The 143,584-nt window shown below is 45.2% G+C and overlaps 3 protein-coding genes, 2 long non-coding RNA genes and 1 other non-coding gene across 10 annotated transcripts in view; 2 read left to right on the top strand and 4 right to left on the bottom strand.

The window, feature by feature from the left end:
- Positions 1-14,611: 14,611 nt before the first annotated feature.
- On the bottom strand, positions 14,612-18,043 carry LOC116552400. The gene is made up of 2 exons (XR_004269367.1): positions 17,532-18,043; positions 14,612-15,207 (listed from the first exon to the last, which is right to left on the bottom strand). It is a non-coding gene; the product is annotated as an uncharacterized LOC116552400 (long non-coding RNA).
- A 7,804-nt stretch (positions 18,044-25,847) lies between these two features.
- On the bottom strand, positions 25,848-57,765 carry NSUN2 (NOP2/Sun RNA methyltransferase 2). 3 transcript variants are annotated; one of them, XM_032279126.1, is made up of 19 exons: positions 57,587-57,730; positions 57,312-57,469; positions 56,610-56,714; positions 51,756-51,861; positions 49,440-49,511; positions 48,211-48,295; positions 46,609-46,801; positions 44,540-44,614; positions 43,331-43,461; positions 40,689-40,762; positions 39,922-40,052; positions 38,940-39,036; positions 33,008-33,192; positions 32,596-32,688; positions 31,492-31,594; positions 30,835-30,915; positions 30,394-30,532; positions 29,012-29,051; positions 25,848-26,855 (listed from the first exon to the last, which is right to left on the bottom strand). In XM_032279126.1, exons 1-19 carry the CDS (start codon positions 57,680-57,682, stop codon positions 26,525-26,527), a joined length of 2,295 nt encoding a protein of 764 aa, XP_032135017.1. In that variant the 5' UTR covers positions 57,683-57,730; the 3' UTR covers positions 25,848-26,524. The 3 variants fall into 3 exon arrangements, with proteins under 3 accessions (XP_032135017.1, XP_032135016.1, XP_032135018.1); XM_032279125.1 differs by having other exon boundaries at positions 26,488-26,855; positions 31,492-31,627; positions 57,587-57,765; XM_032279127.1 differs by lacking the exons at positions 25,848-26,855; positions 29,012-29,051 and adding an exon at positions 29,058-29,250 and having other exon boundaries at positions 31,492-31,627.
- A 351-nt stretch (positions 57,766-58,116) lies between these two features.
- SRD5A1 (steroid 5 alpha-reductase 1) lies at positions 58,117-86,441 on the top strand. Of its 3 annotated transcripts, XM_032279128.1 has the most exons (6): positions 58,117-58,553; positions 70,884-71,050; positions 77,516-77,617; positions 80,002-80,106; positions 80,955-81,105; positions 86,103-86,441. In XM_032279128.1, exons 1-6 carry the CDS (start codon positions 58,261-58,263, stop codon positions 86,167-86,169), a joined length of 885 nt encoding a protein of 294 aa, XP_032135019.1. In that variant the 5' UTR covers positions 58,117-58,260; the 3' UTR covers positions 86,170-86,441. The 3 variants fall into 3 exon arrangements, with proteins under 3 accessions (XP_032135019.1, XP_032135020.1, XP_032135021.1); XM_032279129.1 differs by lacking the exon at positions 80,002-80,106 and having other exon boundaries at positions 58,119-58,553; XM_032279130.1 differs by lacking the exons at positions 58,117-58,553; positions 80,002-80,106 and adding an exon at positions 68,888-69,057.
- A 40,734-nt stretch (positions 86,442-127,175) lies between these two features.
- LOC116552447 lies at positions 127,176-127,304 on the bottom strand. Its single transcript, XR_004269382.1, has one exon. It is a non-coding gene; the product is annotated as a small nucleolar RNA SNORA40 (small nucleolar RNA).
- Positions 127,305-134,176: 6,872 nt separating this feature from the next.
- Positions 134,177-140,161, bottom strand: LOC116552397. The gene is made up of 3 exons (XR_004269366.1): positions 137,011-140,161; positions 135,281-135,384; positions 134,177-134,969 (listed from the first exon to the last, which is right to left on the bottom strand). It is a non-coding gene; the product is annotated as an uncharacterized LOC116552397 (long non-coding RNA).
- A 3,357-nt stretch (positions 140,162-143,518) lies between these two features.
- TENT4A (terminal nucleotidyltransferase 4A) overlaps positions 143,519-143,584 on the top strand; it is a 43,435-nt gene continuing 43,369 nt past the window's right edge. The window contains exon 1 of the mRNA XM_032278838.1: positions 143,519-143,584. This exon is cut by the window's right edge and continues 118 nt beyond it. Within this exon, the coding sequence (XP_032134729.1) occupies positions 143,519-143,584 (66 nt within the window).

Raw genomic sequence — 143,584 nt, 5'->3', positions numbered from 1 at the left:
TTGTTTCAGGTCATCCAGATGCATTTTATGTGTGTGTAGCGAGTACTCCCAAGTGCAGGGTGCCAAGACACAGACAGTTGTGCATGAGACCCACAGGGGCCCTGCCTCCGGGAGCTGGCAGTCTCCTGGAAATGTACAGTAGCAGCACAATGTGTCCTTAAAGATGCTAAGATCCTGAATTTGTTTGTAAACTGGAGCACAACAGAATTCAACTGTGCCTTGCACTTTCCTCTTGGTGAGAAAAATCACACCACAGTTGTGTTAAAAGAAAACACATCCTGAAAATTTATGAATGAAATGATGGTGTCATGTGTGTACGTGTGTGTGTGTGTGTACATCAGGGGACCAGTCTGCATAGACATAACTAGATTAGACAAATGTCGTCACTTGGAGCTGGGTGACAGCTGCATGAGGAAGGGTCATTGTGCCATTGTCCCCACTTTTGTGCGCTTGAAATTTCCCATAACAGACACTTGACTAAATTAAATTAATAAATCAAGAGACAAAAGGGTATCGTATTGCTATGGTTACTACTGAGTGTCAACTTGGTTGGATCGAAGGATGCAAAGTATTGATCCTCGTGTGTCTGAGGGTGTTGCCAAAGGAGATTAATGTTTGAGCCGGTAGGCTGGGAAAGGCAGACCCACCGTTAATCTGGTGAGCACCATCCGATCAGCGGCCAGTGTGGCTAGAATGTAAAAGCGGGCAGAAAAATGCAAAGACAGACTGGCCTAGCCTCCCAGCCTACATCTTTCTCCCGTGCTGGATGCTTCCTGCCCTCAAACGTCAGACTCGAAGTTCTTCTTCAGTTTTGAGACTCCGACTGACCCTCCTTGCTCCTCAACTTACAGACAGCCTAATGTGGGACCTTGTGATCATGTAAGTCAATACTCAGTAAACTCCCTATTAGTTCTGTCTCTCTAAAGAACCCTGACTAACACACATATCAATTAAAATTTTAAAGGTATATATATATTTTTAAAAAGCTATGAGTTCAAAGTGGAACACAGAACTGTTGTATAAACCCTTAACAATACTGAACTTTAAACTGTGCATGGTACTACCTGGCACACGTGTAAGTCTAGAAAGCGGACTTCCACCAAACCCCGCGTCAGGCTGCGGGCCCTGCCACAGCCTGTTGGCCAAGGACATGGAGACGGCCGTGTGGTGTGTGCCTCCCTCAGACACAGCATGCACAGGGAGCAGCCTCAGCGTTCACGGGCCTGAACCCCAGCACTTGGCACAGTGTGCAGCCCACAATCAATGACTATTCACAGAACGGAGGTGCATCGACACAAGCACCCAGCTTCTCCTCCTTCCAAGTCTGCTCAAGCCCTTGTGGAAAACGTTTCCACTTTGGGGATTCACATTCCCAAAGAACACAGTGGTCAGTCACAAAGAAAGGCCTGGGCCAAGGCTAACAGCAGAGGCACAGGCCTGGGAAGGAGGAACCAGTACCAGCCGGCTGCTTCTCCACGGCGCACCCCACGGATGACAAGTGGGTCTCTCTTCTGAAATGGGAGGAGCCACGTTCAAGATGCTGGGGAGACCCCTGGTGAGTGACATGTTCGTGGACCCAGGTCCGGCCTGTTTCCTCAGCAGCCGTCCTGAGCACACATCACAGTGCTGAGCACACAAGGATGGGGGTAGAGGAAAGGAAGAGAGCGAGGAGAGGAGGGAGGGAGGAAGGGAAAGACGGAGGAGAGAGAGAAAGGAAGGGAAGTAGAGGGAGGAAAGGAAGGAAGGATGGGAAGGAGAGAGGGAGGAAAGAAGGGGGAAAGAAGGGAAGGAGGAAGAAAGGGAGTGAATGAGGGAGGGAGGGAAGGAGAGAGGCAGGAAGGAAGGAGGGAGAGAGGAGGGAGGGAGGAAAAAAGGGAGAGAAGCAAGAGGGGAGGGAGAAGAAAAGGAAGTTGTCTGTCATTAACGGAGGTTATGGCATATTCTCCATGGGAGACCTTTTATTCTTTAATTTTTGTATCTTTTTTTTTTTTTTGAGACAGGGACAGAGTCTCCCTATGTTGCCTAGGCTGGTCTTGAACTACCGAGCTCAAGAGATCCTCACAGAAGACTTTTTAAAGAAAACACAAAGCCCTTTGAATTGCAATATTGAACATGCAGGCCTCAGATCGGCGGGGAAGACCTGAGCCTTGAAAGGGAATGCCAAGACCCCGAGGCAGCAGTTCCCAGCTTCACGACTGGGTTACAGCACGCCAGCTGTCTGGTCTCACAGGGACACGAGGCTTGGCCTCCATCAGCCCCAGTGTGCACAGGGCGATCCCGCACGGGAGAAGCCTGGGGTGATGGCTCTGTGGCGAGCAAGCTGCTGGGTTGAACTACACTGCCCAAAATGCTCCTTCTCCTGTGGTCCCCTGGGGGCGGACAGCAAGGGATATGGTCTCCTGAGAGTTTTAGGGGAGGGAGCCAGGCTCTCTGTAGCTTGCCCGCCTGGAGTCTGCTGTCTGAAGCAGCAGCCGGATCTGGAACTGCTCCCTCAGCGCCCCTCTCCAGCGGCCTTCGGCTCTCCCACACCTGCACCAAGCTGTGAGCCCCGCGCTGAAGGCCCAGCCTCTGCAGGACACCCTGTCACCAGGGTCAGAGGCAGTGGGGATGGATGTGGGTCCCAGTCCATCCTCAGGAGGTCCTGGCTTACAGGGTCCTAGCTCACCCTCATGGGGTCCTACCTTGTGTTTAGGGGGCCCCTTCCTGACCGCCTCCCTGTGGGCTTTATCACCAGCCTCTTAGTGGTGGAGGCTCAGTCCCTGACCCTATGCTGACCTCAGCCGCTGAGGTCGTGAGTGGCAGCGCGCACCTGTCACTCCCGCGCTCCACCAAGTTCTGCTGGGCACAGCTGAGTGAGTGTGCACAGCGTCACTGGCTCAGGGCTGGTGGCCATCCCAGATTCTTTTTATTTAGCGATGCTCATGGCAAACCTAGTTTGCTGCACACCCTTCTGCTCGCAAGGGCTCCAAAGGCCCTGGGGAAACAGCTTGGATGGCTGGTGAAGGGTGTCACATTTTGAGACAGAGCATGGAGTGGAGCCAGGGCTCCCAATTCCTGGCCTCTGAGCAGGTTTCTCACCCTGGGCACTGCTGCCACAGGTGTGCTCTGCGCACTGGAGGACCTCCGGGGGCATCCCTGGCCTCCGCCCACCCGATACCAACAGTACCCTCCCCCCAGCTGTAGCAACCAGAATGTCTCCAGCCGTCACCCTATCCCATGGGGCAAAATGCCCCCGGTGGAAAACCACCACCTTTGATGTGGACTAGATAAATAAAGACCCAGCTACATGAGGAGGAGGGCCGCCCACTGTCCTTTTTCGGGGAAGGCCTGCCCTGGATTTCCAGGTTAAGCACATCTTATTCTCTTGGTGTGAAATGGCCCTTTTTATCTTGAAGATCTTGATGATCCAGAAAAGCTGTGTTTCACGATTCTTTTTGGCAATCACATTTTGGTCTCCAGGATTGCCTTTGAGAACTGCCCTGGCCTATGAGATCTGAATGCCTAAGAGAGCTGCATTCTCTGCTGGTGTCCCCAGCGGGCCCCACAGTGCTTCGTGTGGCACATACAACGTAGAGCGAGATGAGGGATCGCAAACACGGTGGCGGCGACTGAGCCCTAAAGACCGCGGGCTCTGCCTCAGTAGCCGGGACTCCTCTGCTGTGGTCGGTCTTCATTTATTTCGACAACTCTGTACCTCGGACTGTTCTCCTCCAGCCTTGCACACGCTGGGGGGCGGCTCTGGCTGGCACTGCTCCGTCCTGACCCTCTCCTTGCTGCTCCTCTGGAGGTCACACTGTCCTCGGACCCTGTGCCCCACGTCCCCACCCTGGGGAATCCTCTCAAAGTGCCCCTGTCCCTTTCTTTCCTCTCTGTTCCGTGGCTCCGCTCCTCTTTCTGCCCTTACCTGTCCCCCAAGTGGGGGTGTCAAATAAGATACAGGCTGGGCATTACATTTGAATTTCAGATAATGAATACTATTTTTTAGCAAAAGTGTACCCCAAACATTGCATGGGACATATTATGCTTTAAAGCCGTATTTGTGCCGCTGATCTGCCAGTCACACGGAGCTGGGGACCCTGTATTTGTGTTTGCTGAATTTGGCCACCCCTGGTTTCCCCAGCTGGACGTTTGCCACATCCAGACTCCTCATGGGGGCGCCTCTGGCCCAGCCTTCTCTGTGTGTCCTCCCAGCACTCCCCAGTGTCCTCGTAGGATGTTAAGAGGCATTGTTTGCCAGGCCAGGGGTGACAAAAGAATAGCTCCTGGCAACAGGGCCGCTATCCCCAAGATGTCAAAGGAGGGGTGGAGGGTCTGGGAGCTGCGGCAGTGCTCGTGGTGAGCACACATCACGGGCTGCCAAAGGAGGGGCCCCAAGGAAGACCCAACTCAAGAAGCTGGCAGGAAGTGTGCACCACATGTGCGCTCTGGAAAGTCACCACAGCTGGGAACAGGTGTCCTGCCACTGCCTGAGAGTCCCATGGTCACATATGTCTCATGAATCCGATCCTCACAGCAACACCATGTGCTCCCATTTCCCCCTCATTCTAGATGGGGAAGCTGAGGACACACAGCCACGCTGGACCCATGCTCTTGCCACATTGGTTGGTTGGGTGTTCCCCTTGTATGACAGACTGAGTAAATTACAGGCAGCAAGAGACTCTCTCCCCTCTCCTGTCTGGAGGCATCAAGGGCTGTGAGCTGAGAAGGTGGTTGGGGGTGGGGGGTCCTGCTGAGAATGACTCCACGCTTGAAAAGGCTGAGTGCTGTTCGGCACACCTGCCAAGGGTGGTGTTTTGTGCTCAGGGAATGCTTTTGACTTGATCACAGCCCACACTCTGTGATGACAGCTATTAACTTGATAAACTGCAAATACATTTGTCCAGGAGAAAAGATGACCCCAGAGGCCATGCCGTTACTCTTGGTAGGCGATGGCCCAATTTTGCATGTCCATGGCCAAGATATCCCAGCGTCTCTTTTCTGATGGGCTGAATAAATCAAATGCCCATTAAACCAGCTCCACCATCCTGCTGCTCCCCTCATTGCTGAGTGAAATGAGTCTTCATCAAATCATTGGCCACACTCACTATATTTTAAAATTAGACTCAGGCCCCACGATAACATGCTTGTGTTTACTGCATTCTGCATACACTGCAAATCAAGCCATGTTTTAAAAAAATTATGCAGTAAAAGTCTGGCATTATAATTTATCTATAGACTAGTATTTGTCTTGTCCTCTAATGCCAACATTATGTTTTTAAAAAGAAAGCAGGCCGGGTGCGGTGGTTCATGCCTGTAATCCCAGCACTTTGGGAGACGAAGGCCGGCGGATCACAAGGTCAGGAGTTCAAGACCAGGATGGCCAGCGTGGTGGAAACTCCGCCTCTACTAAAAATACAAAAAAATTAGCCAGGCGTGGTGGCATCTGCCTATAATCTCACTACTCAGAAGGCTGAGACAAGAGAATGGCTTGAATCTGGCAGGCAGAGGTTGCAGTGAGCTGAGATCATACCAGTGCGCTGCAGGGAAGGAAGGCAGGCAGGCAGGAAGGAAGGAGGGAGAAAGGGGAAGGGAAGGGAAGGAAGGAAAGCTTGTTGGAGCAGTATCGCGGCAGCAGCTGGCTGGAGCCCACCCTCTGGGAAGGTTGCCGCCCTCTTTGGTGTCCTGAGCGACACCACCAGGCTGATTGCTGGCATGTTCCACATTTCACGTCCATTGACGGTGTCATTTCCATATCTACAAAACCCAGAGGCGTCTGTGCTATTCTGGAGAGTAGCCATGGCAGAAGGTCCTCTCAGGTAACCCTAATTTAGATGGGAAAGGAGGCAGCCCACTGGAGTGTCTCCAGGGAGGGCCTGATGAGAGGAGAGTCCAGGCAGTCATGCCCTGGAGAGTGCAGGGGACCTGAGCCCCAGCCTCACCTGAGCCCTCTCTCAACAGCAAAGCAGGTGGATAGGGGACGTGTAAGACCCAGCTGTGAGGAGAGTCTACTGCAAAATTCCTAGAAGCAAAGCTGTGTTGTCCCTCAACATCGTTCGTCAAAGACCCGAACAGTGCTCCAAGAAAGTCCTGGTTTATCACAGATCTTAGCTACTGGATGTTCAGAAGTAAAGTTTCTTCTCAAAGCCTCACCCAGTCACTCCACCTCGTCCTCCCCTGGCATCCTTCAAGGGCCAGCATTCCCTGCAATGTTTCTCTCTCTCTGCAATCACTTCCTCCTTGAGCAAAGTTTCTTCTGATTCATGACAACAAGAAAAGAAAGAACAATTGCCTTTCCTATATCTCTCTCCTCCTAAACGATGCCAAATGCTACATAAAGAAAAAAAAAGAAAGAACAAAAATAAACAGGACGTACCTTAAATTACAAATGGATATTGAATGCTCATCAGTTTAGGAACACTCTATTATCCAGGGTTGCAGCGGAGAAACACAGGACAGAACCCTTAAGATGTGTGCAGAGAGAGACAGAGAGACAGACACAGCTTTGTTTAAAGGCGTTGGTTTAGTAGACTATCAGGGCTGGCAAGTTCAAATCCATAGGGCAGGCCCTCCGGAATGCAGGCTGGAAATACCAGGGCAGGAGCTGGTGCTGCCACCTTGAGGCAGAATTTCTTCTGAGATGAGACCCACCCATATTATTGAGGGTAGCCTCCTGACTTAAAGCCAATTGATTAGAAATCTTAACTGCAGCTACAAAATACCTTCAAGGCAACGCCTGAATTAGTATTTGATTAAGTAAGTGGATATGAGAACTTAGCCAAGTTGACCCATGAAACTGATGATCGAAAGCTACAGAATTAACTTTCCAGCATGGTGGTGTGTGCCTGTAGTCCCAGCTACTTGGGAGGCTGAGTGGGGAGGATTGCTTGAGGCCAGGAGGTTGAGGCTGCAGTGGGCTGTGACTGCACCATGACACTCCAGCCTGGGCAAGAGAGTGAGATCTTGTCTCAAAAAATAGTAAAGGAAGAGTTAACCTTCCAAGTAGAGCATGTGTCATTCTCCCTGCCATTGTGGGCTGCCCAGGCAGGCGGCGCTGACTGGCATCACAGAAGCACAGGGCATTGGTGTTTGAGTCATCCGCCAACAGCAACATACACAGTGAGCGCTCAGCCCCCTTGGGCCCCTCCGAATGTTCATGGACAAAAATGAGACCCTTGTCCTCCAAAACTCCCAACCAAAACAAGAGACCATAGGTTTAGAACTCAAGAGACGGTTTCAGCTCTTCTCACTCCCTGTCCAGCCCCATGTATGGTTGGAAAGAGGAGGCCTGGGCAGGAGTCCACGTGACGCTCCCAAGTAGCGGCAGATGCAGGACTGGCCATCAAGCCCACATCCCGTATGCTATTTGAAAACGCCACTGTGCACGTGATGACAAACGCAGCGTGACTACAGCCACCAGTTCCCCTTTACCCTGGTTAAGTTTGAAGAGACAAGGATTACTCAAATAATCCCCCAACTCCCTTCACCTCAAAGTCCATCCATATCAAATCAAGAAGAAAAGATCCATTGAACTTTCTCATGTGTTATAGCAGGGTATTGATTTCAGATAAGTTGAAACTCAGGAACAGTTTCGCTGTGCTCAGGTGGGGCATACAGGGGAGTGACAAGAGGGCCCCTGATCGTCTGCACCCCACCCTTCACTTGGGAGCCAGGTCCCATGAGCTTTGGAAGGCTACCCAAGGGCAGGCTGCTGCCCTGCAGTCCCGGCTCTGCGACTCAGGATGAACACCCTTCCCCCTCCATCCTCTAAAATGAGCAGGAAGGACTAATTGAGCCCTAAAATTCTGTTTCCTGGCAGATACTGCTATTCTCTCCTGTGATTACAGAAGTTTATAGTTGTTATATTTTTCTGTCCATGACATCTCTTTGGTTTTAGCCATGATTTATTTGCCACCACGTCCTTGGTGTGACAGGCGATCCCAATCACTTTATACCATCCATTACTTCCATTGTTCCTCTGGGAAAATGCTGCCTGCTTTCCAAAGCAGTTTCTAGAAATACATTGCACAATGCCTGTGGTGTCTGTGCCCTCGTCCATCCTTGTCGCCTGGTGAAAGAGCTTCTGTGACTGTGGGGAGGATCATCTGCCGCCCTTGGCTTCCTACAGAAGTGGTTCTGAAGGTGCAGAGGTGTGGAAGGGCTGGGAAAGAAAGGCCCAAGTTACACTACCTCTGAGTCACCTCCATGTCACCACAGATGCCACAGTGGGGAGGTGGGGTGATCAAGGGGAGCATTCCAAATATTTGCAAGCACACCTCATAAACCACTGCACTGGCTTCCAAAGAAATCAGTCCACTTGGTAGTTCCCACGTGTCTTGGAAGCTTTTAGAATGTTGGTACGTGTTTATTCTTAGGAGAAATGCCAGCCAAACACAAAGTTACCTTCCACCGTAGGAAGGAAAGTCTCCTGAAAGTACCTGGCATGCAGGCACAAGTGGAGATCTTGTGCAAGGGCTGGTAGTGACCACTGATGGGAAGATTGTGGGCATCACCTAAGGGGGCTGAAGCAGGGGGCAGTGCCTTTGGAATGTGCAGGTTCTGATGTCTCTTCAGTGGCCTCATCCACATTTTTCCCTTCAGGACAATGTCTAGTCCGTCTATAGTCTCACTGGGCAGAGCCACCTCCACTTTACATGGATGACACCTGCTGCTGGGGCTCTGCAGAGGCCACAGAGGAGCCCTGAGGCATGTGGATAAATGTAGGCAGCTGTATTAGTCTGTTTTCATGCTTCTGATAAAGATGTAGCTGAGACTGGGCAATTTACAAAACAAAGGAGTTTAATAGACTCACAGTTCCACGTGGCTGGGGAGGCCTCGCAATCATGGCAGATGGGGAAAGGCGTGTCTCACGTCTCACGTGGCAGCAGACAAGAGAAGGAGAATCAAGCAAAAGAGGTTTCCCCTTATAAAACCATCGGATCTCATGAGATTTATTCACCACCATGATAACAGTATGGGGGAAACCACACCCATGATTCAATTATCTCCCACCGGGTCCCTCCCACAACTCTTGGGGATTGTGTCAACTACAATTCAAGATGAGATTTGGATGGGGACACAGGCAAACTGCATCAGCAGCTCTGCTGCAAGCCAGGCCCAGGGGGCCAGGAGGTTGGGTCCTCTGGTGAGCTTGGTGAGGCCCAGATGGGATTGTAGACACACAGAACATGAATTCACCATGTACATTCGATGTCCCTCTAAAAGGGATGGGAACCAGTTCCACAGAGCAGGCAACTCCCCCCAACCACGGGACTCACAAGCAGGCCTCGATGGTGAGGTGGCGCGTGCAGCCTCCGCTGCTGTGCACGGGCAGTCTCAGTTCCCAGCCAGAGTTTGAGGATGGGTTTCCTTACCACAAGCCACTCCTTCATCTGAGGCTGACCTGGAGAAGGAGATCCACTCCAATTCCAGTGCAAAAGCCACCACACCTTCATTCTGACCACACAAATGTTCCATCATAGGAGTTAACTTTACTGTTTTTAAGTGCACTATTATTTTTAACAAGATAAATGTGGACGTGAAACAAAAGTTAAAGGTATACAATGTGTTCTGCTCTAACTGCAGTTCACGAGGTGCTCAGTCTCCTCCCGAGAGATGAGCCCTGGATCAGGCTCCCTGCGTTTCTTTCCAGAGAGATCCATGTAAAGCAGACAGACATCGGAGATTCTGCCCATCGGCACCACCTTGCTTTTCCGCATTCACCAAGATATATTGGCAACACGCATCGGCAAATACGGAGCTGCCCAACTCTTTAAGCAAGTGCATGACATCATTCCCTTTTGTGAATACGTGGTAATTTATTCAATCAGTTTCCTATTAGCAGGTGGTTTCGGATCCTTCACTCTTTCGAGGCTGTGTGATTAACTTTGCATGTCTGCCTCGAACACCTACGAAAAGATGTGTTGGATAAATTCCTGGAAGTACAATTCCTAAGTCAAAAGGTATGAGCATTTTTAGTTTGATAATTATTGCTAGCCAGTAGATTTAATCAATGCATAACCTCATCCGAAATATAGGAGGGTGCCCGGCCAATACAGCTGTGGAGGGAAGCTCACTGTTCAACTTTGCACCCTCTAATAAAACAGGGCATGTGTCCACATGTTTATCGGCCATTAGTGTATATAGAGAGATAACTATTTTTACCTCTTTCTCTGTTCGTTGATCTTTTTTCCATTTGACTTGGAGGCATTCTTTGTTTTTTGAAGAAGATATAAGCACTTTGATTTGGGATACTTTTTTTTGTCATGACTATTTTATGGGCCTTTTTTTGTTTAGAAGATTTTTGTGCAGATGAATTTATGATTTTTTTTAATATATCTGGGTTTGGGGGTCAAAATTTTAAAAGCCTTTCCCACTCCAAGACTGTAAGTCTGCTGACTTTAAATCCCTGCACCTCCCCCTCTCTCACACACATACGGTAAGAAATTTAACTCCATGGCAGCTAAGCTGCTTAATACGCTCAGCCAAAATTAAGGCTATTGAAGCAAAAATAAGTTGAGAAAGGTTTACTGGAAGCCAAATGTGAGGACTGTTCCGGGGTCGGAATATTTCTACGGGAAAGTTGAGGAGCAGGGAGGGGAGGACACTCCTTACATTCGAGTTGTCCTTTCCATCTGAAGGTACCAGGGTGTCCCAAAGAGGCTACAATCATTATCTTCAGATCACAACAGACACACAGGCTAAAGCATTCTATCTGCAAGACAACTGGCAAAACGTCGTGAATCAGAGGCAAATCCGGGCCAGACACACTGGCTCTGCCTGTGATCCCAGTGCTTTTTGAGGCTGAGGTGGGGATTCCTTGAGGCCAGAAATTAGAGGTTAGAGTGAGCTATGATTGTGCCACTGCATTCCAGCCTGGGCCACAGGTCAAGGCCCTATTTCCAAAAAATAATAATAATAAATAGAAATGAATCGGTGTCCTTTTTCATTTTGATCTGTATGTCAACAGTTGGAGTAGCTCACGAGATCTGAGGAACTCACGAGAAGAACCTTTAGTCAAGGACAGGACGCAAGTGATGATCATGAAACCTTCCCCAAGCAGGTAACTTGGCAGGTGGCCAAGTGGGGCCTCTACATTTTCAGCACCTACCCGTGGAATGACAGATCTGAGCTGGAAGGGATACAGACGATCCATAGGTCGAACCTGCCAGTTTCAGCAGTGAGAGAATTGAGACACCGTGGGGTGTCTCCTGAGGTCACACAGGCCACTGGTCCCAGGGAGCACAGGCCCCAGGGAGCCCATCCTTGGTCTCCCCCAGATTCTGCCCAGCCCACAGGTCATCTCCTTGCCTGGTTTCTCTGGGAACCCAGGAGAAGAGCTGAAGAGCAGCTTCTGCTTTATAATGTTCACATTCCATTTCTAGTTGAAATTCAATTGATTTTTACATAATGCATTGCTTTTGATTGTGGGTTTTGGCAGGAGTTTCAAGATACAGATAAAATTCCAGAGAGTAAAAAAGAGAAACACGTTTCCTGCCAATTCCTTTTGAGGGGAATAGAAACACACACTTTGAATAAGCTCATCCTGGGTTCAGCTTTCCCTGGTAGAAGGACACATATAACAATGAGAAATTAAGGGCTCGGGAAGGAGAGGGGTCATCCTGTGCCCACCCCCACGCTGCCCTGCAGGAAAACCCAGTGAACAGTGCCCAGGTGTCTGGTGGCCCCTGGGCAGGGAGGGGACATGGAGAGACGGTCGCCGTTAGGCTCTTTGTGGACACTGGGAATTAATTACTGCTCGTTCTCAGCTCACTGGTGTCCAGCCTATCAATAACCTCATCAATAACCTAACTGATCAGTTAGGTTGGAGTAGGAAGGTGACTGATTTGCTGGCACGGTTTTCTTTCTTCCTCTGTAAAGTGGAGTCCTTCATCACTCATCCCAAGGAGACGATTCGCTTCCTAATGCCTCCACATCGAGGAGCCGTGCTCTGCAGCTCTTTGGTACCCGATCTCAAATGGATAGATGCGCCCTTCCGCTGACACGGTGGGTGCCTCCCGGAGTCCAGCGCTCAGAGCGTGGACGCACACCCCAACTCCGGCCAGGGGAGGGCGAAGCCACCTGTCTGTGGGAGGCTGGCGCCCTGAGCAGGTCAGCCGAGTCCTCGCCGGGGGTGGGGTGGGGGAGAGTCCTTCGTGATATTCCCTGGCCTGGCTCCCACCGACGGGACAGGGTCAGGAGGGGCGAACGGCGCGTGGGGCCGGACGGTTTGTTCAGAGGACGTCGTCCGCCCCGCGCCCTCTGGTCTCTTATTCGCCGCGTATTAAGGCGCACGTGGCGTGTGGCCCGTCCCCGCCCTGCACAGCTGTGTGGCCTGGACTAGGCCGGAGCGCCTCACGGGCCGCGCAGGGTCCTCCCCGCCCGCCGGATTCCCCGGCGCCCAGGCTGCCTCCATACGTGGCCCCGGCTTGCCGGGCGTGGGGCTGGCCGCAGTCTCGCTGCGCACCCTCCTCCGGCCTTCGGCAGCCGCGGCGCCGCCCAGTGCCCGGACTCGGAGCCCGGCCGCGCCCCCTGCTGGCCGCTGGGCGGAGGAGCCGCGGGAGGCGGGGCGCGCGGGGCGCGCGGGGCGCGCGGGGCGCGCGGGGCGCGCGGGGCGCGCGGTAGAGATGGGGCTGCCCAGCCCGGGCTCGTCAGCTCCCGCCCCGGGACCCCGCGAGGTCCTGGGCACCCGCGCCTTTGCGGCATGGGTCCCTTTCTGCAGCTCCTCCAGCGGCGCGCTGCGGGCTCCGGGGCAGGGGGCTTTGAGGGGCGCCAGCTCCAGCCGCAAGTGCGCGCCGTGGGGGGCGCAGGGCGCGTGCGCGTGTCCGTGGAAAGCCCGCAAAGAACTCACGTCACAGAAACTTGCGGCGTTTGCCCCCTATATGCGCGCCAGGTGCTCTGTCCATTCCAGGTGGCAGAGGAGAGGGAGGGATCCCCTGGTGAGAGCCACAGGCCTGCGGGGCGCGGGTGTGGGCGCCATCCCCGCCTCCTGCGTCTGCAGCCCTGGGTTCCGAGACTCCCTGAAACTGCTTTGGACCAAGCTGAACATCTCTCTCCCCAAGCTGACCTCTCCTATAGGCTCCGGATGGGGGTAAATGAGGGCAAGGGGGGTGCCGTCACCCCAGAAGGTGAGTCTTCTATGTAGCTCCACAGACAAAAAATCTGAGTTTAATTTTCTGCAATTTATGTTATTTTTTCTAAGTTTTTAGTTTCCTCTTCCAAACGTAGAATTTATATTCATAACACTAAATACGTATGCTTTTAAACTGTGCCCCCTAATAAAAGCACAAGGGAGTCTCTCCTCTGAGGAATTAGACCCCACTGCACAGTCCCCACTCCTGGGGTCACATCGCAGCTAAGAATGTCAGCAGGGAGTGAGGGACTTGCCTTTCCATGGTATCATTGGATGTTGCCTTACACATATACATGTACATCACATATGTCATCTGTGGTGCAGTATGCACATGATACATAATATATTGATTTGAGAATTACTTTGATTCCCCGGGGAGCCACTCCAGGGCAAGGCCTGTATTTAAGGATGTTGCCAGCATCCAGACTGTGTGTGCTGCAGGGGAGGGCTTGGCAGACAGGAGGGGAGGACAGAGGGAAGGAAGGAGGGAGAAAAGGAATGGGGGGGGTGTTTTTCCATGAAGCTGGTTCCCCATGGTTCCCCTTGGTTGGTGAGCCTTGGAGGGCTGTGGCTGGTACCCAAGAACATGCTCAGCTTCCCCTCTCCAGGCCCAATCCTCTCCGAGTTCTCCCTCAAAAGGGAAGAGGAGAAGATAAGCTGGACTTTAATTTTTTCCTTATTATCAAATCTTTAATCCAAACCACTCTGCCCAGCCTTGGCGATGCGAAGGCCGAGGGTGTGGCAACACTGAGTGTCTCTGTTTCCAGGTTGTTGTGAGGACCTGAAAGGTCAAGAGACAAAGTAGTGCAGTGCCCGGCCCTCATGATCAGCAATTTCTGCTTTGGGATGATGAAAAAAAAAAAAAAAAAAAATCCCTGGTTCAATTCCTTCTTGAGGTGCTGAGCTCCTAATATTGTCTTTTCCCCCCAAAGCTGGCACCCAGCCTCCTGTGAGCAAAGCATCACAACTGTCAGCATCACAAACCCTCTTTAGCCCGTGCAGTTGTGCTGGTCCAGAGCCCATCAGCCTGGCCTGCGGGCCGTCCTCCACCTCACCCTGCCCAGCTGCTCAGCATGGCCGTGTCCATCTTCCATCTAATGCTGTGTGCTCCCTGCACCTGGCCCCAGGACACGTGCAATGGGCTGTACTGTGGCCCTCTTTAAATGCATGTGCTAAAGTCCTAACCCCGAGCATCTCAGGATGGAAACTCATGTGGAGGGAGGGGCTTTACCAAGTTAAATCGAGTCATTAGGGTGAGGCATCAGCCCATGTGACCCATGTCCTTATTTTTTTTAAAAAAAGGGAAATGTGGCAACAGACACACACACACACACACACACACACACACACACAGAAACACACAGACACAAGGAGAACACCATGTGACCATGAACATGGCCATGGACGAGACAAGAAGAGAGGCCTGGAACCACTCCTCCCTGCACTGTCCACACCTTGACTTTGGACGTCCCACCTCCAGAACAGAGAGACAATCTGTCTTGGTTCTTTAAGTTTCTAATTTTTGCTGCTTTGTGATGGCAGCCCCAGGAGACCGAAATGATGGAGTAGCAGGCAATGAAAAGGGCAGGCCCACCCCAAGCCAGCTTCCAAGTGAGTCATTTTCTCCCTCCTTTCCTGAGAGGTGGCCACCTTCTCCTGCTGTCCCAGCACACACTGGACACTGTTCCTGAGCACTGGCCAGTCCCCGAAGGGCTTGTGAGAAAAGTTATCCAACCCTGAAATTCACAGGGAAAGCAACCACTTGACGCCCACTTCTCTTGTCCTGAAAGGGCATGCAATTAAGCCAGTTCAATGTGGAATTTCTTAAAAATGTGGATTTTAAGCAGAATGTAAAAAGGAATGATTTCAGAGAGTGCCAAGGAGGTCACTTTTTGCAACTCCTAGGAAATCCAGAAACTTCACTCTAAAGAAGGTTGTTTGGCCAAAGCTTGCCTTGAGTGGTGGAGACAGAACATCACATCCTAGATCAGCGTGTGGTGACTTTGGAGTCATTCACAGGCAGTGCACTCCAGCTCTGCCACTGGGCCAGCTGAGGTGGCGCGCTGCACGGGGCCCATCATGAGCATCAGTTTCCTCACCTGTCAACAGCATGAAAAGTGCCTCTAAGACATTCGCAGGTGTGCAGTGTTAGGGCAGATGAACGTCCTAGTGTAGACTCAGCAGAGTGGGGCAAGGGCTGCGCTTAGTGGGTGCTCCACCCCCTGCTTGCTACCCAGCCCTCCCTCTCCCTCAGACTAGACCCAACCCTCAGACACACGCGTATCTTCTCTCCCAGCTCCCTTTCGCTCAGCCTTGCTCCTCTACTCTCTACCCTTCCTCCTCAGGCAGGGCCTCAGCTTAGCTCCCTTAGGGGCTGTGGCTCTCTTAGGACAAGGCTCTGTCCCTCAGAGCACTGAGCGCCATCTAACGCCGTCCTTTTAGAGACTTTGCGTTCACCGGGTAAGGTGGATTCACCATTGCACCCCAGAGTGCCTGGCGCACAGCAGAGGCTCCTACTTCCTTGCCACCAGCCAGCACCTCAACCAGCCTGGTCAGGCTCCCATCCCGGCTGCCGTGTGGTTGCCCAGCCAGGCCCGGCGGCTGACCTCCAGGCCACACAGGCAAGCACAGCCTTCATCGCATCCATGCAGGAGCCTCCAAGGGCCCCATCCTTTACTATGTAGTAAGTATTTCCTGAACACCTCGTGCTGACCTCGCCGGACACAAGGCACCTGGAAGGCTCCGTGGACAGAACGTGCCTATGGAGCTGGTGCGCCAGTGCCGGGAGACGCCTCAGAAGGTCATCACGCACGGGGGCTTTGGACTGCGAGTTGCAGTGAGTCCCATGAATGAAACCCACAAGTTACCAGATGGAAGGAACCAGAGGAGCCCAGTGTGGACGGGTTCAGCAATGGCCCCTGGAGGAAGCGAAACTTAAACTGAAGCCTGAGCGACTGGAAGTTCGGCAAAGTGATTTTGGGGATGCGAGGGGTGGAGTGAGGGCATGAGATCCTTCCACGCACAGGAACAGCATGTACAAAGTCGCTGGTTCGGAATCAGAAGGCCCCTTCGCGTGGCCGGCTGGGGGCGTGGCACCAGGGAGGGGGCGGGGCCAGCCCGTGGGTGGGGCCATCACTGGCGCTGGGGTCGCGGTGGGGGCTTTGTGGCTACAGCAAGGAGTCTGAGCTTGCTGGGAATGTCCTAATCGCCTCTTCTCCATCAACTTTCCTCTAAAAATTGCTTCACCACGTTTTGGTAGAAAAATTCGGGCTCCAAATCAGGAAACCTGGTTTCCCACTGGGCTGCCCCTAAATGCAGATCTTTAAGTGACCCTGATTTTTTCTTGGGTCAGATGAAAACTCCTTCCCCGAGGCACCTCACAGATCTCGTGTGAACATAAAAGTAAAGGATATGCCTGCACGCCATTGGGAAAGCCACAGTGCCGTCCAAGGAGAGTGGGGGCCAGGCCCACCTCCAGCTCCAGATGCTGTCCTTGTGAGGCAGGAGAGAAACCCCAGCTCCTCCTCGAGCCGACCCCTCTGCTTGCCCCTCAGCTTCTTCATGGAAGACGAGCCAGGCCATGATACCACCAGGGAGCGTGTTTCCATGTTGAACTGAGACACTGAGCCCTTGACAAATGTTGGCTAAGAAAAAAAGGGGGCTCCAAGAGGGGACCTGCGGCTCAGGTAGAAGACGGTGAGCAAGCATTGCCTGGATCAGAGTCCGCTACTCTGGTTACGCAGGTGTCCTTGACCGACGGGGTCAGCCAAGAGCCCTTCCTGGAGTCCTGTGACAAGTGAGGGGAGGGAGGCAAATCAAAGACCCCACACACCTCACACGTGGATGGCCAGAGCACTGGTCCCACCTCCTTCCTTCCAAACTGCAATCCCCACTTTGGGAGGCTGAGGTGGGCAAATCATGAGGTCAGGAGATCCAGACCATCCTGGCCAACATTGTGAAACCCCGTCTCTACTAAAAATACAGAAATTAATCAGGTGTGGTGGTGGGAGCCTGTAATCCTAGTTACTTTGGAGGCTGAGGCAGGAGAACGGTTTGAACCAGGAAGTCAGAGGTTGCAGTGAACTGAAATCTCGCCACTGCACTCCAGCCTGGCGACAGAGCAGGACTCTGTCTTGGAAAAGAAAAAAAAGAAAAAGAAAAAAAATCAGCACAGCAGAGAAGCCTCCTGTGGCAGGGACAAGTAACCAAGGCTCCCCCTGGAAGTCTGGGATCACACAGGACACCAGATGCTGGAGAATTGTTCGCCAACATTCATTCAATAAACACTTACTGAGGGCAACACTGGGAATGGAGACAAACTTCCCCGTCTTCATGGAGCTTGCTTTCAAAAGGGAAGGAGGCAGATAGCAAACAAAACAAATAAGTCAATGTAAGCATGATGCAGAAAAGGAGTGATGCTAACCTCTTGCTTGAGTTTATAAGGAGCAGATGTTGTCCTAAGAATTAATTTCAGCCAGTGAAAGACACCAGGCAAAAAACCTGGTCTTGGACTTTCGGGTGACATTTAAGGACATCGCTGCAGTTTCTGTTTTGATTCTTTGTGCATCTCGCACCAGTGCAGGATTCTGCCAGGATTGTCACCTCTGGAGGTGTCACAGCCAGCACAGCCATGACCAGGGAGGAACTTGGTCGTTGACCAGCTGCTGTAAGTGAAGGTCATCATCCATCTGAGTCACTGGCTTTTTGCCACTACTGCGGACGAAGCCCTGAGCAGCCACCTTCTCTGAACTCAGACTTTCACTTCGCAGGACGTCAGCATGGTGGTGTCAGCAGCTTCATCAAACACGAACACCACCACCTCCCTGGAAACAAATCAGAAGCACATGGAAAGCCGATCTTCCAAGAAGACCCGGCAAATCTAAAAGTACCCATATCCCTGTAGCAGCCTCTTGGCTGAATGCCACTACTCCTTAAACTTGTACCACTTTGAAGAGTGAAAAATTGAACGACCAAGTTCATCCCTGGTCATGGCTGTGCTGGCTGTGACACCTCCAGAGGTGACAATCCTGGCAGAATCCTTCACAGGTTCGAGATGCACAAAGAATCAAAACAAAAACTGCAGCAATGTGCACAGGGATCTGGATAAACAAGGGACCCTCTGCCACTCTGGAACGAAAGAAGCTCCTTATGTACTGATAAGAAATGATCTGCCAGATCTATGATTAAACAAAAACAAATCCTAGGAACAGAACATTCTGAATAGATGTCAATATTTGTGTAACAGGGCTGGGCAACGTAGCTCATGCCTGTAATCCCAGCACTTTGGGAGGCCAATGCAGGCGGATCGCTTGAGGTCAGGAGTTTGAGATCAGGCTCATGGTGAAACCCCATGTCTACTAAAAATACAAAAATTAGCTAGGTGCTGTGGCATGTGCCCGTAATCTTAGTTACTGGGAAGGCTGAGGCAGGAGAATCACTTGAACTTGGGAGGCGGAGGTTGCAGTGAGTCAAGATCATGCCACTGCACTCCAGCCTGGGCAACAGAGCAACAACCCATCTCAAAAAAAATGTTTAACAGTGGAAAATCATAGCTACCTATCTGCACAGAGTACCTGGAAGGATGGACAGGAAAATGCTACTGCTGGCTGCCCATGGAGGATGGGGCTGGGCACGGGAGTGGGAGGGAGCATTTCACCAAGCTGATTCTCTCAAATATTTAACTCAGTGTTTCACTACTCAAAACCTAATTAAGTATCCACACCTGCATCTTCCATTAGCATTTGCCTATGTCAGGCCCATTTCCATTTTGCGAGCTGTTTTGCATTTTCTGTTCACTATGTTTTCCTGCTATTCCTATCATTTTTTCTCCCTTTCTTCCCTTTCCTTAGACTGATGCAATTTTGTGACTTTTTAGTGGTTTGGAGGTATACTTCCTCTTTCTGTCTTTCTAATCATTACTTGACCTTGTGAACAGACGTATTGAAGTGGTGGAGCAGATAAGGAGATATTCAGGTCTGAAGCTGTGCAGTTCTGGCAGCTGAGCCACTCTTGGGGAGCTCCCCCAGCTGAAGAAATTCTTCCTGCCCAAGGTCGCACTTTTCCCCAGGGCAGCTCACACCCCACATCTAACGACTGGTTGATGTTGGAGGTGTGGTGTCAACTCTCACCCCAACTCTGCCAAGCCATCCAGCTCCAGAGCTCCCCATGGGACCCGCTGGGGCCTGTCATGCCTGTGACACAGCCCTGTGTCTCCCTGAGCCCCATCCACCCAACCCTGCTTCCTTCACACGACTTCAGGGAATGATCCAAAGTTCCTGCATGCAAATCTCTAGTGAAGAGTGTTTCCCAGGGAACCTGGCTTCCAAAGATTGACTTGTCATAATATACATAATACAGCATAATATACAAATGGGCAGCGTGATCATGAAAATGTGATCAGTTTTATGAAGAGGCTTATCTTTATGTGGGTTCTGGTCATATCCCATTAGTACACTCTCTGGATCCTCTGCAGTTGTTTAAAATGGGTTAAAATTTTAGAGATCTTTGTTGATATTCACTTGGGGTGGCTGGCAAAATATTAAATATTAGGAAAAGTTATAGATTATAATCTCAAACCTTTTGGAAGGCCAGAAGTTTGAGGCATGCTGAAGGCAGCTGCCTCATTAATAGTAGCATAGGAAAGCAAGACGATCAGAGGCCTTCCCAGTTTAAGTCTGCTTACCCCACATCCCATTGTCTCCACTCGGTTTCTTCATGTAAATTTTGTGCTGGGTGGTCCTCTCAGGGGAAGGTCAAAGGAAAATTACCTGTTAACAGTGTTTACTCTGAGCCCGGGAACCTAAAGCTTTTATCAGTCACAAAACCACTCTCTTAACCATGTTAATTATCCACAAGTGCGTTAACTTAGAACGTCTATTGTAAAGTCTACAGAATAAAAGTGTGGATAAACAGGGAGCTTCCTATGATCGGTTGCATTTCACCAATCATACAAAATGGCCATCCCTAGCCCACTTGTTTCATGTAATGGTGTAAGAATGCATTCATTCATCCGTCCTTGAGTCAGGATCTGCAGGCCAGACTTCTGTAGGTGGTGGTCCACGCCTCACATGTGGAAACTGGAAAATGTCATTTGTTTTAACCAAAATCTGCCTGGAGAAGCATACCACAGATATTTCAATTTTTATTGTAAAAAGTGAAGTCATTCTCTTGACACCAACAACAATCTTATAAATAACCTAATCACCTAATTAGAACATACATTTTCATCAATTCCCAGGTGCTTGGATACTCGTAGTGCAGGGCCAGTGTTTTCTCATTTTTACTAGTTTTTCATTTGGTAGTTTAATGTTTGATACTGAAGCTTGGCATTGAGGATGTGAGAAGTAGGTAGTAGGAATTCGTGTTTGACATTGAAAAGCAGTCTGTTATGTAATTCTGTATTTCCTGCTGCAACCAGTTCCAGGGTGTCCTACCACTGACAGCTCAGCAGAAGGGCACAAGGCACCTCCTCCCCAGACCAGTAAAAGGAAATTAGAACAAGAATATATGAACTGTGATGCTGCTTGGTTCTCAGGGCTTTGATTCCATGACTATGTTAGTCTCTGCTAGTACTGAGGATTTTGCAGTGGCTGAATATGTGAGCAAAGATGACATTTAAGCTCTATATGCTTCACACATCTCATCTTTGGATCCCCCCAGAGAAGTAAATGATTATCAGTAAATGTGCTGTCTTAGCACCTCACACTCCAACCAGCCCCACCTTGAAACACTAGCTACCAGGTACCATTCTCAGTGTACTACACATATTCACTAACTCAGGCCTCAGCACTCCTCATCAGGCAGGTGCTGCCATCTGCCCATTTTATAGATGAGGAAATAAAGGCCCAGAGATGCTAAGAAACTTGCCCAGGGTCATCCAGTTGAGAAGCAAGCAACTGTGGCAGTCATCTGTGGCTTTGTAACAAAGTATCCCAGAATTTAGTGGCCTGAAGCAATATTTAATATCTCACAGCTTCTGTAGGTCAGGGATGCTGGCAGGCTTATTAACTGGGTCTTCTGCTTCAAAGTCTCTGTAAACTAAAATAAACTCCTAAGTCCCCTGCTGTCTGAATGGATTCCTTGTGTTCAAGAGGACCCCAGAAAAACCTTAAAACTAAGCTCCCAGCCATAACGGGATGTGAAGTCAGACATACCTCATTCTACCCCCCCCCCCCCCCTCTTTTGCGGTTTAGACACAACTGACCAGCATTAATGTTAAAACAGAGATCCTAAGACTGGCAAATAGACTCTCTATGGCAGTAAGATACCAGATCATCAACAGAACTCAAGTCCATGCCAGGCAGGGGTTAAGTCACACATCCCTACCCTTTCTTCACACAATCGTAGGTTTTTCTTTTTCTCTAGCAACTAAACAAGCACTGGCCTCGAGATACAAAATATTAAACAATTACAGCTCATCCATCTCGGAGATGTTTACTAGCTGACCCCGTTCCACCAGCCATAACTGCAGCTTTGATTTGAACTTACTTTGTAGTACTACAAAGAGCCCATAGTACAAAGAGATTGATTTCAGTAACTCTCCTGACCATGAACTGGTCCTGGCTGGCTGCACACTTGGATGCCTTCATGTCCTAAAAAGACCTTTTGACATATAGGACCTAACTGTAGTACATTTAAATGTTAAGTCTACATCCCAGAGTGAACATGGGTTGTATGTTACATGAATGTTTGTCCCATGTGTCAGGACCATCATGAATATTTATAGCTCCTCCTGTCACCTGTTGAATTTGTATGTTTAGCCAACCAGTTCAGCATAAAGCTCCTGTCCCAGCTTCTCTTCCTCCCAGGTGCTTGTCTCTGATCTTGGCTGGAGCTGTGCTTCCTGGCTGCAGAATGGCCACCTTGCAGGCTGTAACCCTTTGCAAAAAATAGTCTCCTCTGTTTTCTAATTTTATAAATTATGGTTGATAAGGTTTCGCTGTGCCCCCACTCAAACCTCATCTTGAATTGCAGCTCCTATCATTCCCAAGTGTTGTGGGTGGGACCCAGTGGGAGGTCATTGAATCATGGGGGGCAGGGCTTTCTCATGTAGGTCTCGTGGTCGTGAATAAGTCTCACGTGATCTGATGGTTTTATAAATGGGAGTTCCCCTGAACAAGCTCTCTTGCCTGCCAACATGTACATGACTTTACTCCTCATTCACCTTTCACATTGATTGTGAGGCCTCCCCAGACATGTGGAGCTGTGAGTCAATTAATCTTCTTGCCTTCATAAATTAACAGATTCGGGTATATCTTTATTAGTAGCATGAGAACAGACTAATAGAGTGGTTTTGTATTTTTAAAGTTAACATCTCTCAAGAAGTGGGTTGACTCAAGGCTCAATCAGGGCAGAATCTTGTTTCCAAGCTCACATGGGAAGGGTGCAAGGGAGTTGCTGGACTAAGGGCCTCAGTTCCTTGCTTCTCTAATGCTGCACCTCACTCGCAGGAAGGCAGGTGTGAGGAGTTTACCCAGCAGGCTCAAGGCCACTCTCCCTAAAAAGGCCTGAGTGGCAAGGCTGGCCCTTAGCTGGCGTCTGGGAGCTTGGATTTTGGGAGCATTCCCACCACCCCAACTGATAAGAGTGGTTCACTGTGCCTAAAATGTTTATGCAAACAAGACACTGAATGCCTGCTTTCCCGGTGGGAGTCTGGAATGTTGGAGGTGCCAGACAGGTGCCCACATGACCCTTGTAAACTCTCTTGAGCACTGAGGCTCTAATGAGCTTCCCTAAAAGACAACCCTTTGCATGTGTAGGCACAACTCACTGGGTCAATCAAGTGTGTCCTGTGTGATTCCTCTGGGAAAGGACTCTTGGAAGCCTGCACCTGTTTCTTTTCTAGATGTTACCCCATGTCCCTTTCCCTTTGCTGCAGTTACAAGCCTTTCGTGTAATAAATCATAGCAGAGTAGGAGCGTGTGCTGAGTCCTGGGAGTCCTCACCAAACCCAGGGATGGGTCTTGGGGACCCTGACACAGCACAAGAGTATCACCACCAAGATGCAAGTCACAGTCCTCTATGTAATCTCATGGGAAGTGACACCCCATGGCTGTGTCATTCTATGCACTGGAAGCAAGCCACGAGATGCAGCCCACACACACAAAAAATGCACCAGGACACGAATCCCAGAGGCGGGGTCAAAGGGGCCACCGGGTAGGCACAAAGGCCACACGGAGTCAAGACCCTCACCCTCCACCCCAGGCTGCTCAGCATTTGCTGAAGAGAGATGGCCCAAACCCACTTCCTAAGAAGTGCTGAGAATGGGGTGCCATTTGCCATCCTGGGCTTGCGGACGCCCATTCAGAATTGTGTCCTCTGGGCTCACGGACACAGCCATCTCTTTTGCATCACTTATTCATTATTTACTTATTTTTCTTCTGTATCCTTCCAGTTATTTTATGTAAATTAAAAAGCACATCTCTGTCTCTAAGCGTGTGTACTTCCCCCCTTTACACAATGACAGCAGAATGCACATTCTTCTCCACACCTCGCGTTTGTTTCTTGGAGGTCACTGGACCCCAGGACACAATGAGCTGCTTCAGCCCCTTTGCTGGCCGCAGTGTCCACTTGTAGGCTCTGCACCAGTTGTGTCCCGGTGCCTCGTCGTGGACGCTGAGGGGCTTCCGGGTTTCTGCTGTTATCAACATTGCATCAAGTGACTCTGCAAACACATCTGACTCATCTGCAGGCCTGTGAAGTGGACTTGCTGGGTCAAAGCTGTCATGTTTTTAAAGGAAATTTACATTATTCATCTATTCAACAGGTATTTCAAAGCTCAAAGGAAACAGAGTTTTCAGTAAAAAGTTTTTCTCCCATTTAAGCACCCCCACCAGAAGGCAACCACTATTCCCAGCCCAAGGGGCTACTTCTAAGAGGCCCTCATCACAGACAAGCCTGTTTGAGTGGAAGTGAAAAATTCTTCTTCAGGCAATGCCTTTTCTTCTGCAGTACACTCTTTGGGAATCAGAAGGCCCTTACCAAGGTGTTCATTCAAGATAAAGAAATCCCTGTTATGTTAGGAACAGCCTTCTCGTGAACATTTCATCAGGCTTATCCATACACCATAATCACTGTCCAGCTTATCTATCAATTCTAAGTTTTCTTCTCCCCATGTAGTCTGTACTTGCTCGTTGCTGTTCTGTTGGTTTTGACCCCCACGTCCAGTGCTGGAGGCTGCTCTCAGGTGTCTAGTCACCCCGGGTTGTCTCCTCTGACGAAGCAAGGTGCTCACAGGCAGTGCTGAGTGCGGGAGTGACTCAGCTTTGAGCGTCGCTACAGGGTGATAAGAGTGGGCTATTTCCCAGGAACCCTAAGGCCACCATCTTTATGGCTTTTCCGGAGCTGGACAGTTTCCCCAGAGAAGCATCTTCCATAACCCTCTTCACAGACCAAGATCCCACTGCCCTAAACTTTAATTCTGGGGCTGAGGAAGGAGAAGGATGCCGAGGGCACTAACCCCACCCCCACACACCTGTGTGGCCCCCAGGTCCCCACCATGCCTGGTGTCTCCAGTCCAGGGCCTGGGCCAGCAAGCAGGATGACGGAGGCATGTAAGAGGACACCGAAACTGACTGGAAACAGTTCCCACTGGCCAATCCTGGGACAATGTGAGAACCAAAATATGTGAGAGTAAAAATAAATGACTGAATGAAATGGGATCCTTGAATCCATACTGATAGAAATGAATAAAGAAGTAAACAGATGAGAGAGAAGTGCTTATTCTACGGAGGATGAAAACTAATAACGTAGAAGGGATGAAAAGAGGGGGAAAATCATTTGCAGTTACCACAGTTAAACTGGCTAAGGCCAAAATAGTCAAGAAATACTAAAGCTGGTAGCTAGAAGTTTGAAGAGTGAGAGAGGAACATAGTCTTGAAATATCTCCTCGCAAATGGAGAAACTCGGCAAGCAGACACCATATTGATCAAAAAAAAAAAAAAACTTCACCACCACTATAAAGAGAAAAACCAACATCAGCCACCTTCTGACATGATGCAGTGAAAAGAACAAAGCACCACCTCTGTGGTACTCTTGTTGAAAATACACCAATCGCTGGGAGATTAGACCAACCAAAACTGAAGCACATTCAAACTACCTGACCTGTACCGCCCCCCAAAACTGTCTCATTCATAAAAGACAGACTGGGAACTGCTTCAGACTGGAATGAACGCAAGACAAGACAGCCAAAGGCAACAGGGGTTGCCCCAGACAAAACTGGACATTGTGATTGCAAGGGACATTCCCAGGCCGCTGCGGCGAGCTTGCCGGTTAGAGGGTGACCTTGCATCCACGTTTGTGCTGACACCTATGCCGTGAGCTGTGAAGAGGCTGTTTCTAGGAAACACAATGGCAGTAAGGGGGTAATGCAACATGCCTGCAACTGTCAAAGGGTCCAGAAAACAACACCTCAGTGACAGGCAAGCACACCGGAAGATGCAGGTGCAAACAGAGAGCCACGTTCAGGGTAGAATTTTGGGGAAAGAGAAACAGGAGCCCTTCACACCATAGAGCTTGAACACAGAATGGAGACTTGAGACAAATCCAGCAGAGGCAGTGTGTGGCTGCTGTTTGTACAGACCAATACACAAAATCAGGAAGACAGAGAAAGACTGCAGCCTTCACAGGAAAACTGCCTTCACTGGAGAAAATCAGGGCGTATTCTAACACTGCCGTTCAGCCAAAAGTAAGTCTGCTCTTTCTGCCTCCTAAGAGCAAAACAAGAGTCATACATGTATACATTTTAACATTAATAACTTTATTTAAATATTCCAAGGAACCCAACCCCATTTAAAAATAAAAATTGCAAAGTACTCCATTCAATAAAAGCACATAAGTCCCCCTCAATAACTAGTATGACAATTCACGTTACAGCTCTTACTCTGGGAGTTCATTTTACCCTCTATCCCAAAAGGCACAAAGTCATCTGAGGCCTCAGATATTAACCCAACTGCATGTTACTGTCACACGGCTAATGTGCAACTCAGTGTAATTATTAAAGCTTATAACACAGCTCCCCAAAATTTCAGAGAGTTATAGATTCTTCCTATAAATAATAATTTAAAAAATACTGGACCTTAAGACCAATACAGGCTTAACAAGAGACCTGAAATTTCTGCAAGAGCAGTTTTATTTCTTGATAGAAGTACAACCTTAACAGTGAAAGTCTATTCCCAGCAAGAGATACTAGACGCAGCGTGGCCAAAGAAACAAAGTAAAATGAGTGATTTCTAACACGCTAAAAGAATACGTTTTCATCAGCTCCATAAGAAAGCAGTCCTGATCGTTCAGAACGCTATCATCCCACCAGTCTGCAGCCGTTAAAAATACAGCTTTACAGGCCACAGGCTGTTCTGTGACCCAGAAGAGGCCAGTTCTGTGTGTCAGGGGTGTAGGCTTTCGCTACCTTGGGCCTGCTCACCGGGGCAGGTGCGCCACGGCCAGGTCACAGCCTGCTGTCACCTCCAGGCTGTCGGCCTCTCCGGCGTCTGGGGTGTCGGCCTCTTCGGCATCAGGACTGTGGGTCTCTCCTGCTCTCTGTCCCTCGGTCATCTCATTCTCCGGCTGTCCAGTGCTGGCTGCACTCTCATTTGTTAGGATAACTCCTTCCTTTTTCTTTTCTCCCAATACCTCCAGTCCCATCATCCTGAGATAATGAAGCCGCTCATTCTTGGGCACAAAAGTTCGAATGGAGGCCTTTCCCCGCCATCCGCATAAGACAATGGGACACTGCAGAGAGTCTGGATTCCTACAAGTGAAGGTGGTTTCATGCAGAACATTAAACATTCCCATAACTGCATCGAAAGAGATGTAACATGCAACTGCTCAAAAAAGAAAACCACAAAGAGCCCATACCCACAAACCCCCAAACCACTGAGAGGACATTTTCATCAGTGATCTGAGGGGTAGGTTTTCTCAGCGGCCTTCTTCAGTCCTGAGTAGGATCCCCACCCTCACTTTCCCCTTGCCTCTTTCGTGCACAATGGGGTAGGCCCCAAATCTGCAGATGTCACACACTTCCAGTGCTGGGATTTCTAATACTTCCTCCTCAAACTTAACTTACTGCCCCCCACCCCGTGTCACCTCACCCTACTACATGAGAAGCATTTATCCACAGGCTCCTCACAGCTCACCTCCAAGTTTCCTAAGTGACTGGGGCTCCTTACAGGCTGGAAGATGACGCCAGAGCAGGACACGGGACCACCCATCCTTTCGATATGCAGCGTTTCGCATCATTTGTTCTCTAGGGACCCCACATGGCAATCTCAGCCCTGCTGTGCTCATCTCCATTTCCAGCATGCTGTGCTCCCCACAGTCAGAAAACCCCTGCCTCTCTGAACCTGCTCCATCCCTCCCTACCTTCCAGGCGCCACCTGTCCAGCCAGGTGGCATCGACTCCCTTCCCCGACAGAGAGGGAAGCCACCATTTCTAACCTGCAGATGCCCTCTCTCAAGTTCTCTAATTCTTTCCTAGGGGACTCTGACCTAGATTTTAGGCTCCTAATGGCCCTATTTAATCACCTTTCCATTTTTCCTAATCTAAAGCAGGGCACTAAGTTGGCTTCAAGAAGTGAGGGGAAAATACAGGAAATTCCCAACTCCCGTCTTCCTTAAAAAAAAAAAAAAAAAAAAAAAAAAATCATTATTCCTGAAGCTGACTTTTCACCTGTGTATTTCAACAAGTAAAAACGAGTGTTTAAATATGGAAAAGTGAATCCACAACTTAAAATATCCCAATGTTTCTATGTGGGCCACGAGACTGTTATTTAAAAACCGTTTCTGGGTCTTTATTCAAACTCTTGTAAAAACACCCAGAAGCCATCAATCACTAGATGCCTGGCCCCTCCACCGCCCAGACAGCATCTGCCTCTGGCAGGTCCCCAGGTGCCCAGCGCATGGCCTCCCTGGCCTTCCCGGCCCATCACCTGCTGTCCTCTCCCCTCTGATGCTCCTCCCACCTCAGCCCCGAACTGTCCGCTCTCCATAGGGCAGCCAGACAGCCTGAATCCTGAGGACACGTGGGCCCTCGGCCTCCCTGCCAATGTCTTACCTGACCCCTCCATCCCTCCTCAGCTGGGCAGGCCCTGACCCCCAACTTGCTCCTGCCCCAGGGTCTGCACTTTGGTAGTTCCTTCAAGTTAGCCCTGGATCCCTGGTCCAACACTAACTTCCCAAAGAAACCTGTACAGTGGTCCTACCTACTCACTTCCCCAAATTCCGCTCAGCCCTGGGCCCCATTTTATCTCCTCCTCTCAGAAATGGTGTTTCATGTCACCAAGAGGGAGCTGTTGCAGATGAGATCCTAATTTTGCCACTAGTGAGCTGAGGTGCTCTGGGCAAGCCACCTCACTCTTTGTCCCACTTACTCCTCTGTCTGGCAAGTGTTATCAACACCAGCATCTGCTCCCCCAGGCCCATGAGGATGCAGAGTAAATACATGCAGACAGTGTGGAGCAGTGGGCCCGTGGCGACGGTGAACGTAAGCAAACCCCATGCTCCAGCCCTCACTCCTGATGCAGTAACATGTCAGCAACGCACATGGCTGAACCAGTGATGAGGATGAAACAATGGAACCTCACTCAACTGTCCCACCTTTACTTTACACTTACTCTGTATAAGACAGAACTTTCCATTAGTTTCTAATATTTAAAAACTAAGCACTATGTATTTTATTCTCTGTAAGTGAAAATTCATTTAGCCTGAGCTGAGTATTCTACAAAACAGTATCTTCATGATGACCTACAGGAATATTTTGGTTCTACATTTCCACAAAACTACTTCCAGAGAACAATCATAAAAGGCTTGAAGAAGGTTCCCACCTTCCCAAGTCACCTTTCTCACCAACAAGAACCCTGTAGCTAATGACAAGGTGTGTGCAGAAGGACAGGGCGTGCAATGACTTACGCAGAATCTGGTTCATACTTCAGCACGATGCTTCCCTTTGCTGGAAGAGAAACAGACACACATTTGCCAAGTTCTCCCAGTAGGGGATGCATGCAACAAGGACATTTATGCACCTAGTGGTAAGTATTCTGAAGAAACAGAACAACAAATAATCTATATTCTTGGCCTCAAGGATCTAGATGGTGAGAAGAGGCCTTCTGGAGACATGAACCAAGTCCAAATGATGCCGTAGGGATGATCTGGAAGAGGATGCAGGCAAAAGCCATTCAGGGACTTCAAGGGATGTCACCTAACAAGCAACTCTGAGAAGCAAGGAGGCTTGCTTCTTGGGATTAACTGCTAGTTAATTCCTCCAAATTCAAGATTAAATAAACTATAACACCAACTCCCAGAATGGCATGAAATACACAAAAACTGTCTAATACTGCAGTCACGTAAGTGCAGGATTAAAAGAAAACAAACAGTTCCCTTATCCTTTACAAGAATCTCTACTTTCAATTGTGGTCCTTGGCCGAGACGGCAGCCGGAGACAGACGCCACAGGGCGTGTTTGATATTGCGGAGGAACACAACAGGAAGTTTTAAATGCAAGTAAGAGACATGATTATACATAACTGCATAAACTGATTCATAGAGTTTTGATCAAATTGAGCCAGAAATATTAAACGGCAAGTTATTTTAAAAAAATAACGAGAAAGAAGACATCAGGAAAACAAAATTAGAATAGGTTGGAGAAATTATTTTTATGCTTAGGGGAAAATGTCACTGGAGTGATTTGAAGTGGAAGTTGATAAAATATAAAAGCAGCAAATAAACCAAATAATCTACTGCTGCCGGCTAGCAGAAAAGTCAGAACTGCTGGCAAGACTCTTCCTCTGCTCTCACACAGGTGGTTAAAATGCTAAGTGAGCCAGATCTGCATGTTAGCCAGTCTCGTGAGGCTGTGGACCTTAAAACACAAATGAACCGAAGCACAGAGACCTGCTTCTACCCACCCCCGACCTGCTAATAGGCAAGTGGGTCAAGAGCTCTGGCTGGGGGGCTGGTTGGGGTTGCTCACAGGCCAAGCCCTTCATTTCCCGGACTCTTGGGTCCAGCAAGTTGAGCAAAGGCCTGCCCCGCAGGCCACACAGACACACCGCGGGCTGCTGGAAAGCAGCGGGGCGCCACCAGGGCCTGGGGAAGTAGAGCAACCCCAAGATGCCTTTGCCCCTTAGCATTCTGAACTGTCATGAGGGTTCTACAGAGCCCTCTGGAAAGTGAGGCAACCAGACTGTACTGAAAAATATGATTGATAAATATGCCCCAAAGATACCACCTGCATTCTGGCTGTCCTTTTAAAGAGAATACAAGTTATGTCTCTATCCATTTCAAACTACTCACCTAGGTCCTTCGCTTGACTGTATGTCTCACTGCTGAGTTTTCTAAAAAAGGGGTTTTCCTGGGTCAACAGTATCTTAACATCTTCCATTGACACGGTAATAATTCTTGAATTAATAAATGGATACAACGTATATATTCCCTGTGTGAATAAAGAGAACAGATACCATGATGTCACTCATGAATGACAACAGACTGCTCTCAGAGGCTTTCAGTGGCGCCTCAGGCCCTCATTATGGGCCCTCCCCTGGACAGGTGTGGAACCCCCACCCCCCCCAAGCCCTCCCCACGCCCCTGGGGAGCTCAATAACCGGTGAGGGTCAAGTGGCTAGTAGGGGCCAGCCAAGTCCTGAGCCACTCAGATCATGTGGCGGCCAGAAAGCCCATCAACTCCCGACTGCCTGATCTGTGGCCGGTGCTGTTCAAGTGCACTTCCAAAATTACCTCCTGTGCCAACCGGAAAGCACAGTCAAACTCTTCACCACTGTTATTTCGACACCAGACTTTTATTCCCGTGTTAATAACCTGTAAGTAAAAGTGAGATGAAGCACACACAGATGAACACAGGACCATCCTCTTTAAGGACACCAGGCCACAGAGAGCAGCCGTCATGGAATGGGAAAGGGGAGGAGAAGCAGAAACCATCGAGAAACCCCGGCAAGAACCAACTGGCCCTCACAACTTGTGTTTATGTGACTTGGAGGGCAGTAAAGCAAATGAAAGAGGGGCCCCCAAATGGCCAAATTCTAAGGGAAGTGTCTCAAAGGACAAATCCCAAGGGTGGGGGCAGCAGCACTCGTAGCCTCCAGGCCCTCGGGACCTTCTCTGCCCAGGAGGACGAGCAGTGAGAACGACACTGAGGCTCACCCAGCTGTGGGAATGGGGCAAAGAAAAGACAGCCACCAGATTCAGGACTCTGGTCGGAACCACTCAGCCCTGTGCCGGCCAACAGCTCTGAAGCCACAGGGCAGGCTCAGGGACCTGCAGCCAATGCTACAGGTGGGGAGGGCAGATGCCAGCGTCTGCTCCAAATGAAATCTAAGCAGCTGAGAAAAGCCACACGCATCCCCAATCAGCAGCCAGCGTCTGTGCGGTGGGCACCTTCATCCTCTCACTGTTATTCAGCAGCACGTTCCGTAGCTCCTTAGAAACCATGTAGAGCTGCCTTTTCTTCCCTTCTGTCGTCCGAGTTAACAAATTCATCCTCGGGAATGAAGGATCCAAAGCATAAAATTTCCTGTACACAAAAACATGGCTGTTTATACATACTCAGTTCAAAATTGGGAAACTGTTTGTAAATATCTTCTTCTCCTACAGAATTCAATCTCTAAAACTGCAGTGTGGCTCATGGGCATGGGTCTCTGTTCTGGACTCCCAGCTTCTAAACTTTGTCTACTTCCACCTAAAACCTCCACGTGCCATTTATTTGAGGCACAACTTGATCAGAAACCTACATTAACAAGTGCGGCTTCTCTCCCTCAGCTGCTACTCCAATGATAATGACCTGAGAACACTACTTTTGAGACGTATAGACTTTTACAAATGTATGCAAAGGACCAGTTATGCAAAAGACAGTAAGTGACTGCCCCGGCAAATAGATTCTAAAATTCAATCAGTAAGAAACAGATGAATGTGAGACTTACCCTAAACCCTCTTCCTCTATGTTCTAGCTACGCCATCCCTAATCAACTCCCACACATGCTACACTTCATTTCTTCTACAGGAACTGAACTAGTCAGCCTTGGCCTCTGGTCTCTACACTCAATTGAACAATTTCGGTTCAGGATCACAATTGAGTAATTTACATTCATAGTCACAGCCCAGGTCTTTTAATCTATCATGTTCACAAAGTAAAGTTTACTTTCACCTGAGGCCAAGAGTTCGAGACCAGCCTGACCAACGTGGAGAAACCCCATCTCTACTAAAAATACAAAATTAGCTGGGTGTGGTGGTGCATGCCTGTAATCCCAGCTACTCGGGAGGCTGAGGTAGGAGAATCACTTGAACCCAGGAGGTGGAGGTTGCAGTGAGCTGAGACTGCGCCATTGCAATCCAGCCTGGGCAACAAGAGTAATGCTCCATCCACCTCTGCCCAAAAAAAGCTAGACAGAATTACAGACAAAATGGTTAAATGTAATCAGTTGTATATTTGTTACTTTAGAGTGGATTTCTTTAAATGAGTAATTAAAAAGGCTGAATCCTTACTCAATAGGTGGAAACAATGGGTCATCTTCAGGAATGAATACAAACGGGTCTTCTTTAAATCCGAATAACTTCATTTTCTTTGATGGAGGAGGACTAAAAAGGGAATGAGGATGAGATACATCAATCTGTAACGGGTGGCAACCTTCAACACCAAAAGCACATCCTTCCTTTCCCGTCGGTGCCTGCGTCAGTTCTGCGCAATACGAGGTTTGCAGCACAGATCTTTGCCAGGCAGCAGATGTTGAAACCTTCCAGCTTCCACATAGACTCCAGCCCTCCCCCTGCATGTGTCTCATATCATGCATGCACTGTGCCCTCAAACCCACCAAGAAGTGGCTCTGGGATCCCATTTAATCTAAAAGGACTGTGAAGACACTAGAGTGTTACGTCAAGACGTAACCCCCTTTCTTACCCACACACGCCATCTTTCCTATTGCCATTATTCTCTAAATCCTCAGTTGCATGAGCTATTTCTGTGTCACCAGTTCCTGTGACTGACGGACTTTCCAGCTTAGAGGGATCTGCGGGTTTCCCTTCTGTGGGATCTGCAGGGCTCAGCTGGGCGCTTCCTCTGGTCTCTGCAGATTTACCCTGCAGCTGTCAGACAGAACAATCTCACTGACACACAAAGAGTAGCAGTCTTTGTGCTGCTACGAAAATTTAAAATACCAAGTTCATAAAATCAATCAGTTGTACTTTTCTACTGCATTATATGTGGAGAAAGACAACAGAATTTTTTTAAGTGTCGTTTTAAATTTATTTGTTATTATAAACAAAATTCATGGAGTTTCTTTGGAGTTAAAGTTGATTCTACCTTAATCTCACAAACAGCATATACAGCCTGTTTCTTAGCAGAGCCCTATAACGCCAGCTAGTTCTCATCTAAAAATGTGTATCATGCATCTGCTCTGGGTCAGGTACAGTGAAGGACACAAAGTGCATCAAGCAAGATCTCTAAAATACCCAGCAGGGGCAAAAAGACAAATACTAAATAACAAGAAAGGAGGGCAGGAACTGTTCTGAGCATCTGGACAAACTGCCACAGGAACTGGGAGAAAGAGTGTCCGAGGCACAAAGGAAACGTCTGCCCAAGAATTAACTTCGGAATTAAGGCCATGGTATAATTTAAATTTGGCTTTGGGAATGAGCAAAATGTTTTAGTTATGTTAAAGATCTTTAAAAAATATGTAACCTTTTTAAAAAGTCACAAAATTGATAAAAGTCGTAATTCCTCAGTCTCTCTGAAGCAAGTGTAAAAATCAGGATATTTCAAACTAAGATCAGAGCAGAACTGAAGGAGACAGAAATACGGAAAACCCTTCAAAAACAATCAATGAATCCAGGAGCTGGTTTTCTGAAAAGATTAACAAAATAGATAGACTGCTAGCCAGACTCATAAAGAAGAAAAGACAGAAGAATCACATAGACACAATAAAAAATGATAAGGGGGATAACACCACTGATCCCACAGAAATACAAACTACCATCAGAGAATACTATAAACACCTCTATGCAAATAAGCCAAAAAATCTAGAAGAAATGGATGAATTCCTGGACACTTACACCTTCCCAAGACTACACCAAGAAGAAGGTGAATCCCTGAATACACCAATAACAAGGTCTGAAATTGAGGCAGGAATTAATAGCCCACCAACCAAAACAAGTCCAGGGCCAAACGGGTTCACAGCCGAATTCTACTGGAGTTACAAAGAGGACCTGGTACCATTCCTTCTGAAACTATTCCAAGCAATAGAAAAAGAGGGAATCCTCTCTTATTTTATGAGGCCAACATCCTCTTGATACCAAAACCTGGCAGGGACACAACTAAAAAAGAAGGTTTCAGGCCAATACCCCTGATGAAACTTGATGCGAAAATCCTCAATAAAATACTGGCAAACCAAATCCAACAGCACATCAAAAAGCTTATCCATCACGATCAAGTCGGCTTCATCACTGGAATGTAAGGCTGGTTCAACATAGGCAAATAAATAAGCATAATCCATCACATAAACAGAACCAAAGACAAAAATCACATGATTATCGCAACAGATACAGAGAAGGCCTTTGACAAAAATTCAACAGGCTTTTTTTTTTTTTGAGATGGAGTTTCCCTCATGTTACCCAGGCTGGAGTGCAATGGCGCGATCTCGGCTCACCACAACCTCCGCCTCCTGGGTTCAGGCAATTCTCCTGCCTCAGCCTCCTGAGTAGCTGGGATTACAGGCACGCGCCACCATGCCCAGCTAATTTTTTTTGTATTTTTGGTAGAGACGGGGTTTCACCATGTTGACCAGGATGGTCTCGATCTCTTGACCTCGTGATCCACCCGCCTCGGCCTCCCAAAGTGCTGGGATTACAGGCTTGAGCCACCGCGCCCGGCCCTCAACAGGCTTTTATGCTAAAAACTCTCAATAAGCTAGGTATTGATGGAACATATCTCAAAATAATTAGAGCTATTTATGACAAACCTACAGCCAATATCATACTGAATGGGCAAAAATTGCAAGCATTCCCTTTGAAAACTGGCACAAGACAAGGATGTTCCTCTCTCACCACCCCTACTCAACACAGTATTATAGTATTGGGAGTTTCTGGCTAGGGCAATCAGGTAAGAGAAAGAAATAAAGGGAATTCAATTAGGAAAAGAGGAATTCAAATTGTCTCTATTTGCAAACAACATGATTGTATATTTAGAAGACCCCATCGTCTCAGCCCAAAATTTTCTTAAGCTGATAAGCAACTTCAGCAAAGTCTCAAGATACAAAATCAATGTGCAAAAATCACAAGCATTCCTATACACCAATAATAGATTAACAGTCAGCCAAACCACGAGTGAACTCCCATTCGCAATTGCTACAATTTTATACCTCGGAATACAACTAACAAAACATGTGAAGGACCACTGCTCAAGGAAATAAGAGAGGATGCAAACAAATGGAAACACATCCCACACTCATGGTTAGGAAGAATCATTATCGTGAAAATAGCCATACTGCCTAAAGTAATTCACAGATTCAATGCTATCCCCATCAAGCTACCATCGACTTTCTTCACAGAAATGGGGAAAAAATAAAAAAAAAAAAAAAAAAACCACCTTAAATTTCATATGGAACCCAAAAAATAGCCTGTATAGCCAAGACAATCCTAAGCAAAAAAAAAAACCACACACACACACACAAAAACACAAAGCTGGAGGCATCACGCTACCTGACTTCAAACTATACTACAAGGCTACAGTAAGCAAAACAGAATGGTACTGGTACCAAAACAGAGATGTAGATGAATGGAACAGAACAGAGGCCTCAGGAATAACACCACACATCTACAACCATCTGATCTTTGACAAACCTGACAAAAACAAGCAATGGGGAAGGATTCCCTGTTTAATAAATGGTGTTGGGAAAACTAGCTAGCCATATGCAGAAAGCTGAAACTGGATCCCTTCCTTACGCTTTACACAAAAATTAATTCAAGATGGATTAAAGATTTAAACATAAGACCTAACACCATAAAAACCCTAGAAGAAAACCTAGGCAATACCATTCAGGACACAGGCATAGGCAAGGACTTCATGACTAAAACACCAAAAGCAATGGCAACAAAAGCCAAAATAGATAAATGGGATCTAATTAAACTAAAGAGCTCCTGAACGGCAAAAGAAACTATCACTAGAGTGAACATGCAACCAACAGAAAGAAAGAACATTTCTGCAATCTACCCATCTGACAAAGGACTAATATCCAGAATCTACAAAGAACTGAAAATTTACAAGAAAAAACACCATCAAAAAGTGGGCGAAGGATATGAAGACACTTCTCAAAAGGAAACATTTATGCAGCCCACAAACATTTGAAAAAAAGCTCATCATCATGGATCATTAGAGAAACGCAAATCAAAACCACAATGAGATACCATTTCACGCCAGTTAGAATGGCAATCATTAAAAAAAATCAGGAGACAACAGATCCTGGAGAGGATGTGGAGAAATAGGAACACTTTTACAGTGTTGGTAGGAGTGTAAATTATTTCAACCATTGTGGGAGACAGTGCGGCGATTCATCAAGGATCTAGAATGAGAAATACCATTTGACCCAGCAATCCCATTACTGGGTATATACCCAAAGTATTATAAATCATTCTGTTATAAAGATATATGCACATTTATGTTTATTGCGGCACTGTTCACAATAGCACAGACTTGGAACCAACCCAAATGCCTATCAATGATAGACTGGATAAAGAAAATGTGGCACATATACACCAAGGAATACTATGTAGCCATTAACAAGGATGAGTTCATGTCCTCTGCAGGGACACGGATGAAGCTGGAAACCATCATTCTCAGCAAACTAACACAAAAACAGAAAACCAAACACTCTATGTTCTCACTCATAAAGTGATTCATAGGTGTTGAACAAAGAGAACACATGGACACAGGGAGGGGAAGATCACACACCGGGACCTGGCAGGTGGTAGAGAACTAGGGGAGGGTTATCACTGAGAGAAATACCTAATGTATATGACAGGGTGATGGATGCAGGAATCCACTATGGCACATGTAACAAACCTGCACATTCTGCAAATGTACCCCAGAACTTAAAGCATAATAAAATTTAAAAAAAAAAAATAGGATATTTTAGCACAGACAAGTTCATTTTATCCAAAGCCACAAAGCTACTGAGCAGAGAAGCCAGAAGGCTCCCAGGGAATACATTGTATTTCCATGTTAATATAATGTAAAAAAGCAAAGAACAAAACAGATGAACCCCAAGCCTGTGAGCAGGTAAGTGGGACCTTTTTCCTCAGTCCAGCTCTAAGGGCAAGTTCTCCCACCTCTGTCCTACCTCAACAACCACATTCTGTGACCTTAAAATAACAAGGTCAGTGTGAGCTTCCCTGGTGACTTCTAGCCCAGTGCTTACAGGCATCAGCACCGCAGCAGATCACGGTATCCTGACCACGGAGACTCTACCTGTGTTCCCAGTGGGGCCAATGGCAGCACAGGCCATGCTAGCACTAGATCTGTTGAACTAAATGAATAAGAAACTGACAAAGTAACAGAAAAAGAGAAGTACTCATATTGTTTAAATAAGCAAATGACAGTAAGTTGTCCTACAATGTAAGACTATACATCAGAGGCAAACTGAAAACAAATCAAAACCTTTCTATGTAAGTATGAACACCAGAAACATCATTGTAACCCCCAACGCAGGCCAACCTAAAGCACGTGTCTCCAAGACAGGGTCCTCTGTGACTGCACTGTGTTGTGCAGCTGGACAGCCACGAGCCAGTGGCCACTGACCACTTAAAATGTGACGAAAGTCTAAAACACAAGCTACTGAAACCTAGTATGAATGAATGCAAAGTATCTAATACGTCACAATATAATTTCTTATACTGATTCCAAGAAAATAACATTCCAGCAGAGTTACGATACCTTGTGAGACTTTTAGCCCAAGGCGAAACACTGTCTAACCTGACAGAAAAACCCTGATGACAGCAGAAGTACAGTCACCCCCTTTGCCAGTTTGTCTGTACATTCCGATGTTAATCTGCATGAGTTGTGCCCCAGAAAAAGGCTGGAGCTCTGTGCAGAACTGTTTCCTTTTTGTTTCTCCAAAGGCTAAGCATTTTTTGTCCTGATTTTCAAGCATGCATCTTAAAGAAATAGAGACTTTCAGACTTTGATTCCAGCCCAGGTTCTATAATCATGGAAGGCTGACTTGTGAACTAATAAATAATGCTGGCGTGGACACTGGTGAGACAGCATGCACTACAAGGACTGCCTGACAAGATGATGGCCACACTCTTCCTTCTCCACTCTGCTTCCTGGTCCGCCTTGGAAAGGAACCAGTAGGCAGTTGAGATCCGTCACAAACAGGCCAGGCTGCACCTTTCTAGCCAGGCCTGGACAAGGCCTGCCATCATTGCTCGCAGCGAAGGTGAAGCCGGTCTGGCCTGAGGTCAACAGAGCTCTGCTATCTGTAACCGGCTGACATGAACCACTCACAGGGAACTGGAGCACAGAAACCTGGCGGCTTCCAACTCAGAGCCACTGGGCAATCTTTGCGTCTTCTCAATGTTTCTTAAATAACTGGATTTACAGTGTGGCAGGAATACATCCCCCCAAACACTGATTTCTCCACTTACCTATCCCCTACGAGAAATTTCTGCTTTTTGGAAAACTTGGTATTTAAATGAGTTCCCCTCATTCAGGCTCAGCTCTCCCGCTGCCCACAGCAGGAAGCTCCTCTTTTCTCTGCACTTCCACTAAACTCCAGTTAGTTTTTATCTTAAATTTATAAGATCAAATGTTATGTCATTTTGGAAAAAGGAAAGCTCACCTTTGGCTGACGTTTGTTCCATGGCATTGAAGATTTTTTCACCAATACTGCCACAAAGAACCCTCCAGTATTCTGATGATGGGGTAATATCCTGAGGCTAAATATAGATATATAATTCATACTTCTTAACTAATCAAAAATGCATTTTTTTTTTTTTTTAGCATTAAGACAAATAATGCGAATGATGCAAGAGAAAAATCATGTCTTCGGCCCTCACTCATAGAATGGCTGATACGTAATCTTAATTTTTTTTTTTTTTTTGAGACAGGGTCTGGCTCTGTTGCCCAGACTGGAGCGTAGTGGTGTGATCTCAGCTCACTGCAGCAGCCTCCACCTCCCGAGCTCAAGCGATCCTCCTAAGTAGCTGGGACTACAGACACGCAACACTCTGACTAGCTTTTTTTTTGGGGTAGAGAGGGGGTTTTACCACATTGTCCATGCTGGTCTCAAACTTTTGTAACCCCAGCACTTTGGGAGGCCGAGGTGAGCAGATCACCCGAGGTCAAGAGTTTGAGACCAGACTGGCCAACATGGTGAAACCCTGTCTCTGCTAAAACTACAAAGATTAGCCAGGCATGGTGACGAGCACAGGTAATCCCAGCTACTTGGGAGGCTGCTGAGGCACGAGCATTGCTTGAATCCAGGATGCAGAGGTTGCAGTGAGCCGAGGCTGTACCACTGCAGTCCAGCCTGGGCAACAGAGAGACCCTGTCTCAAAAAAAAAAAAAAGTGCATGAAGTATCCTAAGCATTAGAGGTTCTAGCCAATTCCACTATTAATAAATGCTCGATGCCAGCAACTAACATGCATGAGAGCCATACTGGCAGGGAAGTTCACACACATGGGTTTGACCCTGTCATAGCCCAAGCCTCACAGCAATGTCATCTGCTGCCACCAACTCACACCGACAAGACCCACCAGCTCATGAGGGAGGGGGCTTAACTTTCCCTAAACCCCACACCCGGACGCCTCACAAGCTCACCATCGCTCCAGATGCATGGCCCGCAGCTTTTCCGGGTCCTTGAGAGGGAACATGGTAGGCCGAATCTGGGTGTGTCTGCTGTGAGGAACAGCGTCCCAGTCTGTAAACCACTGCCCATCTTTTGTCATTACCTGCAGAGCCACAGAGTACATTACAGGTTACCAGCACTATTCAATAATAACAAAAATCACAGGGCAAGAGTGTCAGTTCTCTCAAAGGTGACAAATAGTGATTCTCATTCACTCCAAAGACAGGAAGAGTATTTGCCAAGACAAAACACAACAATCTTTGCAGACAATTCCCAAATTATTAATATATAAATTCTGTTAAAAACAAAGATGAAATATATTTATTCTAAAAAGCAGGACAATCATTATAAAATAATTTTCCATCTAGGTTTTTTTTTCCTTTTTAAACAAGCCTCAGGCCACTTGTGGCCTACAACTTTAATGAATTATTTCATACTGGAAAAAAGGCTTGAATCCCAGTCCATTTAAAAAAAAAAAAAAAAGCAAGGCTACCCTTACAGGGATGAAATAAAAGAGTTAATTTCTATAGCGGAATAAAGAAAACCTTTCCACTGCCACAAATAAACCTGCCATTTGTCATAAAATTTGTCATGAAATAACATTCTGCAATTGATTCTAATCTACATAAGCAGATTAGTATTTATCCAAGTTACCCACACGTGAATGCTTTGAACGTGGACTCTAAATCGGTTATGTCGCACCTACTCTTCTGTACCAAAGTCTGTGAGGAAAGGTTACCTTCCACTGAGTGATTCCCGGCATCCACTTCAGCCCTGGCAGTTCATTGGACACATCAGCAAGCTCCAAAGCACCTGTGTAGCAAAGGCATGCCCGTCTTTTTTTTTTTTTCTTTCAAAAAAATATAACACACTATGCCCAGCAGAAAAACCAGACACAGATCACATAATATATTACTCCATTTATAGATAATGTCCAGGAAAGGCAAACCTATCAACAGAAAGTGGACGAGTGGCTCATGGGGCTCAGCTGGAATCAGGAGCGAGTGCTGATGGGTACAAAGGGTATGCTGGGGTGATGGGAATGGCCTAAAACTGGACTGTGGTAAGGGACCGTCAACTGGGTAAACTTACTAAAAATCCCTGAACTGTACACTGACAGCGAGCAAAGGCTGACAATATGTAAATGACACCTCAATAAAGTTGTTACAATGACAGAACATTGAGGAGTCCGCCACGAACGTGAGACTAACTCTGCAAGAAGACAACCTGAAGGCTGGGCTGCGGGCGCCCGCTCTGTCCCATTCCAATGCACACCAGGGCGATGATGGCCTCCTTCATGAAGTCGTGTCTGACAAATATCCCACAGCAATGCTGAAAACGAACTGTCGGATCTTTTAAACCTACAGTTTGTGGTCCCAGGAAGTTTCCTAAAATTGCCCATCAGGACAGTTAGTCCAATTTTAAAACAATGCGATAACAGCTGTGAAAACACCCTGGCCTTAAGTGTCCGTACCAGTGACACACGGGAAGCTGTAAGGTGAGGCCACTACAGGGAACCGCTGAGAGCACCTACTAGCAGATACTGACATGACCGCCTCTCAGCCGAGGGAAATCCAACAAAGCTCCCAGAACACTGATGAAAATGGACAATTACAAAACCAAAGCAAAGGAATCCCTAAGGTGGAGGGATGACAATAAGAAACCTTGGAATCAAGCATCATAATGACTTTTGCTATCGTTTCTGAATCTTCTTCCTTTGAAAAGCTAACACTAAATGACAGTGCAGGCAAACAGTGACGGGCTTCTATCACAGTGCCCAGGGGCCTCATAAATGACAGGGCAGGCCTCAGGTGTTACCTCCCCTCAGCACCTGGGTTGGCAGCTGTCAATGCCACCCATGTCACCCTTTCTCCAGTAAAGTCACTGAGCACTTTTGGGTGGGGAACGCACACTCCCTCCGGTCAAAATTGCCAGCAACCACCCACTCTGAGGCTCAGTCAAGGTCTGTTCCTTCCTGGATGAAGCCACATCCATGCACACTGCCTCTGACAGAGGAACGGGAGGAAGCATCGACTGTGGTCTGAAGCCAACCACAGGCACAAAGTTGGCTGTGACATCATGCCGTCCACAGGTCCATGCTGGAAAGCTACCTGTCCAGTAAGAAAATGACTACAGAATAGGAGACTCACTCAATGAATTAATCCATTTTTGACACTTGCTAACAGGAAAAACTACTACAACATACTGGAATCTTAACTGAAAAAGTAAGGTATTTAGACATACACAATGCAATCAAAACTATCCAACACGGTGAAGACTAGAAGGAAAGATGCAAAAAGCAATGCAATTACTTGAAGGAAAAGAATCCATGTACTTTTTTTCTAAATATGAACGCCTTTATACATAAAACCCACTTGCCTAACAGTGCTGGCTGTTCTTTGAAATCTCCTATGTGGAGGCAAAAGCCAGCCCCTGACCAAGAACTTCCTCCACCCCCAAGGCATCTCCCCTGGCATCTTAGAAAGCTAAAATGATTCCAAAATGTGTATAAAGAACCTGAGCAGATGCTCTTCTTTCTTGGCTTTGTTTCTCCAAGTCTTGCAGTGGACCTTGCTCTAATAGCAAAGTTGAACTGTATACCACAGTCTAACCCCCGTGACCTGTGATGATGAGGGGATAAGCCTCGTTTTAAAGATAAGTATTTGAAAGCACACAGTCTGCTCTATTGGTAATAAAAGTGCAATTCTGGCTTTGGTCTGCCTTGCTCCATTACCTTATTTGTCAAGTGGTTCAAATCCTGGACAGGGAAAGAGGGCATCATTTACTGGGCTTTCAAAAGAAAGCCTCCCAGGCCAGGCATGGTGGCTCACATCTGCAATCCCAGCACTTTGGGAGGCCGAGGTGGGTAGACTGTCTGAGGTCAGGAGTTTGAGACCAGCCTGGCTGCCATGGTGAAACCCCGTCTCTACTAAATACAAAAATTGGCTAGGTGTAGTGGTACATGCCAGCTACTCAGGAGACTGAGGCAGGAGAATTGCTTGAACCCAGGAGGGAGAGGTTGCAGTGAGCCAAGATCACACCACTACACTCCAGCCTGGGCAACAGAGCAAAACGCCATCTCAAAAAAAAAAAAAAAAAAAAGCCTCCCACCTCACAAACACACGTATAGTCAGACATTAAGCCAGCTAGAGCCTACAAATTTGGTGAAGTCTGAAAAGATTCACAAGCATACACTCAGAAAACCAGCAGTAGCATTCTAAATACAAGAAAAGGAGCCAGCCAGTCTGGAATCAGAAAGGCCAATGAAAATCCATAATCAAGAAAGGTTTCAGAGCAGATGAAGATGAACCCATCAGTGCCACAGGACAATGTTTCTGCAAAGCATATACTTTTAATAAAAGATGCATTAAGCATGCTTACCTTCACTTTTTTCAAGTAAAGATGCTATGACTGCTTCATCCTCAATAGGGTTTAGTGAACATGTGGAATACACCATCCTTCCACCTTCAGCCAGCTGTTCAGCTCCGCGTGTTGCAATCCGCAGCTGTAAGCTAAGGAGCGATATTAGATGACTGTAAGGCTAAACATATCCATGAAGTGCACATATAGAAACACCTGCTTATGTCACACATTCATTACAAGTTTTATAACACAATTATACTCAAAAAAAAAAAAAAAAAAAAAAAAAACAAAAAAAAAACCGTCTAGGGATCTAAGTGAAGTTAGAATGAACCTATAAAAGTGTTTCATGTTAATAAAAAAATGTGTATTCTGACTGGCCTGTTAACGTTTCCCAATATGTCAACCAGCAAAGCATAAAGTTCAGTAACAAAGGAATTCAACATACCAGTTGAAATTTCACTATTAAAAAGCCTCTATACTTTATAAATCTGTAGTTTTTCTATGAAAAATTGGTATCATACATTCCAACCTAACTCTCATCTCTGTGTCACGAAACAGTAAACATGTTTTATGGAGGCGAGGCCTCCTGCTGTAGTTAGCTGTGGTGGATACCGAGTAGCATTCTTTGGCTTATGCATAGGACAGTCCTGCATGCAAGACCGTGGCATTTGTCAGGTCAGAAGAAAAAAAGAATACAAAGCTCTATAGATAGCATGATCCAAAGTATTCAAAAAAAGCACTTTAAAAATTTCTAAAAACAGAGAACCAATACACCAAACATTAACAGACATTATCATGTTATAACATTTCTCTTATTTTAAGAATTTTCCAAATGTTCTTTAATGAGTAGTTCCCTATCATAAAAGCCAACCGAAAAATATATCTAAGAGATCAAACTGTCTCTCAGCAAAACAGTGATTTAAAAGAAAGAACAAAAACAGAGAGGAAAAGGTAAGACATACACCAAGAGATAAATGGTCATTTCACAGAAAAATACATATTTGAAATAAGAAATTTTTTTAGAAGGCATTTTTAATAAACGTGTCATCTGAAATATACACAATTTGCAGTTACTGCTCTTAAAAGGTTTTCAAACAAATTCTGATAAAACTGTTGACAGTGGACAGCTCTATAATTAAAGATCGGCGGCTCAGTTACATAATGTAACAATAAATGTCTGCTGATCTACTTGTCACACGGTGTTAGCAGTGACGAAGTTTTACTTACCCATGTAGCTGCAAGCTATTTAAAGTGGTCCACTTTTTCCAAACATCAATGTTTTTTCTCATAGTGCCGTCTCCACTGGGAAAAAAGGTATTAAAGAGGGTAAAACTCTGTATGGGTGGATGACTGCATTTTAACAGATACGTCACATGCAAGCTAAGTTACAAAACAAGTGTTACAAATATCAGTTAGAAAACAATCTACATTTTCACAAACTACAATCAACTTTCTGTTTTAGGAGTTCTCTAATGTATTATACTTTACTTCAATTTTCAAACAGAAAATAACAGATTTGAACAGTAAACTCCATTCACTATCTAAAGAGATATTAATGTGCTTCCATTTGGAAAAAATACTAGCAAGACTAATTTGTAGACCTAGGACACAGAACCTAAAATATTATTGAAAAACTCAGCTAATCAACAATGACATTTTAATCACAATGACATGAATAATAATAAGAAATTTTCCACAGTAGCTGCAATTAAGCTAATATATTAGCAAAATTTTTCCTACAACCACAGTTAAACATCTCTGACTTTCTACTTTTATTTAATGGAAGCGAAATAAAAATTTTCATGTTTTTCAGAACCTAAAATACTATTGAAAACTCAGTTAATCAACAGTGGCATTTTAATCACAATGATATGAATAATGACTAATAAATTTTCCTCAGCAGCATATAGTAGCTAAATTTTCCTACAATCACAGTTAAACATTTCTGACTTTCTAGTTTCATTTCAGGTTATTTTCATGTTGTTGTTAATAGAGGCAATTTCCATGTACATGTTATAGTAAGGCTGGACTGTTACCTTCTGTCTTGTGTCTAATTTTACCTATCCTGTTTCTCCAGAGGTAACGCCTGTTTCTTTTGGCCTTCTCTGTAAATGCTCATTTTCCTTGGTGGTCTAGCCACGTGTACACGAGGTACCAGGTCTGCAGGACAGAAGTGTCCCATGAGATCTAATCCCCACTTTCCAATGGCATCCCTGGCTGTATACTAGTGGCTTCTATGGTAGAAATCCCACCACGATTTCAGAAAATTCCTTAGCTTGTAGCTGTGTTCTCAGATCTCAGAGTATGATACAAGGAACAAATTATCTTTCTGATCAAAAAATGGGTGGGAAAACATGAGATCCCAAGGAATACTGAAAAACTGCAACCGAGAGGGAAAAAAAACTTTAGTTCATGACCTATTCTAAACTTTACTTTAAAGAGTTTTCCCAGATATTTTAACACTCAGCTATATTCAGAGCCACCAGCTGCAACTTTCATACTGAGTTCCGCCACGAGCAATAAATCTGCCACTTATTGAAACAAAATGTCATTCTTCCATAACATGGAATGTATTTAAACCTTGTATTCTGTGCTAACAAGTTTTGTGGCAGCTTTTGAATTCTGGTCGTGACAGATTTATGTCACTCAGAAGGCATTATCACCTGGGAACGGAATCCATGCACCTCCCATGGGAACGGAACGGATGAGGTCTAGTTGTGTTTCTTTCCTTTTAAAAAAACTGTTACTCAGTTATAGCATGAGTATTACTTTATATCTAAACTCTAAATATCTAAAATGTTCATGTATTATTTCAAGAAAGGTATAAAAACACAAGTAAAATGAATTTCCTAAGGGCTTGAACTCCAAAATTTCTTTCATTTAATTAAATAACATAAAACCCAATGTGATTACATATTACTCTATGACAAAGATTTTTATATACTGTACTCACTAGAAGAACTAATAAAAAATAACTGGGGCACACAAATTGTTCCAAGCAATCACATTCTAAAATACACCACAATGAGAGTCTATCATTCTATTTTGCTCTGAGATGTTTTCTCTGGATCTTTCTGCAGGCTGTCACAACAATCCATTTCTGTTTCTTATCCAGCATCTGCTGCTTCTCATTCAGACACTGCGTGTCCACCTTCTGGTTTAGGCTCACACTATCTTTCTCCGTACCCCAAGACTCACATACAGTTGAGTCATGTTCACACACAATTTCATTTTAGTCTTCATTGGACTTGATTTCTTTAGTGGATTTTGGGCTTTCTGGCCAGTAAGATAAATACCTGCAAGGGACATCACATAAAATTCGATCATAGAAGAGGATCTCTTTCCTGCCGCCCACATCTATCTGGAGCCTGGGTATGCTGGAGGCATCATGGTTGACCACCATGATGCAGGGGCTGCTCAGCCTCTTGGCTTGATGGACGAGCAGGTAGCAGCGCTTGTTGTCCACATCATTCGCAATAACAAACCCCTCTGGAGACAGAAGTTCAGTGTCAGACGAAATGGAGCCTAAGGAGTCACTTCCTGAAATATGCAACCTCTAAACGTCAGCCAGTGAGAAACAGCAATCCACCAAACGAGACACACAGTCAAGGTTTTCTACAAGTACATTAAGTGGTTCAAAACAAGGAACCAGGTGGCTTTGCACGGATTTTATGATGGACACTTCCAATTTTGAAAACCTCAAAAGTTATTTATTCAACAATTACTCACTTTGTGCCAATTACCAGACCAAAAATGTCTTTTCTATTATTAGTAATGATTAATTACAAAAAAGGATGAGGAGAAAGGTGTAGAAACAATAGAATCACCTGACGAATGTTTTGAAATCCTGAATATGGGCCGGGACTCTGCTCTGACTGAGTCGGGCTCCTAGGGCAGGGCCCAAGCCCCTGAAGGCGGAAGCTGTTCCTGGAGGCTCCGCAGGCTGGGAATTCTACTGGGTGTGCCTCTGCTCATTTCTGGTTCTTCCCACACCCCCAGCAAAAAGGCAAATATATCGACAACATTTATGATCAAAGCCACTCTTCAAAACAATATGAAAAGCAAAACATCCATAATACAAAGAGGAGAACCTGCTGCTGCTGGGACATCAAGGCTCTTTACCACCAGTGTGGAGAAAATAAAAACAGGAAAAAATAAAGTAGGCTTTTTAGCCAAAGCATTATCTTTAAATAATGTAAAAAAGAGGACTTCAAAAAACAGACCAAACCAATATACCTATTAAAACAGAACTAGAGAAGTTTGCCTGAACAAAGATAGGACGAGATGAAAGCTGACTCTAAAACATCACGAGGGGTATTTGTGTCCACTTAAGACAAAGGGGCTCGAGTGTTACTCTAACAGCTGCCATTTCCTGAGCACCCTGCAGGCTACACACTGACGTCCCATTTCATATGGGATGTTTAACACTGTCAGTAACTTGCCGATTAACTGGTAGTGGGATTTGAACCCAGGGAGTCTGACAGGTTTTTTTTGTTTGTTTTGACAGTAGCTTTTAACAACTACACACTACTGCCCTTCACATAAGGCAGTACGTAATAGTAATAACAATAATAAAGGTGGGGGAAGTTGTTACTACGAAAAATTCAAACAGTGAAACCATCTTCTGTAAGTAGGCTTGATAAAGAAACACCATTTACTTTTATAGAAAACACACATAATTCTAAAATAAAGCTCCCCCAAGGTATGGGTGTGTTGGTTTGAGAATTATTGACAGTGGCGGGCAAAATGTCCAGTTCTACTTCCGGTAGTAAGAAAACCCATCTGCTTGTCACAGGAGACTTTAGGACCAAATCAGCAGGCAAAGTTAGAGTCTTTTCCTTGTCTACAATCTGCCAAAGTGGCATTCCTACCCTTCTGAACACAAGTCCAATGCATACCTGGAAAGGGGACATTCATGTCGGCATGTAGCATTTCAATTAACTGTGTGGTCTTTGAGCCAGGTGCTGCACACATATCTAAGATCTATTAACAAAGCAAGAAACTGTTTCATGTTTTTAAAAAATCAAATATTCTACATTTAGTTTAAAGCAATTTTATGAGTCATTCTAGTTTTTCAATTTCTATTCCAAGATCTAAATACACTTCTTTACAGAGTGAATCTAAAGCATGACATATTTTAGTTTTTATGGGATTCCATAAAATATACTGCCGCAAGATCACAGAATGATATAGGTACAGTCTCCAAAGAGGATGGGAACAGAATGGAACCGGAAGCCAGTTTAGAGATGAACTCAATTTAGAGATAAGCGAGTAAGAATCCTGAGAACATAAATACTAAGGAACAGAGCTACCTAGGCTGAAATCTCAGCTCAGCCACTTATTAGTTCCGTAACCTCGGGTCAATTACTTCACTTCTCCTTGCTTTCTTTTCCTCATCTGGAAAAACAGAGATGGTGACAGTATCTGCCCTTGGAGGGTTGTGTGAATAATAAAGCAAATTAATTCACCTAAAGAGCACAGAGCAAGGCCAGGAGCAGTGGCTCACGTCTGTAATCCCAGCACTTTGGGAGGCGAGGCAGGCGATCACCTGAGGTCGGGAGTTCGAGACCAGCCTGACCAACATGGAGAAATTCCATCTCTACTAATACAAAATTAGCAGGACATGATGGCACATGCCTGTAATCCCAGCTACTCGGGAGGCTGAGGCAGGAGAATCACTTGAACCCGGGAGGTGGATGTTGTGGTGAGCTGAGATCACGCCATTGCACTCCAGACTGGGCAACGAGAGCAAAACTCCATCTCAAAAAGAAAGAAAGAAAAAAAAAAAAAAGAGTGCAAAGCGATGCTTGCCATACAATGAGCTCTCGATACACGTTCACTATCATTTTCAACCTAATTTAGCCAATCAGCATCACTGAAGATAATCCACACAGCAAACAAATCAATAAAACTAAAGGAGAAAAAACAGTTTTCTAAACCATAAAAATTAAGTAGGACAAAAGAAAAAAAAAAAAAAAAAAAGAAACTAAGAAATATACAAAACACTTTCTATCCAAAGAAAAAAAGGACTAATTAAGAAAAAGTGGTTTCAACAAAAAAAAAAAAAAACAGGCATGACACTGGTAACAAGCTGCCCGCCCACACATTTCCGGTCGCTGTATGCTACCTTATGATGAGGCTGGACGTTGAGCAGCAGTGGTGGGATCATGCTAACAGCTTCCTGACGACTGATATTTCCCTTGAGAAAAAAGAATCAGCAACAATTAAAAAAAAAGAAGGCAGAGAATTTCAATCTTTGGCATTGTTTCAAAGGCAACAGGCAAACACCATACAATCTTCCATAGAACAAGAGAACTCACACAGAACACTAAATGAAGACGGGTCCGTACACTAGCGGACAAATGGCTGCTACGATTCCAACATTAGAAATTCAGGTATAACACCAACTTTCATGAAGGAAAAGGGACTTGAAGCTTACAGAGCCCCAGATCCCCATCGTAGGAGAGCACAGAAGCTGGAGGGGCAGCTCTCAAAGACAGCAATGCTACTGAATATTTAAACAAACACCTTCAGCAGCAGACAGCATCAACTTAGGACAGAAGTGACTGTCAGATGGTTTTTCCTTCTTGCCTAAAATTCTATTTCTTAGTCCTCCTCTTTTTCAGACATAGCCCATCCACTTTCTATTTCTCACAACTACCTTTCAAAGAGATGAAGACATCCACCACTGCTCCCATCTTTAGGTCAACAATGTCTAAAATCCCTCACCACGCTCCCTGCCCTCTGCCTTCTCTAGTGGGCAGGGCATCTGTTGGAAGGCAGGACTGTTCGGACGCAGACAAAATCCTCCTGCCCTGGCCCAACACTAGCCTCAATCACGCCTCTATTTTAACCGCCTTGAAGGTGAGGCTTCTGCTCCACCAAAACCCTACAAAAGCAGGACTTCTAGAAATGAACAGCTACCCAAGCAGCCATCACTCACCTTAAACTCAGTCATCTGACTGTCAGAGCCTTAAACACAGGCTTTTACATTGATGGTTGCTAAGTTTCACCTCACGAGTTTCTGGCCAGCATGAGTCTGCAGCGATTCAATCACGAGGCACACTGATTCCAAGCTTTTGAGTTATATGTGTGATCCTGATATGCCTGCCTTCTGTCTCCAACCAAGGTTTCAATTCAAGCATTAGGTAAGATGGAGACATCCCAGCAGTCACCAGATTCATGATCACCCTGTGTAGAGGTTTTATGGCTAGCTTTACGCAACCCAGAGGGTACTGCCATTCAACTCATGAGCTCTCATCATGCTGACTCCTAATCAAAAACCTACACTAGCGCCCTACAACATCTGTTACCCACACTAAACTCCCATCTCCTCCATCTTCCCAACATGCCAAAACCTGGCTCTTGCAACCTATACACGTGTATCACACCCCGCAAACCCCATGCTCTCGTCCAAATGCAAACCTGAGCTGTTCTCTAGCAGCTTACTCATCCTTATTTGGCCTTCCATCTAGATTAAAAGTTAAGCAAGAGAATCCTTTCCTGCACTGGTCACAAGTATGGAATGGGGTATGTGGCAGCAGTTGGTTCCTGGTTCTTGTTGCTATTCAGGAAGGAAAAGCCAGTCAGACAGCAGCTCAGTTTAGGCAGTTACCTAGATGACTGAAAGCCACAGTGAAGCTCAAAGTGAAAAAAACCATAACCTGGTGACTCACAGATTTACTAGAAAGTAGTAGTTTAGAAAACAGAAAGGAGGAAACCTCAGATTTTAAATGTGAGACTAGGGACTCCAAAAAAACAAATACCCAAACTTTATGGGCATTCACTGAATTATTTACTACATAAGCAAATAGCTATTTTTCTGGGGATGGTCTGATGCTAACAATAAAAAGCTCAGCACCTGAACTGCACTCAAGGAGTGTGGGTGGCAAGGGAGGTAAAGAAGGATGCCGTCCTGTGAGAACAAAGCTGTACTTAGGTGTTCTGTGGTTCTGGCAAAGGTAAAATCCAGGAGCAATGTGTGGCAAGAAAAAAAATAGATAGTAAAAAGTAAAATCAAAAGCTTCATTTTCAGTAAATCAATTTTTAAAAAACAAAACCAAAAACCTATTCCCCACCAAGATGGCCTTAAAAATATATTACTTTATATGTATAATGGGAATCTGAAATGTGTAGCTAAGAAGGAAATGAGAGTGCAGTGCTCACCCTAATCCTACAGCCCCCAAATCCATGAGCAAGAAGAAACAAGAAATTAACTAGCTGGGTTTGATACCCTTACTAAATGTTATGCTGAGATTAAACCAAACATGGCAACGGATATACAGATAATCAGAAACCACAGGTGGTACACAGACTGCAGGTGTATTACTGTGTATGATGTGTACCTACTGCTTCTAGTGACAAGAACCTAAAAACAGAACTTCGATGTATCTATGCATTTCCAGCTTTAAGGAAACTAACAAATCGAAAGACATCAACTTACAGATTCTGTTTCGCTAACTAGAAACTGATGAAACTTTTCCAACTGTGGCGATTTTCTCAAGATTTTTCGACTTAAATTTGTGTGCCAGGCAAGTTCTTCAGGATACCTGAACAAAAAGAAAGCAAAACATTTATGGATTATAAATACTTAAGTGTCTGCTGACAACTTTGTGCTTGTATCGGTCATGTGCCAAATGAGACCTAGGATGTTGTTCTCCTTGCTCCGATTCAATCCTCTAAGACAGGTGGCAACACCCAGAGATATCCCTGTGGCACAAGGAACATGGCTCTAGATACACCGTGGCCCAATCAGAAACAGGAGAGCTATGGGGGGGTTATAAGACATATGCTTATTACTATAAAATCATACTGATGAAACGTTAAAGATCAGATGGAAAAGTGGACATTCCTCTGCTCTTATCCACTGTATGGTAACAACGGAAAAAAGACACAAGATGACTTATTCAATGTGCAGGTCGCACAGAATCAAAATGATGCAGTGTCCAGAGTGTTCCACAAACATCTGATTAAGAGTTTTTTAAAAATGTATTTTTCATTATTTCTAAAACCAGTAAAATAACGTACTAAAATATTTTACATACCAAAAATACCCTACCTTGGAAACCACTAATGCATTGAATTCCTAGGCTGTTACCTACATATACCGAAGAATAAGGCATTTCCTGCCATCATTTCTCTGAATATATCTGAACTTTTATAAAAGATGGCATCAATGTTTTTATTTTATTTTTTTTTTTTAATTAGGAGAGAAATGGGGGATACTAAAGACTTTTGTCTTTTTTCTTTTTTGAGACAGTCTCACTCTGCCATCTAGGCTAGAGTGTAGCAGTGTACTGTCAGCTCACTGCAACCTCTGCCTCCCAGATTCAAGCAATTCTCATGCCTCAGCCAGCCACCTGAGTAACTGCGATTACAGACGTGTATTTTCAGTAGAGATGGGGTTTGGCTGTGTTGGCCAGGTTGGTCTCAAACTCCTGGCCTCAAGTGATCTACCCGCCTCAGCCTCCGAAAGTGCTGGGATTATAGGCATGAGCCACTGTACCCAGCCCAGGATGTACTTTTAAACTTGGCCTGCATGTATACAGGAATCTGCACTGCACAAGCAAGCACACTGATGTCACACGGCACCACGCTCAATCCAAAGTCAAACCAAGTGTAACATGTCACATGGCCATAAATCTTACTGTAGTTTCAGCAATTCTCAGTACACCTGAGATGCAGTAATACACTCAATTTAACCATGCAGGGTTCACAGTGTTTCCATGCATCAAATTGTAGCTAGAGTGAAAACCATGAGGACAAATTAAAAGGACCACTGTCAAATGCATATCAAAAATTCTCAGGTGGTAAGAACTCTGTAAATATATACAACATCTATGACAAACCATTCTCAATCTAGACATTAAAAAGCATATAAAGAGGCCTGTAATCTCATGCCTGTAATCTCAGCACTTTGGGAGGCTAAGATGAGTGGATCACTTGAAGTCAGGAGTTCAAGACCAGCCTGGCCAACATGGCAAAACCACATTTGTACAAAAAATACAAAAATTAGCTGAGTGTAGTGATGTGGGCCTGCAGTCCCAGCGACTTGGGATGCTGAAGTGGTAGGATCTCCTGAGCCCAGGAGGTGGAGGTTGCAGTGAGCCAAGATCATGCCACTGCACTCCAGCCTGGGTGGCAGGGACCTTGTCTCGAAATAAATAAATAAAAACAGCACATAAATAGAATGACAATCAGGGGCACTCTGAACAACTGGTTGTCAAAACAATGGTTTTATGAGAATGCTTTAGGATAACTCCTCACTGTTCTGAAAAGCAAGAAAAAAAAATGAAATTGGCCCAAGCTATGGCCCTATTCATAACTTTCCTTCCAGAAAATGTAGTTCCGATGAACACTTTCCTAAATCATATTTCACTATGTACCAGAGGATTGGGAAGAATATTTCATGATCTATTTCTGCATCTTGAGCAATATAGAAAACCACCAAGTCCTGGAAAGCTTCTGCTTTACTTGCTTGCTGAGTCAGTATCCTACAGCTGACAGGTGAATTTAAATGAATAAATGTTTAGAGAATAGACCTGCCAAGAAACTGGCACTGGGCAAGAATGGTGGCTCACATCTGTAATCCCAGCACTTTGGGAAACCAAGGCAGAACGACTGCTTGAGCCCTGGAATTCAAGACGAGCCTGGGTAAGACAGTGAAACCCCATCTCTACAAAAAATATAAAAATTAGCCAGGCATGGTGGCATGCACCTGTAGTCTGAGCTACTCGGCAGGCTGAGGAGGGAGTATCACTTGAGCCTGGGAGGTCAAGGCTACAGTGAACCATCATGACATCACTGCACTCCACAGTGGGTGACAGAGTAAGATCCTGTCTCAAAATAAAATAGAGAAACCGTCATTGATAATGAAAAAGCCAAGTATTAGGAACCCAAATCATACAATGTTTTGTTCAGCTGTGTGTTCAGAAAGTTTAAGCAAACAAAAACATAGCTGGCTTCTGGCAGAGTGATTCACTTTCATTCTTCAACTACGGACAACCTGCAGATGCTAAGAGTTCGGTAATTGCCTTGTCATATACCCAGACATGTTGTTCAATAAACAAGATGAAAAAGCAGCTATTAAATGTTAAAAGGACTGACCAAATCAAAGTTTAACTGCAATTTGCAGAGAATAATAACAAATAGCAAGCCTTATTAACATCGCATGGTTTCTCCTAGTTTGTTGGGGCCTGCGGAAGAAAATGCCCACACTGATGTGCGTTGAGAGCCCATCTCTTCCCTAAAGATGCATGTCCTGCTGGACAGGGACATCTTCACCTTAAAAGCATTTCTTATCTCATCACTGTGCTTCTAGACACAAGGTTCTAGGGACAAATGTTTCCGGGTGATTGTGTGAAGCAGCGCACACACGCATCACTGCTAAAAATACAAATGTGCCCAAGGACAACCATAATCCTGTCTTATGGTTTGGCCCTGTGTTCCCACCCAAATCTCACCCTGAATTGTAATATTCCCTAAATGTCCAGAGAAGGACCAGGTGGAGACAATTAAATCATGAGGGCAGCCCCCTCCAGATGTCATTCTCACAACAGTGAGTGAGTTCTCAGGGCGAGAGCTAATGGTTTATAAGGGGCTTCCTCCTTTGCTCAGCACTCATTCTCTCTCCTGCCACCCTATGAAGAGTGTCTTTCGGCCATGATGGTAAGCTTTCTGAGGTCTCCCCAGCCATGCAGAAATGTGACTCAATTAAACTTCTTTCCTTTACACATTACCCACTCTCAGCATGTCCTTATAACAACGTGAAAACGGATTGCTACAGCATCAGACCTCTACTTCAAGCAGAACACAATCAGTGTCATCAAATCTTCAAACCAAAGCACTTGAAAAAATTCCAAAGGCTAGTTACTATGAGGGAGAAAAGCTTGATTCCATGAAGGCTGCCTCATCTCAGCAATGCCATAAGTACAGGCTGAAAAACATCTTCCTTTTCCACTGACCTAACTACAGTGGACAATTAGTGACCACTAACAGCAACCTAGCACCGGAATAGAAAAATGTTCCTATACTGTACCCTTCAAGCTTTTAAAAATCTAACATGTGTTATATCTTGGCTCACTGAAACCTCCGCCTCCTAGGTTAAAGTGATTCTCATGCCTCAGCCTCCCCAGTGGTTGGGATTACAGGTGGGCACCACCAAGCCCGTCTAATTTTTGTATTTTTATTAGCGACGGGTTTCACCATGTTGGTCATATTTACTATCATATCCCAGAAACACATTCCATGATGGTAATATTTGGTCTTGATATTGATTGAATACTGACTGAATGTTTGGCCAGTCAACATTCCTTCTGAATGTATATGCTATGTACATCTGCGAGCAGATGAAATTCCGAGCAGCCAATGAAAGAAAAGCCAGCAAATCTGTACCCCATGATTAATGATAATCTGACTGTGATTTGCAAACATTAAAGGTTATCTAAAAAGGAAAGATAACATCACATACTGGAATAGTCAAAGCATCAAAAGCTAATGCAAAATGCTTAATTTGCCTTTTCATAGCATTATTTACGACGTTTTTCTTTTCTGAGAACTTAATACCTCAAAGTTAAATCATTTGAAATATGAAACTCAAACAATTTGCTTTAATGACTCTTCCATTTATAAGTTAACCAAAGGACTGGCGCCTCCGGAGTACTCCAAGCATCTTTACAAGACGCTGTCAGCACAAGGAATCACCTTCAGACAACTGAGACTAGATATGAACTATGAGGAACTGGTAACCCAGAGGGCACCTCCAGGACAGGTGAAGAAAGAGGTAGCTCCCGGAGCAGCAGTACGCTCAGGTGCTGAGACTCGGAAATGCCACACTGGCTGGGGCAGTCTCTACTGGGAAGTACCAGGAGATAACCGGACACCAGACAGGGGTAACCTGTCTGTAATGGAAAATACCAGGGGACCACCTAACAGGAGACTGTCGTCCGGCTAAGTGTGTCCTTTTCCTGAAAGCAAAGAAGCCACTTGGCAGCAGTTTTGATATGAGAAAGCAAGGGCTGTAACATGGAGCTGGCAGAAGTGGTGACATAAAGGAAGAGGCTGGATGTACTAGGAAGAGTTCGCTGAACTCAGCGACTCATGAAGCTGCAAACCGAATGAAAACTTGCATACCAATGAAATGTTGATAAAAGCACCAGGTACTAAAACATGAGGATGTCTGCAAAGTAAACCCAGGCTCTTTCATGTTAACAGCAAATGCACTACCAAGAAATATAACTCAAGTGACAGAGATTGAGATCCCAAACAAGTATTCGAGATGAAGCATTGTGGTACCTACCAACTCAGTGGCTGCGGAACTTCAACTTTCTGACCATCCACCTCCAGGTCCTCCAATTCCTTGAAATATTTGTTCTTTAAGCAATGGAGAATCTCTTTTGCATGGCTATTGAAAAACAAGAAAGTTTCAAACTGATCTAAGAAGCTAAGCTAATACGTTGTATCCTTTAAATTTAAGACTGCACATATTTTAAAACTAAAGCCAACTTTGCACAGAGAGAAAACATTCTTTAGTCACTACTTTTACACTGTATCCCTTCAAAATTTAAGCAATCCACACTGTTTGACCCTAAGAGCAACACTGCATTCCTTCTCTCCCAAGTATACCTACAGTTTTAGTTTTACTTGCGACTCATTTAGAAAGATGTACCTACAAAGATGGGGGAGGGGAAGGATCAAGGGGTTTTATACATTCTCTATAAACTCTCTTTCGTTCCAAAAGGTAGGACCCCCAGCTCACCAATCCCCAGAAGCCGAAACTTCCTCAGATCCCATTTTCACTTCCTCTTCTAACTCTGCACCTGCAATACCTCCGTGACCATTTCATTGGACCCTGTGCTCCCACCTCAATGCTTCCTGAATTCACACCGCTGAAACGCCACGGTTCTTTGGCACTGTAACACTTGTCAGAGAAAACACCATCGCCTTTAACCTGGAGCATCCTGGCCTCAACTCCCTAAAAAAATCAGGTACTGCCCCCTACCTTTTGTAACCAGTAATTCTTAAAGTGGCCGGGAGGGGCTCCCTGAGGGCGTCCATGAACTGGTCCCACTCGCCCTCGGGCACGATCTTGAGCTCCTGGTAGTAGTGCTCGAACAGCTTGTTCTCCTTGACGATCTCGGGGTACCCTCCTTCCCAGCCCTAAGGAAGGAAAGGGACGTCTACCCCGAGGCCCGAGGAGCCGCCCCTCAGGCCTCGGCGTCCGGGAGGCCCACGAGGAGCCCCAGACCCACCCGCCCGCCGCGTCCCGGCTCCTACCGCCTCGCCGCGCTTGCCGCCGCCCTCAGCACCGTCCTCCGCGCCCTCAGGCCGCTGCTGCTGCTGGAGCCGCCGGCACCGCGACCGCCGCCCCATGGCCCACCCGGGAGCGCACGCAGCACGCAGGAACCGGCCCGCCACAACCGAAACCGGGGCCCGACGGCTCCCCGGACTTCCGGTCGGAACCCAAGGCCCCACGTGTCTGGGCCTGGTCCTTTCGGGGACCTTCGGGGACCGTCCAGAAATAAGCCCAAAGCGCACAGCCCATCCTCCCGAAAAACAGCGTGAGAGGCAAAACCGCGGACAGCTCCGAGGGGGAAAAAGGCTCCGAGAAGTAGCCACAAAGGCTTCTGGTGCGAAGCGCCTGGGTTTCCCACGCGGGCTCAGGGATCTCCTCGGACAGCCTGAGGCCGCGCGTGCGCAGAGCGGGGTGATTGCGGCGCCCCGGCGTGGGCGGGGCGTTTGCAGGTCCCGCCCCGCGAGGGTGCTCGCCCCGCCCCCGGGGGCCGTGCCCCCAGCCCTGACTGCACCGGAGAGGCCGGAATCCAGGACCGGTCCCGTCGCGCCCTGGCCGTGCAGGCTTCGTGTAGCCGTGCCTCCCGCCCCCGCGCCGCCACCTTATATGTTGCCCGCCGCGTCCTCCGGGGCATGGAGCGTGGCGCCCAGCCTCGGCGATGGCGACGGCGACGGCGGTGGCTGAGGAGCGCCTGCTGTCCGCGCTCGTCTACCTGCAGTGCGCCGCTGGCTGCCTGATCCTCGGGGTGAACCAGCAGAGGAACTCGCCGTACGGCCGCCAGGCGACACCCAGGTGCAGGCTCCGGGTGCCGGCACGGGTCGCCTGGGCCGTGCAGGAGCTGCCCTCGCTGGCCCTGCCGCTCTACCAGTGCGCCAGCGAGTCCGCACCGCGCCTCCGCGACGCGCCCAACTGCATCCTCCTGGCCATGTTCCTCGTCCACTACGTACAACGGTAACGTCCCCGGCCCCCGGCCCGGCGTCCTCGCCAACCCTCGCATCACTGCCCGGTGCCCTCTCCCGGGAGCCTTCCCCACCCAGACGCCCTCTCCCTGCCGACCCCTCCGGAGCGTCTCCCCTCTGCACGGGTCCCCTTCTCCTGCCGTCCCTGGGGTCCTCTCCCCGAGTCCCCCGGCTCCCGGATTTAGAAACGAGGAGGGATTCGTCTAGAAAGGGCGGGAAATGGAAAAGGACTGAAAGGGAGTGATGGAAAAAACGGGATGAAACCGATCTGGAAAGAGCCACTCAGTGGTCCCAGGTTTGGTTTGCTTAGCCGGCACGGTGGCACCTGTCTTACGCGGAGGCTGAGATGGGAGAATCCCTGGAACCCAGTAGGCAGAGGTTGCAGTGAGCCGAGATCCCACCACTGCACTCCAGCCTGTGCGACAGAACGAGACTCTGTCTCAAAATTAAATGAATAAAAATAAAGAATTAAAAAGTTACACAAACTGAAAATGGAAACTAGATTTTGTTCCCTTAGATGAAGACTGCAGGAGGGCCTAGAGTCTAACGCCGATGGTCTCCAGTCTTGAGGGCCACTGGTTTCTGCACCTTTCTGCTGGCTCCCCTTTTGGTATCTTTGCTGATGGTGCAGCTGTTTTCTCCCAGCCAAGTGATCAGCTGCAACTGGAAACCTGGTATCCTAACACTGCCTAGCAGTTTCCCCATAAAGGCTTGATCACTTTCAGAGACTTTCACCTCCACCTTAGGCAGGGGACCTCAGGACTGTGGGGTGGCTTTCCAGGCAATGACCTTAAACCTTAAACAAATGAAGTCTTAAAGATGACTTCTAAATCTTTCAAGGTTTTGGGGGTTGTTGTTGTTGTTGTTTAATATTTGAAGCTGGCTGTATCTGCAATGGCTGGTCAAAAGTTCAATTTTCAAAGTTTTCATTCAGTCTCTGGAAAGCTTAATAATTAAAAAGGGTGTGTCTGCACCCAAGGAAATTGAACTCACTACCTGTGTAACTATGGGCAGTTGCCCAACTTTTCTGATTTGGGGTCCCACCTTAAAACACCTACTTCCCAGAGAGACAGGAAGAACTCAGTGTGTGTTTATAAGCCTCTCTTCGTTCTCCTGGGGTCATGCGTTCCAGCGACGAGAAGGTACACAGCTCCACTGCTTGGAACAGTGTTGTACCCAGCACAGTTTTCAGTACCTAAGTTCCCTGAAAGCCAGCACCTTACCGGTACTTGGTGCAGTCTGTGTCCTCAGCCTGCTTCGATGCAGGCACTTTAAACAGAAAGTTGAAACGGGCAAGTCAACATTTATCAGGTGCTTAATAAGTACTGTGTGCCTGAAACTCTTTACCATTACACAAAGTTTTTGTCTGCTTGAGTTTTTTTTTTTTTTGTAATGGGATCAAGCGTTCCTACAATTTGAATATTAGTCAGACTTTGCTGTTTGTATATACTTTTTCGTAAATATACGTGTATGTCTGTTTCTTTATGGCTAAAAGCAATCTCAGGTCAGAGTGTTTGGTGCTGTCCTAGCCCCATTGCTCATGACCTGGGATGAGTTACCAAGCTGCCCCACACCAAGGTCTCCCCCTGTAGAATGGGCAGTGGTGGAACTGCCCTGTGGGATCACATGGATTTTAAGCAAAGGCAACTCCCTAAAGTGCTTGCATGGTGCTGGTGCATCTGGGTGCTCAATGCACGATACCTAGCACTATTTTGCATTGCTGTGCGTGCACGTTCAGGCTTGTGCTCTGTGTGTCATTCATGTACATTGCCGCCAGCCTCGTGGGCCAGCCAAACTGTGGCATTGGAAATGAAGGGAGCACCTTACGATGTTTTGTGTGAAATCCCAAGTGGAAGCTTTTTAACTAGAGACATCATGTTTAATTGTACCTATATTCATTCAAGCAGAAGAATGAATGCAGCCTCCCAAAGGGCCAGAGTCACCTTGATTGATAGACCTTGGACAGCTCATGCATACAGCATAAGAGCATTCTGGTGTCTTCTCTGAAACGGTTGGATGAAGAGCTGCTGGGACGAAAGCCCACTTCCTACACTAATAGTTTAAAAGCTGCTTCAAAGCAAATTGGCTGGGTCAGGTATAGCTTCTTTAAACTGCTGGGCTATTTTTTTTTTTTTTTTGAGTTGTACATGTTATTGTGTACATAGCTATGTGGTTTGGGGACATTTACATTTTCCAAATAGAAAAAGATAAACACTTTCCATTCTACCCAAGCAACTGATTTATTAAACAGTCATTTGACCTAAGTCAGTGAGCACTTGGAAGAGAACCAGAGTGGAAACAGCATTGAGCACTCAACACAAACCATCTCAGCAGCCCCTGGAAGCGTCGTGGAGCCCCTTATTTGCATAGGGTCCTGCAGAGAACACCAGACCCAGTGAGAGGAGGCTGTGGGCACAAGGATGACTCAGGAGAGGCAGGAAAAAGGTGAAACCAGGAGGCGCTGGCCAGGCAGTAGCACTTTATATAGTCTGGCAGGTGTCCACACAGGCCCTGTGCTGAGCTGTGAGGTTTCACAGGAGTGAGGCAGGGCCCTGCTTGGAGCTACAGCCTTTTTTGGGAATGGTGAGAACCAGAGGCAGGTGCAGGGGCTTCGTCCAGTCCATGAGGCCTGAGGTCAGCAGCAGAGATACAGCTCTTGGCAGAGCAACTGACAGTTCCGGGTAGTATGTACAGGACAGTCAGCTCAAGGAGGGAGGAAAAGTAAAGGATGGGGTGGAGGGACCGGTGTGCTTTCATGTATTCATTCCTCAAACATTTACTGCGGACTCATGTGCCAGTGAAGATTTCTGGACCTGGCGTTGTGCTGGGGAGATAGTGACAACACATTCCCTTTGAGTTGAGGAGTAAAGACTGGTTGCAGAGAAGCTACGGGGTCTTTTGGGCACAGACACCAGGGAGGGAAAGACAGGCTGCCTGGAAGGGAACAGGGCTGGGGTGGGGAGACAGCCGTGACGCAGGATGAGCCAGGGTCCTGACCAGTTCCCCTGGAAGGGCAAACCACATGTTCAGGAACATCTTTAGGGCTCGAGGTAGCGGCCAGGATTGCCTGTGCCCTATCTGTGCTGAAGCCTCCTTTTCTGATCCCAGGGTGCTTAGGTTCTTGGGGACAGAGTCAGCAATGTCTCACTGGGGCCTTAGGCAGCACGTGGAGTGGCAGCTGGCACAGTGCCAACCTCCTGCCAGGCCTTCCTAGGGCCTTCCGTAGCCTTTGCTTACTCCTATCACCTTTGCCCTCTACTCTGTGGTTACAGGGATGTCCCCCACCCCCCGCATTTACCCTGTTACCTGGCCATCATTTTTGTCCCTAGCCCTCTATTCTGTCTCCCTGGGCTGGAGCCGTAGTCCAGGTCCTTGTCACCTGTGTTGGTACTTGCTAGGCTTCCTCGTTCCTCCCCGCTGGTCTTTCTCTACCATTGCCCTTAAATCCTCCTTTGCTAGACACAGCAGAGGTCTCCTGGGGTCAAGGGCATTATCTCTGAACTGTGTTGGAGTCACTGGAGGACTTTGCAGACTGCTGCCTGACCTCAGGCTCTTTCTCTCCACCCAGGCAGGTTTGTTCTGTATTATTTGAACTCAGTCTGCTTTGCGCATGGAGTTTCCCTCCTCACCATCAGCAGTGAATTAGTCGGGGGCTTATCTCTTCATTGCACCTCCATTTAATAAATCACTCCAAGGAGCCTGAGCAGGAGGTGCTGCTTGCCATGGGAGCTCTCAGTGACTGCCTTTGTTAGGACTGGGGGCCAGATGATGCCCAGAGAGGCAGTCAGATGCCCGGAGGCCTCGTCTTTCTGACACCTGCCCCAGGTTTGTACTCAGCCACGTCCTTGACCTTGTGGGACTTTGCTTCCATCTTTATCTTTGACGATGGTGCCTCAATAAACCACACTGACTTTGATTTCTTATTTCTCTCTTGTAATTCTATTAATGGGCTCTTGTAGGAAGCCGGGCCCAGCTTCACTTTTAAATGTGTTGTGTGTAATGTTGAAACACAGCAGGAAACTTCCAGGGTAAATTATGTTAAAAGATAAACTCAGGTACATTAAAATTGTAGAGTTGTTTAGGCCAAATGTGGTGGCTCATGCCTGTAATTCCAGCACTTTGGGAGGCTGAGGCAGGTGGATCACATGAGGTCAGGAGTTCGAGACCAGCCTGACCAACATGCTGAAACCCTATCTCTACTAAAAATACAAAGATTAGCTGGGTGTGGTGGTGTATGCCTGTAATCCCAGCTTCTTGGGAGCCTGAGGCAGGAGAGGTTGCAGTTAGCTGAGATTGCACCATTGTAGTCCAGCCTGGGCAATAAAAGTGAAACTCCATCTAAAAAAAAAAAAAAAAAAAAAAATGGCCAGGCATGGTGGCTTATGCCTATAATCCCAGCACTTTGGGAGGCCAAGGTGAGCTGATCACCTGAGATCGGGAGTTCAAGACCACCCTGACCAACATGGAGAAACCCTGTTTCTACTAAAAATACAAAACTAGCAGGGCGTGGTGGTGCATGCCTATAATCCCAGCTACTCAGGAGGCTGAGGCAGGAGAATTACTTGAACCCAGAAAGCGGAGGTTGTGGTAAGCCGAGATCGTGCCCCTGCGTTCCAGCTTGGGCAACAAGAGTGAAATTCATAATATATTAAAAAAATTGTAGCATGTTTTTGGAGGAGACAACAATTCGTGAATCAGTACCAAACCACAAGCAGGATGGACTCCACCTAGAAGGTGTGTGAGAAAGCGGTTTTGTAAGGCGTGTTTGCACAGGCAAGACAAAGGAAGCATTTGATTGGTCAGAGTGGAAAGTCCTCGAGGTTAGTGGGTGGTTTCTGATTGGCAGAATCTCTCATTAGAAGTCACTTGGCAGTTTCTGATTGGTTTAAGATTCCTTCCACTGTTGGGCTTCCATGTGCTTATGTAAGACACAAGGCACCATCTCAGCCTAATGGCCTTCTAATTAATTTTTTTTTTTTAACAAGGGCATACTGAATCCTTGGTCCTTGCCTCATAGATTGAAATAATCTGAGAAAAGAAAAACTTCTGTACAAAAGTGTAGAATGATGACAAGTGGAATATTGACAGCCAAGCGCTTATTTTAAGCATGCTTTGTTGGCAGCTGTGCAGTTTGACCATCATTTCAAATGAGTCTTTTACAGAAAGAAAGGCTAGGTGAAAGGAACAGACCCAAATCTAGGAAATGCTGTAGATTTCAATGGCCTCAAGTTGTTAAGGAAAAAAGTAATAAAGCCAATTGTTAAAATTAACCACTCTCAGTTTTAAACATTTAAAATGGTTAAATCCACCATGGCCTAAATTACTCCCAGATAACCAAATTTGCTATTTCATTGTTCCCAAACTTAAGGATGCAACATTATAGGTTTTCCTGAGAGACGATGTCCAGTTGCTTTGAGAGTCAAATCATCTGCTGAATAAATATCTTATTTGTCATCACAAGTAGACCAAAGGGTTATTATTCCAGTTTGTTGGGAAAATATTCCAAGAGATACTTCCTTTGTTCACTGTGTGAATTAAACAGGCATAGAACTTGCTTCCAAGATGACAAAACCCAAAAATCTTACTTTAAATGTTTCAAAGAATAGTCATTCCAAGTTGCTTGCATTTTCATCTTCTGGAATGCATACTGTATTGTATGTTGACTGTTTCCCCTTTGGAGCAGATCATATCGAGCAGATGAGCATGAACAGTTATTTACCAGTTTCTTGGGTTTAATACTCTGTGGGCAATTCTGCTGGTTTGCATAGCTGGAGAAATCACTCAAGTGCTGCTTAGGAGTAGATGTTTGGGAAGTTCGGAGTTCTCAGTGCCCTTCTGTGGGTGCCACCCCGTAGCCCTCTCAGAGAATAAGAGCGGACATGGAGGCCAGCCCTGATGATTTTGTGCTTTTCAATAATCCATTTTTCTTCCTGGGTGCTTATAGGGTACTCTCTTTTTCCTTAGAGGATGATCTGTGTTTGCTTGTTTATTAATTTTGCCTGATTCTCTCTGAGCCTTTTGAATCAGCAATTGTAAGTCTTTAGCCCAGGAAATTGAATTTCTCCATGTCTCTCATTCCATCTGTTCTGAATGTGTTAGGTGCCAGGACTCAAGATACTTGTCAGTATCGTATGTGAACAAACTTACAGGTGAAATACATGCTTGTTGTAGAAAATCTAGAAAATAATTCAAGGAGGAAACTCAAAGGTGCCTATAATTTCATCTTAGAGATAAAGCTAACAATATTGCGGTATTATTTTTTGCCCTTATCTTTCATTGTTTTTAATAAGTTTTGTTCTAAGCAGTAAAAATACATACCGACAAATAAAAATAACATCTTGTAACCTACTTTTGACAGTTGGTAAGTATTTCTTCTGACTTAATAGAAACACTTAATGAAAGTGACTGACAGCGACGATTTCATATGGTTGGGCCAGACATTCCCAATTCTCGACGGGTCCTCATGGTGTGGTGGCTGGAGCACCTGGGAGGGGACATTGCCAGCCAGCCCTGCCACTGTGATGTCCTCTGGCCACATCGCTGTATTCCTGTGAGCTCCCATGTTCTCATCTGTAAAATAGGGATAATAGTCACAGTTTTACAGTGTAGGAAAACGGGCATTTAGGATTAGGAATTATTAGAGACACTTCTTTTTTTTTTTTTTTTTTTTTTGAGACGGAGTTTCACTCTTGTTACCCAGGCTGGAGTGCAATGGCGCGATCTCGGTTCACCGCAACCTCCGCCTCCTGGGTTCAGGCAATTCTCCTGCCTCAGCCTCATGAGTAGCTGGGATTACAGGCATGCACCACCATGCCCAGCTAATTTTTTGTATTTTTAGTAGAGACGGGGTTTCACCATGTTGACCAGGATGGTCTCGATCTCTTGACCTTGTGATCCGCCTCGGCCTCCCAAAGTGCTGGGATTACAGGCTTGAGCCACCGCGCCCGGCCACTTCTATAAGAAACTTTAAGATGCACTTTTATATTATATCTAAGCTTGTAAACTCAACCAAAAGACAACTGCAAATCATCCTGCCCATTGATGCACCAAAGGAATTCTAACTCCTTAATACTCGCAGTTCATCTCCATCATCAAACATGTCTCCCATTCCTGGTGGCCTCACAGACACCAAGGTTTGCAACTTTCATGGGTTATTCAAACAATTGATGAAAAGCAAGTCTTATTCTATTCAGGTGGTGCGTATCTTAGGCTTTGTGGGCCAAGATACTGGGTAGGTATTTATGATGAGAGAAAACAAATATTCACGAAAGTTTTAGTAATAAATTCAAAATATATTGTCTGTGTGTTTTTTGTAATATGTGTCTAGTGAGAATAATAGAATTCTTTTCTTGGTGAGAGAAAACATTTCATTTATTGGGATTCAAAGTTAGTATTTCCTATTATCAACATCTATTCTAAATGTTCCTCTCTCAATGTTGATCTATAATTAGATTTTAGGTATTTTAACTCTATAAATGGAAGCGTTGACATCAGTCTAGGTGTATATCATTTTAATCGAGCATGGTCATCACTTGGAAGGCACTCATGGAATCCAGTTAGATTCTTCTCTTGTCTTTGCCTTTCCATATGGTATTACACTGCAGATTCATATCTTCCTGTGGAAGGTTAGACAACAGCTCCTCCCCTGCACAGCTAAATGGATTTTGAAATATGGAAATCCAGGTTCACAAACACACTGTAGTTTAAAGTGAGAATGTATAGCCACTGCAAGCTGATGTGAGCATGGAGCTCTCACTTCCTTTAATTTGAATAACATGGCAAGTGCAGAACACAGTTTGATGTGACTTGTGATTGGAACAGTGTCAGTCACCATCAAAATGACGATAACAGAATCTGAGTTTCGCACATGAGCACTGTTTTGCCTTGCAGTTTTAGGTTAAATTTATTAGGATACATTATCAAGTCTGCAGTGAAAGCAGACTTTCCAAAGCCCTTCCAAACTCAGTAATGGTGGTGAGGGCAGTTCTTGTTCAGAAAAGTTTCAGTCTCAGCTCTGAGCTCAAAACAATGGATTAAACTTTATTAAGCCATCAAACTGGTGTGTGGTGGGACAAATCGGCATGGTCAGCTTATTTCTGATGAAAAGTTAGAGAACAGATGGTGGTTGAATCCATGAGAGGGATTGGCATTCACTGTTGTCACTATGGATTCAATCACACACAATAGATTTTCTGCAAAAGGCCTGCTGATACAAAGAATAGCTTGAAGCATCTTACATTTTGACAAGCTTTGTAAGTTTGTAATTTGTTTTTCTGTTCCATACATTTTTACCACCATCAGTTGCAACAGCTTAGCAGATTCCACATTGGGTTCTACTAAATTCATGTTTTCTCAACTTCTTTTAAAGCATTCTTGCCAGTAGTTGTTCTACACAGACTATTTAAAGAGCCTAACGCTTCATTCACTTCAGCCTTGATGTGAACTCCTCAAATAAACAACTGGGCCATGTCAGTAACATCCATAGACTCACCCAGAGCCGACAAAGACTGCTCATCCTCTGCCTTGCTTTAAAAAAAAAAAAAAATCATTATTTTGAGACAGGATCTCACCCTGTCATCCAAGCTGGAGCGCAGTGGCAAAATCTCAGCTCACTGCAGCCTCCATCTCCCAGTCATAGGTGATCCTCCCACCTCAGCCTCCCGAGTAGCTAGAACTGCAGGCACACGCCATGACACTCAGCTAATTTTTGTATTTTTTCTAGGGAGGGGGTTTCACCATGTTGCCCAGGCTAGTCTCCAGTTCCTGGACTCGAACAATCTGCCTGCCTCGGCCTCCCAAAGTGCTGGGATTACAGTCATGAGCCACATTGCCTGGGCCTGCCTTGTTTTAATTGACTGTCGATGTTGCTCCCAGTGTCCACTTGCTCCTCCAGCAGGTGTTCTCCCTGAAAGCCTAATCGTGAGAAACAGGTGTGTGTTCTCTGGACACGCCTCTGTGGTTGCTGCCGTTAATTAACTCACCACTGATGCATGCATTCCTTGCTTCACTAACCAGTGAGCCGCCGATAATCTACTTTGGCTGCAGCCTCATTTTCCTCTGTTTTGTGAAGAAATCCTGCTGTGATGAGCTTCTATCTTAAATTGTCTAATTTCTCTGACCAGTGCTTTCCTGTGAGTTGGGAATATGTTGGCAAGTGCAGAGTCAGGTAATTTATCCTCTATTATATTCTTCTGATACAGTTCTAGCATCATCAGCAGCTGACGTTTGCCCGTTCAGCATTCAACCCGGAACTTGAAACCAAATTGAGAGAAATGGATCAAAGTTCGCTGTGTGTGATTCTCACATCCTGGAAGGAAAGGTTCTCTCACACAGCATTTGTCCGTTGTTTAAATGGGTGACATCCAGTGCAGAAGTCTCTTAGACCATTTTCAATTCTGTGTATTTCAAGTGTGCTAATATTTTCCTTCTGCTTTTTGACCTTGCCTTCCTGTTATCAAGTATTCAATTTAGGATGGACTTTTCTCAGGTCCAGAGACCCAACTTTTTATGAACTGAGTACTCTCTATTTTAGCAGAAATCTTTCTAAACCAAATCCAAGCCTTATATTCCCCACAATTTTTATGTCTTGCTCTCTTTTTCTGTATTTCTTCAATCTTAGAATTCGAACACTTTCTCAACTCTATCCTGCAGCTTGCCTACTGGGAAATATTGTGAGGCTGTCACTCTCAGGGAAGTTTTCTCTCAACTTTCTCACACTGGTGTCCTTTTTGCTCTTTGCCGCATTGAGAATCTCCTAAGCTGTCTTCAGAAGTGGGCTTCCTGCTCCTGGTGCTTCTCAAGTTGATACACTCGGGTAGAGTGAGAGCTGCTCTGTCTTACGTCATTAATTCTGTCCGTCCAGGTCTAACACAAGGCCTCTTGTTCTGGCTGACAAATGGGCAGAGGCAGGAAAGATGTCTGATCACAAATCAAAATCACCTCCTATGTTTAAGGGAGGCTGTGCCAGTCAGGCTTACTCTTATCTCCATCAAAAGCAGATTCTACTTGTTCCACAGGAAATGTTGGTATGCAAGCACTCGCAGTGTACCCACCACATCCCAGATGCCACTCCACGGTACCCATTGTCTGCCCAGATCTGAATCATGTTTCCAAGAAGCAGAGAGAAATTGCTGGGATTCTTTGTTCTTATTCATTGCTTGCCAACACCACAGCTTCCAGGAGCGTCCGAATGCACACTTACTGGCCAAAGTGTGCTTTGCGGTAAATCAGTATGAAGTCTTCCTAGGGGTCCTGGCCTGAATGAGTTGAGAACCTTAGAGGCTGCTTTTGACTCACGTGAACGTCTTCACCAGGAGCTGAGTGGAAGGCTGGGGAGAGAATGGCTTGAGGGTACACGGCCAGCAGTGCACTACTCATCACGTGATCACTGTCCATGTTCGTAACCGTGACTAATGACTAATTATGATTTCACCCTGGCACAAATGGTCACAATGGAAACAAATAACAAGCTTTAAAGTTTTTCCTGCTCTGTTAAGGTATAATTTACAAATAATACAGTTCACTCATTTTAAGTCTGTAGTTTGATGAATTTTGGTGATTGCATATAGTTGTGTAATCATCACCCGAAATCAAGAGATAGAACAGTTGTATTCCTCTAAAAAACTCCTGTTGTGTGTCTCTGCAGCCAGTCTCCACCCTGACTCTATTTTTGCCTTTTCTGGATTTCATAAGTAAGTCTAAATTCAAGTTCATAATCTATTAATACAGAGAGCAGTAATATTGCCCAAAAAGGGAAGGTTAATCTTTGCAGTTAATCCTCTCCCCTGAGTCTCATTTTGCCCGTTCTAGAATTTCCGAAGTCTAAATTCAATTTCTTTCATTGGTACCAGTGCTATTCATGTCACCTTTCTTTCTTCTTGGGTCTGCTCTGGTCATTTGTGTCTTTCAAGGAGTTTGTCTATTTTATTAAGTTGTCGAATTTGCTGATATACGGTTGTTCGTAATAGTTCCTTATTACCTGGGTGGATCATGTGAGCCCAGGAGTTCAAGACCAGAACTAAAGACCAGACATAGAGAGACCCCATCTCTACAAAAAAAAAAAGTTTAATTAACCGGGTTTGGTGGTGTGTGCCTCAGGTCCCAGCTAGTCAGGAAGCTGAGGTAGGAGGATCACTTGAGCCTAAGATGTTGAGGCTGCAGTGAGCCATGATTGCCCCACTGCACTCTAGCCTGGGTGACAGAGCAAGACCCTCTATTGAAAAAAAAAAAAAAAAAGAGTTCCTTATTATCCTTTTAAGGTCCGTAGGATATGTAGTGATGTCCCCTCTTTCAATGTACTATGCATTGATATTAAAGAGAAAATTCAAACACAGAATAACATTTTGCATTCTCTTCATAATTTTCTAAGTTCTTGTCCTTTTATTTTGTCTCATTAAACCTTCAGTAAAGTGCACCTAAGCCAATGTGGTACAACAGAACACGATCTTCGAATTGCCCCAATTTACATTTAAACTCAGCCACTCAGTAGCCCGTGATCTTGAGCAGTTTACTTTACCACTCTGTGTCATTTCATCCTCTGTCAAATGTGGATAAGAGTGCCTCCTGCCTGGTTAGCTAGAGGCTGGGGTGGTTTGCAGGGAATGCAAATGCTCAGGGAATGGGAGCCGTTGCAATGGTGATGGATGATGTGATGGGGTGTTCCAAATCTTATTGCTCAGACCAGGACTGGTTAATGGTTTTAGGATACTGGAAATTTCAAGACCTTCTTGAAGCCCCTAGTTTTCCTAATTCAATGTATTCTGTTTTATGTTGTATGTAAGTAGAATCTGGAGTTTGTACACTGCGGCGAACATGTTTGAAACGTGGTAGTGCTTTATTTAAAAATCTGCATTTTGGCTGGAGACAGTGGCTCACACCTATAATCCCAACATTTTGGGAGGACAAGGCAGGAAGTTCACTTGAGGCAAAAGTTTGAGACCAGCCTGGACCACAGAGTGAGAGCTCATGTCTACAAAAGAAAAGTAATAATAATAGTAAGTATGGGAGCACATGCTTATAGTCCCAGCTACTCAGGAGGCCGGGACAGGAGGATCGCTTAAGCCCTGGAGCTCAAGACTGTAGTGAGCCATGATCACGCCACTGCACTGCAGCCTGGGCAGTACAGCAAGAACCTCTCCCAAAAAATAAAATTAAAATCAAAATCCACTTTTAGCTTAAATATAATAAATCACTATGAATATTACTGAGGATGGCATTTGTACAAGAAAGTAAGATTTAAAACTCAAATCATTTAAGATAGGATTACGGAAATGATGATCTTTAACATTTTTCAAAAACATGTACCTGTTTCTTGTTTCCTCAGGTCCTTAATTTACCCATTTCTGATTCGAGGAGGAACGCCTATGCCACTGTTTTCATGTATACTGGCAACTATGTTCTGTACCGGTAACGGCTATTTGCAAAGCAGATACTTAAGCCATTGTGCAGTGTATGCTGATGACTGGTTAAGGGATCCCCGTTTCCTAATGGGTGAGTGTCCACAGCAGTGACCTCCACCTCATTCACATCACTGCTTTTATGTTGCCATCCCAATGGTATTTTTTTATATTTCCACTTATTTTATTGCATTTTAGGTTTTGGGATACATGTGAAGAACATGCAAGATTGTTGCATAGGTACACACGTGGCAGTGTGATTTGCTGCCTTCCTCCCCGTCACCTACATCTGGCGTCTCTCCCCTTGCTATCTCTCCCCAACTCCCCACCCCCCACCATTCCTCCCTATTTCCCCCCAACTGACCCCAGTGTGTAGTGCTCCCCTCCCTGTGTCCATGTGTTCTCATTGTTCAACACCCGCCTATGAGTGAGAACATGCGGTGTTTGATCTTCTGCTCTTCTGTCAGTTTGCTGAGAATGACGGTTTCCAGGTTCATCCATGTCCCTACAAAGGACACAAACTCATCGTTTTTGATGGCTGCATAATATTCCATGGTGTATGTGTGCCACATTTTCCCTGTCCAGTCTATCATCGATGGGCATTTGGGTTGGTTCCAGGTCTTTGCTATTGTAAACAGTGCTGCAATGAACATTCGTGTGCACGTGACCTTATAGTAGAACAATTTATAATCCTTTGGGTATATACCCAGTAATGGGATTGCTGGGTCAAATGGAATTTCTATTTCTAGGTCCTTGAGGAATCGCCACACTGTCTTCCACAATGGCTGAACTAATTTACACTCCCACCAACAGTGTAAAAGTGTCCAGTGGTTTTTAATGAGAAAGTCCAAGGTTCCTGTGAGAACAAAGACTCAGCAGAGAGAGCAGCAGTACCCCAGGGTTGCCCATGGGAGAGCCAGGCTGTCTGGAGGTGACACAGGTGCTGAGCTGAAGCACAGGTGCCTGGTCAGGCTGAGAACCTGAAAATAGCAGCGCACTGTGGCAGAATGAGCAGGGACTAAAGGCTGAGACGATTTTGGCACTCATCGACCACGTAATCTAAGATGGGCCCCAAACTCCTGCGGTCTCTGCTGTGATATGAGAAAAAACCAGACTGGGTTATCTTCCTACAGGGCAGCTTTTGTGATTCTGTGAACCTGAATCACTTTTAGGTTTACGAAGTTCTTGAATTTTTTTAGTTGTATCAGTTAATGTGAATTCATGTACCTTTTCAACCTCTAATTATAACTTTATAAGATCTGAGAAAAATGAAAATAAAACAGCCATCAAAGATATTTGCAAGAGCATTAGAAATGTATAATCTGGCTGGGTGCAGTGGCTCACACTGTAATCCTAGCACTTTGGGAGGCTGAGGTGGACATATCACTAGAGTCCAGGAGTTCAAGACCAGCCTGGGCAACATCGCAAACCTCCATCTCTAAAAAAAATATAAAAATTTAGCTGGGCATGGCGACACACACCTGTGGTCCCAGCTTACTCACAGACACTAAGGTGGGAGGATCACCTGAGGCCAGGAGGTCGAGGCTGCAGTGAGCCATGATTCTGCCGCTGCATTCCAGCCTAAGTGACGGAGTGAGACACTGTGTCAAAAAAAAAAAAAAAACTCAGCAATCTTATATATAAGAAAGATTCTTTCCAAGAAGCAGCTTCTCTGCTCCTTCTGGAATCTCTACCTGGTTCAGCCCTTCTGCCTTCACTCTGCCTCCACCATGTCCATCAGGATGACTCAGAAGTCCTCCAGGGTACCCACCGCTGGCCCCTGGGCCTTCAGCTGCTGCTCCTACGTGAGTGAACCCCACGTCCACATCAGCTCCTCAAGCTTCTCCTGAGTGGGCGGCAGCAGCAGCTTCCAGGGTAGCCTGGGTGGAGGCTGTGGTAGGGCCAGCAGGATGGAGGCATCACCACCGTCACAGTCAACCAGAGCCTGCAGAACCCCATTAACTTGGAGGTGGACCCCAGCATCCAGGCCATGTGCACCCAGGTAAAGGAGCACATCAAGACCCTTAACGACAAGTTTGCCTCCTCCATCGACAAGGGAAGGTTCCTGGAGCAGCAGAACAAGATGCTGGAGACCACGTGGAGCCTCCTGCAGCAGCAGAAAATGGCTCAGAGCAACATGGACAGCACGTTGCAGAGCTACATCAACAACCTGAGGCGGCAGCTGGAAACTCTGGGCCAGGAGAAGCTGAAGCTGGAGGCGGAGCTTGGCAACATGCAGCGGCTGGTGGAGGACTTCAAGAACAAGTATGAGGAAGAGATCAATAAGCTACAGAGATAGAGAATGAATTTGTCCTCATCAAGAAGGATGTGGAGGAAGCTGACATGAACAAGGTAGAGCTGGAGTCTCACCTGGAAGGGCTGACTGACAGATCGACTTCCTCAGGCAGCTGTAGGAGAGGAAATCCGGAAGCTGCAGCCCCAGAGCTCAGACACGTCTGTGGTGCTGTCCATGGACAACAGCCGCTCCCTGGACATGGACAGCATCATCGCTGAGGTCAAGGCACAGTATGAGGAGATCACCAACCGCAGCCGGGCTGAGGCTGAGAGCGTGTACCAGATCAAGACGCTGGCTGGGAAGCACAGGATGACCTGCGGCATACAAAGACTGAGATCTCTGAGAGGAACTGGAATATCGGCTGGCTCCAGGCTGAGACTGAGGGCCTCAAAGACCAGAGGGCTTCCCTGGAGGCTGCCATCGCAGATGCTGAGCTTGGGGAGCTGGCCAGTAAAGATGCCAATGCCAGGCTGTCTGAGCTGGAGGCCACCCTACAGCGGGCCAAGCAGGGCGTAGTGCAGCAGCTGCGTGAGTACCAGAAGCCGATGAGTGTCAGGCTGGCCCTGGACATCGAGATTGCCACCTATAGGAAGCTGCTGGAGGGCGAGGAGAGCCGGCTGGTGTCTGGGACGGAGAACATGAGTATCCATATGAAGACCACCAGCAGCTAGACAGGTGGTTTGAACTCAGCCTATGGGGGCCTCACAAGCCCCAGCCGTAGGTACGGCCTGGGCCCCAGCTTTGGCTCTGGTGCTCCTTCAGCCGTACCAGCTTCACCAGGGCCGTGGTTGTGAAGAAGATTGAGATCTGTGCTGGGAAGCTGGTGTCCGAGTTCTCTGACATCCTGCCCAAGTGGACAGCTGCAGAAGCCCCTCCCAGCCTGCCCCTCCTGTGGCCGCTGAGCAGGGGAGCACAAAACGGGAGACCCACCTGAAGCTCAGCCTAAGCCCTCAGCCCACATGCAGGGAGTTTACTGCCTGGGGACACCCTTTGCCCATGCCTCCAGCTACAAAACAATTCAATTGCTTTTTTTTGTTTTGTCCAAAATAAAATCTCAGCTAGCTCTGCAAAAAACAAAGGTTCTTCTGTGTATTTATTTAGTCTATTCTAGCATTTAGGTATTAAACCACACTAAGGCGTGGCTTACCCCCACGGTAGCATGCTAAAACTCTGAAGTCAGTCCATCAGATTTGCAAACTACCCTGCAGTGTTTCTCCTTAAGCTACATAAAGTGACCTTACATTGCATTTTGCTTTCTTCATGTGTATTAATTTATAATCATAGAAATAAACTAACTCTTGGATAGTACTTGTGGCTGAGAGATCCCTTTCAACATTTCTCAGTCTTTTTTTTTTTTTTTTTTTTTTGGTGAATTAGAATTTTATTCCAGGGTTTCATCATACCTGAGGATTGTTGCAATCACCTGTCCCTCCTCTACAAAAGGAGGGGTGGCTGAGAGGTGTTTCAGGTCCTTTCTAGCCCCAGAAGTCTGTGCCTCCATGAAATGCTGGACTATATTGTTTAGTACTAAATTGTTGTACAGTAACCACAAATATCTTCTTGATTGACTGGTTTTTGACTACTTTATTTTCTTCTGCCCCACCTGTCAAGAGAAGGAACAGGCTTTTGAGTTCCTGTGCAGAACACATGATTTATGCTCTCTGAGACAGAAAGGATGCCCTTTTCAGATAAGACATGAAAGGTCAGAAGAGTTACACAGCTGGCCCAAGACATCCAGACACAGTGAATGGCAGAGTGGGGATTTCCACCGCCTCACCAAGCTGAGTGTCCACAGATGGCAACCGGAATAAGAGGAAGTGGAATTTCTTTCTTTTGCCTTTTTAAAGACACAGATTTTAAATGTTTACTGAGAATCTCATGGGACTCACTTCTATGATGAACAACAACAACAAAAGAATCCTTTTGATCTGTGGATTTAAATCCTATTTAAAGTAGTTCTGCAGATGGGTTGCATCACGTAGAGGTGACTGTGAAGCTGGTTGAGATTCCAGACACCAGTAAATTGTATACAGACTTCTTGATTTCTCTACAATTCAACAGAAGGATTTGAAAAGGAAAAAAAATTTGCCAATTGGGAGACAATCTAGGTTACCTTTTGTGTGTTACATTTATTGCCTAGAGTTTATTGTTTTTGTGAGGAAACATACATGAAATTACATCAATAAGTAAGTATGCCTACTGTAGTTACCATGAAGAACTAAGCAAATAATAATAAGTTTCTTTTTATTTTATTTTTTTTTTTTTGAGATGGAGTCTTACTCTGTGGCCCAGGCTAGAGTGCAGTAGTGGAATCTCAGCTCGCTTCAACCTCTGCCTCCTGGGTTCAAGAGGTTCTCATGCCTCAGCCTCCCAAGTAGCTGGACTATAGGTGCATGCCACTATGCCTAGCTAATTTTTGTATCTTTTTAGTAGAGACAGGGTTTCACCAGGTTGGCCAGGCTGGTCTCAGACTCCTGACCTCAGGTGATTCACTCACCTCAGCCTCCCAAAGTGCTGGGATTACAGGCATGAGCCACCACGCCCAGCATATTTCTAACAAAAGGTTTTCCATAACAGCAAAAGTGGGTAATCTAAAATATTTTATAGAAAGATTCTTTTTTTTTTTTTTTTTTAGACAGAGTCTCACTCTGTCACGCAGTCACCCAGGCTGGAGTGCAGTGGCGCAATCTTGGCTCACTGCAGCCTGCACTTCCCAGGTTCAAGCAATTCTCGTGCCTCAGCTTCCCAAGTAGCTGGGATTACAGGCGTGTGTCACCACTCCTGGCTAATTTTTGTATTTTCAGTAGAGACGGGGTTTTACCATGTTGGCCAGGCTACTCTTGAACTCCTGGCCTGAAGTGATCCGCCCAACTTGACCTCTCAAAGTGCTGGGATTATAGGTGTGAGCCACTGCGCCCAGCCGGATTTTAAGATTCTTATAAATAGAATTAAATATTTACCTTAGGTGAACACAAGTACTAGTTTTCTTCCAATCTAAGCAATAAAGGGAGCTTGTCTCATAGAAGAAACAAAAAGTAGCTATGCTATTTAGACATCATGCTTTCTTTCTAGAACCTCATATTGGAAGCCAAATTACCTAGGGGTGAAATACTAATATCAAAAAAAGGTAGCAAATCAACTATAAATATATGGATCCAATAAATGACTTATAAAACCTATTATAAAATTTGGTACAAACTGCTGAGAAAAAATGTTTTTACAAAGCTGCTTACAGTGGCAAAATCAGAAGGAAGAAATCGTGCAACACTTGCTGTACACCAGGTTTTCTATATCCTTGTTCTAACTTTGAAAAAGTATTCAATGTCACTGATGTGATGAATGAAATAATAATGATACCCCAGGTGTACATTTATTTAATATCGAATTGAATGCCACCATTAAGCAGCATCTGCCTTTCACATTTTTTAAAAAGTATCTCAGAACTATTAAGTCAACCTCTTTTTATCAGTATTTCTTTTATAAAATACTGTTTTGGCATTTTGCCTTTTCTTGATGGAATTAATCGATGTGATACTAAGAACTCTCCTTTAAATGATGAAAAATTCCCAAAGATTTGTAAGAATAGGCGAGAAAACTGGGGATACCGCAGGATTCTGGGGAGAGTCATGCAGCCAGCATGGGAGACTCTTGTTGGGAACAGAGGAGGAAGAGCTGACCGAGGAATGCCGATTGATGAGCCTGCAGGAATTCTGCTGTGGGCGAAGTGTGGATGTGCATTAATTTGTTCAAAGAGGTTGTAAGTAAGAGAAGAAGACCAGAGATCAGCTCCTGGGAACTGTCGCCCCTCAGGAGGCAGCATACAACCAGTGGTGACAGAGCAGCCCGGGTACCTCGCCCCTCCTGCTGTGTATAGTGGAGACGGTAGCATTGCCGTGTACGGAGTGTGAGAAATAAGTGGGCTGAGCCTATCTGCCGGGCTGACTCCCTGATGCTCCCTGGAAAGGAGACTTGTGCCCAAGTCAGATTTCTATCCATACCCGTCATCCTGAAATCACAGATTGTGACGATCAGGTCCAAGTATTCTGAATACATTAGATAATTTATTTGCATTATTCGAAAAAGCCCTCCTTAGCTTACCTGACAATAGTGTTTAGTGGTTTTTACTACTAGTTATGGCTAATACGTTGCACTAACAATGGTAATATGAAGGGTTACAATAATACTGTTCAGGCAGGCTGGGGCTCATAGTGGAATTTTATGGTTTATTAGCCATAATCGTCTTGCAATTTTTTTTTCCTTCAGGTTTTGGCTTGTGGTTAATGGGCATGTTGATAAACATCCATTCAGATCATATCCTAAGGAATCTCAGAAAACCAGGAGACACTGGATACAAAATACCAAGGGGTACGTACTGAAAGTGAAGAATTTATGTGAAAGTTGAGTGGCATGGTGCCTTACTATTTCAGGGTTGCCAGCTCTGAGAAGTAGTATAGTATTTATTAGCTATAAGTTTTCAGTGTAAGTTATCATTATTAATAACAAGTGCTATCATTATTGTCTTATTAGAATAACAAAAAACAAATCTGGCTAACTGAACAGTTATTACAGCAGAAACTCCAGTTATATCTGTGCTTGGAAAGAGAGAATGAGGAAGAATTTAAGGTTTACGAGGAGTGTCTGACACTTCTGTTTCTAGCATTATAATGGAATAGATACTTTAACCTTCCTCTGAAAACAGTTTAAAATGTTGGAATTATTTGAAAATCTTTTTAAATGCATCAGTATACTATCAAGAAAGGAAGTCATCATCAGAGAACAAGATCTAAGTGAATAGTAGAATCACATGAGGTCAGGAGTTCAAGACCAGCCTGGCCAATGTGGCAAAACCCTGTTCCTACTAAAAACACAAAACACAAAAATTAACTGGCCATCGTGGTGCGCACTTGTAGTCTCAGCTACTTGTGAGGCTGAGGCACAAGAAACGCTTGAGCCTGGGAGGCATGGGGTGCAGTGAGCCGAGATCGCACCACTGCACTCCAGCATGGGCGACAAAGTGAGACTCCATCTCAAAAAAATTAAAAATAAAAATAAAATGTGAATGGAGCAGTTGCAGGGTCTATACCCATCAGCTAAAGAACACCTGTGACAAACCCACAGTCTATAAACTCAGCTTATTCCTGTCGCAGTAAAGGGAGACCCCTCCGTGCTGTGTTTTCTCACCACGCACAGCCTCCTTCCTGCAGCAAGTAATCACCCTAGCTTCCCAACAGCCCATGGCCATCAGTGGCATCTCTGAAAATAGACAGGCCAAAGGAGATGCAGAAGCTTGGCTGTGACTCCTAGGCAGCAGGAGGTGATGCCAGGCGCCAGTGCAGATGACATGGGACACAGAAGACTTACTTTAGGAAGAAAATGCTTCTAAAATTCTTAATTTCTCCTATCCAAGTACTAACCAGGCTCGACCTTGCTTAGCTTCCAAGATCAGACAAGATATGATGTTCATAGTCCATTCCTTGTTTCTAATCATTAAATTAAAAGTCCCACAAGACCAAAACAAACACCACAGAAGCATGTTAGAAGATGGAAATGAAAAAGCAAAGGATACGAATCCTACACTGGGTTGATATGAATGGCTATGACTACTTACAGCCAAGTAGTAGAGAGCCCAATATTGCAAACATCTATACACCCCACCTTCCTTAAATAAGAAAAAGTAAAACACTTTGCTGTCTTGGGCTCAGCAAAACCATTTTCTTTCTTTTTAAAAAGTAGACCATCTCAGGCTGGGCACCATGAGTCACATCTGTAATCCCAGCACTTTGGGAGGCCGAGGCAGGTGGATCACTTGAGGTCAAAAATTCCAGACCAGTGTAGCCAACATGGTGAAACCCCCTCTCTACTAAAAATACAAAACTTTGCCAGGCATGGTGGCACATGCCATGTGCCACTTGAATGTGGTAGGTGGAGATTGCAGTGAGCTGAGATCATGCCACTGCACTCCAGCCTGGGTGACAGAGCAAGACTCTATTTCCAAAAAAAAGGTAGACCATCTCAGCTCCAGCCAAAGCACTCATGCATGTAAGCTGCAGCGTGCTCAGTGATGCAGTCTCCACCCTCTGCTACGACATTTGTTGAAATTGGTATTATGACTTAGAGTATAATGGTTTGTCGTTTTGTGGTTGTCGTTGTTTAAGACAGAGTCTAGCTGTTACCCAGGTTGGAGTGCAGTGGCACAATCTCAGCTCACTGCAACCTCCACCTCCTGGGTTCAAGTGATTCTTGTAGCTGGGACTACAGGTGTGCACCATCACACCTGGCTAATATTTGTATTTTCGGTAGAGACAAGGTTTCACCATGTTGGCCAGGCTGGTCTCAAACTCCTGACCTCACATGATCCACCTGCTTCAGCCTCCCAAAGGTCTGGGATTACAGGCATGAGCCACTGTGCCTGGCCTAAATTTTTTTTTAGATGCTCTGTCTTTATATGCCTTCAGCATTTTCTTTTTTTTTTTTTTTTCTTGAGACAGAGTTTCGGCTGGAGTGCAATGGCGCAATCTCGGCTCACCGCAACCTCCGCCTCCCGGGTTCAGGCAATTCTCCTGCCCCAGCCTCCTGAGTCGCTGGGATTACAGGCACACGCCACCATGCCCAGCTAACTTTTTGTAGTTTTAGTAGAGACGGGGTTTCACCATGTTGACCAGGATGGTCTCGATCTCTTGACCTCGTGATCCACCCGCCTCGGCCTCCCACAGTGCTGGGATTACAGGCTTGAGCCGCCGCGCCCGGCCTATTTTCTCAGCTCTGCAGACACAGTGCCCAATTAGAACCCCTGGCGCAGACCACACCAGGCCTCTCTAGAACACACTTGAGTGGCACAAAGCTACAGCCTAAGGGTGAGTCCCACGGAGGGGCCTCCTGCCCTCCCCCTTTGCTGGGACCCCTCTCCCACCCCTCCTCTGGTCCTTGGAGTGTACCAGCCGTTGCTCTCTGCCTCAGGTCCTGTGCTGCATCTCTTCCCTGGCCTGGAGCACTCCTGAGAGCACCCCCAATACCTGCCAGCCTGGCCCTCACCTGCAAGCCCTGAATTGACCCTCACCTTCCCTGTGAGGCCTGTTCCCAGCCACCCTGTGATGGTGACCTCCTTCACCCCATCCCAGCTCTGGGCCCCCCTCTTCTCTGCCTCTCGCTGCTCCTCCCCTCCACGTGCTACGTGCTCTCCTTGTTCATGACACTGGAGTTTGTGGTTCTAGATGTGGGGAGGGGTCCGTCCAAGTGCCTGGGCAGGGCCTGGCCCGTAATACTGACTCAGTGCATTTGTGAAGATGTGATGAATGAATGAATGGATCTGTGCTTGAAAATGAATATCTTCATCACTCATTGTTCAAGGGTTCTACCTAGGTCCGTTTTATGTGGCTAGTTCGTTGTCAGTTGTTACACTGTATTCTCTGTGCTTGCATGATTCATCAGCAGGTGCATGGTTTATTGGCATTTTCCACTGTAACTGTACGTGTGTATATTCACGTAGATGGGTATTGATATAGATATGTAGTTGACGATCAGAAGTCATGATATAAATTAGTAGACCACGTAACACTGAATATGTCTAATTGCTGAACGTTCTCTAAGGGTATATTTTTCCGTTCTTGATGTTATGTTCTCCAGGTAAGTATTCACTAGCATCTCTGAAGTCAGTATTTCATTTTGTGGTAAATGCACTACCTTGGTCTGTGTTTTCTTCTAGGAGGCTTATTCGAATACGTAACTGCGGCCAACTATTTTGGAGAAATCGTGGAGTGGGGGGGCTACGCTCTGGCCAGCTGGTCCGTTGAAGGCGCGGCTTTTGCTTTCTTCACATTTTGCTTTTTATGTGGTAGAGCAAAAGGGCATCATCAGTAAGTTTTAAAACACTTTTCCTATTTATAATTTGTTCTTTGACTATGTTATTACTATTTTCAGGCTAGATTTTTGAAGAGTTAATTTAAATTGCTGAATCCCAGGTTATTCTGTGCTTTCGCCAAAAAAGTACAAAACCAAACCAATAGCTGTAGAATCACCCAGCTCTAAGGGGTGGTCAGATCCACAGCCACACAGTTGTTCTCTATACCACGTCCTTAGCCTCTGAATGGCCATTGCTGGAGTCAAGTTAGACACCAAGCAGAGGACTCGGGGTTCTGAATGAGAAAAGGCTGAATGAAACAGAACCCTGGCCGAGCAATAGCCAACAGCCGGATTGTGAATGCCGCAGGTCGAGGAAGTCCTGAAGAGGAAGGTGAATCCCAGAGTCAGCCGACACTGGCAGAACTCGGGCACACAGGAGCTCTTTAGCTGTGTGGTGGCTTAGGCCATGGCTCTAAACCCGGGGTCCTTGATGGGCTACAGAGGCTCTGTGCACCCCCTAGAATGACATCATTTTCCAGAGAGCAGGTCCTTGGCTTTTATGTGATCCCCCAAAGTGCTTGCGAGCCATTTGACCAACAAACTCATAAAGAAACCAAAGGGGCCGGGTGCAGTGGCTCACGCCTGTAATCCCAGCACTTTGGGAAGCCAAGGCAGGCAGATTACTTGACGTCAGGAGTTCAAGACTAGCCTGGCCGACATGGTGACACCCTGCTATACTAAAAATACAAAAAATTAGCCAGGCATTATGGCAGGTGCCTATAATCCGAGCTACTCGGGAGGCTGAGGCAGGAGAATCACTTGAACCCTGGAGGTGGAGGTTGCAGTTACCCTATATTGCGCCACTGCACTCCAGCCTGGGCAATAGAGCAAGACTCAGTTTCAAAAAAAAAGAAATCAAAGGATGTCAAGGCTGAAGTAAATTTAGAGAACATCTTTCTAATCCAGTGAATGAGGAAACTGAGGTTCAAGGAGCAGGAGTAGAGTCTGAGGCCAGCCAGGAACCCTGTCTCATTGTCGGAAAGAGATCTCAGCAGCAGCACGGGACCTTTACCTGCCCTGACGTAGGCGCGTGTCCCTGACAATAAATGATGGAGACTGAGCTTAGCAAGCAGCCAGCCTGGTTTGCGCCTTTACCATGTCCCCTGAGCCACCCGCATCATCCACTCAAAACAACTCATCGAAACCTCCAATGCTGCTGATGCTACGAGGTGTGCAGAAATGTATAATGCTGTCCTACTTCATGGAGTTTACCGTTTCGTTTGAGGCTGAGGATAGAGAGAAAAAGCTAAAAGAAGAGTAGATTGATATCATGGGATGGTGAGAAAAGTACCTAGGTGTGCGTCCCAGCCTCACCATGTGTTTGCAGATGCAAAGGGCGATTATTGGAGATAAGAAGAAGAAAGGTCAGATCTGAAGTATCTCTTTGTCTAATTTTTTTTTTTTAAGATAGTGTCTTGCTCTGTCACCCAGTCTGGAGTGCAGTAGCACAATCTCAGCTCACTGCCACCTCTACCTTCCAGGCTCAAGCTGTCTTCCCACTTCAGCCTCCCAAGTAGCTGGGATCATAGGCACACACCACCATGCCTGGCTAATTTTTTATATTTTTTGTAGACTTGAGGTCTCACTATATTGCCCAAGCTGGTCTTGAACTCCTGGACTCAAGCAGTCCTCACACCCCAGCCTCCCAAAGTGCTAGGATTAGAGGCATGAGCCAACATGGCTGGTAGCCTTTTTGTCTAACATTTGAAGAAGTGATCACGTAAATGCAAGAGCTGATGAGATCTCTAAGAGCGGCGCCCTTCATTCTTTCGAGACACTCCATCATGCCAGTGGCCTGGTAGTTTCACGCATAGACAGTGAGGAGAGAGCGAGATCAGAGAGCCACAACCTACCTAAATCCCAGAGCTGCTGAGACAAACAGAGGGGTCTGCAGAATATGAGCAAGTGCCGAAGGCAGAGAGGGTTTGAGAAGGAGGCTCGATGCCAGGCGTGGCAGAAAACACTGAGGGCCAGGACTGGGCCTTCTGTGCTGGGAACTGTGCCTGCCGAAAGGTTACATAGGAGTCCTAAGCCCTAGTACCTGTGAAAGCAACTTTATGGGGAATGTAATTAGTTGAGATGAGGTGGAGCAGAGTGGGCCTAATCCGGTATGACTAATGTCCTTCTGAGAAAGGGGAACGTGGACGCAGACATACACAAAGGGAAACACCAGATGATCAGTGGGAAGATCCATGGGAAGGTGGACACAGAGGCAGTGGTGATGCGGGAACATGTGGCGCCACCAGAGCTGGGGAAGACGGGACGGGAACCTCCCCTGAACCTTCGGAGGGAGTGCAGCCCTGCCGCCGTCATGATTTCCAACTTCTGGCCTCCAGAACTGGGAGAGAATCAGTGGCTGTTACTGTAAGCCGCCCAGCGTGTGGTAGCTTTGTTCCAGCAGCTGCAGGGAGCCGATACACCAGCCTTCCGGCCATTTAAAATTGACTAGGAAAGGAAGGGCAGAGGAGTATGATTTGTGAAGCCTTCTCTTCTGTCCTCCGCCAGGTGACTTTGTCCCAGGTTTGGTTGAAATACTATGTTACCACTCTAAATACACATTCCAGAGTCTGACTGCCTCCGCTGTGCCCCGCCTCCCCCCAGGAGGCCTGGGCCGCACTTCCAGGTGAAGACGCCGTTCTTTTACATCCCTAATATTTGGTGCGAAGAGGCAAGCAGTGGCTCATTTCTAATAATAAAAACAAATGAGATAACGCTGACTTTAAGAAAACATGGATCAGAGCAAGATTGAACAAGGCCATACCAGGTCAATGGTAGAGATATTTTCTCAAATGAAAACAGGAAAACCCCTCTCAGTATTTGAATATGAAACATATAGAAATGGAAAATAAACAAGTCAGTTATCTAAATGAAAGTCTTTGCTAATGAAAACCCAGAGATGTTCTTTGCAGAAGAATTCCTGAGTTGAAAGAGCTCTTTGTCATTCGTTTGCTACTTAAATTGGTGTCAGTGTGAAACTAGTTTTAAGTCCGGAAGAATTAATCAATTCAGTTTTGCAGAAGAATGTTCAGAAATGAAGGACTTACAAGCTGCAAATAAAATAAAAACTACTTTTTAAAAAATATTTTCATAAACCCAACAAATTAAGCCATCAAGGAAGCATATTCCAAAATAATACATGCTAAGGAGCTATTCCTTCCACTCCATTTGATTATAATGTTCTAAAAACAATATTGTATTACAATGAAATTCTTTCTATATTGCGAAACTCTGTCTCAAAAAAAAAAAAAAAGAAATTCTTTCTATAATAATTAGTGTTTAAATTTATAAATGATTGCATTGATAGTTAAACTCCAGGTCAGGAACAGTCAGCCAGCCATGCTGGGTTGCTAACAAATATTCTCTTTAAGGGCAAAATTTAAAGGTATTCTAAGGAGTGAGAAATATTTAATCATTTAACAAGAAATAATTTATTTCTATATAATGGTTTCTGTGAAATACATTTAACCTCTTCAGCCAACATCCCTTCGTTGTGTGAGAACATCCTGACCTCACACGTGTTCTCTCTGTTGTCACGGAGCCCAGCCTCGCTGCCCAGCCTGGGGAGGGCGTCTTTTGGGGGTCCTGCAGCTGTCCTGTGTCTCCTGTGTCCTGCCTGCCCTCTTGTGTTTGTCCATTTTAGGCTCTCCTGCTGTTGTGTACTCTGCCCTTGCCTTTTCAGGCCAGGGTACCCATCTTCCACAGGCAGATTCTGGGAGAGAGGAGCTCACCTCCTGTGTCCCTGTGTGGTGCCCTGTCCCGCTGGACCGTGGGGAAGCTTTTCGGCACGCGCAGGTGGTAGCTGGCCTGGATCCCAGCAGGCCTGTGGAAACCTTCAGCACCTAACCAGCGAACATGTTTGCAACACACTTCTGCAGGTTTCACACCAGCTGGTAGGCTTGGCCACATTGTGTGATGGGCACTCTCGGGTCCATGCACCACCACTGAGCCACACAGCTGGAAAGGCTGCAGTCTTGAAGCCTCGTGCCAGGGGAAGTGACGCTTGACCCAGAATCCTGACCAACTTCTTAGAATTGTTCCTATTACATGCCTTTCTGGGGACACAGAACATACTAAAGTAAACATGGCAGCCCAGTATGTTCTCATTCTCTATTTGTGGATTCTGGTGTTAAACTTAGAACTAAGACAAGCAACTCACTCTGTTTCTCATCCTCATCTGTTTCTACCACATTAACAAAGAGCTAATTGCTTTCTATCATTATTTTTAGTCTGTTGTTTAATCTTTCTCTGTGTGTTTATAGAAAGTCTCTTTCTATGACCATTTATCCGTCCTGTCAAACTATTTTTAATTTTTACTCCACTTAGTTGCCACCTTTCCCAACTATTACCCCCAAAACAAATGAGCATGCCTTTGTTCATATAATTTATATCAAAACGGAAAATACTGTTTGTTTCGAGCACAGGGCCGAATTGTGGACAATGCCATATTGCATTTCCCCAGATTTCACTGAATCCTTGCTCAGAGATGTTCAGGAGCCCCCTGGCATGTGCTGGGTGCCCACTCTGCACACCCCGGGCTGGGCCAGTAGTTCTCGACTACAGGCTGGAGAAAACTGCTAGAGTCACCAGCAGAGGTTCAGGAAGCACCTACTTGGTCCTGCCCCTCCTCCAGCCTGCATGCTTTCCCCGGGGGCTGAAAAGATAGCCCCACAATGTGCTGATGAGTATTTTCATCAAATGTCAGTACTTTTCCTTCCAGATAGAAAGGTGAATTCTATGGGCTACTTTTTCCAAATCATACTTTATGATTAGACATGTTTAATTCTTCATGATATAGGCAAAATTAAACTAAGGGTATGAAATGCCAAAATTTTTGTTACTACATTTTAAAAACTCAGTATTTTACAATGAATAATTGTCACTTTTGTTAGCATCTGTTAAATGTTTAAGTGACAGAATTATTTCCTTTTTTAATGTTTTTTCTTATTTTTAGGTGGTACCTCCAGAACTTCGAAGAGTATCCAAAGTTCAGAAAAATTCTAATTCCATTTTTGTTTTAAGTGCATTTTCAATGAAATTATTGTCAACTTGAAGCTTTTCAATGCATTTATCTAGGGACTTTATAACTAAGTCACATCTTTGAAATTTTCCTGCTAATTCATCATTTTCAAGATGTCCTCTAGGAATTTTTTCCTAGTAGTTTTGCAAGCTATCTAAAAAGTAGCTAAATAAGCTGAAACGGGGCCGGGTGCAGTGGCTCACGCCTCTAATCCCAGCACTTTGGGAGGCCGAGGCGGGTGGATCACAAGGTCAGGAGTTCAAGACCAGCCTGGCCAAGATGGTGAAACCCCATCTCTACTAAAAAAAGAAAATAAAAAAATTAGCTGGGCGAGATGGCCAATGCCTGTAATCCCAGCTACTCAGGAGGCTGAGGCAGAGAATTGCTTGAACCCGGGAAGGGGAGGTTGTAGTGAGCTCAGATTGAGCCACCACACTCCAGCCTGGGCAACAGAGTGAGACGCCATGTTGGAGGAAAAAAATAGAAAAAAAAAAAAAAAAAGCCAGGCGCAGTGGCTCACAGCTGTAATCCCAGCACTTTGGGAGGCCAGGGCAGGCAGATCATGATATCAGGAGTTCAAGTCCAGTCTGGCCAACATAGTGAAACGCCATCTCTACTAAAAATACAAAAAAAATTAGCCGGGTGTGTTGGTGTGCACCTGTAATCCCAGCTACTTGGGAGGCTGAGGCAGGAGAATCGTGTGAACCCAGGCGGTGGAGGTTGCAGTGAGCTGAGATCGCACCATTGCACTCCAGCCCAGGCGGCAATGCAAGACTCCATCTCAAAAAAAAAAAAAAAAAAAAAAAAAAACACAAAAAATGGAGATTGAAGTATCCCACCATATAACAGGTCAGAATTTCAAACTCCGGGTAAAAACTGCTGACATTTTTTCTAATTTCAAATTTACCTCTTTGGCTACCTCTTGCCACATGTGTATGAGACTAGAATTTACCACTGTCTTATTAAAGAGCAACAAATGTCACGATCCCTTCTATAGCCCCTACAATGCTCCCTTCAAGGTCAACAGCAGTGTTGCCTCCCAACTCCATAGGGCTGAGATCTGTCTTGGAGCCTGGAGGCCACAGAGGTCTGGGGTAGCCATTGTGCATTCATGGCCTGAGAAGAACTTCCAGCCTTCAGGCCAGGTGCTGTATGTAAATGGAGAACTTGGGGATAGAGGAGGAAGCTCCACGCAGTCCTTCCAAGGCTGAGCAAAGGCATCTGGACTTGTTCCAACCCAGCCCACCAGGTGACATCATCAGGCAGGGAGGGGTGCTGGTGGTGGCTCCTAGGGAGTGAGCTGCAGTTCCCGTTGGAGGGGCTCCTGGGTCCTTAGCAGGCACCTTTAGGCCATGGGTCACTCACCATGCGCCATCAATATGCTCTGGTCTCGAGTGGTTTCTCTTTGTCCTCTACTCTAGAGCTAGCTTTTTGTTCTGTTGCCTGCATGTGGACATAGTAGAGATTATTGTCTGTGAAATTTTTCCTTTGTGGATTTTGAGTTTTCTCTCATAAAGAATGATCACCTTCTGTAAATTAACAAGACCAATTTTTAAGATTTATCCTGTTCTTTGTTAATTGAAACATAATAATTATGTTGTTAAAATTCTCAACAGCCTTTTTTTTGTCTTCTGTAGCTAATCTTCCTTCTAATAATTTTTGCTTTCTGTTTTGCTGTTATGGCTTTGAAAGCTTTCCCCTCAGCCTGTAGGTGTTATACAGTAATCTTCCTGTGGAATGCTTCATGACTTAAATTCTACTTGGATCAAAACATTGCCAGACTACTTTTTATCTTGATGAATTCATCTGTCATTTCTTTGCCTTATCCTCTCATCTGAAGTTTTTAAATGCCATTTGTTTTCGCTGTCTTTAAAAACATAATAAATAGACTTTGCCATTTAATAAGGTAGCTCAAATTCTTTTACTGATTGTTACATTGAAACATTCTTTCATTGTGTTTTCTGTTTTTATTTGTTTCTTTGCCACTACTGTTTATTATCTACAGTGATTTGGAAAGGGGATTTCCTTTAAAACAAACTTACTGGGAACGGCTTTTATGATTTTAAAAGTAGCCTTGAGAGCTTCCAGTTAAATCTGATGAGCTGAACATACACCTTTCCTTCTCCACTCCCTATCCTGACCCCAGTTGAAATCACCTCAAAGGAATTTAAGTAGGGGAGTAGCCCCATAAAGTGAGAGAAAGTCATCGCTGCAGGCAGACCACAGCCCGGGTCGAAATGGGCCTGATGCAGCAGGGCAGAGGGCCATGGCGCACTGCTGAGACTGTGGGTCCTCACACCTGGGTTGACAGAGGGCGGAAGGGAAATGAGCACCTCAAAATAAGACCAGCTAAACATGGGGCACACAGCAGACAGCAGTGTCCTCTGCACTCCCACTCCCCACGGAGAACATGGAGAGCCCAGAAATGAGTGACGTGCCCATTGCTGGGGAAGAGAAAGGTGGGCTGAGGAGACGGCCTCTCCTAACACAAAAATTAACTCATTGGGGAAAAGCACAGCAACGAGGTATTGGCATCCCAGGAAACAAAATGAAGTCTCCACATTTTGGTCTTTAGGGATCCTATCCCATAATGGCTGGTCACCTCCTGCCTCATGCTGCCAGGAAGCCAGGCGGGGGCATGGGGCTGCCACGATTACAGCTCCCGCTCAGCCTTTCTGGTCCTTTTTAGAAAATGTGAACCAGAGAACAAGAAGCACCAGATACTTAGAAAAATCTGCATCATAAAAGAGCAATGAATGCCTCTCAAGAAAACATGATTCTAGGAACCAAAGGGAATTTTTAAAAAGAAATTGTACTTCAGGGAGATTCAGCATCCACAGGGGAATGGACATCACTTACTATGGGACGTCGCATGCTGGAATACTACTCAGCAATGTGAAGGAACGGACTGTTGATGAATATTTATAAATCACATATCTGATAAAGGTGTTAATATTCATAATATGTAAAGAACTCTCAAAATTCAAAAATAAAGCAAGTTTTTTAAATGGGCAAATGATCGGACACATCACTAAATAATACATACAAGTGGCAAATAAGTACATGCAAAGATGCTTAATGTCTTTGGTCACTCTGAGGAAACATTAATAAGATATCAGTACGCATCTATCAGCCTTTCACAGAACTCTGATTTGAATGTTGAAATCTAAAAATTCATTCTGTTGAACAGTAAGCTGAGGCACAAATAAATTTTAAAGAATTTATTTGATCAAACAATGATTTATGAATTGGGCAGCTCCAAACCAGATGTGGTTCAGGAGCTCCACTGGGGGAAGCGCAGGGAAGGCTTTCATAGGACAGGTGCAGAGTCTGTGACCCCAGCTACACGTGCCTCATTTGATCTGTTCCCTTGGAAGGTCCCTGGTTATATAGGTTTGTTGCTTGCTCTGGTCAGTTGAGTTTAAATCCTGTTTTTCTTCAATACAGGCATTTACAACAAATAGCTCAAGTTGAGTTCCACTTGTTTGCAAAGCAAGCGAGGTTTAGGTCATTTATGAGGCCTAACTCTTTTTGTCTGCCCAGGGATTCTTCAGGTCTGGTCTCCATTTTAATTTACTTTAACATTTCTACATAGGATAGTCCCCAAAATGCCAACATTTTCCCAGTAACACTCGTAAGCCATAGCTTATTTTCCTCCATTAAATATTGTTACATTTACTTCAGATAGTTGAAAACCCCTTAAAAACTACACGTTTGCTCGAAAGGCTGTTCTTCAGTTAAAGTTCAAACCTGTTTGACCAGAGAAAAGCAAAGATTGTTAACTAAGACTATGATTATGTTAGTCTATTTTCATGCTGCTGATAAAGACATACCTGTGACTGGGTAATTCATAAGGAAAAAGAGGTTTAACTGACTCATGATTCCACATGGCTGGGGAGGCCTCACCATCATGCTGGAAGACATGTCTGACATGGCAGCAGGCAGGAGAATAAGAGCCAAGCGAAAGTGGAAACCCCCTATAAAACCATGTGATCTCATGAGGCTTATTCACTACCATGAGAACAGTATGGGCGAACCACCCTGTGATTCAATTATCTCCCACTAGGTCCCTCCTGCAACAGGTGGGAATTGTGGGAGCTACAATTCGAGATCTGGGTGGAGACACAGCCAAACTATATCAACCATCTTTTTTTTTTCACTTGTGAATGTAAAACTTTTTTAATATTTACTAATTAAATATTATAAATGCACATAGTGTATTCTATAGCATCCAGGTTTACTTTTTTTTTTTTTTAAAGGAAACTGTAAGTTACACTGTGGTTAAGACTTGTATCTTCACCCTTGAAAAAGCCCACATTCTATCACAGCAATGTATGGTCAAACTTAACAGCCCTAATTGTTAAACACTTGGATCAAGTCAAACAGTTTTCTGTTTGCTTGTTTGTTTTTTGACGGAGTCGTGCTCTGTGACCTGGAGTGCAGTGGTGCTATCTCAGCTCACTACAACCTCCCCTTCCCGGGTTCAAGCAATTCTCCCTCAGCTACAGGCATGCGCCACCACACCCAGCTAATTTTTGTATTTGTAGTAGAGATGGGGTTTCACCCTGTTGGTCAGGATGGTCTTGATTTCTTGACCCCGTATTCCGCCCTCCTCAGCATCCCAAAGTTCTGGGATTACAGGCGCGAGCCACTGCGCCCGGCTGTTATAACCAGTTTTATTGCAAAAGGACTCTGTAGACGTTGATCAATTCTAGTGCCTTCATCGCTACCCAACAAGTCATGAATATACAGAAACATGCATCATGAGAAGCAAGAAATATCACCCATGGCTCCTGCAAATTTGCAGCTGGTCACTCCTGAGCAGCAGTGCTCACATCACTGAGGTCTGTGGACGGTCACTCTTCGCATCCCTCCCGAGTGAAACATGGAATGACGAGCACAAACGCAGCATAGTATAAACAATTTCTTACAAAAGTCACTAACCAACGTATTTTATAGAATTTACTACAAAACGCCATAAAAACTGCCTTCACTTCAGCTCTCTCCGGGTATCCGGCGAGCCAGCTGGATGTCTTTGGGCACGACGGTGACTCAGCGTGAACGGCACCCAGGTTCGCATCTTCAAACAGACGCACCGGGTGCTTCTAAGCTCCTGCAGCTCACGATGCCTGCGCGGGGCAACCTCGGGTCGCTTTTGAAATCCTGCGCGATCTCCCGCACCTGCCTCGGCAGAGGCGGCTTCGGATGCGCTGCTGGCTGACTGCGGAGAACCAGGAGCGAGGAGGCTTCACCCGCCGGAGGGGGCCTTTCCTGGCGGCCTTCGTGGCCAGCTGTTGGTGGGGAGCGGGGTGGCGGGTGTGGAGGGGTGGCCTTTTCCGCGAGGACTTAGGAGCCGGCGGCTTGTTCATTCGGGCCGTTTTCTTTTCCGCAGCTCCAAAGTTGGGAAGAGCCGCGGTTTCCCAGCGAAAACCCGACGCTCCTCCAACGAACGACCAAACCGCTCTGCGCTGCAAAGACCTTGACTAATAAAAATTTAACCTTTTTTATTAATAAAATAATAAAAATAACTAAAAAAATCCAGCCTGAAAAACGATTTCATTCTACAAAAAGGCGTCTTTTCCAAATCGCAGTGAAAAAGACTTGAGTAATTCGCAGTTGTACTTTCTATTGCTTGCTGTAGAATTCCCTCCCAAAGCTGCTCTCCAGCACGCCACAACAGCATTTGTAGCATGTTATTACGGTAATGACAGTGCGACACTAATTATCTGATACATAGTAACAAGAGCAGGTCACTGATGGTCAGCATAGCAAACCACTCAGTTAATAAATGGTTGCCCACTGAGTGTTTACTTAAAACCTTGTTTCTTTCACCCACATAAAAATAAACAGCAGCCAGGAGGCTTCCCTAGTCAAATCCAGACAGCCGCCCTTCTTCCCATTTTCTGCAGGCAAGTCCTTTATGTTTAGAAACCTTACCTGCATGGCATGCTTATGCCACCATGAGCAAGAGGTCACCTGCAGCTCAGGAGCCTCCCATTCCCCAGGCTGATTGGGACTGCAGAGGCTGGAGAATGGGCACACAGGTGCTCACATTAGCAAGGGGAGGCTCACATTCCATTTCTTCTGGACAGCGCTGCACGACACTGTGGCCTGCTGGTGTACAGCAACCAGGTCCAGGCCATTTGCTACCATCCACCCTAAGACCTGGTAAGGGGCCTGGGATGCAGTCAGGGCTCAAAGCACACTTGCTAAACAACAACAACAAAATGACTCACATGTTGCAGAATTCTCACTCAAAGCAGAAAACCAAGGCACACAACAGGGAAACACAGCCAGGGGTGTGGATCCTGAAGAGACACCTGAAATGAGCATCCTGTATAGTAGAAAGGCTGGAAAGGCACTTGCCTGTGTCTGTTCCTGGTTGAAGGTCATTCAGATCCGTATCCCCAGACACAACTCGTCTCTGTATCTTCAGATCCATGACAGCCTCCTAACCCTGTGTCCTTGAAAGCAAATTAGTGGCTGCCCAAGGAGCCACTTCTGGATAAAAGCAACTTTCAAAGCCAAAGCCCCCCAGGCCAGTTTGGGGCCCCCACATCTGCATCTTCACTCACTCCGTTATTTGATCTTCTCAACGTGCTGGCTCAGAGCTGACCAGCCTCACCACTGATGAGGCAGGGTTATCTCTGGGTTCTGATGAAGCTCAAGACTGCCAAATAAATCATGACTCCAGAACCTGTAGCTTAACCCTGGTTAGGTATCCTGGGTTCCTCCAGCCTTCCTCTAATGTCGCCTCATGAGGGCCCTACGTCCGTTCCGGCTGCTGACAAAATATCATAAACTAGGTGGCTTATACACAATAGAAATTTATTGCCCACTGTTCTGGAGCCTGGAAAGTCCAAGTTCAAAATTCGGTGTCTGGTGAGGTCCCAGTTCCTGGTTCACAGGCGGCACTCCCTGTGCTCTCACCTGGAGAAGGGACCAGCCAGCTTTGTGGGTTTCTTTTGTAAGGACACAAACCCCATTCGTCCCTAATCATCTCCCAAAGGCCTCACCTCCCAACGCCATTGCACTGGGGGTTAGGTTTCAACATTTGAAACTGGAGGGGGTGGGGGTCGCAAACATTCAGACACTGCAGGCCCACTTGCTTTGCTTTTCCTATCCGAGCACGTGCCCCACCCCTGCCTGCAGTGGCCAGCCCTTAGGAACTCGGTGAGGGGGCTGTGCCACTGCCCACCATCACACTCCAGTCCCAGGCAAGGGGCTGCTCCCATGGAAATGGCCCTGCAGTGCTGGGGTGTGAAGCCTGTTCCTCAGGCAACCTGGGGATCTGGCGTCTCTCCAACCCATCAGGGCCAGTGGCCCCAAGCTCGCTCTGACCCCTGCCACCCTCCTCAGTGGTTTGGGGTTCTCAGGGAGCTCGCTGCACTCAAACACCCTGCCCCAGTCCTTGGCCTGGCATGTTGAGCCCCAGCCTTGCCACAGCACAGCTTCCTTCTGAGCTGCTCTTGGTGTCTGTGGGCACCAGTGGGTCCCCAGCCTGGGTCCCCTTCCCTTCCTCCTGTCCATGCTGGGGGTGGTATTGCTCTGAGGTGGCCACCCCAGGTGGGTATAGAGGCAAAAGCCCCAGCCCACAGTGCTCTCCTCAGCTTGTCCATGCCTCTTCCTTGCCCTGGGCCAGGGTCTGGACAGGAGCTCAGAACCCAGCATCTCCCTGCTGCAGCTTCCTCCTCCCTCCCACAGGACCCCAGGGCTCCCTGGGGCCGACATCTCTATTGGGCCTCCCTTGCCTAGCTAGAATTTCTTTCCAAGTTCTCTCTGACCTCAACCTCGTGGTTAAGCCTTGATGGTGGGCAGGGTACAGGAGAGGAGGCAGAACTGGCTTAGCAGGAAGGGCTTTAAATCAGTCAGTATTTCAGAAACGGTAGCCAGGCTACGATGGCCAGTTGCCTTACTTGTTTTAAACCAAGTGCTTTCCCATCAGCCCCCAGTGGTCCTCTGCCTTTATTGACTGAAAATCCCCTTCAACAATCCTAAAGACCCTCCCAGCTTGACTTGGCCCTCTCCCTACTGGAGACATCAAGGCTGCCGAGGCTTGCTTCTCTCTTTTCCTACCTTTTACCTGCGTCTGACTCAAACCACCTCTGTGCTGGGCTTCTCCCTCAGAGAGGACACTGTGCACGACTTCAGTCACCCAGCACTGACAGAACTTGGAAGTCAATAACCCATTTCTCTCCTTCCATCCAGACCCTGTCTGCTGTTATCTGTAGGAAGATCACAGCTAACTGCTATCACGACCAAAGCTAAAATCCAGAGAACAATAGTGGTACCCATCCCCTCCTTATCTCCATGGCCAGTGGCATGCATTTGTGCATGCAACAATATTTGCCAAGCACTTCTTATATGCCAAGCACAGCAAAGGGTGCTGAGGACAGTTGGGTGGACAAAGCAGTCCTGGCCCAGGGGGAGTGACAGGTAAGAAATAAGTAGCCAAAATAATGTTGGGTAGAAAAAAATGACAAGAATAAAAGCAAGAAAAAGGGAAGGGACCCTCACTTGTGTCAGATGCAGCCATAACCTCCTCCATAGGCCATTGCTGTAAACAAAGCTTGCTCATATTTCTTTATGATATTGATCAACCAGGTCATTGCAAATGCTGTTAATTGTCTGCTACAAACATGTGTGTGCAAGTGTCTTTTTTGAATAATGACTTCTTTTCCTCTGAGTAGATACCCAGTCGTGGGATTGCTGGATCAAATGGTAGTTGTACTTTTAGTTCTTTAAGGAATCTCCACACTGTTTTCCACAGTGGCTGTGCTAGTTCACATTCCCCCGCAGTGAAGAAGGGCTCCCTGATTGCCGCATCCATGCCAGCATCTGCTGTTTCTTGATTTTTTGATTATGGACATTCTTCCAGGAGTGAGGGGTATCACGTTGTGGTTTTGATTTGCATTTCCCTGACCAATAGTGATGCTGAGCATTTTTCATATGTTTGTTGCCCATTTGTCTACCTTCTTTTGAGAATTTTCTATTCATGTCCTTAACCCACTTTTTGATGGGATTTTTTTTTCTTACTGATTTGTTTGAGTTTGTTGTGGAATTTAGACATTGGTCCTTTGTCACATGTTTAGATCACAAAGATTTTCTCCCACTCTGTCACTTGTCTGTTTACTCTGCTGACCGTTCTTTTCTCTGTGCAAAAGCCCTTCAGTTTAATTAAGTCCTGTCTATTTACCTCTGTTTTTATTGCTGGAGACTATTATTCAAGTTAAGTAACTCAGAAATGGGAAACCAAACATTGTATGTTCTCACTGATATGTGGGAGCTAAGCTATGAGGACGCAAAGGCGTAAGAATGACACAATGGACTTTGGGGACTTGGGGGAAATGTGGGAGGGGGCAAAGGCTAAAAGACTACATATTTGGTATAGTATATTCTACTCGGGAGAGGGGTGCAGGATCTCACAAATCACCACTAAAGAGCCTAATCATGCAACCAAATACCACCTGTACCCCAATAACTTAGGGGGGAAAAGATATTGATCAGCCTATTCCAGGCCCTCTCTCCACCACTGAGCCTCTTGGGGACATAAAGAGCTGCCTGCCCTCCCTGTTCCCCTTGCCTGTTTGCGGCAGGCACAGCCACATCACAGTGCATCCCTTCTGAACTCCTCCAGCGACTTCCATCTCTAGTGGATCCAGGGTAGAATTCTGTCCTGGATTCCGAGACACTGCAGGTTGGACCACTCCATCCCACTGCTCCCATCTCTAGGACCTCCTGTCTATTGAGTAAGATCCTCCTGACATTACAGATTAGGGAAGAGGAATGCCGGGAGGCTGGATGTTAGATGGGCACCTTCCCACGGGAAGGTCATCACTAGCAGGCAGTTTCTCTCTTCCCTGGCCATCCTTGGTGGGGAGGGGACTCCTGTTGACCAAGCCCACCCCTGATGCCCACGTGCAACCTGTGCTCTGAGACTTGCAGTCACCACTGGGAGTCAGAAACTGGACTTTGGGCTCGAAAACAGTCACATGAACCAAGTCGTTATGAAAATCAGATTCCAAAAGCAATGATTCATTTGAAAATCCACATATATTTTAGAACAACTGGGAGAAAAAAGACATCAGATATGATCCAGATAAAAAGATGAACTCATAAGAGATAAACTTACATCTTGCCTTTTTTTTCTGGAGACACTTGGGGGCTATTTTGAAGGACCCAGGTGAGCTGGCCTTCTGAGGTCACACCTCTTGGCATCGTTAGCCAAATATATCACAAGAAAACGTGCCGTGCCATCTTACCCTGGACATTCTGCCGTGACCAGCTTTTGTGACCAAGTGCACTGATAACTGGCCCCTTTGTCCCGTGACCAGGATAGACCTCTCGTTCTAATGGAGCCACTGTCTCCAGGCACCCAGGCTCCTGGTGCACCTGTCCAAACTGCCAGCGCCGGTTACACAGCTTCATGCTGTTCCTCACTGTGTCTCAACAGCCTCTCTCTCAGCCCTGACATAACACGTCTCCTGCCACCAGCTTACTCCCTTGATTTTCCCTTATGTTCCAACCTTCCCCATGATTCTCAGTCTCAGGAGGCATGAATGAATGATTAATTAGAGAAGACATCTTCCACCACCCTGACTCCCAGCCCTAGCTTCCAACTTAGTGAAGAGTGATAGAATATGCAGAGCAATTAAAGGCATTGCCCCGAGTACTGGCTGCCCTGTTTCATATCCATGCAACCTTGAACAAATCACCTACCTAAATGTCCTGCACCTCAGTTCCCTCATTTGCAAAACAAAAATAATGACAACATGGACCACATGGGGCAGTTGTGAACATTAAATGAATAGCATTTGGAAAGTTCTCAGATACTGTCTGGCACATGAATGTACTTAATAAATGTTCATATATATATATATATTTGCAAAACCAGGCAAGGTGGCTCACACCTGTAATCCCAGTACTTTGGGAGGCCAAAGTGGGTGGATCATGAGGTCTAGAAATTGAGACCATCCTGGCCAACCTGGTGAAACCTCATCTCTACTAAACATGCAAACATTAGCTGGGCATGGTGGCACACACCTGTAGTCCCAGCTGCTCGGAAGGTAAGGCAGGAGACTTGCTTGAACCCCTGGGAGGCAGAATTTGCAGTGAGCCGAGATTGCACCACTGCACTCCAGCCTGGCCGCAGAGTGAGACTCCATCTCAAAAAAAAAAGAAAAGAAAAAAATTGCCTTATTGGTGCATTTGGCCCTCATACTGAATGCCTCAGTATGCGGCATTCAACTCTGTACCCATATACTTCTGAAATCACCCATTTCTGAGAGATACTCTGCTGTACCATGGTCTTAGCATATCAATTTCTTTGTTAGTTCCTGAGTACCATCAGCTTCTTATCTGATGCTCTGAGAGTGACATTTTTCTACACATAAACAAAAGCTCTAATAACTTTATAAGATGTATTTTGTAGCAGAATGAATCTGTGGTGGCCCCTGTAATGCCCACCTCCTGGCATTCATAGTCTTGTGTAATTCTCTTTTTATGGCTGATATGGTTTGGCTCTGTGTCCCCACCCAAATCTCAGTTGCACTCCTATGATTCTCGTGTGTTGTGAGAGGGACCTGGTGGGAGATAATTGGAATCATAGGGGCAGTTCCCCCATACTATTCTTGTGGTAGTGAATGAGTCTCATGAGATCTGATGGTTTTATCAGTGGTTTCTGCTTTTGCATCTTCCTCATTTTCTCTTGCCACCACCATATAAGAAGTGCCTCTCACCCTCCAACATGATGCTGAGGCCTCCCCAGCCATGTGAAATTGTAAGTCCAATTAAACCTCTTTTTCTTCCCAGCCTCAGGAACGTCTTTATCAACAGCCCAAAAATGGACAAATACAATGGCAAAAATGGCAGAATGTATGTGATTGTGATACATATGATTGTGACACCTGTCTCTGGAGGACACGTACCTTAGAGAGCTTTGAAGAACCCAGCTGCTGTGCTATGAACTTACCTGTGGAGAAGACCATGCAGCCAGGAGCTGACTGTTGTCTCCAGTGAACACCAAGCAAGAAACTGAGGCCCTCACTCTGGCAACCACAAGAGCTGAATCCTGCCAACAGCCACAAACAGCACTTCCCCCAGTCAAGTTCCTGATAAGACCACAGCCTAGCCAATACCTTGATTGAAGCTTGGTAAGACCCTGAGCAGAGAACTCAACTAAGCTGCACCCAGACTCTTGACCTACAGAAACTGTGAGATGACAGATGTGTGTTGTCTTACACCTCTACGTTTGTGGTACTATGTTTATGCAGCTGTAAGTAACTAATGCAATAATGAAGAGTATCATAGCTTGCATTGTTTGAAAACTACAATTGACTAGAGACAAAAAAGACTTTTCAAGATAGCCAAGGCAGATATCCACATGTCAGCACATCAGTTGTCCCTCACAAAGAACCAGACCACTTTTATTACAAGGCCATGTTCGTTTACTTGTTTGTGGTGGTGAGTGCAGTAGAGCTCTGTCACTTACCCTAGCTGCTTTAGGTCATTCAAAAACCTGACTTGTCAGAAGAAACTAAATGGAACTGCTAAGTCAGCAAAATAGTTTTTCTGAACTTCTAGAACCTTTTCTACATTGATAGATTCTACTTAACACCATCAACTGTGAACCATTTTAGAAACTGTGCAGATTTTATTTTTTCATAAAATACATTCTCCACTTTTCCCTGAATAAAATAGAGCTGGGAAGACGTGTTTATATCACTAATGACTAACAGAATCTGAGTAATATTTCATAATGTTCACCTTTCACTTATGAAAACTTCATCTCTGTCAAATATAATACCAATGAAATATTGTATTGTTACTTCTTCAATTCCTGGTTCTCCTAAAACAGTCAATTTTAACATAAAATGAGTATATATCTAATGTAGCAATATAAATATTCCTTAGTATTTAGTGGTCTGTCTATACTATCTGTTGGAAAATGAGCAAGTATCTGCCTATAGAGCAGAATATGAAGTGTTAAACACCATTCCCCTGAATTTCAGAAGGTTGGTGTGCCTCTTCATCCCACAGGAAATGAAAAGGAAGGGCATCCCAGGATAGTAAAGAGACAAGATTGGTCCAGCTGGAGAGGAGCACTGTAGGTGGAGAGGGCCATGAACATCAAGGTGAGGATTTAGGTTTTGCATCCTCTGTGCAACTAGTCCTGTTATAAGGCATCATTTCTGCTTCAAATGGAGAAAGGAGTTGATGGTCTGCATCTCTCAAGGACTGTGTCTATGCAGTAGAAGAAACCTACCCATGGACCCCTCTTTTCCACTGTGCCTCCTTAACTTTACATTCCCTCTGGGAAGATTCTGGAAACCAGATTACCTTGTGGATTATACTGGGAGAGTGGATTCTTCAATGTCTACAGATGAGCTGGTTAAAAAAGAATGACTGAGATTGTTAAAACTCTGTATTTTAAAAGAAATACTGGGAAAGTTTTATGTAATACTCAGAGATGAGTGAAAGTAGTAGTAGGTGAAGGGCTTTGGGGGCAGAGACAAACTTTAGACAATGTTAAAATAGTCTCCTTTCCCAGTCTTGCTTCTCAAGTGATGCTAGTCATGATTAGCCAGAATTAGGATGAAGGGAAACAAAACCCGTAGTTGAGATCCACACATTTGGGAGAACTTAGGAGAACTGTAATCTGGATTCCTGAAAATATTGACTTATAGAGACATTTTGCAGATATGAACATTATTTCCTGGTGCTTAAGGAAGAAAATAATTGATGCTGTGAGTTGGGGGGAACTTTAGGGACTACACCAAAGAATCCACTGACCATCGCAAGCTCTCATTTAAGATCTTGGGCCAGTAGCCACCAGCCTGTGTTCACGCAGTCTCACTAAGGGTGACTCCTTCAGTGGCACACCTCTGAGCAGATTATTCCAATCATCAGTATCAAACTAGATATTGAAACAGGTCATGTGTCCTGGTCAGGTTAGCTGTTGATACTCCTGACTGTGGCATTATTACTTACAGATGTTGGCCATCCCTGCTGTTGTCTGTGTATCAGTTCTGTCTACCCAACACAGCTGTAAACTTCTCAAGGTGAGGAGTGAGCCATCACTCTTTGCACCTCTTGCTGTGGTTGACATGGTGTACCTTAAGATATATGTTAATTCCTGTGTCTTAATAAATATTGGCTTATGAAGAATTTGCTGAAGCAAGTACAGACACTGTTTTAACTTCTTTAATTCAACAGAATTTTAAACTAGCTGGTTCTCTCAATAAAATAATACCTTCCTTCTTCCTTAAAATCTAGCTGATCTAGTCTAAAATATACATGTGGGAGGTGGGATTGTAGAAATATCTCAAATTAATTAGTGTCTAGCTCTTTGTAAGGTATTTGACAGTCTGAGGTGGTTGCTTCCCCCACTGCAAAGCAGCAAAATCTGCTCCCAAAGGCTTCACATGGCTGGGAAAACTCCATTCCCAATTTAGATCCTCTGGCAAGGGCACCAATTATTTCCTATTGTTTTTAGCACTGATTGTTCTGTCTAATTTGAAAGCATCCAAAAAAGAAAATGATAATTGGCATTAGTATCATTCTCATGTCACTTATGAAAGATATATTAAGGGAATGTTGGCGCAATCAGTTTAGAAACATATTTCTCCCATAACAATAAGCCAGTTCTTTTTTTTTTTTGAATCAGAAATAGCTCCATTAGGCCCATGAAGAAAAGGGAAACAAAATTGAGTGTCAAGCATATGATAAGATGCTCAGCATCATATCACATTAGGGGATTGCAAATTGAAACAACCATACCCCTACACAACTATCAGAATGGCCAAAATCCAGAAGACTGACATCACCACTGCTGGTGAGAATATGGAGCAACAGGAACTCTCATTCACTGCTGGTGAGGATGCGAAGTGGTGGAGCCACTTGGGAAGGCAGTCTGGCAGATTCTCACAAAGGTACACATATGCTTACTATACAATCTAGTAGACTTGCTCCTAGGCATTTACTCAAAGGAGTTGAAAACACAAAAACCTGCACATGAATGTTTATAGCAGCTTTACACAAAATTGCCAAAAATTGGAAGCAGCCAAAATGTCCTTCAATAGGTGGGTGGATAAATAAACTGTATCCAATTCTACTTCTATAAGGAAAATCTATTTATACAATAGAATATTAGTTTTAGAGTTTCTTTCTAACAAAGTGCTATCATGGCATGAAAAGATAAGGAAGAACTTTAATGCATATTGGTAAGTGAAAAAAGCCAGTTTGCAAAGACTACATTCTATATGATCCCAACTGTATGACATTCTGAAAAATGCACAACTATGGAGACAATGAAAAGATGAATTTCAGGGCAGTGAAACCATTACTATGATACGTAATGGATATCGAATATTATGCATTCTTCAAAACACATAGAATATACAACATGAAGAATGAATGCTAATGTAAACTATGGATATTCATTAACAATAATATGTTATTTAATGATAATGATTTATTTTATATATTTTAATTATTATCTAAAATGTCATTTAATTATTAAATTTAGATGCTACTTAATTTTTACTTTATTATGATTATGTTAATATCAGCTGTAACTATGTTCAACACTAATGCAAGATATTAATGGGGGAAATTGTGTTGGAGAGGGAGGTATGTGAGAACTCTGTACTTTCTTTTCTATTTTTTCTGTAACCATAAAGCTACTCTAAAAAATAAAATATATTAATTAAAAAAATAACTGATTAGAAAGAGAGCATTTTGCTCATTGGGCAGACTTTGTGTCCTCCATGTGATGGAGTCAGCTGGGTGGGCGTAAACCTGCTAAAGGCAGGAGAAGGTTCTACCAGCCTCGCCCCTGAGGTTTCTACCTTCCCGTGCTCTGATTTCCTGTGGTTATGTTCTATTTCCTCTGGTGAGAGGTGGTCAGTAACTCAATGAGCTGCTTCTGGTGCCTTTGTGCCAGACAGATTTCTCAAAGGCAAGCATGTCAGCTACAACCAGAGGCCAATTTCCCTGGAGTCAGATTTCAGACCACAAGCACCACTCCTCCTCACAATGTAATCTCTTCCACAGGCTAAGCCCTGTCAGAGGGGAGAGTTAGGACTGGTGGGAAGAGCTTGCCCCCTTGGTTGCAGGATGCTCAGGTGGCATCTTGGGAAGAATCCTAAAAAGATGCTCTTATTGAAGATGCCTCACATCTACCTGTCAGAAAATTGTCACACTGTTCTGATGTTTCAGACAACTCACTTTCATTTGCTGGAAAACCGTCTTGATAAATACAAGCCTGTGATGTCTGTACCTCTGATGGCGTCCCCTAGACGTGGTATCCTCCTCTACTTATTGACAGCAGATGGCCCATCTGACCTCCTGGTGGCCAGTTCCCTCTATCCACTAGGACAGGCAGGCCACTGGGGAGCCTCCTCCACAGCCACAGGCCCTGTCCTTGGGAGCTGGGAGACATCTCAGATGACGTACAGAATCCCTTCATGCAGGCTCATCATGAGCCCTCTGTTCCTTAGAGTAATAGCAAACAAATGTGCTGTTGTTCATCATTTCCGTGTATTTCCATCAGTTCATTGGAAATGGCTCTGCCTGAAGAGGAAATTTTTCTATCTTGGGCTTCTTGAATACTTTGGGGCACAATCTTAAATCTTCAGAGGACAAAGCCCACATGCCACACTTTCAGTACTGAATAGCAACTTGGGTTTCTGAGAATTTCCAATACCCATATTTTAGGGACTTTTTGTCTACTAAAAGTATCAGTTTCATTCAGGACAAGAGGTGTTATTCAAAAATACGTAAATAGTGGCCTCTACTGAGAACTTTCATCGTGTAGAGAATAACGCATTGGGAAATGCTAAACTACCTAGTGGATGGCAGGTATAGGGGTGGGGAGGAGGAACAGGCTTCCCTCTTGAATAAATGAAAAATAAAATAATGATGCTTTCATTTTTATTAGACAGTATATCATATGCAAAATCCCAATTTTTTTCTTACTAATAGAGAAACCCCATCTTTCTCTGAGGAGAAGACTGACTCTAGGTCCACCCTGAGCCTGTCTTCCTTCCTATCTCAGCATTTGCTTTACCACTCATTCAGCGAGGAGCCTGGCACTGGTGCCATAAAGATGAATACAGGGGAGATCTTAGCCTTAAGGGGCTCACTACCTGATAAGTGCATAAAAAATAATTTTTAATACAACACTTTAGGTGCTATAATACAATTATGTACAATACACATGTAAGCAGAGAGGGAAATATCTGATTCTACGTGGGGGTTCCAAAGAAATCAGGTGACACCTCAGGTGGTCATGTTAGAGTAGGTAATTAGGCAGATATGAGAGGGCAGCATGGAGCCCCAAAGAATCTCAGGTGACTTTCAGGTTACTGTCGGGTGATTGTTGACGGCCAGGGAGATGGCAACAGAGAGGTGAAAATTTCTAACAAACAGGAGACACCTTAAGTTTCTGGGCAACATCTTCCCAGTGAAAACTTAAAATGGCAGAGTTTGATCTTCCTCGAGGACATGTCTAGGCATGCACAGTAAGGGGCAAAATGGCAGCATTTGATCCATATATGACCTTCCCCTGGGGGTGCTAGACCAATAAGGGGAAATTGCCCTAAGACAGCGTGCACATAGCTTCAACCAACAAACGGCACATGTGGCCCCTCATACACGAGCAAGTCACTGTGCACTTGGCAATTAGCCAACAGCCCACCCAAAGGGAAAGATGGGGGAAGGAGACTGGGAGAAACCAGGATGTTATAAAGCTGTGAGAGCCCTGAGCCAACAATCAGGTGACGCATTCAAATTATTTGAGTTGCCCACTTGGTCCCTTCCACTTTGCTTCAATAAACTGTCATGTCTGCCTTACATCTGCCTCTGTCTCTTGGCTGAATTCTTTCTCTTGAGACAAGGATCAAGGACTAGGGGAGCCCACTCAGACTTGCCACCAGTAACAGTCATGGCAGAAATAATCCAGAAATAGCTCTAATTATTGCCAACCATTTAATTCTCTTCCTGGATGCTCAGGAGGATCACATTTACCCTTATATCTGAGTAGAGCCATGAAACTAATTCTGACCAAGGTGAATATGTGGGCAAATGTGATGTGTGACACTTCCAGGCTATCCCATGAAATGTCTCTTATATGCAGTCCTTTCTCTTCCCATAGCAAATGCGAAGCCACATGTTGGGGACTGCAGTATCCCAAAGATGCAAGGAGCCTGGATCTCTGAGTCACTCCACTGCCTGGAGAGGGGTGACTCAACTGGAACATCCTTGCTGGACATTAGGTGGACGAGAAATAAGCTTTTATTTTGTTAAGTCACTAAAATTTGGAGGGCGTTTGCAACAACTGGCATGATTTGTTTAGTACTATGGAAATCGGTATTCTGAAGTGGGGTTGCTGCAGTCATAAAAATATGTGGCCATTTTTTTAGTAGTTGAGCAAGAAGTGGGGTGGAAACAGCATTCTGGGTGACTGAGCATCTGTGTTACATAGTGACACGACATCTGGCAAATGGTCATGTGCAGAGACCTGGAAGGCTGATTCCATCACTACAAGCTCATGGCAGAGGTACTGGACGACGGAATGTCAGAAGTGTGTGCTAATTAGAATTTATTCTCTTTGGAAAGGCAACAAATACAAGAAAGAGATAAGCACAGAAATAATTCGCTATTTTGGAAACAGAAAACCAAAGGTAACAGAGAGGCCAGAAACTTCGGGCCCTATGATAGGATTGTAAAAGGTAATTGCTTTTAGTCCCCAGACAGTAAAACATGAAAATAAAAAATCATTTGAGCTGACAAAGATCTCGTGAACTTTTTAAGCTAATTAAAGTAACTCAGAGCAAATATGTGAGTAAAGGTATAGACTTCCCACTCAAGCCAGTGACATGAAAGAAGCTGCCATTCCACTGAGCCGGAGGAACATCGTGAAGAGGTGGGACCCGAAGGTGATTAGAGAACAATGTCCAGGAAAGGTCTTTAAACGTGGTCACTGATACACGAAATTGACTGGAAGCAAATAGATCAGAAGTCACTAAGATTTGAGACAACTGCACTGTCCAGAATACCATAACTCTGGACCAAAAAGTTCCTTGACTGTTGGAGACTTAAAAACAATCTTTGAGGCTCCGTGCAGTGGCTCATGCCTGTAATCCCAGCACTTTGGGAGGCCAAGGAGGGCAGATCACGAGGTCAGGAGATTGAGACCAGCTGACCAACATGGTAAAACCCATCTCTACTAAAAATACAAAAATTAGCTAGGCATGGTGGTGCGTACCTGTAATCTCAGCAGGAGAATCGCTTGAACCTGGGAGGCAGAGGTTGCAGTGAGCCAGGATCACGCCACTGCACTGCAGCCTGGGTGACAGAGCGAGACTCCATCTCAGAAAACAAGCAAACAAAAAAATCTGTGAGTACCCAATCTATCCTGAACAGAAAGTGACTTCCAAAAGCTGCACTATCCCAAACCAAACACATTGGCCAACATCTATTCTTAGGTGACCATAGATAACAATGAGGAAGGAAGAGCCCCCAGACGGTGAATTCTGAAGCCACAAGAACAGGATCTAATCAGTTACCCCAGCATTAATAACATGGAAACATCACCATGCATCATCTAGCATCTACGGGAGTCAAGTGCAGCTTGAGTGGGCTAGAGATGCACATGAGACTTCCTTCCATTCCTCCATTCCAAAAGGAAGAATTACACATAGTTCTGTTCTTGAACCATCACTGTCTACTGGAAGGCAGGGTGGCAAATAGCACATCGTTCAGATCACAGGAGCTCAGACCAACTGGAGCAGTTCAGTTTCTGGTGGAGGATCCTGGGCTTGAACTGCATACTGTCACTGGGTGGGCACCTGTGTTCTCTCCCTTTGGCAGAGGGGAAACAAGTTTCATCATATGGGAAGAGAAGCAAAAGAATTTGGTGACCAGAATAGTGGCTGGGTAGGCCTTCATTAAACTGTGCATTTTCCTCCCAGGCTCCAGGAGACCGTATTACCCCATCCTGTTGCATGTGCCTGGAGCCATGTGATTGGCTCTGAGCAACGTAATATGGATATTACAGCGGCTAGAGCCCAGCTGGGGCAAACAGGCAGGAAGATTTGTCCTCTTTACTTTCTTTCTTCTGGAAAGTGACACTTTTCTCCTCTGGCCTTTGGACATCAGACTTCAGGTTCTCCAGCTTTCAGACTCTGAACCTGGCACCAGTGGCTTGATGGGAGCTTTTAGGGCTCATTGGAGGCTGCATGGTTGGAGTCCCTGGTTCTGAGTCTTTGGACTTGGACTGAGCCACTGGCTTCTCTGGTTTTTCAGCTTGTAGTTGGACTATCACGGGACTTTGCCTCTGTGAATGTGTGAGCCAGTTCCCCCTAAAAACACCCCTTTTAATATATCCTACTGGCTCTGTCTCTCTGGAGAACCCTGACTAAAATAGCCACTAAGACCTGGGAGTTATTATAGCGTCTAACATTACTCGCATGAATAGCATAGTATTGAATTATGATTGTGAGTTCACAAGGTAGACAAGGGGGACGTAAGAAAAGTATTTCAGGCGCAGAAAGGACAACAGTGCTCCAACATGTTTATCAGAGGGAGTTCAGGATGGTTCCGGATGGCTGCAGAACTTGGTGATTCCAAAGGCCATGTGCAAAAGAGGAGGGAAGGACAGCAGGACCACATGATAAGGAGTCCAGATGTCCCAACGGGAAGTTGAAGATATTATTCTGCAGGTGATATGGAAGCACGGATGTTAGGCTAGAAACACTATGACATAACATTGTATTTAAAAATACTTCACAGGACCCAAATGAAGAGGCATTCTAAAATACCTAACCAGTGTTCTTCAACTATCTCAGGGTCATGAAGGACAAGAAGAGAATGAGAAACTATCACAGACTGGAGAGGGCTGGGGAGACAAGGCAGCTAAACAGAATGTGGGATCCTGTATCATACTTTGGGGTAGAAAAATGACATTCATGGAAAAACCGTCAAAACTTCAACAATATCTGTAATTTACTTAAGAGGGCAGTACCCATGTCGATTTCCTGATTTGATAATTGCCCTAGGGATTTATGGGAACTCTGTACTATTTTGAAACTTTTCTCTGATCATCTAAAACTATTACAAAATAAAAATAAAACAATAAAAAAATAAAATGCAAAGCAAGGGATTCAACTGAAAATTTGAATAGCTATCAGGGAATTCCACCAAACGACCATTGGCAAGAGAAAGAGAGGAGGGCCTGGTAAGATGAATAGGGAGATGAAGATGGCCAGGAAAATCCCAGCCATCAGAGGACCACACAGGTTGTTAAGGGAAGACCTCTGACTCCGGAGCACCCAGATGTCCACGCACACATAGACAGCATAAGTCAGAATCAGGCAAGTGGCAGAGATGACTTGACACTCAGGCTCAGAGATTGGGCTGGTGCTTCTCCCATCCTTTTTGTGTTCAGTCCAGAATCATCCTTGGAGCTGAGACATGGCTAAATCCAGAGATAGAGACCAGCGAGTCTCTATTCTAAGTAGGAAAAAAGAGGTTGTCTCTAACCTCAAGAAGATTGAGATGGTCAAGACTCAGAATTCTGAACACCTGGAACCTGGTCCTATGAAGCTTTCATGTGCTGGGAAGCCTGAGGGAGACAGGTGACAGGCTTGAGTACAGGACACTGTGAGCAGCTGAAGTTTTGGTTTCACACCTGTGTGTAAGCGGGGCCCAGCATCTGGTGGCTTCCTTTTCCTCAGTCCATCCCTGATTCATTCGTTCTGAAAGTATTCACAAACCCCTTTGTGTCTGGATCTGTGCTATGTTCTAAGACTGTCAGAGTGAGCTGAGCTCACATGCCTCTGTTTGGATGGAGCTTGGAGTCCACGGAAAAAGACAGTACTGTTACCGAACTACTAGGTATATGACTAAAGATCCTGCAATGCTGTCATATATTTATTCTTTCAATCTTTCTCCAAGCATCCTCCGAAAAACCAGTGTCCATTCAGTAGGACAAATATGCAGTGGAGAAAAGGAAATTTTCAGAATTTGGAGGATTGATAGATGACGGCTCTGCGTTGATGCTAATTTATGGGAATAATGATAATGCTGTGCTTCACCAGTGAAAGGGAAGGCTTATGTTGTTTAAATGATAAATGGAGCTTTTGCCTAAGCCCCACAGTGGGTCCAGTTGGCCATGGGTCCACTTTGCTGTTATTTTCCAGTGCCTGTCAAAATTAGTTGGAATGCATGTCATCGGCAGTGGGAAGGCTACACACATACTAGCTTGGAATAAGAGCTAGTATGGGAGGAAAAAGCAGGTAGAATTCCTGGAACTTTTCCTTTCTTCTAGGAAAATAAACCCAAAGTAATACCATATTCCTGAGTAGACTGCAGAGATTGGCATGATCCTCAAAGACTTGAAAGATATATTAATGGTGGCACTGGCAGTATTTCTGCAATGAATTTTGACCAGGTTACTCTCTTTGAGTAATCTAAAAGACTATTGCATCCCCATTTAGCTTACCTATTCAGTCTTTCCAGAAGGTATGGGCTCTGGATTACCATAAATTTAAATAGGCGGTGACTCCAAAAGCAGTTGCTCTTCCACCCTCTGTAACTTTATTGGAAAATCTTATCACAGTTCCTGGTATTTGATAGACATCAATTGATCTGACAAATGCTTTCTATTTATTTTCCAATTTCAAGTGCTGTACGCAAAGGAGTTTGCTCTTACCCAGCAGGGCCAACAATACACCTTGACAGTCCTGCCTCAAAGTCATATTCACCTTTCTTCACTCTGCCATAATCTAGACTGTGGGGAACTTGATTATTCTGATACCATGGAAAATGTTATACCAGCCCTCTATATGGCTGGAATTAGGCAGGTTGAATTTGATGATCAGGAAGGAACAAATACTTTAGATGGTATATTTGCTCAGGCTGCAATAACAAAATCACACACTGGACAGCTGACATAACTCAAATGTATGTTCTCACAGTTCTGGAGGCAGGGGGTCCAGGATCGAGGTGCCAGCAGGGCTGTTTTCTGGTGAGGCCTCTCTTCCTGTCCTGCGTACGGCACCTTCTTGCTGCATCCTCACATGGCCTTTCCTCTGTGTGCTCAGAGAAAGAGTGGGCTCTGGTGTCTCCTCCTCTTCCTGTAAGGACATCAGTCTTATTAGATGAGGGCCCCACCCTCATGGCCTCATTTAACCCTGAGGGCCTCCTTAATGCTTCCATCTGTAAATGCAGTCACACTGGGGGCAGGGCTTCAATGTAGCAACCTGAAGACATGTTCCATCCATAACAGAGTTGGTGTGTGTGGTGGTGTGTGCATATATCTGTGGTATATGTGTTTGTGTGTCACTGTATGTGTGTATATGTATGTGTGTGGTTTGTGTATGTGTATCATGTGTGTACATGTGCTGTGTGTCTGTGTACCTGTGCAGTGTATCTGTATGTGTGGTGTGTATGCGGTATGTGTGTGTGTCTGCGTATGTCATGTAGGTGTGGTGTGTATGTGTGTCTGTGTGTGGTGCGTGTGTGTATGTGGTGTGTGTCTGTGTGGTGTGTATGTGGGTGTGGTGTGTGTGTATCTGTGTCTGTGTGGTGTGTGTATATGTGCAGTGTGTATCTTGTGTGTGTGTGTTTGTGTGGTGTATGTGTGTGTGTGTATAGTCAACAAAATCTGGCTAATACCACTGTGGGGGAATAAGCTTCTTTAACTTTCAATATGAAAAGTCCAAAATCAAGTAGCAGGTGGGTGGGAACTACTGAATGCCTGGAAGCCAAATTCAAGGGCTTGTTCAAATCCCTCGCAGGAGCAGGGCAGCCTCAGAGGAGCAGGGGGCAAGCAGTGGAACTAGAGGGGAGGAGCTAGAGGAGTGGGGAAGAGGGGCCAGGTTAGGGGTGGGGCTACAGGGATGGAGCTAGAGGGCCAGAGGGGTGGGACTCGAGGCGTGGTGCTACGGGGGTGTGGTGGATGGGTGGAGCTAGAAGGGTGGGGCTAGAGGGGTGGAACTAGAGGAGTGGGGCAAGAGGGGTCAGGTTAGGGGTGGGACTACAGGGATGGAGCTAGATGGGGGGGCTAGAAGGGTGGGACTAGAGGGGTGGAGTTAGAGAAATGAGGCTTGAAGGGTGGGGCTAGAGCAGTGGGATAGAGGGGTGGGGCCAGAGGGGCGGGGCTGGAAGGGTGGGACTAGAGGGGTGACACTAGGATTCAGACTCCCATGGCTGACTCTGCTGCACTCCTAGCGATTTGTGAAACACAGATTTTACTTTGAAACTCAAACGCTGTTCCCTTTGTTGATGGCCATAAAGACATTTTTAGGCAAAGAAGTAAATAGTTAACAAAATGTTTTGTTTTAATATTTTGAAGAGAATGGATCTATGCCTTACGTTTGTATAAAGCAGTGAAAAACAACTCCCTACTCCCCTTAAGAGGACCAATTAAAAAAAAAAAAGACAAATGTTTATGCAGTTCACATTTTTATTCATAATGAAAAAGCTTTATTAAGTCCTACGGGAATAAAGGGTAAATTCTTACAAATTAGATGACCTATTCAATGACTACAAGAGCATCGTTGTTAAAAGAAGTCGTGCAATGTTCGTTGTCTAAGCGCTGATGAAAAGTTGCTGCCGCAAAGCAGGTTTCCATTTTTTTCCCTGTTGTGTGCATATCGTTTCATATGCTGGCCCATGTGTGCCACACCCAGCACTGTCTTGAATGTTAAGATTCTATATTTCAACAAATAAAACTTACTAGAAATGAAGACAAATACATTTTATTCTCTAGTCAAAACCTAGGAAGTTAACAATTCTGCAATATACATAGTAATGTAGCTTTTCTGTAACCGGCACAGAATAGCTGCACATTTCATACTTGATGTTGGCAATAGATCATTATTTTATTTGAGGTAAGTTAGCACACTGTGCTCCTTCCTTTCCTCCTACCTTTTTGGACACAGAGCAGATGTCACTGGAGCTTTTGGCTTTGGCTGTGGCCAGCTCTAAGCTGCTCACCTTGGGTTTGTCATTGTCCCTACACAGGGGTAAGCTTGCCTTGAGGCCTCAGTCCAACACAGTGGACAAACGGTCGTTTGCACTGCATGTGCGGCCTAAGAGCAGAAAGGCTCTGTAAAACCTTCGGAGAGTGGAGAAGTGGCCGAACTCCGTTCCACCGTAGGGTCCAGGGTGGCTACCAGAGCTAGGCTTTGGGCTGCCTCCCTCTAAGTAACTGGAACTCAATGGACCCCATCCTAGGGCTGCTGGCTTGGTAACTGTTGTCAGTAAGTGCGTGCCTCCTGACATTCTGGGCTTGTGGAGAGGGTCCAGGCAGGCAGGCCCTGTGGCTCCTTGTAGGTGGAAGTAGGCTGCAATGATTCACTGCAACAGATGTGCTTAGAGGACACAGAGGGATGATGGGAAGACCCATGGAAGGTGAGTCAATTAGAATGCACAGGGGACTTACAATGCAAGGCCTGGCTGTCTCGTAGAATGATTAGGCCTCTGAGCACCCTTCCTGATACCTGGGAGGTTTCACTAGTGGTCAGAACATCTCTTGGCTAAGCATGAAGTGAAAAGCAGGTGTTCTCAAAGCAGACGTTGCCTGGCCCTGGAAAGGCCTCTCTGCCCAGGTAGCCTTCTTTCTCCCTTGGACAACACCAACTTCGTCTTCTTAGGCTCTCTTTCTGACCCATTCTTTCTTCATACACGTTCCTGCCTCAGCCAAGGCCTTCTTGTTCATCTATCCGACGCCCGCTGTAGAAATATCCCCTGATTAGCTGGATTGGTCTTGGGAGTTCCCAAGTCCCCTCTGCCCCAGGTACTTTTACTCACCCTCCGTTTACTCATTCAGCTAATACTTAATGTGGACCTGCTATGTGCATGTTCTGGACATTGTCCAGATACTGCAAAACTTCAGTAAACAAAGCTTGTATTCTAGTGAAAGAAGATAGAAAACAATAAAGAGTAAATAAGTGAGCCAGGTGCAGTTGCTCGCAGCTGTAATCCCAGTACTTTGGGGAGGCCGAGGCAGGCAGATCACCTGAGGTCAGGAGTTTGAGGCCTGCCTGGACAACATGGTAAAACCCAGTCTCTACTAAAAATACAAAAATTAGCTGGGCATGGTGGTGGACACCTGTAGTCCCAGCTACTTGGGAGGCTGAGGTAGGAAAATTGTTTGAACCTGGAAGGCAGAGGCTGCAGTGAGCCAAGATCGAATCTCACCACTGCACTCCAGAGTGAGACTCCATCTCAAAAAATGTGATGGCAGAGTAGCAAACAACTGGAAGTCGTGCTAGGTAGGACTTGGGGGCAGGAGTGCAAGGGAGGGTTCATCAAGGTAGGCTCAGCCAGTAAGGGGAGACATGAGCAAAGTATTTGGCTGAGGGAACCAGCCAAGGGGACATCTTGTGGAAGGAGGAATCCCAGGAGAGGGAAAAGCATGGCAAAGACCATAAGGTGTAAGTGAGCCTGGCAGGTTCAAGGAGCAGCAAGGCAGCCAAGGCGGTTGGAGGAGCAGAAGCTGGGGGTGGGGTGGGAGTGTGGAGGACAGAAAGAGCAGGGCTGGTGTGGGCAGAGTCTTAGAGGACTGTGACACCCTAAGTACCATGGCTTTCCTCTCAGCCAGTTGGGAACCATTAGAGGGTTTTGAGCGGGTGGGGGGGGGCCTTGAACCTGCGTAGGTTTTCACGGCATGGCTCTGGCTCCTGCGTGGAGACTAGCCAGGGAGGAGTGAGGTTCAAGGCAGGGAGATTCACTAGGAGGTTATTGCACTGACTCTGGAGAGGGATGATGGTGGCTGGAACATGCTGGCGGTGGGGATGCTGAGAGGGGCTGGGCCAGGGTTCATGACGAAGGGGAACCAGCAGGTCTTGCTGAAGGGGTAAAACCAAAAGAGAGAAATAAAGGAGGACTCCAATGTCCTAGGTCTGAGCAACTGGAAGGATGAAGATGCCATTGTTAACAGAGGTGGGGAAGGCTGCAGTGCAGGGTGGGGCTCAGCTCCCGGGGAGGACCAGCAACTCAGGTATAGATTGTGGATGTGAACCTGGAAGGCAGTGTCACAGCGGTGTCACCTGCCTCTCTTGATTCTGCCTAGATTCACTCTCACAGAGGAGATTTATCCCCGGGTATTAGATCCCCTGTACAATAACAACAGCAGGATATTAATTTTCCCTGCAAAATGACACTATTCTGTAAAACAAGTAGTAATCAGATGTGTCATATGCAAAGGCAATGTAAAGTTAGTGTCATATATTAATACTGTTGTATATCAATAGGTTTCTATAAATGATGAAATTATAACATGTAGCTAAATAACATTAATTACACATTAGTGACTTGATTTCATCTCAACCAGATTCTTGAGGCATAAAAAAATACAGAAATGACAGAAACTTCCCAATTGACTTTATTCAACTGATTGATACAGAAAGTCAACCAGATACCTCTGTCAAAAAGGTTATACCTCATATGGGTACGTTCATCTATTCCTAATTCAGGTGTTTTGATACCTGTATTATATTTTAGATATGTACATGTGTCAGTCAGGGCTTTCCAGAGAGACGGAACTGATAGAATGGATAGATGGATAGGTAAATATATTTATTTTCAGCATTACCTCACTCAGTTGTTGGGGCTGGAAAGTCTGGAATCTGCAGGCCAGTAACCCAGGCAGGAGATGATGCTGCCATCCTGAGGCAGAATTTCTTCTCTGGGGAACTTCAGTTTTTGCTCTTATGGCCTTCCACTGATTGAATGAGGCCCACCACATTATCAGGGGTAATCTCCTTTAATTAAAGTCAACTGATTGAAAATGGTTGTTAATGACATCTACAGAATAGCTTCATAGCAACACCTACGCTAGTGTTTGACCAAAGAATGAGGCACTGTATTCTAGCCAAGTTGACACATAAAATTTACCATCACAGTAACCTTTACAAGTTAGTGTCCTGCCCTTTTCAGAAGGCTCGAAACTGGGAAACACCACGACATATACACAAAATTGCTAATTTCAGTGGAGAGTAATTCATAGCAAGTGTTTAAGACCCTCCTGGTTCGAGACCAGCCTGGCAAATGGGGAGAAATGCTGTATCTACTAAAAATACAAAAATTAGCTGAGCATGGTGGCTCACACCTGTAATCCCAGTTACTCAGGAGGCTGAGGCAGGAGAATCACTTGAACCCGGGAGGAGGAGGTTGCAGTGAGTCGAGATTGCACCACTGCACTTCAGCCTGGGTGACAGAGCAGGACTCCATCTCAAAGAGACCCTCCTGGCCAGATGGAGGCATAGACACTGTGCAGAGGCTGTTGTGGGTGGCTCTTCCGAGGCCACCACACGTGCTTCTTCCCTCAGAGCAGACAACATGGGATGCACAGCCCGTGCCTGCTCTACTGTGTTCAGAGTATGACTCTAGGGCCAGGTGAGCCACACAGGTTCTTGGGTTTCCACCTGTGCCATGTGCTGGGGTAGGACAGGAGAGAAGTTGACTGTTCTGGTGCCAGTGTTCCTGCCCTCAAGCCCCTGTGCCTGTGCTGCCCCTCCTTTCAAGGTGGATTCACTCTATCCTTCATATTTATTAAGTACCTACTGCATGCCACTCCTGCTGTGGGCCCTGGAGATGGGAGGATGAGGAAACGGTGGGTTCTACTCCCGCAGGGCCCACAGTCTGAAGGGGGAGACTGCCCGGAGAACTATGACTGAGGGTGGAGGGGGTGATTGTGGAGCTACACTAGCCTGGAGGGAGGGCATTGGCAGCTCTGAAGTTGGCTTTCGGGGAGGGAGGAACGACCTTCCCACACTCCGGGAAAGTCAGGGAAGGCTTCTGGAAGGAGGCGACCCTTGGGCAATTTTGAGAATCCTTCAAAAGCTTTATATATAACGATCAAACCACACATGTCTCAAGGCTATTTGTGACAAATTTGAACTGTCACAAGTAGCCTCAGGAAAGACGGATACTGATCCTGAAGACTTTTTCTATAGCACAGATTTTAAAATATGAATTCCTAATCCTGGCTGCTCACCTTTTCCCCACTCCTATGTTTCTGATGGGGTCATCAGAAATTATCTCCTAGAGTGGCATAAAAATCTCTCCAAAACACACACATTGAATATGTAGTGTGATAAAGCAGCTAAATTTGAACATGTTAGGGGAAAGCGATTCAAACTCAAGCAAGTAACAACGGCATTTCCCATTTCCAAAAGGGATGAAAATTCCCATAGCCAGTGTGAAGCAGGTCAGATACCTGCCATGTGTGCCTTGGAAAATCAATCAAGATGTATTCAGGAACCAGAAAACTGACGAACCCAAAGGGAATATTTTTGAGTGTACATTTACTGTCTGAGTCCTCATATCTGAAGGAAATTAACTGCCTTACCATCATGCTACAGTTGTTTATGGAGCCGCTTGCTGGGTAGGCAGTGGAAGCCTCTATTCATGGACAGCTCTTAGAGGAGAAAGCCAATGAGCCAGTACCTACAAAAATAAATGTCCGATTAGAATCCAATTAATTCACAGGGGATGGGGAGGAAGGCAGCATATCACACTGTCACGTGTGTACCTATGCAACAATCTTGCATGTTCTTCACATGTACCCCAAAACCTAAAATGCAATAAAATAAATTTAAAAAAAAAGAATCCAATTAATTCATGCATGTGCGAACCTCCCAGGGTGCAGTGCTGGGGAGGGGCAGGGGGCATCAAATAAGTCCTCTCCAAGAAAGTGACATCATAGCAAAGGTGAGGCAGGACAGGTGAGAAGGGTGGGAAGGAGCCAATCCCTCCAGGCTTCCAAACAGGAAATAACCCGGTGCTCCAGGCAGGAGGAGCCTGGCCTTCTGAAGGTGTTGACAACGCTCCAAAGGGGAGGGTTGGAGAGGTCTGCAGGACCACTGCAGGGCTCTGGGTCAAGCTTGATGGAAATGAAGGGAGGACCCAGTACCGTTGTAACCTAGGAGTTTTTCTTACTTTCTTGGTAAATATTTGCTATTATGTTTGAGCTGGGCACCTGGAATGTTCTCTTAGTCAAGTAATTTTGATAAGAATTCTTTTCTGTCCTCAAGATCAGCCAGATATGCTCTCTCCTCCCAGTACCCCCAACATGTCAGCTGAACAGGTGCACTCAACTGTCTGGGTGCGACTCTTCCCGTGACATCAAATGTCTAGCTTGTGAGAGCTGCACTGTCTTGCAGGTGCTGCTATTCCTGGCTCTCAGCAGCACTGTCGCAGGCCTGTACCTTGATGGAGGCAAGGAAACCTGGGTCCTGGGGCTCAGAGGTTCTTGACACTGGCACTCCAGTAGGATCACCATGGACACTAAAATGTTTCTGTAAAGGCCAGGGCCCCACCCAAACCTGCCTTTCTGGGCTGTCCTGGCCCCAACTGCCCTGTTTAGGTTTCCTGGCATTCAAAAGAAAGAGTCGAGGTCAACCAACATTTATGCCAGCAGATGATCAGATCTCTCTTAAAAGAGTAGACATTTTCTTTTCTTTTCTGTGAGTCCCAAATTATAAGCTGGAAGTTGTTCCCTGCTGCTGGCACACAGCCCTTCTAAAAAGCAGAAAAACTTTCTCAGGTATTGAGCGAGGTGTTTTAACACCATGGACAGCGCCCCTGGGTCTTTGACCGGGACGGGCTACCTAACAAAACGGTATTCCAGGTTCGATAAAGCATTTCAGCAAAACAGGCTCAGAAACATCAGATTCAAGAGAATAACTATTATATGTGAAAACATTTTAAAATAGATCACACACGCTAACAACTGAAATGTGGAGAAAAGATGAAAGTGCATCCGTTGACGTTTAAAAGCCCATTTCTACTGATAGCATTCACCTGCACGCTCAGCACAGCGGAGCAGCTAACCCCGAGGACAGCGCCCGGGGCTGAGCCAGCACGGAGCCAGCCCGCAGAGCTGTGAGGGGCCGGCTTTGGGCTCACACTGCCCGTATCTGAAACGCTGGAATGGGTATCTAACCCCCTGAACCTCGCTCCTCTGGCCTGTGAAATGTGGATGTGCCAGCAGGAGTTTCTGAGGATTGGAAGCTTGGCACGTAAAGGCCTTAGCAGAAAGCCACCCTTGGTTTTAGGACCACTTGAAGTATGCAATCGCGTTCCCCTTCACTTTGTTTTATGCTTTTCTTTCTTTCTTTCTTTCTTTCTTTTCTTTTTCTTTTCCTTTTTTTTTTTACAAGTATGATGCTTCTTCAATGAGCTATTTCCTCCTCCTCTCCATATCCAAAATACAAACCAAAACACAGCCACCCACATACATTCACACATGCACTCAATCACATTCACAAACATGCCCACAGACACTCATACCTATGCTCACACATGTTCACTCACACTGAATCACACCCACCTGGACACACTTCCCGTGCCCATATTCAGGCATACACGCACACACACATTCACTCACACACCCTCACATGCACAGGCAGGCTCAGATGAATATGAGATGTCCCTCACGGCTCTCCCACCTCTCAGGGATTATGCTAGAGCTTCTGGCAGTGATGTTTGGAAAATTTGAGCGACCTCTGCCTCTAGATCACATTATTATAGTATTCATTTTCTGTTTCTTCTATATTTTTGAGTTTTATGTTTTTTATTAGAAAAATGATGTGTGCTCATTGCAAGTGAGGAGGGAGGGGGAGAGAGAGAAAAAAAAAGAGAGAGGGACTGAAGGGAGGGTTTTAACTACTTCTCCTGACTTCAAATCTCTCACCTCTGAGATAGCTACTGGTTTGCTTATGGAGGTCTTCCTAAATGTGGTCAAGAAAGAAAGAAAACACAAGAAAACCCCACAAAGTTATAATCTCAGCACTTTGGGAGGTCAGGGGATTGAGACCATCCTAACACAGTGAAACCCCATCTCTACTAAAAATACAAAAAGTTAACCTGATGTGGTTGCACACACCTGTAGTCCCACATACTCAGGAGGCTGAATCAGGAGAATTGCTTGAACCTGGGAGGCAGAGGTTGCAGTGAGCCAAGATTGCACCACTGAACTCCAACCTGGGAGACAGAGTGTCTCAAAAAAAAAAAAAAAAGAAATAATCAATGAATACTCATATCCATGTTGCTATGGATACATATGGCTGTGTTTCTGTAGGATAGACCCCCGCGGTAGAAGGATGCCTAGATTTGATAGGCACTGTTGAATGCACTTCACATTCATTGCAGCACAAGAGTGGCCACTTACCCACACCTCAGCAACAATAGGTAACATCATCCTTTGCCCACCTTTTCTACTGGAAATGTTTATTCTTTTTTTCTTGTTGATTTGATATAGATCTTTATATATTAAATATATTACTTATATGTCAGATAAATTGCAAATATTTTCCCTCTTTTTGTTTGTCTTTTAACTTTTTCCTTTTGGAAAGAAAATGTGCTCAGTTTTTATGTCTTAGAAGTAGTGAAGTCGACGAGGTGCAGTGGCTCACACCTGTAATTCCAACACTTTGGGAGGCCAAGATGGATGGATCACCAGGTCAGGAGATCAAGACCATTCTGGCCAACATGATGAAACACTGTCTCTACTAAAAATACAAAAATTAGTTGGGCATGGCAGCATGTTCCTGTAGTCCCAGCTGCTCCAGAGACTGAGGCAGGATAATCGCTTGAACCCAGGAGGCAGAGGATACAGTGAGCCAAGATTGTGCCACTGCATTCCAGCCTGGTGACAGAGCTAGACTCAGTCTCAAAAAAAAAAAAAAAAAAAAAAAAAAAAAAGTAGGAAAGGCTTTTTTAAATCCAAAAGCTTATCAGAAAAAGACTGTCTAATAAATATCCTCCTATAATTACATCTAAACTCTGTAGTTTCACTTCAAAATATCTTAATCTCTAATATATCTGAAATTTGTGTGTGCTTTGGGAAATAGAAACACGACTTTATATTTTTTTTCCCTTAAAGAAAAGCCAATCATTTGTATTTTCCTCAGGTATTTGAATTAATACCTCTTTTCATCTACTAGGTTCCACAGCTATCTGTGTCTGTTCTAGTTTTCTCTGTGTGCTTATTAATTTACTAGATATGAAGCTGGGCATGGTGGCTCATGACTGTAATCCCAGCCTAATTTCTTAAATTCCTAATTTCCACACTTTGGGAGGCTGTGGCAGATGGATCACCTTAGGTCGTGAGTTCAAGACCAGACTGGCCAACATGGTGAAACCCTATCTCTATTAAAAATACAAAATTAGCTGGGCATGGTGGTGGGTGCCTGTAATCCTAGCTACTCAGGAGGCAAGAATGGAAAATCTCTTGAACCTGGGAGGCAGAGGTTGCAGTGAGCTGAGATTGTGCCATTGCACTCCAGCCTGGGTGATAAGAGAAAAATTCCATCTCGTAATAATAATAATAATAATAATAATTTACTAGATATGAGATTCTGGGAATACAATACTCTTACAGTATTTTTGGATATCTAGAAGGTAAAGTCTTCCCTCATTATTTTTTTACTTTTTTTATTTTTAAAACTTTTTGAATGTTTTAATACACTTATTCTTTTATATTATTTTTAGTTTATTCCACTTTAATTTTTAGTCAATGAAAGCAGCCAAAACAATCCATAACAGACTCTGCCAATGTGTGCTGAATACTCAGGTTTTCAGCGGAGTGAGTTACATGAAGATGTGCTCCTACTGGCTGAGACAAAGCAAAACACAGCATCTGAGAAGGACAAAGTTATAGACAAGTCTGGGAGGGAGCACAAGACTGTTAAAATACAAAGAACAAAATTATTCTCAAAAGAGAAGATTTGGAATGTAAAGAAATAACACTGCAATTAAATAGCTGTGTATGAGATGCCAGATTCCATTATACGTGTGGAGAAGCGGCAAGGAGAAGACAGTTAAAATCAGTATGGAGTATGGGTGTGCGATTGCAGGCATACAACGGGGAAGTGGGTGGGTTGGGGCACGAGGTGGCACATTTTAAAAAGCATTTAAATTTTAATTCTGAAAATTAAGAAAGAAACTTATATTTAAAAATTACAAATACAACCATTTCTAGAATTAAAAGCCAAGCTATATAACTTCAAAGTAGTAGAGAATATAAAATGCCTCCTCTACACCAGCAAAAAAATAATTAATTAAAAGAGAAAGGATGAAACAAGGAAGTAGAAGATAAATCTAAAGAACAAGATTATAGAAGTAAGCACAAATTTATCAATAAGATTTTTTAAAATATAGATGGTACAAGTTAGTCATGTAAGAAACAAAACTTTCAGAAAGTTCCTCAAAACAAAGCACAAGCCGGGCGCGGTGGCTCACACCTGTAATCCCAGCACTTTGGACGGCCGAGGTGGATGGATCACAAGGTCAAGAGATCGAGAGCATCCTGGCCAACATGGTGAAACCTGGTCTCTACCAAAAATACAAAAATTAGCTGGGCATGGTTGTACACGTATATAGTCCCAGCTATTCAGGAGGCTGAGGCAGGAGAATCGCTTGAACTCAGGTGGTGGAGGTGTCAGTGAGCCAAGATCATGCCACTGCCCTCCCCCCTGGCGACAGAGTGAGACTCGTCTCAAAAACAAAACAAAAAGCACAAGCAAGTGGCTAGGAGCCGTGGCTCGTGCCTGTAATCCCAGCATTTTTTGCTTGTTCCAGGAGTTTGAGACTGGTCTGAGTAGCATGGCGAAACCGATCTCTACAGAAAACAAACAAACAAACAAACCATTCACACAAACACACACACACACACACACACACACACACACGCAAGTGCAATTTATGAGTCATATCTACAAAAAACTGATATTAACAGGTTGGAAATTGAAGGAAGATGCCGAGAACAGAGGTCTACAATTTTGTTCTTTTAATTCAAGGTTCTCTTGGCTAATCTTAGCATTTTGCATTTCTATATACATTTTAGAATCAGTTTGCTAATTTCCACAATACAAATGTAGGAATTTTACTTAGGATTGTGTTTAACCTGCAGATCAAGTTGAGGGAATTGTGGCGCTTGTAATCCCAGCTACTGAGGAGGCTGAGGCAGAAGACTTACTTGAACCCAGGGGGCAGAGAGGTTGCAGTGAGCTACGATTACACCATTGCCCTCCAGCCTAGGTGACAGATTGCAATACTGGTTTTTCCAGTCCACGGAGATGATATATTCCTCTATTTACATAAATATTCTTTAATTTCTCAAAAGAATTTTGCAGTTCTCAGTGTAAAAGTCCTACATATCTTTTGACATATCTATTTGTATGTATTTTATTTTTATGGTATTGGAAATAATATACCTTTTAAAATCCATATTCTACTTATTTATTATTAGTATACAGAAATACAATTGATTTTTTTATGTACTGACTTTGTATTCTGTAACCTTGCTAAATTTGCTTATTTGAATACTGTGTAGGTTTCTTTGGATTATCTCCGTATGCAATTACGTTATCAGCAAATAATGAGTTTTATTTATTTCTTTAGAATTCTTTTGCCTTTATTTATTCATCTCTCTTGGCTTATCACACTGGATAGGACCTCCAGCATGAGGGTGAATAGAAGTGTGATAATAGACATCTGTGTCTCATTTCTAATTTCATGAGAAAAAGTTTTAATATTTTATCATTAACAAATTTACTTTAGTTTGTTAATTTTTAAATGAAATTACAAGTGTACCATTCTGTTTCTGATTTCCATTAGTTTGTTATGTTTTCTTTTTAATCACAAATAGGTGTTAAATTTTGTTTTAAAAACTTTTCTGTTTGATTTTACATGTTTTCTCCTTTTTACGTTAATGTGGAAATTACACAGATTGACTTCCAAATATTAAATCAATCTTATATTGTCATAAACTCACATTAGATCTGATGTATCGTCATGTTTATATATTGCTATATTTAGCTTATAGTTTATTTAGGATTTTTGCATCTATATTCCTAAGAGAGATTGGTCCATAATTTTCCTTTCTTGTAACATACTTGACAGATTTTGGTACAGGGTCACACTGGCCTCAAAAGTGACTTGGAAGCTGTCTCTTCTTCATTCTCTGTAAGGGTTTATGTAGGATTGGTGGCTGTAGGATGTGTCGTAATTTCCCTTTCTCTATTCCTGATGTTGGTTATATATATTCTTCCTTTTTTCTTTTCCTTGATCAATTTTATTAATATTTTCAAAGAATGAGAATTGTTTGCTTTGTGGTTGTCTCTATTGTATATTTGCCTTCTATTTAATTGATTTCTGCCTTTGTTTTTTATTGCATTCTTTCTTCTAGTTTTAAAAATTTGTTATTCTTTTTCCAGTTCCTTGAGGTTATGATGAAAACTAAGATTGACTTTCAGTCTTTTTTTTATTGTAATATATGAATTTCAGGCTGTGCATTTTTCTTTTAAGAATGGCTGTTTTAGTCCATTCTCACACTGCTATGAAGAAATACCCGAGACTGGGTAATTTATAAAGAAAAGAAGTTTAATTGACTCACTGTTCTGCATGGTTGGGGAGGCCTCAGGAAACTTACAATCATGGTGGAAGGCACCTCTTCCTGTAGGGCAGCAGGAGAGAGAAATTAGTGCCAGTAGGGGAAATCCCAGAAGCTTATAAAACCATCAGATCTCATGAGACTCTCTCACTATCATGAGAACCACATCGGGGAAACCAGCCACATGATTCAATTACCTCCCACTAGGTGCCTCCCATAACACGTGAGAATTATGGGAACTACAAGATGAGATTTGGGTGGGGACATGGCCAAACCATATCAATGGCTTAAAATCTTTGCCAGCTTTTGATATGTCATATAGTTTTTATCATTCATTTCCAAATATTTTCTAATATTCTTTCTGACCTTTCTGATATCTTCTTTCACTCATAGGTTATTTAGAACTGTATAGCTTAATTTTCAAATAAGTGGGGATTTTCCAGTTTCTTTTTCCCCAAGCTAACTTTCTCAGAGGCCAGATAAAATTATCTTCATTATTTAAATTTTTTGAAATTTTGGGAGTTTGATTTATTGACCAGCTATAATCAATTTTGGTAAATGTTTCATGTGCAATTAAAAAGAATGTGTATTCTATGGATTTAGGGTGCAGTATTCTAAAAATGGTAAGTAGGCCAACCTTGTTAATTGTGTTATTCAATTTATCTGCTTTGAAATAAATGTGTTAAAATCTACAATTATGGTTGTGAATGCATTTACTTGTTCTTCATATTTTGTTAGTTTTGTTCTACATATATTTTGAAGCTGTTATTAGATTTATGCAGATTAAAATTTATGATATCTTCTTAGTGAACTGACCACATTATCATTTTCAAATGTTTATCTTTAGGAACACTTCTTGGCTTAAAGTCAATTCTGTCTGGTAGTAGTATGAATATACTAGCTTTCTATGCCTATAATCCCAGCACTTTGGTAGGCCAAGGTGGGTGGATCACTTGAGTCCAGGAGGTCTACACCAGCCAGACAACATGGCAAAACCCCTTTTCTACCAAAGATACAAAAAAGTAGCTGAGTGTGGTGGTGCATGCCGGTGGGCCCAGCTACCTGGGAGGCTAAAGTGGAAGGATTATGTGAACCTGGGAGGCAGAGGCTACAGTGACCTGATATTGTGCCACTGTTCTCCAGCCTGGATGATAGAGTGAGACCTTGTCTCAAAAAAAAAAACCATATATATACACATATGTATGTGTATGTGTATATGTGTATACATATATATTAGCTTCGATTCGATTTTCCTGGCATATCTTTTCCCATTATTTTACATTCAATCTTTTTGTGTCCTGATACTTAAATTATTATCTCTTGGAAGCAGCATATAGCTGGGTTTTAACAGCCTCAACCGACAATCTTAAATCTTTTCCTTGGAGCGTTTAGATCATTTACGTTTAATGCAGTTACTGATATAATTATGTTTATACCTACCACGTTACTATTTTCTTTCTGTTTGATGCACCTGCTTTGTATTCCTTTTTCCTCTTTTCATGACTTCTTTTACCTTAATCAAATATTTGTATTATTTTCTTTTCCCTAAGGTAACACACTAGCTGCTATGTAAACTTGAAATCTCTGATAAAATAGATGTTTTGTTATAAAGATGCAAATAATTCAAATGGATTTGTTAAAAAATAGAACATCAGAAAGAGCTCTTGAAAATTTAAAATTTATAAAAAATCTGTCTTCACTGTTGGGATGGCCAGATAAATTCTCACAAATAATCATCATGATATATTTAAGAAACGAATGCCATGATTTAAACTACATGAGTATCACAGAAGTGAAAACTTTAATAAAATATTAGTGTATATTGTCTAGCAGCATAGTCTAGTAATAATATAGCATGCCTAAATAGATTCTGTTGCTTGAATGTGAATGTGATTTAACATAAATAAAACTTCTCTATAATTCTTGAATAATAAAAAGGTCAAGAAAGACTATAGGATGTTTTGATAATATAAAAAAGGTATTTGAGAATACTTCTTTCTGAATTTTAAAAAGCTTCTAGAACTAGGGTTAGAATATCATTTTCTTAATAACCTAATAACCCACTGGAACCAGAAAGTAAAGAATATTTAACAATTTTAAGAATACAGTTATTTTTATTAAAATCAAGAACAAGAGAAAATGCCTATTACTCACATGGTTCATCATTGATTTGCATTTGCATTGTCTAATAAATTTAGACAATGCAATAAGATGAGAAAAATATAAAGCTGCATACTGCAAAGTAGGAGATGACATCATCTGTCTTTACAGATGATTTGTCTATCTGAAAAATCCAAAAATCCAAATCAATTGATTAACACTACTTTAATTGATAACAAACTCTAATTGGATGGTTGGTTGGCAATACAAGACACAGAAATCAATATTTTTCCAACATGGCAGCAATAACTTGAAAAGCTAAAAAAAACTACATATTTTCATTTAAAGACATATAAATCCTAGCAATAAACTTAAAAAATGTGCAGAGTCACTGCAAAGCAATTAACACTTTACTCCAAGACATAACATTTTTGAGTAAGACAGCCCTCTTCTGGATTGGAGACTTGTATTAATTCTTTCTTTTTAAATTATAGAACCACTAATTTGCATAACAAAATATGATTTTAAAGCGTCTCTCATGCTCACACTCATTGGAAACTTCACACACTTTTAGTTGTATACTTACATCTAAATACAAACATACAGCTTTCATAAAAATAGATTCACACCGAATATACTATTCCCCAGGTTGCTTTCTATTCAAGAGCACATTTAGGAGTTGTTTCTATGGTTGTATAGTTATATCTAATTTTTAACTCCTACACAGTACTTCATAGTATGAATATGCCATGATTTATTTACATATTTCCTTTCTAACAGATTTATAATATTTTAATTTATTAAAGCTATTTACATATTATCAATATCAAACCTGCATCTATTTATTTTTTGAATTTTATTTTTTAATTTTAACTTTAATTTTTTAATTCAGTAGCTTTAGGAGTCCAAGTAGTTTTTGGTTACATGGATGAACTGCATAGTGGTGAAGTCTGAGATTTTATTGTACCCATCACCCAAGTAGTGAATGTTGTACCTTGTGAGTAGTTATTTATCCCTCACGTTCACCCATCCTTCCCCCTTCTGAGTCTTCAGTGTCCACTACACTACTCTATATGCCTTTGCATACCCATAGCTCAGCTTCCACTGATAAGTGAGCTTTCACTTTGTATAATGGCCTATAGTTCAATACAAGTTGCTGAAAAAGACATTTCATTTTTTTTATGGCTGAGTAGTATTACATGGTACATATATATATATATATATATAATATATACACACACACACACACACACACACACACACACACATATCATATTTTCTTTATCCACTCATTGTTTGATGGGCACTTAGGTTGATTCCACACCTTTCCAATTGTGAATTGTGCTTTGATAAGCATACGTGTCCAAAACTGTCTTGATTTAATGACTTCTTTTCCTTTGGGTGATACACAGTAGAGGGACTGCTGGGTTGAATGGTAGATTTACTTTCAGTTCTTTGAGAAATCTCCAAACTGTTTTCCATAGAGGCTGTGTTAATTTACATCCCCACTAACAATGTATGAATGTTCACTTTTCAACACATCCATGCCAACATCTATTGTTTTTTGACTTTTTATTTTATTTTTGAAAGTCAATAAAGTTTTATTCAAGGAATTCCTTGTGATTTCTTCTACTGTCCATCAAGGTCACATTAGATCCTCTAAAGAGCTGGAGTGAAAAGATTTATCTTCAAGTGAGCCCTTTTTAATGAAACTGATGCTTATTTTAATTCAGTTGTCCTGTCAGCCCATAACTCTTCTATTTTGGCTTCTGTCACCTCCTTTTAATATGGATACCCTGATGAAGACTTCAAAATTTACCAAGAATCTTTGGGATCTGATTTCTTCAACCAATTTACTTTAGGGTCCTTTTTACTGCAGGTGGTGGATCTGCCTGGTTCTCAATTTGACACCCTCTCTTAACATGAATGAGTTCAAATCATATTCATTCCTAAGCGATCACACTCAAGAATAGTATAGATGTGTGAAAATATGCCAATACCTTTAAATCCAGACATCATGTTCTCAACATAAAAGCCTTTAAAACAAAAAGCCATCTTATGTCAAGTCAACATGAAATTGGAATGCAAAATTAATACTGCTGAGGATTTCTCTTATATCCCATGCTGTTTTAACCATTGTACAGTCCTATAATCTTTTGAAATGAAGAAACAGTCTGTCTTTGTTTCCCAGGCTGGAGTACAGTGGTGCCATCAAAGCTCAGTGCAGCCTCCAACTCCTGGGCTCAATCCTTTTGCCTCAGTCTCCCTTTCCAGAATAGCTGCAAGTACAGGCACATGCCCCAAGACCCAGCTAATTTTTAAATTTTTGTTGAGATGAGGTGTTTGTTACTTTCTTGCCCAGGCTGGTCTTGAACTCCTGACTTCAAGCAATATTCCCACCCCATTATGGGGATTGCAAGCTTGAGCCATTGCGCCTAGCCAGGAAGCAACCTTGATAGCTATCAATATTCCCATCAATTAACTGTCTCAGTTATCATAATATCCCTTCTTGTATGTATCAAAACTCATACTGAACAATGAGTTCTGGGTTGCAAGAGAGGATTTATTTTTTACACCTATCCATAAGTCTTTTGTCCACAGTTAAACAAAAACATACGTTAAGTGCAGTTTTTTACTTTTTAATAATGGCCATTCTGGTTGGAGTAAGGTAGTATCTCAACCTAGTTTTAATTTGCATTTCCCCGATGATTAGTGACGTTGAGCACTTTTTCCTACATTTATTGGTTGCATGTATGTCTTCTTTTGAGAACTGTCCATTCATGGCATTTGTTCACTTTTTAATGGGATTTTTTTTGATGATTTGTTTGAGTTTCTTATAGATTGTGAAAATTAGGTCTTTGTCAGATGCATACTTTGCAAATATTTTCTCCCATTATGTTTGTTGTCTGTTTACTCTGTTGATTATTTCTTTTGTTGTGGAGATGCTTTTTAGTCTAATTACATCCCATTTATTTATTTTGGTTTCTGTTACATTTGCTTTTGAGATCTTAGTCTTAAATTCTTTGCTTAGGCCAATGTCCAGAAGAGTTTTTTCTAGGTTTTCTCCTGGAATATTTTTATGGTTTCAGGTCTGAGATTTAAGTCTTCAATCCATTTAGAGTTAATTTTTGTATATGGTAAGAGATAGAGATCCAGTTTCATTCTTGTGAATGTGGCTGATTTTCCCAGCATCTTTTATTGAGTAGAGTGTCCTTTCCCCAGTTTGTTTTGTGTGCTTTGTCAAAGATAATTGCTTGTAAGTATTTGGCTTTATTTCTGGTTCTTTATTCTGTTCCATGGGTCTATGTATCTACTTTTATACCAACAGCATGCTGTGTTGGTTACTATAACCCTTGTCATATAATTTAAAGTCAGGTAATGTGATGTCTCCAAATTTGTTCTTTTCATTTAGCATTGTTTTAGATATTCAGGCTCTTTTTTTAGTTTCATATGAATTTTAGGATTGTTTTTCTAATTCCATAAAAAATGATGTTGGTAGGAATTGCACTGAATCTGTAGATTGCTTTAGGCAGTATGGCCATTTTCACAATATTGATTCTCCCACTCTATGAGCATGCTACGTACTACTATTTGTATTTTCTATTATTTCTTTCAGCAGTATTTTGTAGTTCTCCTTGGAGACATATTTCACCTCTTTGATTAAGTATATTCCTAGATATTTTGTGGTAATGGTAAAAGGGATTGGGTTCTTGATTTTATTCTCAGCTTGGTCATTGTTGGTGTATAGCATTGCTCTGGATTTGTATATACTGATTTTATAACCTGAGAGTTTACTGAATTTATTTATGAGATCTAGGAGTCTTTAGAGTTTTCTAGGTATAGTATTATATCATCAATAAACAGACAGTTTTGACTTCCTCCTTAGAAAATTCTAAGCATCCTCCTTTCCAATTTGAATGTCCTTTATTCTTTATTTTTCCTGATTGCTCTGGCTAGGACTTCCTGTATTAATTCTCACATATATGGAACACAAGTTGATAGAATCCATTTGTAGAATCTAAAAATGTAATGTAATACATTTACATTTATAGAACTCCACTGGGGTTTTGTTTTTGAACTTACCAAAATTATCCTGATTTATCTAGAACAATACATTTGCTTGAATACACAAGATTTTTTTTTGGTAAAATAACATTGAATTTTGGAGGAGGAGTATAGTCTTACTAGATATTAAATATATAAATTTATAATCTAATAATCAAAACAGTATGTTTCTGGTCAAGGAGTAAATAGACCAATCACTGGAACTCAACAGAAACTTTAGAAACATATTCAAGTTTCTGTAAGAATTTATGATATCATAATCTCAGTAACTGGAGAAATAGTATATTGGAATGCATTACCATTTAGAAAAAATATATTTCTTATCTTATGTCTTGCACAAAATAAATTTAAAGTGTATTAAAGTTTTTTTCCCCCCTCTGGAGACAAAGTCTCGCTCTGTTGCCCAGGCTGGAGTATAGCAGCATGGTCGTAGTTCACTGCAGTCTCGAACCCCTCAAGCAATCTCCCACCTCAGCCTCTGCAGTAGCTGGAACGACAAGTATGTGCCACCACATCTGGCTAATTTTTTGATTTTTATTTTGTAGAGACGAGTTCTCGCTATGTTGCCCAGGCTGGTCTTGAACTCCTGAACTCAAGTGATCCTCCTGTCTCAGCCTCCCAAAGTGCTGAGATTGCAGGCATGCACCACCGCACCTTGCCTGCATTAACATTTTACATGTGAATTGTAAAGGTAGATGTTGAATATATGTATTTGGTTGGGTGAGAAAATTCTAAGCATGACTCAACGGTCAGAAAAAGTACTCCATGAATCTTTTTCCCGTTCACAGTGGTTGGTCACTATTCTTAAAATATTATACTAACCCACTGAACCATTACTTTATGTTTCATGATCCACTAGTTGGAAACATTTTTTTGCCTTCGAACCTTTCTCTCATAAAAAACTTATATATTTAGAAGATTTTTCCAATAATGGGCTCAAATTTACCATAAATATCACTTTTTCTCCCATGAAAATATAGGTCACATTTTAGGTATCAGGAGACTTTCGGTCCTAAGAAGTTACAATTTGAAATTAAACTTACCTAGTTTTTAAAAACTCCTAAGCTAGCAGGATATAAATAATGTGCTGGGTTCATAGCCGCTTCAAAATTTTGAATTCTGCAGATGACTTTCCCTCAGCAGCATGTTTTGCTTGCTTCAGGCATTTTGCAAATACAATACTTTTAGAACACAGCTTTCTACCTCCCCCATGGAATGATTTGAGAACCACCTTTATAGTTTGTCATTTTATTGTTTAGACTTGAAATGGATTCATCTGTCTGTCACTAATCAAGCCTTTAACTAATAATATAATTATGGCCATTTATGCATGTACTTTTTATGACACTCCAAGCTTCACAAACTCCTTCTTAGGAATTAGTGTAAAAGAAAGAGGTGAAAATTCCTCCCATTTCCCTCCAGTAGCTGTGTGCCTTCTGGAAAACATGCGCTATAATGTGTGTCTCTAAATTATGCTGAGTGCACTGTCCAGAAAAGAGTCAGCTTCTCTGGAAAAAAAGTTAGCCAAGATCCCTCTCTAACTTTATGATGAAAAGTATCATTCCAGTTGAGAAGCACAAGTCCCATTCAAAAGGAATGAAAGTGAATTTTACAAAGATTATGTGATTGAGCTGAAGAGGAAGACAAAGTAAATTGAATTATCTTCTTGTACCCTATGTGACAGTTTCTTTGAAAGTTTTAGGGCTATGAATATGACTTTCCTAATTAAGCAACCTATTTCAATTTTTTTTTTCTTTTGAGGTAAGGTCTCGCTCTGTCATCCGGGCTGGAGTGCAGTGGTACAAACACAACTCACTGCGGCCTTGACCATCCCAGGTGATCCTCCCCCAAAGCTGGGATTACAGGTGCACACTACCATGCATGGCCTATTTTAAAAATTTTTTATAGAGACAGGGTTTTGCTATATTGGCCAAGCCGGTCTCAAATTCCTGGCCTCAAGTGGCCCTCCTGCTTTAGCCTCCCCGAAGTGCTGGGATGAGCCACCACACGGAGCCAGTCTTTTAATTTTTACTTAGTAATTGCTTACGTTTTCAAACAAATGTGAAAACCTAAGTCTTTCATGCTGTACACTGGTCTCTTCCTGAATGTGGTTTGGCTCAGAGCCCAGCATCCTTGGCATTGAGTGGTTGCTCCTTAAATATTTACAGTCCTGAATACTTTTCTTGTCCTCAGGCTCACTCTTTTGCCGTTTGGAGCATTTGGAAGTGAATAATGTCTCTCTTAGTCTAGTCTGAGGCTTTTGTGGAGAGTTTCTGCCCTGTGATGCTGGACACGCCTGTTGTATTTCCCCTCCTGGGAAGTACGAAGGAGGGGAGAGGCAGGGTGGTGAATTCACACCATGCCAGCCCGTGTTCATTGAGGGCCTCCTGCCTGCAGGCCATGGAGCTGGGTCCAGTGAAGGGCTTAGATTCTGGGAGGCCAGGCTCCTGCAGGGACAAAGCCTAGAGTCCACTGGGGCTGCTGAGCAAAAGGGTGAAAATTAAAAAGTGTAAGAGCTAATGTAATTCAAGGCAATAAGAAAAGCCCTATTGTCCATTTTCACAATCGCCATAGTAATTTTCACAATTTTTACAAATTTCTCTCTCTTCATTTCATTATTTTAAGGGTGATGTGGACAGGAAAGCTTTTCAGAGGTTTTGGTTGGACTCAGGTCTGGAAGGCTGGGACCGCGCTGGGAGAGGCAAAAGTGATGTTGAGGGGCGTCCAGGAAACAGTGCACCCTGAGCCACGGGTCACAGATAACGCAGCCCGTAGCTTGCGCAGGACTGGGCAAACCAGCTCTGGTAGGTTCTGGGCTTCAGCAAGTGGATGAGTGGCTGAAAAATCAGCTGGTCTGGAGATGGAAGTCTAGGATTAGGGAGTGTCAGTGGCTTTATTTTTATTCAGTCAACAACTATGCTTTGGACACAGCTGTCTGCCAGGCCCTTTACTGAGCTTTTCCATACAAGAGTAGACAGAGTTGGCATCATCCCTGTTCCCAGGTACAGGCAGCTAGAGCAGGGACATAAGTGAGTAAACCTGCAGTGACATGACCAACGTGTCAAAGGACCAGGGACACAAGAGAGGGGCTCCCCAAGACAGCTGAGCCAGATTCCAGGGGCGACAGGAAGCGGGGCGGCTTGAGCGGCTCATGGACAGCTTTCCCAGACAGAGAGGGCAGCACTCAGGCCCTGCAGCATAGAAGCAGGCTGCAGCTGAGGGTCTGAAGGACTCAGGGTGGCTGGGGGGAGAGTGCCAGCAAGGTGGTGACAACACTAGAGCGTACAGCGGGGGGAGAGAGTGGGATCGTGACAAATGGACCCAACAGAGGTGTCCAGGCAGGGGCTGGACCACTGACAGCGAGGAAGAGGCTGTGGAAAACACCCCTGAATGAAAAACCGTGCAATGCATATGACCATTTGTGTCAATGGTGCATCTTTTCTGCTGTTTCCACTCTCTAGAAACTCCTTTATTACAGAACAATTGAGAAGAACACAAAGCCAACATCCCTCCAAGATGACTCACATTCTACCCACTGCTTACTCTGTTAGTAATGCTGACGTTTTTTACACAGAATATTGAACATCTGCTCTGAAAACCTTGCCTTTGTGCCTGCCATCAGGTACAGGAATGGTGCTGGAGCCGTGGGAGATGACCAACCCTGAGTCCTCATTCTGAGCCCATGATGGGAAGCACCCCGGGGCTGGATTCCGGCCATCCATTGCTGGCTACGTGCCCTGCACCCACCACATGGGGAGAACCACAGATAGAGTCATTGAATAACTGAATATGAAACGCACAAGGAGATGAATTTAACCATCTAAGAATCAAGAGGGAGCTGGACACAAAGACAGCAAAATTTTTGAGAGTGTTGAAATGTTTTTTTTTTCCTCTTGTTTCTGGACATCTCGAGGTCAGAATATCCAATGCTCTCAAGGATTTTTATGATAAAAAGCAATCACCTTGTTAGTGGCTGTGTTTACAGCTGGCCAGACCGAGGTAGTAAACAGCACTCCATTTATTAGCGTAGGGGCTGCAAAACTGAGCACAAGCTGGGACCACCCTGCGTGGACTGGGCCATGGTGAGAGAGAGGCAGAGGGGCATGGTGCGTGGGAGACACGTTCTTGGTGTAAAGGACTCTTGAGGATGGTATTAGAACTTCCCATTCCTGTTGCATCAAGACTTCAAGAAAAGAAGCGAAACAGAGCCTCCCATTTGTTCTCCAGCGCTGTCTGTCTGTCATCTTGGTCAGAGGCCCACACAGCCGACCTCACCACGTGGCTTGCAGGGCCTCCCTGGTATTCCATTGGGCAATGACATGGAATTTGGTCTGACACTACTATATCCAGCAGAATCTTCAGGGCCACGTGCGGTTTCACCATGTCTCCCCTTCCTTTGCCACGTGACTGAGATGGGTGCTACTCCAGCCTGAGTGCCCAAACATGGGAGCCAAGATGTGGCGTAGCCTGGGAGGAGAGCTGCCACCAATGTTCCTATGCTGTTCCTATGAACCTCTGAGGTCCTGGGGCTGTGTGTTACTGCATCATAAATAAGCAAGAGCTAACTAATAAAGAGATTAACATTTAAACCTTAGAAAACATAGAGTGGGCTGAACAAAGCACGCCCTGGGCCGGCATGCTCTTTCATGCATCACGACCACTTCCCATGTTCCAGAGAGGTGCATGGGATCTTCTGCAATGCCAGGCAGGCTGCCCCTTTCCTTTCCTTTTTCCTTTCCTTCCCCTCCCCTCCCCTTACCTTGCCTCTCCCTGCCCTGCCCTGCTTTGCCTCTCTTTTTCAAGGCAGGGCCTTGCTCTGTTGCCCAGGCTGAAGTGCGGTGATGCCATCATAACTCACCACAGCCTCGCCCTCCAGTGCCCAAATGCTTCTCCCAGTGCAGATGGCTAAGTACCTGGGAATGTAGCGTGCACCACTACACCTAATTTTTTTAAAAATAGAGATGGGTTCTTCCTATGTTGCCAGTCTGGTCTCTAGCTTCTGGGCAACATAGCAAGACCCCATCTCTATAAAAAAAAAAAAAAAAAAAAAAAGGAGGCTGGATATGGTGGCCCATGCCTGTAATCCCAACACTTTGGGAGGCTGAGGTAGGGAGATCACCTGAGGTCAGGAGTTTTCGACCAGCCTGGTCAACATGGTAAAACTCTGCCTCTACTAAAAATACAAAAAAAATTAGCCAGCATGGTGATGCACACCCGTAATCCCAGCTACTCAGAAGGCTGAGGCAGGAGAATCACTTGAACCCTGCCTCAGCCTCCTGAGGCAGCGGTTGCAGTGAGCTGAGATTGCTTCACTGCACTCGAGCCTGGGTGACAGAGTGAGACTCTGTTTCAAAAAACCAAAAACAAAACAAAAAAAGAAAAAAGTGACCCTCCGCCACAGCCTCTGTGCCTGGCCTAAGGCATGTTGCCAAGACAGGTGGTGACAGTATGCACTGTGCTTTCCCAGGCGTCTGCAGGGAGAAGTAGTGCGCCGCGGACAGCCTCCAGCAGTCACACACCTCCTGCAAACCCCTTTGTGTAGGTGCCTGTGTTCTCCTGGCCTCCCTCCTTTGAATACCGACATCTTGAACTGCAATTGCAAACCAGAGTCCGGATCCAGGGTTGAGGTCCTCAAATACTCCCATAGAAGAGCCCATGCTCTCCCAGCTACATGGAGGCATTTCACAGCTAAAACCACTCTTCCAATTCAAAGAAGTAAACAACAGCCGTGAATAATGACCTCTCCTGTATTTTTCCCTAAACAGCGGTTTTGTGGTCATGTCTTTGTTGGTACTGAATCACTTTTCACAATGGATGATTATGCAAGTGAGGAAAACCTTGGAAGTGGATTCCCTGGTCACTCACTCATGTTCAGGGCTGCCGCCATGTTTGGAATGCATGTGTCCGGTGCTTCTCCCACCCCTGCCTGCCCCGGCCTTTGTGCTGCTGTGGCCTTTGTGATTTTAGCCAGCATATGTGTAATGGCTAACATTCAGAAAGAAGCGACTATCATTCAGAGGGAAAGTAAAATTACAAGCAGCACTTTTCTCAACAAACAGCTCACTGTGACCTAGTGAGGGCACCAGCCGTCACCTACGCCTGTCCTTCTGGTGGCACAGAATTCACTGGAAAGGTCTCGGCCAGTCAGGCTCTGTGTCCAGCCTCTGTCTTGTCTCTAAGGGCGGCCTGCGCCTCCCGGGCTGCCTGGCAGGGCCTGTGAGGCCTCCCTGTCATGAGAAAAGAATCCACAGGTCTGTAAACTTGCTATTTTTAGGCCTCAGTGGACTTGCGCCAGTTTCCGGAGTGTAGTAATTACCCAAATATTTCATTGAACAGGGCCGTGAAAACTTATAACACACACCTCAAACCTATTCAGAAATTTGAAAGGGTTTAAAATGCCATCAGTGAATTCTCATAGACAAATGGCAATCCCACTTCCCCATCCGCCTCCCGCCCCCACCCCGCAAACCCTCAGGCTGCTCCCACCCTGCTTCTCTGAGATTTCCACACCCGTCCCCGCCCGCCCGGGTGAGCTCACCCCATGCAGCTCTGCTACATGCCAGCCAGGCAGGGCTTGCTCCCTGACGGCCCTTTCCAGACCAGCTTCTCTTCTAAATGCAAGTCTCTGTGTCCAGCTCTCTCCTGGGGATGTATGAGGGATGTCTTCAATTTAGCATTTCCTAAAGAGGAGTGCTTCCTGTCCCACCCAGTATTCCCCATCTCAGGAAATAAGACTTTCATCCATGGCTGAGGCCACTGACCCAATGCTTTGCTCACTCTTCGCCCCCCTCCCTACTCGGTCCCCATGGCAGGCTCTACTTCAAAATCCATGCTGCATCCAAATCCACGCTGCACCCCCATTTAACCCCCGCCTCCCAAATCTCCTTCTGCGGGACTGCCATAGCCTCCTAACTGGGCTCTTGTCCCGATGTGTCCCTGCCCAGTACTGTTCCACAGGGCATGCAAGAGTATGTCAATTTGACCTTGATCACCTGACTCAAAAATCTCCAGGTCTTCACCTTCCTACCAAGGGGGAAGGAAAGCCTGGCCTGCGATGAAGGCGCACAAGTCTATGGTTTCCTTTCTGAGGCCCGCGAGGCTCCGCTTGCCTCTGGTTTTTGTGTCATGTATAGAAGGTATGACCAAGTGCATAGGTTTGCAATTATCGGGACTAGCGATGCCCCCAGCCTACCCTCAATGTCCAGGCTCAAACAATAGAACAAAACAGACACCCAGAGGGTTTGGCAGGGAATAGAGAATGATTAGAGAAATAGAAAAATTAATTAGCTCATTAGAGCTGGGAGCAGGACAGCCATTGTCTTCTATTAATGGAGAAGTTGGAGCCCGAACCAAGAACAGAAAGCATGGAGCAGAAGTCACTGACTGCCTCCTCCCCTCAATTAGAGGACGCAACAAGAGAAGGAGAAGATTTAAAGAAAATTTCAGCTTCTTTAAGAATCAAGGAGAAATAACAGTGGGCAGGTGGCATAAGCAGAATAGGTCTGCTGCGCCGGTCACTCTCGTAAGCACCTCATGGACATGGCTGCTTTTCATCTTCACACAGTCCCAAGTATGAGTTATCACAATTTGTCTCCATTCTGAGACCAGCAAGGTTAATCAGTGTGCCTGAGGCCACACAGCCAGGAAATGGCAGATGACGGTAAAGTCAGTTAAATTGGTTCTACAGCCCCTGTTCTTAAAAAAAAACAGAAATCTAAATTTGAGAATGAGTTGTACACCCTGTTGAAAGACTCTTATAAGAGAAAATCCAGCAAACTTCCCCTGAGATGGATGGTCTGGGTTTATTTTCATTTCCTAGAACTGTTTATCTGTGCGGAGCCATGTTTAGTAACCCCTTGCCCTTGGTGCCAGTGAGGCTTGGTGCTGGGCTGCCAGTGACCTCAGTTAGGGGCATGGCAAACTTGGTGACTTGAGCTGCAGGAAGTGTCTGGGGTGGCGGTGCCTGCAGTCTGGTGTGTTGTCATGTAACACACAGGAAGGCTTCTGGTTGTTGATTTAGGCCCAAGGTAGGGAGTCAGGAGAAAGAAAGGAAGAGGTCTTTATCAGATGAGAAAGGAATATTGAAAAGGGAGGATTTTTCTGTTTCACTTTCACATTACTTAACCTTTTACATTGTAAATTATATTCATTTTAAAAAAATAAAGAAAAAGGAAACATTTCTCCAACACATGGAATGCAGGTCACACGTTAAAACGGGCAGTGAGTGTTAAGCTACACACTGATTTTTAAATGAAGGCATCATCTTACTTGCTCAGGCAGTGGCTGCTGTATTCACCATCTAAGGCATCCTGTTCCAAACTCCTTGGTGGAAACCTGGAAGCTCTCTGGTTTTTCCTTTCTCTGTCCTCCACGGTGAATCAGTTATAGAGCCCTGATGATTTACCTCCTAAACATGTTATGGTAAAGTCAGTGCGGTGCGCTTGCCAGATCCAGCTCCTTTTTGTCCTGGGCTCTCAGCAGGGCTATACATTCCAGCCTCCCCCAGGTTAGATGGGGCCACATGTCTGAGTTCTGGTCAGCAAGATAGGCATGTGAGTGATGTGCTGGCCACCCCCCCAGGCCTGAACCCTAATCCTCCAGCAGGATGCTCCATCCTATTTCTTCCCTTCACCCCTTTGCTGACCCTCTGCAGAAAACTAGCTGAAAACTCCAGGGCCTAAGGGAATGGCAGAACTTTTGCATGAAAGAGCCAGGATCCCTGAATGACTGTCTGAGGCAGAGTTCTCCTTCCCCATACCCTAGGCCCCATGGCAGGCCCACAGTGGACTGGGAAGTGAATAAGAACTAAACTCCTAACACATCATGCCACTCTGATTTGACATTGTTTCTTATAGCAACTATAATGACTGATCCTAATTTATTTTCTCCTAAATAATTTTTTCCACACCTAACACTGTCCATACCATTACTGATTTTACATTACTCTCAACCAGCCATTCCCCCAACCTTTATCTCCATCTTCAATCTTGCCCTCTCATAATTCCATCTGTTAAGACAAAGTGAACTTTTCTTAAAACGCATGTCAGACCATACCTCTTCGGGGTACAGCTTTTACTGGCACCCGCAAAAGTGCTGTCACATGGCACACTCTACCTGTGCCTGGCCTTGGTCCACAGCCTCACATTCGATTTCTGCTGTCATGCATGGGCCCTGGCCACTGAGAGCTCAGGGCATTTCTGTACTCAGGGCTGCTTCTCTGGCCGATCCTCATCCTGGAACGTCCTTCCTCTGTTAGGCTAATTCTCTGCATCTTCTAGGATCAGTCTGGCAACACCTCTGGGTCCCCTTCCTCTGTCTCCCACTAGTACCCTGCACACATGTGTACATCACACATGCGCTGAGAGCTTCTTTGGGCCCTCACTCAGAGACCGAATTTGTCATCTGTGTGTGCTTGACCCTGGGACCCAGCAACTACCCCCAGTCTTGACAGTCCAAAGTGTCTCCAGATATTGCCACATGTCCCCTGGGGGAGACAGTCAGCTCTGGTTGACAACCCTGCTCCAGAGTGGTTGGGAAGAAGAGGCTATTTCTTGTGGGTTGCACTCTCTTGGTGGGGATACTCTATTCAAGGTCGAAAACTGAATTTCATCAGAACATTGAAGCCTCTGTAGTAGGCCAGAAAGTATCCTTCCAAAATTCACATTCACCCAGAACCTCAGAAAAAGACCTTATTGGAAACAGGGTCTTTGCAGGCTCTCAGAACCAGACTTGTATAGACTGAATTTAGAAGAGACTGCAGGCGGCAGACATTGGCTCTATATGAGACCCACTTCCTGCTTCTTTACTAACAGACCCAGTTCCTTTCAACATAAGACCAGCACAAACAGTGGCTCATGATTGGTTTAGGTCATTCATGATCATTTTGTGTCTCATCCTGTGTCTCAATTTCTCAGACTCTCTTGCACTCGGAGTGGCCTTAAAACCAGCTCTAGTCAACAAGATTTGAGGACAAATCTAACGCAAGGTTTCTTGGAAAAAGTTTGCTTTTCTGATACAAAGGGTCACAGATAGAAGGTCACTGTCCTTCTCCCCCCACCTCCTTTCTGTGGACATGAGGGTTGGAGCCACAGCAGCCATTAGGTAAAGGCCAGGGGAATGTCAGACAGGTCAGCTCGGACATCCTGGGGCACTGGGCCACCATGCCAATGGCTCTCTCTTGCTGGATTTCTTATTATGGGAGCAAAATAACTTTTCTGTTTTATTGAAGCCTCTGTAGTACATTGGACATTATGCAACCTGCTAGTGTCCACCCAGAACCTCAGAACAAAACCTTATTTGGAAATAGGGTCTTTGCAGGTGTAATTAGCTAAGAATCTTCAGATGAAATAATCCTGGATTTAGAATAGGCCCCAAATCCAATGACTGGTGTCCTTATAAGAAGAGAAGGCATAGAGAGATACACAGGGGAGGATGTCATGTGATAACAGAGGTAGAGGTTAGCATAATTCACCCCCCATTCTCCCCCTTCTACTGCCCCATTCACCTTGCAATGTGATGCGGCTCTTTCCGTCAAGAGGTGGAGGCTTCTTTCTCACCCCCTGACTTGTCAAGGCCTTGCCACTTGCTTTGGCTCATAGAATGGTAAGGAAGTGATAGCATGTCAGTTCTGAGCCTTGTGCGTGTCTGCTTGCATTCTTGTTCTCAGCTACCTGAGAACAAGCCTGGGTCAGCCTGTTGGATAACAAGAGACTCATGGCCCTGTCAACTCTGGTGCCCCAGCTGCCAGCTAGGCTACTCTAGCCCAGCGAGCCTTCACCTGATGGGCCAGCTGAGTGCAGCAAGATCAGCTGTGTTTGGCCCAGAGCAGCAAAACCACTTAGTTGATTTGTAGACTTGTGAGCAATACCAAACACTTATTTTAAGTCTTGAGCTTGGTGTGGTTTCTTGCCCAGCAGTAGCTCACTAATACATACACACTTTGTTTTAGTTACTCATTTGGCACCTGTGAGCAATTGAATTTGGGAACTCTGATTTAGGTAGAGGTTTTCAAACTTCACTGTGTTTTAGAATTTCTCAGAAAATTTACTTAAAATAGAGATTCCTGGGCTTGCTCCTGGAGAGTTTCAGTAGATTGGGTGAGCTCCAGGTATCTGCATTTTAACCAGCATTGCTAATTCTGGCATGGGTAGCCCATGGAATACACTTTGTAAGCCATTTTTTCCCACAGGAACAAATCACTAAAAACTTGTGTCATCTCTAATATTACTCTTCCTCCAACACCAGAGACATAGAAGAGTGGGTTTTGGCCCAAAAGGGGAATGGGAACTTGATAAAGAGAAAGATCCTCCTTGCCCAGCATCTCAAAAACTGCATTTTATGCTCAGTATGTTTCTTGATTGCATTAAGAAATATACTGCAGCTGGGTGCAGTGGCTCAGGCCTGTAATCCCAGCACTTTGGGAGGCTGAGGCAGGTGGCTCACTGGAGGTCAGCCTGGCCAACATGGTGAAACCTCGTCTCTACTACAAATACAAACGTTAGTAGGGTGTGGTGGTGCACACCTGTAACCCCGGCTACTCAAGGGGCTGAGGCATGAGAACAGCTTGATTCTCAGCCTGGAGGCAGAAGTTGCAGCAAGCCAGGATTGTGTCACTACATTCTAGCCTGGAAAAATTTATATATATATATACACATACACACACATACATACATACACACACACGTATATATATATATATATATATATATATATATATATACACAGCTTTTAATTTACCTAAAAATATTTATGATCACATATATAAATAACGAAACCTTGGCTTTGATTACAAAATGTTGTGTGGTGGCTGGTGAATCAAATTAAGGAGGATTAGCTAGAAGCAAACTGCAAAGACAGAGCATGAGGCAATCAAGAAAAACTTAAAATACGTAAACAATGACATCCTGTGTAACAGATCCTGGAAGCTGGACAAGGGCAACTGCCTGTGCCCATTCCCACTGGGCCAATCAATCAGCTGCCAGTCATTCTGCCAATGTTCACCCAGGACTAACGTGTCAGACAGTCCTTGAGCTGGTGCACAGCAGGGATAGGCCATTCCTATCCTCTCTTTACAGGGCTTGCATTCTAATGGCATGGGGGAGGACACAGATGATAAATGAGATAAAATGTATATGAGGTGGTATAGTGTCCCCCAAAAAGATATGTTCAAGTCCTAACCCTGGGTGCCTGCGAATGTGACCTTATTTGGAAACAAACTCTTTGCAGATGTAATCAGGTTAGGAGGAAGACACGAGGGTGGCCCTAATCCAGTGCCACTGGTGTCTTTCTGAGAAGAGACAGAGACACAGGGAAAACGCAATGGGATGATGATGCCAGGGAATGGAGCCATCCATTTTAAAGCAGTGCCTCCTAGCTGGTTTCCCACATTCCACACAGCTGCATCTACAAGCCAAGGACAGACACAAGGAAAACATCATGTGATGATGTGCCAGAGAGTGGGGTGATGCACCAACAAGCCAAGGAATACCACGGTTTGCCAGCAACACCGAAAGCTGAGAGGAAAGCATGGGACAGACTCTCCCTTACAGCCTTCAGAGAACACATGGCCTTCCTGACAATTTGATTTTGGACTTCCAGCCTCTAGGACTGTGAGAGCGTGCGTTTGTTGTTTTAAGCCACCCAGTTTGTGATATTTTGTTATGCAGCTCCAGGAAACTAATGGAGATGAGTGCTAAGAGAAAAAGCAAACAGGGAAGGGGAACAGGGGGTGCTGAGGGTTATGTGTGCCTTTTAAAGAGCCCCTTGGACATCCTCACTAAGATGGGGAAGGGGGAGCGCATGCCAGGCAGATGGAACAGCACGTGCAAAGGCCCTGAGGCAAGAGTGTGTCAGCTGTGCGTTTGGCTGGTACAGTTTGGGTTAGGGAAAGCGCTGGGAGGTGAGGTTGAGGGAAAAGGGGGAAGGACCAGGAGATAAGGGACTTGCAGGTCATAGTAAGGTTGTTCCATTTTGCTGAGTGAGAAAGGAAGCCACTGGAGGGTTTTGAGCAGAAGAGTGGCATGAGTTTTTCTTTTTTAAAGTTTTAGGATACATGTGTAGGACATGCAAGTTTGTTACATAGGTAAACGTGTGCCATGGTGGTTTGCTGCACCTGTCAACCCATCACCAACGCATTAAGCCCTACATGCATTAGCTATGTATCCTGATGCTCCCCCTCCCCCCAGCCCCCCCCCACAGATCCCAGTGTGTGTTGTTCCCCTCCCTGTGCTTGTGTGTTCTCGTTGTTAGGCTCCCATTTATTACTGAGAACATGCAGTGTTTGGTTTTACGTTCCTGTGGTAGTTTGCTTAGGACAGTGGCTTCCAGCTCCATCCATATCCCTGCAAAGGACATGATCTCATTCCTTTTTACCGCTGCATAGTATTCTAAGAGTGGCATGAACCGATTTTTAACAGTAACATCTTTTTTCTTTTTTAAAAAGGATCACAGAAGCAGCTGCGCGGAATGTGGGACGCCATTTAGGAGGCACTGCTTTAAAAGGGGCAGGTGGAGGGAAGAGAAGTAAAGAGGGGTGGAGGGAGGAGGAGGGGCAGCAGTTGGGTTCTGGATGTTTCTGGCAGTGTAGCCAAGAGGATATGTTCATTATGGACAGACAGAGGGGCCAGGTATGACCAAAGATTTTGGACTGAGCCACTGGAAGCAAAGAGCTCCAGAATAACCGCTGTTTGACTTGTGCGTGGTTTTCCGTAGTTTACTGAATGCACGTTCTAATCCTTGTCATGATTTCCACCTGTACAATATGCAGGTATCTGAAAACGTCGGAAACATTCATTTTTATTATTAAACACCGCCACTTGCCCCAAAGCCTTTGTATGCAATACACGGACCTTGATATTTGGAGGGTCAAACGCTGAGTAATATCTACTCATCTGTGCCGGCGAGGAGGGGGCATTTCCAACTCGCCGGTAAGCAGGCCCGGTCCCGTTCTACTTAAAAGGCTTGGAGCCCGGGCGCCACTGGGCTGAAGCAGTTTCAGGGACCCCCCCCTGAGGACAGGGCGGCAGCCGCGGGGTCGCCCAGGCTCGCAGGGCACCGCGATCATCCACAACGACGCTGGCGTTTGCTTTGGACCTCACAGGATGTGTGGCTGGCGCTGCATTCCAAACAGTGCCACTGGCGACCCGGCTTCCATGGCGCTCGGGACATCCGGATGGCAAACGGCAGGCTGCGGGCGGCGAGCGGTTTCCCAGACTCCGGCCCGCTCCGTGCAGCTGGAAAAATCCAAGCCCGGGCCGCGCCGCGCCGCCCGCGGGCCGTTCCTCTCATGGCTAGTACTGCCCATTTTTCCCAGGGAATTAGCTTGGAAAATTTCACGTTACTTTTTGCCAAGAAAATCATTTCAAAAAACAAACCAAACGCCTGTAAGCAGGCTCGCTAGGGAGCAGGTCTCCGCCGCGCGTCCTTCCCGGCTCCGGAGCGGCGGAACCAGCCGCCGGGCGCTGCCCGCGGGCCTATCACCCGCGAGGTGCAGGGAGCACGTGGGCCGGCGCGCGGACCCCAGAGATCGCAGCGTGACCCGCTGCACAGCCCTTCGGCTGAAAGACCTGGGGCGGGATCTGCGACCCAGGCCCGCTCTTACGTCAGGGGGAAGGGCCCGCCAGCTGGGGAAGGGCCCGCCAGCTGGGGAAATGCCAGCGGTGGCGTCCGCGGCCCCCGCTCGGCTGCACCGAAACTTCCACCGCCGTCGGCGACGGCCGCGCCCCTGCGCACGCGCAGCGCGGCCAGGCGGCAGCAGGAGACCCCGGCCCTAGCACGCATGTCTGCACGCCCTGGTCTGCGCGCCGCGGCGGACCTTCCAGCGGCTGCCTCTTCCACCCAACCC

This window comes from Sapajus apella, unplaced genomic scaffold (assembly GCF_009761245.1).
Source record: "Sapajus apella isolate SASKATOON/1434 unplaced genomic scaffold, GSC_monkey_1.0 scaffold11, whole genome shotgun sequence".
Taxonomy (NCBI): domain Eukaryota; kingdom Metazoa; phylum Chordata; class Mammalia; order Primates; family Cebidae; genus Sapajus; species Sapajus apella.
This window is presented reverse-complemented; position numbering and strand designations above follow the sequence as displayed.

What these genes read in the sequence shown, in the direction of transcription:
- NSUN2 (XM_032279125.1), bottom strand. Translation starts at nt 57,682, where the DNA reads ATGGGGCGGCGGTCGCGGTGCCGGCGGCTCCAGCAGCAGCAGCGGCCT. An exon ending in AGGAAAGATGGCGTGTGTGG is followed by an intron (nt 32,689 to 33,007) that starts GTAAGAAAGGGG and finishes TTCCCTTTTTAG; the next exon opens with TCCTCCTCCATCAAAGAAAA. An exon ending in CCATTGTTTCCACCTATTGA is followed by an intron (nt 31,628 to 32,595) that starts GTAAGGATTCAG and finishes TTTTGTGTACAG; the next exon opens with GAAATTTTATGCTTTGGATC.
- SRD5A1 (XM_032279128.1), top strand. Translation starts at nt 58,261, where the DNA reads ATGGCGACGGCGACGGCGGTGGCTGAGGAGCGCCTGCTGTCCGCGCTC. An exon ending in CTCGTCCACTACGTACAACG is followed by an intron (nt 58,554 to 70,883) that starts GTAACGTCCCCG and finishes TTGTTTCCTCAG; the next exon opens with GTCCTTAATTTACCCATTTC. An exon ending in CACAAAGCTACAGCCTAAGG is followed by an intron (nt 80,107 to 80,954) that starts GTGAGTCCCACG and finishes GTTTTCTTCTAG; the next exon opens with GAGGCTTATTCGAATACGTA.